At 40.1% G+C, this 144179-nt stretch overlaps 7 protein-coding genes across 9 annotated transcripts; 1 reads left to right on the plus strand and 6 right to left on the minus strand.

Moving 5' to 3' along the window:
* The first annotated feature begins 10803 nt into the window (after nt 1-10803).
* Nucleotides 10804-40179, plus strand: LOC124110720 (solute carrier family 40 member 1-like). 2 transcript variants are annotated; one of them, XM_046470083.2, is made up of 8 exons: nt 10804-11060; nt 28855-28922; nt 31675-31834; nt 33750-33992; nt 34411-34626; nt 35009-35395; nt 37278-37769; nt 39344-40179. In XM_046470083.2, the coding sequence occupies exons 1-8, from the start codon at nt 11057-11059 to the stop codon at nt 39646-39648; spliced, it is 1875 nt and encodes a 624-aa protein (XP_046326039.2). In that variant the 5' UTR covers nt 10804-11056; the 3' UTR covers nt 39649-40179. The 2 variants fall into 2 exon arrangements, with proteins under 2 accessions (XP_046326039.2, XP_046326038.2); XM_046470082.2 differs by lacking the exon at nt 10804-11060 and adding an exon at nt 17789-18176.
* A 14506-nt stretch (nt 40180-54685) lies between these two features.
* Nucleotides 54686-70575, minus strand: LOC124110721 (solute carrier family 40 member 1-like). The gene is made up of 8 exons (XM_046470084.2): nt 70425-70575; nt 64900-64967; nt 63052-63211; nt 61992-62234; nt 60396-60611; nt 58837-59151; nt 56519-56941; nt 54686-55906 (listed from the first exon to the last, which is right to left on the minus strand). The coding sequence occupies exons 1-8, from the start codon at nt 70441-70443 to the stop codon at nt 55593-55595; spliced, it is 1758 nt and encodes a 585-aa protein (XP_046326040.1). The 5' UTR covers nt 70444-70575; the 3' UTR covers nt 54686-55592.
* Nucleotides 70576-81764: 11189 nt separating this feature from the next.
* Nucleotides 81765-89983, minus strand: LOC124110722 (solute carrier family 40 protein member 1-like). 2 transcript variants are annotated; one of them, XM_046470085.2, is made up of 8 exons: nt 89880-89983; nt 88548-88615; nt 87715-87874; nt 85532-85774; nt 84960-85169; nt 84103-84489; nt 82791-83186; nt 81765-82244 (listed from the first exon to the last, which is right to left on the minus strand). In XM_046470085.2, exons 1-8 carry the CDS (start codon nt 89932-89934, stop codon nt 81934-81936), a joined length of 1830 nt encoding a protein of 609 aa, XP_046326041.2. In that variant the 5' UTR covers nt 89935-89983; the 3' UTR covers nt 81765-81933. The 2 variants fall into 2 exon arrangements, with proteins under 2 accessions (XP_046326041.2, XP_046326042.2); XM_046470086.2 differs by lacking the exon at nt 88548-88615 and having other exon boundaries at nt 89880-89965.
* Nucleotides 89984-91340: 1357 nt separating this feature from the next.
* Nucleotides 91341-99831, minus strand: LOC124110725 (solute carrier family 40 member 1-like). Its single transcript, XM_046470088.2, has 7 exons — nt 99693-99831; nt 97618-97685; nt 96594-96753; nt 94844-95086; nt 94174-94383; nt 92998-93801; nt 91341-92649 (listed from the first exon to the last, which is right to left on the minus strand). The coding sequence occupies exons 1-7, from the start codon at nt 99754-99756 to the stop codon at nt 92366-92368; spliced, it is 1833 nt and encodes a 610-aa protein (XP_046326044.2). The 5' UTR covers nt 99757-99831; the 3' UTR covers nt 91341-92365.
* Nucleotides 99832-101333: 1502 nt separating this feature from the next.
* LOC124110704 lies at nt 101334-106798 on the minus strand. Its single transcript, XM_046470043.2, has 4 exons — nt 106661-106798; nt 104127-104530; nt 103183-103282; nt 101334-102121 (listed from the first exon to the last, which is right to left on the minus strand). The coding sequence occupies exons 2-4, from the start codon at nt 104421-104423 to the stop codon at nt 101505-101507; spliced, it is 1014 nt and encodes a 337-aa protein (XP_046325999.2). The 5' UTR covers nt 104424-104530; nt 106661-106798; the 3' UTR covers nt 101334-101504.
* A 3089-nt stretch (nt 106799-109887) lies between these two features.
* On the minus strand, nt 109888-116807 carry LOC124110701 (fibrinogen-like protein 1-like protein). Its single transcript, XM_046470040.2, has 3 exons — nt 116340-116807; nt 112412-112511; nt 109888-111263 (listed from the first exon to the last, which is right to left on the minus strand). The coding sequence occupies exons 1-3, from the start codon at nt 116634-116636 to the stop codon at nt 110647-110649; spliced, it is 1014 nt and encodes a 337-aa protein (XP_046325996.2). The 5' UTR covers nt 116637-116807; the 3' UTR covers nt 109888-110646.
* A 16523-nt stretch (nt 116808-133330) lies between these two features.
* Nucleotides 133331-139727, minus strand: LOC124110705 (cobalamin binding intrinsic factor-like). Its single transcript, XM_046470044.2, has 5 exons — nt 139578-139727; nt 137086-137163; nt 136304-136459; nt 133807-133937; nt 133331-133583 (listed from the first exon to the last, which is right to left on the minus strand). Exons 1-5 carry the CDS (start codon nt 139700-139702, stop codon nt 133522-133524), a joined length of 552 nt encoding a protein of 183 aa, XP_046326000.2. The 5' UTR covers nt 139703-139727; the 3' UTR covers nt 133331-133521.
* Nucleotides 139728-144179: the final 4452 nt, after the last annotated feature.

Raw genomic sequence — 144179 nt, forward strand, 5'->3', positions numbered from 1 at the left:
GTATTTTAAAATATTTGATTTCCTTTTCAAGACTATTCACAAGTAGATTACCTTTCTTCAAATGTAAAATGCTAAAGAAATGTACTTTCAAGTTAATATTTGTTTGTTTATAAGCAAATATTTTCTGGATTTACTAAAAACATGGCTGTCCCTCAGCTGGACCAGAATAAAAAATAATACCTAATCTATATCTTAATATTCTAAAAATGTAACAAATTTTGTTTTTCACACTCTCAAATGAACATTTATTACATGTATCCTATCATTATTATCTAAAACCTAATTGAAAAAAAAATAAATAAGAAAAAAAAGATGTCCCTCAAAAGGCACTCAACTCCGTTACAACGTACCAATACTAAAAAAATAACTGTGCTATGGGAGATAACTCTCATACGCTTCCTCTTTGGCAACATGTGTATGAAGTTCATCTGCTGGTGATAGATAGATGCCACATTTATGTACAATGTTCAAGCCAATGACATCAAGATATGTCTGTTAAGTACAGTATGTTTTCTGAGCCTCAACTCTGTTACACTGTCTATAGATCTATATCTCATTCTAATTTCCTTCACTTTTCCAAGAGAAATTGGTTAGCAAGACCATGTTAGCAGTGAGTATTTTAATTTCCATAAAAAGCAAAGCATGCTGGGATATGAGCCATTTATAGTAAGGTTTCTCAACTCCGTTACACTCAACTCTGTAATGCTGTACAGCGTAACGGAGAGGAAAAATTTGTGCATCTGCACAATTTCGATAGTTATTGTCAGTACATAGCTTTGTTCTTCACGAATATTTTATTTTATTTTAACCCTATACCTGACAAATAATTTTCCCACAGTCTGGAGTAAGAACTTTTTTTTTAAATAGTCACTCAGACTGCTCTGATGTTTTGGATGAACAAGATGTTAGGACCTGTGCAAAATGTGGATTTGATTCTATTGATAGCGCTCTTTCCGACAGTGGACTAATTATTGAAGACAGAACTGTTGTCTTTTACATTGATGGGAGTGCCTGGCTATTGTGTTTTGGCTGCAGAAAGCAATTTCATTATGCATGTATAAACAACATATTTTCTGACAGTGTTGATGATATGATTGATCTGAAATTTGATCTTGAAGTTTTATAATATATTATAGTGATCTAAAATGGCATTTTAAGCAACTTTGTGCTTATTTATTTCAACGTCTATACAAAGGGTTGAACATTAGTAATTTAGTAGACCCACTTTTGTATGCCATTACTGCAGTAACTGGCTCATAAACCATGAGTACCAAAGTCCTGACAAGTAACACAACACAGTGCATGTATTTTCACATTTCATCTCAAAAGGGATGAAAAGGTTGTTATTTTATGCTAGAGAGCAATAACAAAATATATGAGTTACAACTCCGTTACAACAAACTCAACTCTGTTACGTCAGGATTTTTTTAATAGATGACTTCTTTTGACAACTGACGAAAAACTTTGTTGTTTTTATGAGTTTTAACTTTAGATTAGGACTAATGATAATATATGTTGTGACAAAAGATGAAAAATACTATATTTTGGATACCGTCTTTCATGTAAATGACTTTGTTGTCTAGGCAAACTTTTGAAATATGGAGCGAGCACTTACAAATGTCCAATCATACATTTTATTTAGCCAGTTTGCATTTGTTTAACACTGAATTGTATTCACACTTAATGTTAATTGCTGAATACGATTTTAGATTTCAAAGCAACCTAGCGCTATTAAAATTACTTTCCATTTTGTGATCCGTAACGGAGTTGAATGTCCTAGCAGATTAGGCTAATTCATTAATTATTTTCTAATTAATTAAACACATCACTGCACTGCATTGAAATAGAAAGTACTTCTCAAGTATCATATTCTCTAATATCAAGAGAAAAATTATATTAGGGACACTTTTATTTTTGCAAGTTGATATCAGAAAATTTGTTGGTTTTGAGATTTTTACCCATAGTCAGTTTTGCAACACTGACTATACCTTATCATATACAGCACCATCACAGATCAAAACATACTTATCACATACCTCCTGTACTTGGATTCATGATTTTCTTCACCTCCTCAACTCTCACAAACTCTCAAAGTCGTAAACGATCGCAAAACTTGCAATATACTCCAGTGCAATCTGTCAAAATGGCTGACACACAGGAAGGAGGCAAGCGTTGTCATGACGCCTCAGGAAACGATTACACTGCGCATGTATGGACATTTCTTGACTTCCGTCTGTCTAAGTTGTTTTGTGTTGATGTTTTTTCGGGAGTTGCCATACTACAGATCATAGCATTCGTGCGAAAGTCAGTTCTAAGGGCCTCTACTCACATCCGCAACAACTAGTGAGAGTTACCTCCCCTTATCAATAAGAATTTTACTGCTGCTTCTGTCGCTTCTTATTTCTTCTCACAATCATTTATCAATACACTATACTCAAAGTTATAGTTGGTGCTCAAGGTCCATTTGTAATACGCATGTGAAGAGATCAAAGTGACTTATGGGTAACTGAATGAGAAATATACGCATTTGTCAATTAATTCAAAATGTATTTCGACATGATCGGGTGGTCAGGCTCGCTGACTTACACTCTTCAAAAGAATGAAACGCACAGGTAGTATGTAATTCATTGAACCTGACTGCACAAAAAATCCGGTATATAAATTGGATATGTGTTATTGGAAAATGTTGGTGGCCTGATATTCGATAAACGATGCGTCAAAACGCAGCCATTGACGATTTGCAATGTCTTAAACGGCATTCTTTTCACACTTCTTCAAAACGGCCATGTAGGAAAACAGTAAAGCAAAATGCACGTGCAAGTTATGGCATTCGCAACGCGTGGTAGTGGCTATAAAAAGGCAAGGATAAGCCAAAAATTTGTCATTCAATTGTCAACATTGTTAAAGTTCGAAAATGCCGAGACTCATCGGAACATCGCCATAATAGGACGTATCCAAAGAGGGGAATCGCAGTCTTCTGTTGCACGCCACTTCAACGTCCATCACAGCACCATTTGCCGCCTTTGTGACCGATACACACAGTTCAATTCCACTGCAGACCGTCCGAGAACCGGCCAACCAAGAGTTACCACCCCTGCACAGGATCGCTACATTCGACTGTTCCACTTACGTCATCGCAATGCCACGGCTACGGAGACTGCAGGACGCATCCCTGATTTGAGGAGGATATCGAACCAGACTGTCAGGAACCATCTTCGCGAGGCTGGAATCCGACTCTGAAGACCAGCTATCGTCCCTGTTTTGCAACAGATCCTTGCGTTGGTGCCATACCTTACAGCTTAGGAATTTGAGAAACTGGAGACGAGTGTGGTTTAGCGATGAATCACGATTTCTTCTTCACCGGTGAGATGGAAGACAACGTGTTTATTCTCGTCGAAATGAGCGTTTTGCCCCATATTGTCTACGTGAATTCGACAAATTCGGTAGTGGTAGTGTCATGGTGTGGGCGGCCATATCCTACACCAGGAGATCTGACTTGGTTGTGGTTCAGGGAAATGTGACAGCAAATGGCTACATGAATCAAATTCTTCAACTTCACGTTCTTCCAATCATTGACTGCCATAGGGAGCTGTTTCAACAGGACAACGCTCCACCGCACACGGCTCGTGTCACGGTCGACTACCTTCATAATGCCAACATCAACAACTTGCCCTGGCCGTCGAGATATCCAAATCTAAACCCAATCCAACACCTCTGGGATGAATTCGATCGACGTGTACGTCAACGTCAGAACACGCCGCAGACACTCCCTAAACTGGCCTACGCAATACAAGCAGAATGGCGCAGAATTCCGCAGGTCAGAATTCGTACACTTATCCAGTCAGTGCTGAGGAGATGCAGAGCCGTGATTGCTGCCCGGGGCGGTCACACGAGATATTGAGTTCAGCGTTACCTTGTAGCCTTATGTGACACGACAATGAACAGTTTTCAATGCCTTTGTACAACGACAACATGAGACTATTGAGCTCCAAAATTTCATATTTGTATCTATGATATTAAATTTAATATATCGACTTTATTAGGTACAATACATTTACTAAAAATCTACCTGTGCGTTTCTTTTTTTGTTGAAGAATGTAGTTTTGGCATGTCATCGTATCCCAATTGCGTGGATCGATACTCATAATGTCAATCACTTGATTGTCTGGTCCAGACTCGATTATTTTTCAGACCACCGTCATATAGCTGGAAAATTGCTGAGTGCGGCGGTAAACAACAAACAAACAAAAGTTACACGAAGCCGTAGGTGAATTATTGGCTGATGCACCTCGAAAGGTATGGCTATAACTTGGCGCAATGAATATTAGGTACACCACATTATTTTCAAAACACCACATGTCGGATTATTGCTGAGTGCGGCGGTAAACAACAAACAAAAGTTACACGAAACCGAAACCGTGGGTGAATTATTGGCAATGAACAAAAGCATTTTGATGAATATCATTAACTATTGACATTACATAATTATGTATTCTGATATGCGTCAAGGAAATATAACTTTCTATTGTTGATATAAATACTTTCGAATTAATAATGCGACTTTAATGATGATTTTGCATGTCGTTTTATGTTCTACGCATTATTTTGAACCCTCTTCGTTTATGTGTATTTAATAGAAAGGGTACAATGACAGCTTTGTCAAGAAATAAAACACTCCATAACTTCTCAAAGTTGTGTGTTGTAGCACATGGTTGTTGTGTTTCTCCGACTTCTCCAGCCAGTATTAAAACTAAAGTTATGCGGTGTTTGTCGGATGCCACTTTAAGTTATCCGTGATTAACACTGGTTGAACGCAGGTTGAATCCAGCCAATAGTTGCCTGAAATGTGGTAACCTCGGTTGACTCAGGCCACTCAAATTATATAAATCAAACACACCACTGTGTCTGTGCATGTATTTGTGTATGTATCTATATATCTGTCCGTGAATGTGTCTGTATATGTGTGTCTTTGTATGAATGTGTGTCTGTATCTGTGTCTTTGTATGAATGTGTGTGTACATATATCTGTGAACATGCATCTGTGTACATGTATCTGTGAACATGTGTCTGTGTACATGTATCTGTGAACATGTGTCTGTGTACATGTATCTGTGAACATGTGTCTGTGTACATGTATCTGTGAACATGTGTCTGTGTACATGTATCTGTGAACATGTGTCTGTGTACATGTATCTGTGAACATGTGTCTGTGTACATGTATCTGTGAACATGTGTCTGTGTACATGTATCTGTGAACATGCATTTGTGTACATGTATCTGTGAACATGTGTCTGTGTATATGTATCTGTGAACATGTGTCTGTGTACATGTATCTGTGAACATGTGTCTGTGTACATGTATCTGTGAACATGTGTCTGTGTACATGTATCTGTGAACATGTGTCTGTGTACATGTATCTGTGAACATGTGTCTGTGTACATGTATCTGTGAACATGTGTCTGTGTACATGTATCTGTGAACATGTGTCTGTGTACATGTATCTGTGAACATGTGTCTGTGTACATGTATCTGTGAACATGTGTCTGTGTTCATGTATCTGTGAACATGTGTCTGTGTACATGTATCTGTGAACATGCATGTGTGTACATGTATCTGTGAACATGCATGTGTGTACATGTATCTGTGAACATGTGTCTGTGTACATGTATCTGTGAACATGTGTCTGTGTACATGTATCTGTGAACATGTGTCTGTGTACATGTATCTGTGAACATGTGTCTGTGTACATGTATCTGTGAACATGTGTCTGTGTACATGTATCTGTGAACATGTGTCTGTGTACATGTATCTGTGAACATGTGTCTGTGTACATGTATCTGTGAACATGTGTCTGTGTACATGTATCTGTGAACATGCATGTGTGTTCATGTATCTGTGAACATGTGTCTGTGTACATGTATCTGTGAACATGCATGTGTGTACATGTATCTGTGAACATGTGTCTGTGTACATGTATCTGTGAACATGTGTCTGTGTACATATATCTGTGAACATGCATGTGTGTACATGTATCTGTGAACATGCATTTGTGTACATGTATCTGTGAACATGTGTCTGTGTACATGTATCTGTGAACATGTGTCTGTGTACATGTATCTGTGAACATGTGTCTGTGTATATGCATCTGTGTCTGTGTACGTATATCAGTGTATGCATCTGTATCTCTGTCTTTGTGCATCTGTATCCGTGTTTGTAAATGCTATTGCTAAATAAACTTTTGGCCAAACGAGGTTACTACATTTCTAACAACCAGAGCGGACTAGATTTAACATTAGTCAACCAGTGTTAATCAAGGATATCTCGATTAAATGTATTGGAAGATAGAAAGGATATTTCATTCAAAGTATTGACACAATTCAAAATGTCAAATTTGACCGAAAATCAGGTAGCCCAGTGGTTACTGCGTTGGCTCATCCCACCAGGTTCGGTTCACCTCAAGAGTACAACATATATGATGTTTGTTTGTTGTTTACCGCCGCACTCAGCAATAATCCGACATGTGGTGTTTTGAAAATAATGTGGTGTACCTAATAATCATTTCGCCAAGTTACAGCCATACCTTTCGAGGTGCACCAGACGATAATTCATCTACGGCTTCGTGTAACTTTTGCTTGTTTGTTGTTTACCTCCGCACTCAGCAATATTCCAGCAATATCTGGCGGTCTGAAAATAATCGAGCCTGGACCAGACAATCCAGTGATTGACATAATGAGCATCGATCCACGCAATTGAGATACGGCGACATGCATCAACCAAGTCAGCGAGCCAGACAACCCGATCCCGTTATAGTCGCCTCTTGCGACAAGCATTGGTTGCGGAAGGTCTATACTAATCCGGATCCGTAACTATGTGTATTGGCCGATATACCGAGGAAAGTGATCAAAGTATGGCTGTAATTAATTCATACTCCTAACCTTTCATTTATTTACCGTGTCCATGTTCACTTCAGGATCATGATGAAGTAACTGAAACGGACATTAACTCTTCCATAAAAACCAGGACACTCATTTATGCGCGGGGGGTCAAGGCGTCCTTGGTGTCGCAGTTCGCAGTGCAAAGTATAGCGTCCGGCAGGCGTTTCAGAAACATATGTGCTCGTGGGTTCGAATCCTCTGATTACCTTTTCTTGGTTTGGTGAGCATCAGTCCAGTACTCGTTGGCTTCACCGAAGGGGTACATGCACGTCCAGCAAAATCTGCATCAGTTCCAGCTTTCCTCTTTCATTTCGTTCCACGCCGTGATATACCAGTCATGACATTGAAAACGGCGTTAACCCAAGTCAAGCACTCTCCGAGTGTTAATGAGACCAACGTATAGAATTTAGCACCAGATTAACTGCATGTGGTAGTACTCCCGTCTCAGTTTATCCTAAAACAACCTTGGGCACCAACTGAATCATACTGGCCATGCGAAGAAATCAAATAGGTGGTTCCATTCACGGGTAGACAATGATTGAACATCACGAATGCAAAATATACTCAAACGCTTTGATTCGAATTTTTTTTAATATGTACATGTTGGTATTTTTTAATGAAGGTGAGAACAATACAATTCTAAAAAAACAAAAAACAAAACACTGTACATGTCTTTGTAATCAGCTCAGATTGAACTCCCGAGAGTATCTAGGGCCTCGGTCCTGCCCACACTGAAACACAGGTTACATACAAGGTCACCCTAGACATGTCACTTTGTTTAAAAACTGCAGCTGCTCACCCAGCAGTGAATGGGTACCTGGAAGGATGAATTGTATTTTGAAACATAAACCAAGCGCAAAAAACAACTTGGGTTGCATACTCCCCAGGGAAATGAGAATGCATGTTGTGCACTGATCAGTTGACCGGGGTGTCTCGTGAAGATCCGGAGTAGAATAGGTCTTCAGTAACCCATCCTTGTCCAGACTTAATTATTTACAGACCGCCGTCATATAGCTGGCATATTGCTGAGTGCAGCGTTAAACAACACATAAACAAACAATTACCGGGGTAATAATGATGTAGTGCCATGAGTATGAACATGTGTCTGTGTACATGTATCTGTGTCTGTATCCCTGTTGGGAAGTGCCATTGCTAAATAAACTTTTGGCCAAACGAGGTTACTACATTTCTAACAACCAGAGCGGACTAGATTTAACATTAGTCAACCAGTGTTAATCAAGGATATCTCAAATAAAGGAAGATAGAAAGGATAATTTCATTCAAAGTATTGACATAACTCAAAATGTCAAATTTGACCGGAAAACAGGTAGCCCAGTGGTTACTGCGTTGGCTCATCCCACCAGGTTCGGTTCACGTCAAGAGCCTTCATCACTTACACCCCAGAGAAAATGAGAATGCAAGTTGTGCACTGATCCATTGACAGGGGTGTCCCGTGAAGATCCGGGGTAGAATCATCTTCCCGAGGCATTCCTCCAGTTTCCACCCTTGTCGAACTAGGCTGGAATTTCTGGACTAGATCGTAGAGCCACCAGTGGCTATTACGAGTTATGTCCCTTTTATGTTCCCCCTATTGACCAATCAGATTCCGTCTCTCATATCACTTGCATTTGCTTCAAACAAAGTGGCGGTGCCCAATCAAGACTATATGCTCGATGATCAGGAACTATATTGTCATAAAACGGGTCTTACCCCGCGAAGTGCATCAAATCAAGTGAGTATCTTGATTAAAAGCATGAAAGAATGTGCAAAATATCTGTCGACGCCCAGTTGGCGGTACACATGCTGTGCAAATCCTGCAGTCGACGGCAATCTGCACGTTGAAATCCATGTTGTTTACGAACCGGATGTCCATAGCTAGTTCGTTTCGCGATTTTGATAGGACTATGCATAGACTCGTTAGTCCAGCAAAAATGTAACTCCATAATTCCAGCCTAGTTCGGCAAGGGTGGAAACTGGACTTTTATAGTCAGTTAACTCCCTTGCCTCGGGAAGATGGGATAGAATAGGTCTTCAGCAACCCATGCTTGCCGTAAAAGGCGACTAACAGGATCGAGTGGTCTGACTCGCTGACTTTGTTGATGCTTGTCATCGCATCCCAATTGCGTAGATTGATGATTATGATGTCAATCACTGGATTGTCTGGTCCAAATTCGATTATTAGCAGACCGCCGTCATAAAGCTTGAATATTGCTGAGTGAGGCGTTAAACAACAAATAAACAAACAAACATTGAACGGGGTAATAATGCTGTAGTGCCATGGGTATGAACTCGGTGAATGAAGTCTAACGCGCATTATAAATGGGATTATTATCAGTGTTCGAAATACCTGCCTGCCCGACCGTCCGAGACGGGTTGATTTCAACTCGGGCTGCCAGATTTTCAAATCCCCCTGCCCGACGGTCGGGTTATATTTCATATGTGAAAATATTCAAAATATTTCCCGATGATAAGCATTAATTCACATGAAAAGATGAATGATAAAATGTAACCAAAAAGAAACCCCGTTAGCTTATCCTGAGAAACATATGATTATAGTGGGCAGGCAGGTTTTGGTCAGGGCTGGCAAGTATTTCAGCTAGCCAGTCCTGTGGTCTGGCTGAAATTTTTGGGAGTTTCATACCCTGTTATTATCATTACGTGCGTTTCAGCGAGGCCGAGTTGACGCTATTGTGTTCTATATCGTTGCCTGTTCGTTCATGGCATATCGATCGTGGGCAGTACAGTGAAACTCTGTTATTCTGTAGAATTCCTTTTACCGGAAGCGATAACACGAGTTAACTGCTCTTCAATAGGCATAACTTTTAGTAGTACATGGTTCGCAGTCAGGAGCCATTTCAATTTGAACAGTGACATCTGTATTAACGGGGATTGTCTTGATCAGTCGGACTAGTAATCCTACAAGTCTCTTATCAAGTTAAGCCATATATCCCCAACTGAAAACACAGTTTAAGCACGACATTACAATAAAACAGTACGCCCAATGCAACAGTCAAAAACGGTAACACATGTTTACGAAAACGGCAATATTTTTTTCGATATTTTATATACCACGTATACCGCAACACACTTGTGGCAATTGTTATTTTGCTAATTGTGCTTGTCATGTTGTGGATAGAACGTGCTAGCACAGCATCTGAATCTCAATACAATAGGTGAACAATTAAGGTCCATGTTTGAATCTGCACGAGACGCGTTCTCGTTTTGTCCCGAGTCCCGAGGGTCCTGAGTGGTTATAATTCAAATAAACTTGTTGAAAAAACATTGTTTTGGTTGCTATGTGACACGATATGCTTCTTTTGACAGGAGAGTGTAGATCGAAATCAAGATCTCCTAAGCATGTGTCACATGTGCTCTAGTCCATCGGTTAAAACACATAGGAACAAGTATGGTTAAGGGGTATATTCATATTCAAATCTGAAGTAAAGTGAGAACTGGTTATGGACAAGTTTAATTTGGATTATTGTTAGCAAGATAAGGTTCCGGATTTTTAACTTGCATTTATAAACCTATTTATATTTTTCTATTTAAAAACACGAGGTTTGTTTTGAGACTATCTGATATAGTAATTCACAAATAGAAGCACATTTGGCCAGGGAATTGTTTTATAAAAGATCATTAATTAATTATATCCAGACACCCAAGCATTATTTAATCAGATAATCCCTATCGTCGTCAAGTGACATAAATGGAAAGAACCTTTAAATATGAGAAGCAAGAAAATATGCCAAAAGCAAACAATGCAGTAAATATTGCCGAAAAGGAACTGCTAACATATGTCTGTATACCTGTGCATGTGGCATGAGAGGAACGTGCGATGTCAGAGGAAGGGAGATAACTCTAATGTTTAAATCTGGTTGTTCACCTGGTCAGCTGGATTCGGTAGCAACCGCCCTCTGTTGGCAACAATGAACATAAGTTGTTCCCACCTAATCTATTGTCAATTGATCTAGATATAATGGTAAACAGTTCGCGGCCTGCCTTGGTGATAATACGGCATATAGTGTTATTGTTTTACACGTGACCTGCACGTGCCATCTTTGTAGGTCGCTTGCAGTTGCCCTTTCACCTTCGACGATTGACTCTTTGTTGACGTATTAAATATGGGTAAGTATGGTAGCCTAACCGCAAAAAAACAAAAACACGATCCCGCAGGGCGATATTGTACAAATACATACGCAACACGAAACATGGAAATTCTGATAGTCCCTGGGCTGCCTGATATATATCGTATAGGCCTTGGAGGGGTAACTGACCTGAAGGTTACCCGGGTCGGGTGGGTCCACAGAATAACACGGGCCCATTAACAACAAAACTCCAAAAGTTGCATGTCCCATGCATTTACGCTCAATTCATTTGATTCTATATATTTTTAAGGGAAGTCTTACCCAATCGCTGAATCGGACAATTTTTACCCAACCTCAGGCCTACCCAGGTAGGATAGGGTAATTTAGGGTACCGGGTCGTAAATTTGGACTCGTCGCAGCCCTACTGCCTGTTATGGAAAGCGACATGCATATTATCAGCTGATTATTTGATTAGTTAATAGGCAATAATGACAGTATTGTTTACAGTAAATTACACATGATAGTATTTAGTTTCATAAAATGCATTTATAAATATTTTTTATATAGAAGAAGAAGAAGAAAATTGTTTATTTTTGTCTCACCCATGGTCACAAAATACATAACACCACAAGATAAAACATGGCCACCCATTCAGGGTTATGAGAGACAATTAACATAAAAACAGTATTTATATTTATAACTGACTCTCTCACTCTATTACTACTCTTGCTGGATTTAGTGAGGCAATACAATGTTGTTTGTACAGAGAGCTACTGTTCAAGGGCTGGGACACGTTACTTGGGCCAGCTATGTCCTGAATAAGACCCAGGTACCCACAGGACTACCCGGACCCATAGTTTGTCACATGATGTATTATTTTAATGACAATAACAATAAAACTCCATGGTTACTCTCTAATGTCTGCATTTCTTTCTGACTATGCATACATTCCTTCTGATTTAGATATGTTTGAATAAAGATACAGCTTCAGTCAACTTCAGTGTATGCATGATATGATCGTTTGATATCAATATCTGAATCTTTTGCCAGGGCTACGGTAAAACATTTTCCAAACGGACATTTCATACCCAACTCTTGAGACCTACAGTGGGTACCCACATAGGGTCGTGGGCTCGTGGCCACAGCGGTTCGGGTAGTCAGGTAGTAAATTTGGAATTGTCCAAGCCCTATGCTGTTCGCAGTGATGGCAGTGTATAGATCTGTCATATTTTGTTATCATAATATATGTATTGCCATGTATTATTTGGGATCAATACATACCCCAACAGCTGCTACATGATCTACAGACCGCCGTCATATAGCTGGAATATTGCTGAGTGCTCGTTAAACAACAAACAACATCTACAAACATAAAACAACATACATGAGTTCCCAATTTTCAGGCATGCTATTCATGTTAATGTAAGTGTGGTTTCAACAACACTGAAAGTGTTTGTGCACTGTCACAATCACATGTAATCGAATATGAAGCAGATACTTCGTCCCATGTTGAAGATAGGCAATAATACTGTTTATTCTCATTTAAGCTGTTGAGCACTTGAATGATTGTCCTGAAACCTGACAGATGTTGTTTTCTCTAAACCCTGCGACCTCGACACAACCCTTTCTGGATTCACTTTGTTCTCCAATCGTCCACAAGTAGCCCAAGTACTCATGCACTCAGAACAAAGCTTTGAGAACATGGCCAGGAATGGTTCTGTGAGGCCTAAACATAGGACATATAAAAACACTATATGTTTCTAGAAGAACTAACAATGTAACATATTACTTTATGTGCATCTGTCATTTGCTCATCACTGTTTAGAGAACCTTAAATTCACTTTGAATATGACCTTGAGCATATTCCTGAAGAAATGTGATGTTGTCAGTGTGATTCATCCTATCCCCAACTAGTCCCACCTCAAATCTCTCCTGTGGGAGGTTCAATCTTTGTCTTCATTAGACCACCACTGAATTCCGGTGGGCTGAGGCACAGCATGTTGCTGTGCATAGTTGTGTCCCTTAATTGTGCCAGGATCTGCAAATCCTGGGTTTGAAGACGGGTTCATTCATTAGTTCATGCCACCAGCCAATACATGGGAAACTACAACAAAACATGTCAGCTGTAACTGAACAGTAGATGTGATAGAAAAATCTCTAATATTTGTAACTTTACGTTTAAAAAATTAATATATATATGTGTTCTGTAGACATTATTCTTACAAATGTATTCTTTGGTGGGTTTGGATCCCAGATTCCTTCCGATTATGATTCTAGGTTTGTCAGCACCATACCTGTACCTGTGGGTTTCACCAAAGTGGTAAACGTCTAAGACCTGCATTATGTGGAGCTTTCTTCCCCCTGTAATCTCAAACACAGTGAAGAGAAGCACTGTTTGCACAAGCATTAACCTCCACTCTTGTATATTTAGCTCCACTGACATGAATGTCCACTTAACAAGAGTCAATACTTTAGATATTGGTCTGTTATCATGTGCATATGGACATTTTGTAGAAGAATTAGTCTCCAATATCCCATGCTTGTTGAAAGAAACTAAGAGTCTACTAGAGAAGTGGCGACTTTGCCGATTGTGTCCCTATGGCATGAGTCAATGTGCATTCTTTCAGTCACTGGTTACCCTGGTGTGGAAACTCTATTATTGACATACTGAGGTGATATTGCTGTAATATTGCTAACCATGCCAATAAACACCATGTACTCACTCATGAAAATGGAGGTCACACTGACATGGCAACTATGAATTCAACGTTTTCATTCCAGTTTTCAGACCCATGAAGATCCGGGTTAGAATAGGTCTTCAGCAACCTATGTTTGCCATAGGAGGTGACTATGCTTGTGAAAGAGGTGACAAACGGGATCAGGTGGCCAGGCTCGCTCACTTGGTTGATTCATGTCATTGTATCCCTATTGCCTAGATCAATGCTCATGATGTGAATCACTGGATTGTGATCGCTGTCATATAGTTGGAATATTGCTGAGTGTGGCGGTAAACAACAAAGAAACCAACTTTTCAGTTTTCCATATCATTACTACTCTAGCACAATATTATTTACAACCCCCTGAATTATCCCTGTCCACATGCTAGAATACTACATTGCCTAAGATAGAATCAACACTTTACTTACCTATATTTCCCATCCAATATCACTTGAAATAGGGACATATGCTTGAAGTAGATAAGATGTAATACATGAGGGAATTAATAAACACTGTCCTCTGCATGAGCATCTTGTCTGTGAGTCGGCCGGTCTGTATGGTTGTACCTGTGGTTTAGACGCAGACAGAGCTAGGCCTTGTGACTATGTGACCTCCCTCTTGCAAATCGGGTCAATGGCAATTTTTCTCAACTCTGTTTGGTCACATTCTCTTGGGGCTCTCCACTTGTGTACCTCCGAGCTACAGAGACGCTGAGTGTTTGCGTCAAATTACCCAGTTATTTTTAAGTTGTGTACAAATATGCATGAAAAATGAAAAAGACCCATATTACAACTTTCAGTGCTTAATTACCAAATGTGGCCTTTTAATATGTTTTATCTAGCATACCTGTATTTCTTTACTTGTCTTAATTGCTGCATGAATTCAGGCATCTCGTGTACTGTAGCAGCGATAGAAACTAACAGTTTTAGTCTACTAGTCCTTGTAATGATATATACTTAAAAGGGGCAAATTTCTGCTTGTCCTTATGTTACCTAAACTATAGTCAGTTTGGCAAGGATAACAGGACTAGTGTCAAATTCTAAGGATGATTTGGTGGATAATGGACAAAAGCACTACATCTTACACATTGGAACTTGTCATGTCATGTCATCGTTGTCGGGAATAGTTTGTTGCAATAGTATGATAAGTAATTTTTTATTTGACTTGATGCAATACCCAAACAGATCCACTATCTCTCAGGTACTGTGGTCCAGTGGAAGAGCGTCTGCCTGAATAACGGAAGGTTGGAGGTTCAATCCCCCGGCCACCTCCTACCAATGGATGTTAAGATATGTTGTACTTGATGATAAAAGATGTACTTGTTGTTACCCTGCTGGTTGCTGGACAATAAGGGGGCTAAAACAAGGACTTGTTGGCTTGAAGTCAGTATACTGTGTCTGAGTGGGGTAGCTGTGTTTAACTGCGTCATGGTATCTCAGTGGGCTAGTGCTAAGAAAAAAACACTGGCATTAGCATGATTAGTCCGGACTAGTTCAAGCAAACACACACATAAACACAGACACATGCATTCATGCACGTCGCTATATAAGTGCTATAATCTAAAACACAACATTAAACCCCATTCACTTCACCTGACCTTCTAGACTGCAGGGGCAGTTGTAAGGGAGGTAACTCTGATTATGAGCAGAAATAATGTGTGTCACTTTAAAATATTTTGTTTCTTATAAAAATAAGGGAGGAATTGCTTTGAGTAGAGAAGTTGATTATAACTAGATATTAGGCCAAAATAGAATATGTACTAGGTTTTCTTACTGGATCACATGAATCAACAGTTAATGTACATGGATGGCATCAACAGGCAATAACATATATAAGATAGATAATGCCTCTAGCTTGCCTCACATTTAATAAGATTTAGATGAAACTGTATGAATCAATTTATTGTGACCTTTTAGTGGGTTTTGATTTGTTTATCATGATTATGTTAACATGTCTATGTCTAGGAAATGTAATAAGAGTGTAACGAATAGTATTGACTGGATTACTGTACAGTATATCTAGTATATGTCAAATGTTCATCACTTGTCAGTGTGTTGCATAATTGAGTTGTGGATGATTGGAAGGCAACATTAACTCATTCAATAATCACACTCCTAGCGATTTTTATGTTACATACTCAAATGTAAGTGACATGTTAAGTTGCTATCCTATGTCACTCTTTTATCTTTGAAAAGATTTAGGGAATATTTCTTGAAAATTCATTGACTTAATGTCGAATATAGAAGCATTGGTGTCAAAGACTCCTGAAACTGTTGAGGGATGGTAGTGTATGGCCTTGTGGTTGAAATACGTGCTTGTCATGGTGAAGACCTGAGTTCAATTCCCAAAATGGGTTAAGAAATCTAATGCATATTCCTTATATCCCGCGAGCGAAATGTTTTTACATATTCTTTCTTATTCTCTTTCCAACTGCTTTACATCTCAATGAAAAAAATAACTGCATGGCAAGGCAAATGTTAGTAATGATTTAAAAGCTAATGGGGTCCTCTTCTGCCCAATAAAACTCCAGTACACTGAAGAAGAGATGTGTAGAAAATCAAAGGTCATATCCAACTGGTCTGCAGCTCATTTCAGACTAGTGGTTATGTTAAATAACTTGATTTTTGAGTAAAACATTTTCCGAATCTGTCAAGACTGATACGTGTCTCTGAGTAACGGACAAGTGGTCATGTCTATACCTCAGAAAGTATCTCTAAGCGATCACAACATGATATTGTCATAACCAAAGGTTAATCATAGGTGTCTCCTGTGCCAGTTCCGCAAATGATCTTTTGTGACATTAATATATTTGTGGTGCATAGAAATCAGCCCATCCTTAACTTTTGGTTATGAGTATAGAGAACATGATGACACTGAACACAGTAGTCTGTCTCCCAAGTCTAGAATGATTTGGCAAGTCTTGATTGCCTCAGCCTGAATTTAGGATTATTCTGGGCTCCATTTGGATTTTTAAATTTATTTTGTAGATATATATTTTTAGATAGACAACTTTATTTCTGGGACTAAATGTCAGTCTTTGAACACAGTTACTTTGATCTTGAACTTTATTTATCGTCATTTCAGATCATGTTGCATACCCCAACTCATGAAACTGATATCCATCCCCAAGATTGTCGTTTCTTGTTTAATACAACATTTCCATTTAACAGACATAACAGAGAAGATCAGTTTGGATGTAAAAATAAATACACCAACAAGTTTGTTAAGCCCACATGTCAGACTTGATCATGTTCTGGGATTACATGATGTCTGAGAGAAGTAGCACTGGCTTGCTACCCTGAGTTGTTGCCAAGCCTAGATGAAATACAAAGTTTCAAGGCATAAGTGTTTTTGTTGTTTCTTGGTTTTTAGGATCCAAAGTTTGGATGAAAAATGTTGAATGAAATCAGATTATTTTGAAGAACATTTTTTCTTCTTCTATCAGAACATTCCACAGCCTGATTAAAAAAATTAGTAATAAAATAAGCTCTAAATGTAAATCACTATGGTAACTCGTGGAACTGTCATTCAAAGAAACTCCCAGCCTCCAAATTGCTTTCATTACATTATTTTGTATTTCACCCTCTCCTTTCTACCACTAAGCAATGAAGAAAGAACTATTATAATATGAATTTGTTTGGCAGTTTTCGTTTTTGTTTAGCTCAGTCCTTTATTTTGTTACTGCAGTGATTGGGTATTTGGTCGGATTAAAATGTGTTGTGTTGTATTCTCCCCAGGGAGCTGAGAATGCACTATTGAGGCACACTGATCCTTGACCCTGGTTAATGTTAATTTTGTAGCACTATGAGTAGATTTAAGGGTATGAAAACAGTTCATGATAAATATGCATTATTTTATAGCATAAATTCTATGAAACATGATCTGTGAGCTTATTCAATTGTAAGCTTATGACATTACATTTGTAAGCTTATAACATAACAAAGCCTAACCTTTAAATGACTCTAAACAAAATTGAAATACACCCCCATAAACCCCCCTGTCCTGACCCTCCCAAATACACATCCAATGATCCTTTTAAGTTCTCTGTAGGCCTAGGGATCTGGAATCCCGGGACATGTCAAACCCTTTATAGTTTGCTTTAGAACCCAGGGAAGAGAGCCACAATCTCAGACAACTATGACTACGCAGCGCACAGACAGTATTTGGCTAAGTGGCGCAAGTCAGGGAAATGTGTCTGGCAACGGAATCGACAATCCTGTGTATAATGATGATGATGGCTCTAGTTCTGCTGTGATTGAGGTGTTGTGTTTGAATTCTTCCACTTCACCTGTTGGAGTTGTTGCAAATCAAAATGCTGAACCGCTTCAGGCTAATTCTGGGGTTAGACTTGCCAAACGAACAGCCGAGGAGGGAGTTTTACAGAGGCAGCGTTTGGATACTCCTGATGAAGATGGAGATTTGAGTTATCAAAAAAAACGTGAGTTATGAAGTTTGTTTATTGAGGGATTAAATAGGTTGGTAAATATGTCAACAGGATGAATTGAGGTTTAATTTCGACAGTGAAAAAATAGGGTTTACATGTATATGTAGGCCTAGTGAATGCAATGCTTAGACTACTTTAATATTTGTTACTACTTTGACATTTTCATGAAGAGTGTGAACTATGTCTTGGCAACAATTTACAATCTCTCATTAATATTAATAGAGCATGCCTTCACACTGCTTTTAGCAACAATATCACAGCGGGGGACACCAGCAATGGGCTTCACACATTTTAGGTGTTTAACTTGGTTCGAGTGATCAGATTGAAAATCCAGAAATATCAAATATAATAAAAGGGTTTCAATTTTACTTCTATTTATATGCCAGCTCTATATTTGATGTACTGGAGGAACTACAAAGACACAAGAAAATGTTATCTTCAATTTTTAAAGCCACTGCAATAAGTGACAAAGAGAACACACCATTCTTTGACTAAAGATACTGCATCAACTTCACTCGTACTACTACTGCTACAAATAATATGGTCAATGCTAGAACAAGTTCAATGGATCAATAGTAAACAGTCCATAATTCATGAAATTAAAAATATGGTGGAAGTGGGTTAAAAGGAAATTAACAAGATTACTACCGGTACTGTATTTAAAGTTGGCATGAATTTCCTCATGGATTGTTACAGTTGGGATCATGATCATAGAACAGGTCTAGTATGTTTCATCCTCGGCAATGCTGGGTATTTATGCCGTCATTGTTTTATGACATGTACTCTCATCCACTCACCACCACAGTTTTGTTTTAGTGATGTCACAATCTCTTATCTCTCTTATCACTGACCCAGCACAAAATTTTGTAGGCATTGTGCAATTTCATGTTGTTTTATTAATCAAATTGGTATTAACAAGTTTGCATAATGGGGTTTCCTGATGTATTGACATTGCATAACTGATTTTGTGTATATTTTGGAATTATTTGTTTGTAAAGTTAATGTGTATAGTAGTGTAACCATGAAGATCTGGTTTAGCATAGGGCTTCAGCATCCCGTGCTTGCCGTAAAATGTACTATGCTTGTCATAAGAGGCAGCTTACGGGATCGGGTGGTCAAGCATGTTGACTTAGTTGATGCATGTCATCGTATCCCAATTGCCTAGATCGATGCTCATGATATCAATCACTTGATTGTCTGGTCCAGACTCAATTATTTACAGACTGACGTCATATATCTACAGTGTTGCTGATTGTGGCATTTGAGAAACATATTTAACAAACACACTTTGCTGTGAAATTGCTGGAATGATGGCAAACCCAATAAAAGTGTTTTGATAAACCCAACTTACTGTTAAGTAAAAAACATTTATTTTCTACCATCTTGGAATGAGGTTCAAAATTACTGGTAATAAATAAGGTCCAAGACTTATGACAATTCAGTAATAAATTTTAGCTGACCCATTTCACTAAACAAATACAAATAGTCATCATGGTTGTGGTTATCAAACCATCAGTGACTCTGAGGGTCAATATATTGTACTTGAGTTTCTTATCATAGTCATATGACTAGGTTATGCATGGTCTGTGTGATTCTGATAACGTGTACGCTAGAGTCAGGATAATGTCCAGATTTCTCACTAATGTTATGTAATATGTTTGTATACATGAAATGTACAAATGTCAAATAGGAAGTAAAAAAGGAATTTTTACATTTTCTAAATGATAATAATCGTTCATCTTTGACAAATCTTGCAAACATTTATTTAATGAAATATTAGGGGGTTAGGGTAGCCTTGTGGTTAAAGCGTTCTCTCGTCACGTTGAAGACCCAGGCTGGATTCTGCACAATGGTGCAATGTGTGAAGCCCATTTCTTAATAGTGTCGTATTGCTGGAATATTGCTAAAAGCGGCTTAACATCTTACTCACTGCTGAAATATTAATAATCATGCACATTTATTTTTATTTGATCATTGCTTTAAAGATTAACATCATCAGTTGTCTAATGCTTTCTTTTAACAACTTCAGTACATTTTCATATGTTAATTTCATGTTCTTTGCATCAAAATGATTAAATATCAATGTCATCAGTTTTGACCTCAAGGATGCCTTTATATGATTTCAATACATTTAGCACTTTTCATGTTCATAATGCGTGGAATATCAACATATTTAGTGCTGACCTATGGCAACCTTTACAGTATTTAGGCAAATAACATTTTAAAAGTACATAAATGAAAATCTGTTTCCTGTTATTTACATGGCTGTGCATCCTCATTGTTGACTGTTAAGCCCTAATGTATTTCTGACACATTTCATGTTCATTGCAACAAGTGTCAGTATGTTCAGAGTGAACTCATGCCAGCCTTCCTACTATTTGAAGTGATTTATTCTTAGAGAACATTAACACCTGTCGTTTTCATGTTAATAGCATCAAGGTGTGCATCTTCTTTGTTAATTGTGCAACACAACAGTGTTTTCACTTGTTAACCTGCAGTTGTCTTTTTGTTGTTTATCTCCTCTGATGCTGCTTGTTTATTGACGCAAGTCCACGATAATGCTTGGAATGGAAGCTAAACAAACAGTTTATTTACTGGACAAGCCAGATCTCATGTCAAAGCAGCCCCTTCTGCCGTCGAACGATGCGGAACACTAAATACGATGTCACGGAAACAGTGTTGAGCTCAAATAAAAACACAGTACTACTGTCAAAAGGACATGCTTAGCTCTTTGTACATGGGTTTAAAAAAACAAAATACTCTGATAGTTGTTAATGAAAAACCCTTCATGTAATCTTTAACATGATACTGTAAATCTTTTTAAGACCAAAATAACGTAGAACACAATTAAGGCTTGTGTAGCGTTCTCGATAATATGTTAAATGTTCATCAGCTTTCTTTGTTAAGTATCAGGTCAATGTATATTCATATATTTCATGCATATTTAAAGATCTATGATGCATATCAAATTAGAATGGTTATTTGTTCAGGAGTGAAAAGCACAAATTTTAAACAACGGTTCTGTTTGTCATAGGATTAACATATTGTTTGCTTTGTCAACACAGCAAGAATGTCAGTAAATGGGCCATTATGCAGATGTGGTCATCAGTTGTTGTTGAGATTCTGCTTTTGAATAAAATGACATATTGACAAACAGGCCTCATTTGAGGGAAACTTTGTATTGATCAGTAGGGTAGATACTACAGTATGAGCTATGGATGTTTTTCATCAGAATCAAATTCATGCTTCCAAAAATAAGATGCCATAATGGAAATAGGATTTTGCTGCTTGGTGGTATAATATTTATGCAAGTAGGTTAGTGATATGCCAGCCAGATTGCTTGGCCCACTAAGGCCCTGGTTAATACAAACATGTATCCTCTTACCTCATACCATCAATGGACTCGTGAAGATCCGGGGTAGAATAGGTCTTCAGCAACCCATGCTTGCCGTAAAAGGCAACTATGCTTGTCATGACTTGGTTGATACATGTCATCGTATTCCATTTACGTGGATAGATGCTCATGATATCAATCACTGGATTGTCTGGTCCAGACTTGATTATTTACAGACCGCCATCATATAGCTGAAATATTGCTGAGTTAGGCGTTAAACAACAAACAAACATACCATCAATGGCAAACATAGCTGAGGTGGCTTTTCCACTTGTTTATGTCTACATTCTTCTACATACTGGCTGGGTTCAAGATAAACCCTTGAACCAAGGGTGGCATTGGGCAAGCACGCAAGATGACATAATAGTTAAAAGTTGCCCAATATAAATAAATCAATGATGGGCTGATGCAGGTGAGGTTATATAGAAGTGAGCAGGTAATAGACTGTCAGATGTAAAGCGTAATTCGCTGTTGTGGTGATTATGTCCCCTTCACATACACAGATTTATCTTACGAGTCCTTACGGATCGCCAACTCGTAGTCAATCGCAAGCATCCGTAAATAACTTGCTGGTATCCGTAAATAACTCATCACAACTCGTAACAACTCCCAGACACTCTTCAGGATCCTCGAAAGGAGAGGCAAATTCTTTGACATGTCAAAAATCATATTACGATTGTCCTCGGATTGATTTTTTCGTAAATAACTCGTAACAATCCGTAAGTATCGTAAACCGCTCGCAACAACACGTAACCATCCGTAAACTGCTCACAAGAATCTGTAAATGACTCGTAACAATTATTTTAACGATTTGTTACTATTAGTTTACGATTTGTTTACGGATTACTACGGATTATTACAAGTGCTTACGTGTTGTTTACAACTTTATTCGGGTCTTGTTACGATGGCTTTACGGATTGTTACGAGTTATTACGATCACATTACGTGTAGTTACGAGTACTTTACGAATAGATACGTATACTTTACATATTTTTACGAATTGGGGAAAGGTATAAAAGCTACAGAATCAAACACTTCATTTTCAGTTGTATTAAGAAGTCATAGAAGTTACATCTCTGCATAACTACTCTACAATATCGGTCGAGGAATATCTGGTAGCTGCTTGGCCTCGTCCTCTTCCCTCTGGGCTAGTTGAAGGAGCAATTGTAGAAATTGTTGATATCACTGCAATCTGCTTCTCTCATATGCCATGCTGTCTCTCTGGATGTCAGTTGTCGAATGATGATACATTAATTGAGATTTGCAGGATCTATATATTTTTTGGAAAAAAATTGTAAGGACTTGTAAGTACTCGTAACTAACTCGTAACGATTCGTAACAACACGTAAACAGGTCGTAACTAACACGTAAAAGCTTTGTTGAATAGTAACATTCCGTAATATACTCGTAACAATCCGTAATATACTCGTAACAATCCGTAAAAAGCTCATAAGATGCACGTAAGTTGCTCGTAGTTATCCATGACAACTTGTAACAACTCGCTGAAGTTTGACGTAAATACAGCGTAATAATCTGTAATTAACCGTAAATAGCTCATAATAACTCGTAACAACATTTAAATTGGACGTAAAAATGGCCAAATCGTAAGGATCCCTGAATTTGTGCGATCCGTAAGGACTTGAAAGAAAAATCTGTGTATGAGAAGGGGGCATTATGCCAAACTTCCAACTCAAAGTTGATGTAATAATGTACACCCATAGTAGAAAATGGAAAGCTAATCCGTGTATATATCAGAATGGAGGATTGGGAGACCCAGTAATTCCCTGAGTTTGGTTGCTACGTTGTGTCGGGATACACTGATCATGGGTTAGATTGTCCTAGTTTCACTCATATAATGATCCTTGGTTTGCCAGCTTTCCCATGCTTTGGGGTAAAATTTCAAACTTACATTACTTTGGTCCTTCTTCCAGTATTTGCTACCACCATGATATTAACAACACGTTGGTATATGGGCGTTGCAGACTCACATGACGTTGCTAATGAATAATTTGCATACTCGTATATGCAATGGTTCGATCTCATTAGGAAGTGACAACTTGGAGATGCTGGGTTGCGGTATATACAATTTTACTTTGTACAGGTAGATATACCGTATACATACAAAAGACACTATGTGCCAGGTCAGCACATGGTGGTAGTGGTTGTTGTCTTGGTGCCTCGGAGCACCCAGCCTAACCCTAGCTTGGCTAAGGGTAAGACCTTTCTCTCTCTCTTTCTCCTTGAGACTCTCTCTTTCTCTTTTTCTGATTTTCATCTCTGGACCAAGGCTTATATAGCCAAGGTCACCTGACATTGAGTAAGTCATAAATAAATGTAAACAATAATTCATCAGTGACATACTTACACATCTGGTTCAGGATGGCAGACAGTGGATGTACAATAAAATGGGGATTAACTATTGGGATTATCATCTTATAAATAACGGCAATTGAGTCTTTCAAGGCATAAAGATGTCATGGCTCCAGGGTAATTAGCCTTTGGAATTAAATGTTCTTTCAGACAATGGTTGTCGTAAATCAGTCGCTATGACAATATGACTGAAATACAGTTCGAAGCTGTTTCAATCTCATTGAAATCAGATCTTAGTTCTCGCTATCGCTAAACAAAGATCTGAGGACATCCCATTACAGGTCATGTCAGAACGACCTTTCATCCGACCAATCAAAGTGTCGCTAACCAGATCATGAAAGTGATAGTCGGAATGTGTTTTCTAATCATGCCATTAACATTAACATGGGGTATTCCGAAAGACAGTTACAGCTTGTACCACTGATTCCGTCAAAATTATCGTCTATCTCTCGCTTCTGTGGGATAAACATTTGAATAGAGGAGGCGTTGCACAGCACATGGGAAGCACTGCCATACAATTGCAACCATATATTAGACATCCCGGAATGTTAGTTTGTTCAGTTTTCAAAATTTTAATCGAGAACGTTGTCAACATATTTATCAAGTGTAGTCAGAAATGGAAGTCGCCAGGATGAAAAGAATGCCATCAAGTTTGAGAAAGCTGCTTTCTAATTGGCTGATGTCTACTTCTATTAGTCGTTTCAGTGTTTGGTCAAAGTTCGTGAAGATGTGAGAAATTCTCCTTTGGAGGTCACATCAGGTGCACTTTCTAATAAGCCAATTAAAATCCTTGGTAAAGTGAAGTAGTCACACCAGCATAACTGATTTCTGTATCCTGAAAAAGAAATTTTGTTTTTTTCAAAATTTTGGAAACGAGGTGGTAAAGAAAAGAAGCAAAATCATTTCAGAAAACCTTCATCTCACTCACTCACTCAAGAACCATGAGCATTCTTCATTTATGTTGGACAGTTAAAGTTTGCTCATGGCTCAGCTGAAGTAACCTTCAAGATGCAGAGAGGTTTCCGTATTGGACATCGTAATGAGATGGTGTTGCTACAGAACAGCAACATCTTTATAGGAGATATTCATAAACATGCCTTCAGCCCATGCTGCCTTTGGTTGTGTCTCAGCATGAGACATGCTTATCTGTGATGCTTGGCATGCATAATCAAGTCAGACCAAGTGTATTCAAATTCCTTGTGAAAGTGTGCATGAGCTGGTAGCTCACCCGATATACCATAAATTATCCTCTATTATCCGGGGGATTATATCTCTATGTTATGATGATAATTACCTCTGACTCATTTCCCACCATAGCTTTGTTTTCGAAGTTGTTACGTGTTGATTCTCTTGTTACGTGTCGATTCCCAAATTGAAACAATTAGTTGATCTAGAAATATGTATGTTAAAGAATCTAGTGTGAAACCAACAAACAACCAACAAATGGTATACAATCAACAATGGGATGTGTTGCTGAATTATTTCCCACAGAGAGTGCGCATGCTCCGACTGTCCTACCGTCAGCATAGGGAGTGCGCATGCTCCGACAGTCCTCCTGTCAGCACTTCCGGGTTATGTGTTCACTCAGTCAAGTCGGCCGACTCGCCCCTTTGTTTTCACACAATTAACTAGGTTTACAAATCAATACAAATCACTGCACAGCAATTACAATGGTAGTATGCAGTAGAGTGGTAGTACAATGTTCAATGGCAGTATCAAATACACAATAGGATGGCAGTGGTGGTAACCAAACGTTCAGTGATGATAATATTCACCTATCTGCAACAGTGGTCAAGCTTCTGAGATAGGCCTAGGCTGATCTGGTGTGATAAGTGATCTTCACACGAAGACTGGACTTGATGTAATGTGAGATGAAATGTGAGATGCGACAGGCATGCGCCTGTTCCACTTGAAAATTCTAACTAGCTTACAGCACTTTCCACACACTGATAGACCAGTCCAGTGTCATGGGAACATCACAGAATATTCCACCTGTTTCTGTAATGCTTGACATCCAACCATCCCATTCTGGAAGTTTACAGGTAATTCGAGGATCCAAATATAATAACTTCCTCACCACTCACCTTACATTAAATAGTACTGTAACAACATTTCCTGACAGCTAATCATTGTCAAAATACATTTCAATGAATTTTTATTGAATCTCAATAGAAACAATGTAATACAGTTACAATCATTGTTTAGCAATAAATTACAGTGACGTCACTACCTCCATCCTTTCTCTTATTGAAGTACAGAATTTCCATCACTACTGAGAGTTATTTGATGGACGACTTTTGTTGTGTTGTGCTATTTTAATCAGCTTCAAAATAAGGCCATGGTAGCAAATGTGTTTAGGGTCTTTATCACATGAGAATGGAGATAAACTGTCAATCATGAAATAAATACGAATATCAGTTGTTTGCAACCCGTGAAAGTTCAGGTTAGAATAGTGGTCTTCAGCAACCCATGGTTACCGTAGAGGCGACTATGCTTATCGTAAGTGGCGACTCATGGAATGGGTAGGTCAGGCTCGCTGACTTGGTTGTTGCTAAATTGTCGTCGTATCCCAATTGTGTAGATTGATGCTCATGATGTAAATCTTTGGATTATTTTGTCCAGACTCGTTTATTTACGGACTGCCGAAATATAGCTGGAATATTGTTTAGTGTGGCGTTAAACAGCAAACAAACCAAACCAAGTTGTTTTCATTAATAAAGTTATGCATTATTATGTGGACATGTTGGAGTTTATTCTCACATCAGGTTCAATGCCACATGCTGGAAACAAGGACTATGCATAACAAGCTCCCAAGAAACAAAATGTATTGAGCTTTACATTTAGTGCTTCTCGCCAAATACTGTGTCAAATGTGGTCAGTTGTTTACACAGGTTGATCTAATGTTATAACAGTCACAAAGCGAGTTCTTCTTTATCTACAAGTTGCACATTTCTCAGGCACATGGTGAATATGTCCGGTACAGTAACAGCAGTCGGGGGTGAATATTTAACTCTGCTTATTTAAGTTAACAGTATTGCACCAACTGGTGTAACCACACTGGGAACATTTTACAATCTTCATCCATTGACCTTATCTATCTCATTTGAATATACCTAATTCGGAATTTCCTGCTCTTGCCCAAGAGAGACAGGTTAAGTTTGTGAAGAACCCGTGAAGATCTGTGTTAGAATAGGCCTTCGGCAACCCATGCTTGTCATAAGAGGCGACTTATAAATGGGATCAGATGGTCATACTCGCTGACTTGGTTGATGCATGTCTTTGTATTCCAATTACGTGAAATGATGCTCATGATCTCAGTTACTGGATTGTCAGGTCCACACTCAATTATTTCCAGACTGCAGTCATATAGCTGGAATATTGCTGAGTGGCGTTAAACAACAAACAAACAAACAAACAAAGTTTGTTAAATAGCATGTATTTTTTTTTAATCTAACTACTTTCACCAAATCCAATACAGAATTCTGTGTCTACATTTGGCGTTGTTGTTTGGTGATTGATTATTTTTTAAATTTCAAAGGTATGGCAACTTGCATTAAATAGACACATTTGTGACATGAGGGCAGCACTCACAGAATGGTGATGCATTAATATCATGATTTAAAGCAATACACTGGATAATCAAGGGTTACAAAAAGTAACTGGGATCTTGTTTTTATTCTCAATTATGCTTCAGAGAGGGAATGCTAAGTCTTGTTAAGGCTTTTTTCTTTTGTCATGTTAATCACTTGTATCGTTATATATTACTGACAAATCTTGATTGAATTTTTTTTCAGTACAGTAATAGCATTGTTGATCTTAATTTTAAGAAGGAATATACAGTGGTCCCTCGACTTAATGCTCCTGGATGTACCGCTACTCTCTTTGACTTGGGACAATGGGAGAAACATGTTACTTTTGTTTTAGCTGATCCTCATAATTAAACTGACCATCAATGCTTGTACATGCATTCTTACATGAGTTTAATAAAATCAGTATGACACACATGCAGGTGTAAAAATTTATCCAATGACACCAACAATCTTCAGCAGCTGTGACGTCATTCCGACCTGACGTCACAATAAGATTTGAATGCCGTCATCCATGCCGTCCGGATGACAGAAACAATACACTGGTGTGAGAGAAGTGATATTTCCACTAGTGGACATTCAATTTTTATGAACTCAGTTATTTCTAACCCTATGGGTAATAAAGATATATACATGTCTTTGTCTCCTTAATGATTCTAAGGGTTATACTATTTGATATTCTTGGGTGGTAGAGCGTCCGCCCGGAGAGCGGAAGGTCCAGGGTTCGACCCCGGGCCGCGTCATACAAAAAGACGTTAAAAGATTGTACTTGTTGTTACCCTGTCTGGCGCTCGGCTTTAAGGGGCTAAAACAAGGACTGGTCGGCTCGGAGTCAGTATACTGTGTCTGAGTGGGGTATTCATGTTAAACTGCGGCATGGTATCTCAGTGAGCTAGCACTATAAATCGGCATCAGTCCGGACTAGTACAAGCAGCCACACACACACACACACACGTGCATGCACGTCACTATATAAGTGCAATAATCTTGGACGCGACGTTAAACCCAATTTCACCTCACCTCACCTGATATTCTTGGTGGTGTAGCTGGAATTATTTTTCTAAACTGATCTGTCCCCCTCCCTTAAATGATTTATCCTCAGGTTGTTCAAGAACAAAAATCATTCAGAAGACATGATGGATGTTCTGAAAATAATCAATTATTAGGCACCTCCACTCAAAAAAATATTGTATGTCTTCCCCGAAATTATATTCTATCTCAAACACAAATTCACTCACACATCCTCCCCTACCCCGCTCCCCTGAATATTAGATTCTTTGTCTGTAATACTTCCATGATACAGTGTATCCATGTGTTGCAGGTGAGTGCAAGGACTTCCTGACAGGAACCAACTTCCTAGTGTACTGTAGCCACTTTCTGTCAGCATGGGTAAGTGAGGCTTTTCTGTAGCATTTCTTACCTCCCCTGAACTGTGGTTATCTTGTCCGGGCACCTTGTTATAATGTCCATGAAGCCACAGCTGCCGTAAGCAGGATGCAATATCTGTAGAGCCCTGTGAGACACACAATACCACAAAAGACATATGAGTATGAAATATGAAATATTTGTAAACTGTTTAATAAAAATACATGCTGTTGAGAAGTCACAAACCCCATCTTGTACATTGTGTCAGGGAGATCTTATGCATGCATTGTTTCAGGGAAGTTTTATGTGGGAATTTTCTCAGGGAGAATGTATGCTGGCATTGTTTCAGGGAGATCTTATGCTGGCATTGTTTCAGGGAGACCTTATGCTGGCATTGTTTCAGGGAGACCTTATGCTGGCATTGTTTCAGGGAGGTTGTATGTGGGCATTGTTTCAGGGAGGTCGTATGCAGCATTGCTTAAGGGAGACCTTGTGCTGGCATTGTTTCAGGGAGATTTTATGCTGGCATTGTTTCATGGAGGTTGTATGTGGGCATTGTTTCAGGGAGGTTGTATGCAGCATTGCTTCAGGGAGGTCTTATGCTGGCAGTGTTTCAGGGGGGTTGTATGTGGGAATTGTTTCAGGGAGATTGTATGCTGGCATTGTTTCCGGGAGGTCTTATGTGGGAATTGGTTCAGGGAGATTGTATGCTGGCATTGTTTCAGGGAGATCTTATGTTGGCATTGTTTCAGGGAGGTTGTAAGTGGGCATTGTTTCAGGAGATCTTATGCTGGCATTGTTTCAAGGAGATCTTATGCTGGCATTGTTTCAGGGAGGTCTTATGCTGGCATTGTTTCAGGGAGGTCTTATATGGGCATTGTTTCAGGGTGGTCTTATGTGGGAATTGTTTCAGGGAGATTGTATGCTGGCATTGTTTCAGGGAGATCTTATGCTAGCATTGTTTCAGGGAGATCTTATGCTGGCATTGTTTCAGGGAGGTCTTACGCTGGCATTGTTTGAGGGAGGTCTTATGCTAGCATTGTTTCAGGGAGATCTTATGCTGGCATTGTTTCAAGTAGGTCTTATGTCATGTATGTGGGAATTGTTTCAGGGAGATTGTATCCTGGCATTGTTTCAGGGAGATCTTATGCTGGCATTGTTTCAGGGAGGTCTTATGCAGGCATTGTTTCAGGGAGGCCTTATGTGGGAATTGTTTTCGGAGATTGTATGCTGGCATTGTTTGAGGAGATCTTAGACTGGCATTGTTTCAGGGAGGTTGTATGTGGGCATTGTTTCAGGAGATCTTAGGCTGGCATTGTTTCAGGGAGGTCTTATGTGAGAATTGTTTTTGGGAGATTGCATGCTGGCATTGTTTCAGGGAGATTGTATGCTAGCATTGTTTCAGGGAGAATGTATGTAGACATTGTTTCAGGAGATCTTATGTTGGCATTGTTTCAGGGAGGTCTTATGCTGGCATTGTTTCAGGGAGGTCTTATGTGGGAATTGTTTCAGGGAGGTTGTATGTGGGCATTGTTTCAGGGAGGTCGTATGCAGCATTGCTTAAGGGAGACCTTGTGCTGGCATTGTTTCAGGGAGATTTTATGCTGGCATTGTTTCATGGAGGTTGTATGTGGGCATTGTTTCAGGGAGGTTGTATGCAGCATTGCTTCAGGGAGGTCTTATGCTGGCAGTGTTTCAGGGAGGTTGTATGTGGGAATTGTTTCAGGGAGATCTTATGCTAGCATTGTTTCAGGGAGATCTTATGCTGGCATTGTTTCAGGGAGGTCTTACGCTGGCATTGTTTGAGGGAGGTCTTATGCTAGCATTGTTTCAGGGAGATCTTATGCTGGCATTGTTTCAAGTAGGTCTTATGTCATGTATGTGGGAATTGTTTCAGGGAGATTGTATCCTGGCATTGTTTCAGGGAGATCTTATGCTGGCATTGTTTCAGGGAGGTCTTATGCAGGCATTGTTTCAGGGAGGCCTTATGTGGGAATTGTTTTCTGAGATTGTATGCTGGCATTGTTTGAGGAGATCTTAAGCTGGCATTGTTTCAGGGAGGTTGTATGTGGGCATTGTTTCAGGAGATCTTAGGCTGGCATTGTTTCAGGGAGGTCTTATGTGAGAATTGTTTTTGGGAGATTGCATGCTGGCATTGTTTCAGGGAGATTGTATGCTAGCATTGTTTCAGGGAGAATGTATGTAGACATTGTTTCAGGAGATCTTATGTTGGCATTGTTTCAGGGAGGTCTTATGCTGGCATTGTTTCAGGGAGGTCGTATGCAGCATTGTTTCAGGGAGATTGTATGCTGGCATTGTTTCAGGGAGGATGTATGTAGGCATTGTTTCAGGGAGGTCGTATGCAGCATTGTTTCAGGAGATCTTATGCTGGCATTGTTTCAGGGAGGTCTTATGTGGGATATGTTACAGGGAGATTGTATGTTGGCATTGTTTTAGGGAGGTCGTATGCAGCATTGTTTCAGGAGATCTAATGCTGGCATTGTTTCAGGGAGGTCTTATGTGGAAATTGTTTCAGGGCGATTGTATGCTGGCATTGTTTCAGGGAGTTTGTATGTGGGCATTGTTTCAGGGAGGTCGTATGCAGCATTGTTTCAGGGAGATCTTATGCTGGCTTTGTTTTAGGGAGGATGTATGTAGGCATTGTTTCAGGGAGGTCGTATGCAGAATTGTTTCAGGAGATCTTATGCTGGCATTGTTTCAGGGAGGTCTTATGTGGGAATTGTTTCAGGGATATTGTATGGTGGCATTGTTTCAGGGAGATCGTATGTGGGCCTTTGGTGTTGGCCTGTTCCTTATCAAGATTTCACCAGATTCCCTTCAGCTGACCGCATCCTATGGGCTTGCTTCAGGGCTCTCCATTCTCCTTCTGGGAGCCCTGATCGGAGACTGGGTGGACAACACACCACGACTCAAAGGTGAGGTTCACACTAGGTAGATAACACACCATGACTCAAAGGTGAGGTTCACACTAGGTAGACAACACACCATGACTCAAAGGTGAGGTTCACACTAGGTAGGCAACACACACAGAATCAAAGGTGAGGGTCACACTACGTAGACAACACACACAGAATCAAAGGTGAGGTTCGCACTAGGTAGACAACACACCACGACTCAAAGGTGAGGTTCACACTAGGTAGATAACACACCATGACTCAAAGGTGAGGTTCACACTAGGTAGACAACACACCATGACTCAAAGGTGAGGTTCACACTAGGTAGGCAACACACACAGAATCAAAGGTGAGGGTCACACTACGTAGACAACACACACAGAATCAAAGGTGAGGTTCGCACTAGGTAGACAACACACCATGACTCAAAGGTGAGGTTCACACTAGGTAGGCAACACACACAGAATCAAAGGTGAGGTTCACACTAGGTAGGCAACACACAGAATCAAAGGTGAGGTTCACACTAGGTAGACAACACACCACTACTCAAAGGTTGCAGAAGCAATTCATTTGAAGAAGCCCTCGCTCTTTTCAACTGCCCTCCTTCGTCGGGCAGTTAATTGAAGACCTCAGGCTTCTGCAAATGATAATGCCCTGAAAAATAGCGTTACCCTTTTAATATGAAATTGATTTGTAATGCGCTATGGTCCATCAGTCAAAGCATGCATCAGCGATAACACCATCATTACCCAGGTTTATAGATCAGTGTGCACTGGATTTTCTTTCTCTATTCCCTAGGGAGTGCCATACCCCAACTGCATGTGAGGCACTAGAAGGTTACCATTCATGATCATGTTTTATCCTACCAGGTGCACTTTCACTGCTGGGTGAACTTCATACATGTCGGTAGGGTAGCCTGGTAGTTAAAATGTTAGCTTATCATGCCGTTTCATTCTCGATATGGGTACAGTGTGTGAAGCACATTTCTGGTGTCCACTGCCGTGATATTGCTGAAATATTGCTAAAAGAAGCGTGAGCTATACTCCCTCATACATACTTCATCTGAAGAACCAGTCACCAGCTGACACTGCAGCTCTATTCCTCATGGCGAATCGGTCCTCAGCAGCCTATGCTTGTTGTAAGAGGCCACTGAGTGGATCAGGTAGTAGAGGCTGGTTACTTAGATGATCGCGTATCATCGTACCCTGATGGCATGGATCATTGTTAACAATATAAATCACTGGATTGTCTGGCCCAGACTTGATTACTGTATATCTTGAAAGTAAAGTGAGCGTGAATTAAATGCGAAAACTGCGAGTGGTCTTTACTCGCATTATTAAACATCCGATTTATATAAAAATAAGACATATTGGATAGCAGAAATACCAACTCAGACATACGCTGAAAACAAACAACTATGTATTCCACATCACTGTTTATTGAGCAGCACTTGTGACAAGTATATAAACAATATCATTCAAACACTAATTACATCCTGTGAATTGTCACTGCTTGCATCAACGGCCCACACAAGCCAGCGCATGTATTGTTTTACCGCTAATACGTGGTGCTACTTGACGTGTGATTGGATTAATGTAAGGTTGGATTTAGGTGAGAATTCTCCTGTAAACCTGACAGAGGATGTAAACCTGACAGAGGACGTTTTCTTTAGATATAAATCCACTAATGCTTGAGAGGAGGGGGTGTACTTTTGGCTAGGGACCAATGGTCAAATTCTTTTGGAGACGCATTAATTTCACGATTTACAGTATTTACAGGCCACCATAATGTAGCTGGAATATGACTGTGAGATCATATTCAAGAATTACATTTTTGCAGCATGCCTGTTGTTAATGTCTGCATCCTACACATTTAGCTGAAGTACTGTTTAAAGCTGCATTAAATCAATCGCTCGCTCACTGTCTGTCTGTTGCAGCTGCACAGCTGTCCCTGGTGCTGCAGAATCTGTGTGTGGCTCTGTGTGCGGGGGTTGTGTACGTCAACCTCACCTACCAAGAGGACATCGAGTCCATGTGGGACGGGTGGCTGCAGAGACTGGCATCAGCGGTCATCATCATCCTGGCCATCTTAGCCAATGTGTTCAGCCTGGCACGCGTCATCGCCGTGGAGAAGGACTGGATTGTTGAAATCTGTGGCAAGGACAAAGACATGCTGGCAAGTAAGTGGTCAGACTAGTATATACTCAAAGGAAAATGCTTCACTGGTATTGGTGTTCAATGTGGTGAATTATGTCCCTTAGCTGTATCAGGAACAGGATCCGCTGCTCTTGAGTTTGAATTCATGATTTGACACAGTTCTGATCCTTTTTCGCGGAGGCAACAATCTCATTATAATGAGATCTTTACTTTGATTTGAGGACACCTCCATTGGCGGTGCCAATTCAAGGCAACCCCCCAAACCCCATCCCGTCCCCCAACCCCCACCAGAGTATCAAATGGTTATCCCCTAAGGATCCCCTAATATATACAATAGGCATGATAGTGCTAATACCCGTGATCTTTTGATCCTTATTCTTTCACTTTGATAGGTTATGTCCAAAATGGTGTATTAATACATATTCTTTTCTTCATTCCCAGGGATGACATCTACATTGAGAAGAATTGACCTTGCAACAAAGATTTTGGCTCCAATTGCAACCGGTCAGATAATGTATTTCACGGAGATGAGGATTGGCGCTGTGTTCATCGGTGGCTGGAACGTGGTGACAGTGTTCCTGGAGTACTACCTTATATGGAAGGTCTACAACACAGTGCCAGCTCTAAGCAAGAAGAAATACTGGACGAAAAATGACAGTAAGTTAGTCAATATTTAGCATGTTTAGGAAACATACTTAATGTAAATGCAGATGCTTTAGATTTTGTCTGAATTTGAAATCCATGGGAATATAGAGGTTATCACGCTTGTGTGTTTGACTTTGGGGATGGTGAATATGCTGTATTAGGAATAAACATTGTAATTTAGCACCCTTTGCGGGCTAAATACGTAGTGTTTGTTCCTAATACAGCCATAATTTTGTTACATCCCTCTGGACTTGCTATGTAAATTTATTAACATCCATTCTCGAAAACCATACTTCATCAGATAAAAATATCATTTCATGTGAGTCTGCACCGTAGTATACAGGTGTTTGTGAAAAATAGAGGTAACTCAATTTTGTGTTTGTTTCCTTTCCAGGAGCAAAAGCAGAATCCCCAGAAGAAGAAATTGCTGTTGCGAATGAGGCAAACCCTGATCTGCCTATAGATGACATTGATGGTCAAACACAGAGTAGGGGAGACAACTCTAATTTGGAAATACCAGATGCAGCTGATGAGGACCAACAAACAATATCGTCTGAAAAAATTGAAACTGCTGAAAGTTCAAAAGAAACGGAAGATGTTCCTGAGGAAGATAAAGAGGAACATTTGTCCTGCTGTGGGAGTATTCTAAAGAAAATGTTTTCAAGTTTCGTAATTCTCTACAAAGGTTGGCGGACATACCTGACGTATGATGTGGCCAATGCTGGACTTGGATTGGCCTGCCTCTACATGACTGTGCTAGGCTTCGATAATATCACCACAGGTGGGTCAGTCTTACCTGATTTGTTTGTTTGTTGATTAATGCCACACACAGCAATATTCGAGCTATATGATGGAGGTCTGTAATTAATCGAGTCTGGATCAGACAATCCAGTGACGGACATCATGAGCATCGATCCATGCATTTGGGATACAATGACATGCATCAACCAAGTCAGTGAGCCTGACCACCCAATCCCGTATGATTGAGGGTTTGAATCCCAGTTTGCCCCGATTATGTTTCTAGGTTTGTCAGCACGATACCTGTGCTCGTGGCTTTCACCAAAGTGGTAAACGTCTGAGACCTGCATCACTTCGGGCTTTCCTCCCACATTAAGCTGGCATGCCGTGATATAACTAGGTCACCGTTAAATGCGGCGTTAAACCCAACAGACTCACTGACTCACTCACCCAACTTACAGGCTCTGTATGTGGTTGTCATGTGACAGGAAGTCAGAGCCACGTGGAGTCTTCTGGTTTGTAGTGGTAATGAAAAAACTCATCTTTGTTTTTCTCACATATTTATGAATTATTGAGGTCAATTCAGGCAAGAATTTTGATTTGATGATTCTATCATCCCTAAGAAAATAAAAAGTGAAGAAATGAAAACCGGAAATGAAGTTTTTTATTTCTAACATTCACCAAATGATTTATGTGTTTACCAAGCACAAGTTGTGCATACAAAGGTTAATTAATGAGACAAGCTTCACTAACACTGTACATCTGGCAACATGTTTTGAGAACTTTCATCGAAAAAAACAGAGAACAATCTTTCCAACCAGCTGGCAGGAATCTCCGCATAAAAATCTCGAAACAAAGAAATAAGAAAAGGCTAATCCTCCCTTCCGACACTTGTGGGGATTCCAGGCTAGAATAGTACAATGTGGATACAGACATTTTGAAAACTGGGGCTGAACAGATCTTGAAAAAAGCAGGGGTGCACTTAAAATGAAAACAATGCTAGATGAATGCAAATAATGCATTCAGGAAATTCTTGTTATTTTTGTTGAAAATATCAACAAATGATTCAGTTATGCTTTTTATACGTTAATGAAAGATTATACAAGTATTATACTTCAACACAGGGGGGCTGCACCCCAGGAACCCCTGTCTGGATCTGCTCATGCCAGTACTCATGCTTGTTGTCAGCTTCAACTGATGATCTACTTGTCACAATCTGTGACCTGGGTGATTGTGTGTCATGGTGCCCTGACTGTGTGGGTTGTTGCCAATGCTGTCAACCACTGGATAGTCTGGGCCATTTATGGGGCCCGGGGTGGCCCAGTTGTCTGAGGCCCCAGCACTTTGCTGTGCAGAGTTGCTTCCCATAGGTGTACCAGAATCCTATTAACATGGATTTTGATCCCTTGTTCTTCCTCATTCTGATTCTTAGTTTGCCAGCACCGTACCCATGTTTTTAGGTTTCACTGAAGCGGTGAATAGAAAGTCTTGCATCACTTGGGGCTTGCTTCCTTCCTACAGTAAGCAGACAAGCCTTGACATAACATTCAAATGTTGTCAGGACATACTATATTCGATGTAATAGGGAGCTCTTAGTAGAATATTATTTTGGTGAAAAAAAGTTGAAAGATCGTAAATTGTTTATTGTTTAAATGGTTTATGCTGACAGCCTGAAATGTTTACCTTACGACATATATATTTTCCAGAATTCAATTGCCCATAATTAAGGGTGCATATAACACACGAGTGCGTATTATACACGAATAAATAAGTCTTGTGTACATTAATCAATCGGAAAGGGTGCTGATTGTTCACTAGCCAATATAAGCAAATATCGCTGTGGGCACTTATTAGAGCGGGGTGTTTATTACGTCGAATACGGTAGTTTGCTGACTGTGCATTCATTCACTCACTTTTTATTGCAGGCTACGCCTACTCTCAAGGAATATCCGAGTCCATCCTAGGAGGCTTCATGGGAGGTGCAGCTCTAATAGGCATTATAGGCACACTGGCCTACCCGGCACTCCGGCGATGTGTCGGACTGGAGAGGACCGGACTGTTTGCCCTCTCCGCGCAGATCACTTGCCTGATGATGTGTGTCCTGTCAGTGTGGCTGCCAGGGAGCCCCTTCAACCCTTATTACTTCTTCGAGGACCATTCCCCCAGCAATGAGACCACCTGCCCTACAGCAGCGTCTCTCAACTCCTCGTACACCACAGCGTCTCCACTTGTTGTCTCTTTCAACTCCTCGTACACCACAGCCACTGTGGCAGGAGTGAAGAATCCTGGGGTGGCTGCTGTGGCCATGGTTGTCAACAACACGACACCTGCTGTTCCGGGCTGTGAGGGGCCGACTGGTCCGGAGTCCTATATCTCCATTGCCTTACTGATGGCTGGCATCATCACTGCTCGGTTTGGTAAGTTTAATAATTTCCTGTTTATGATGGCTCAAAATTACCACAAATCCTTTGCTCACACATTTTCAGCAACACCTTGTATTAGAATAGAAAATAGTATTGTAAGTCTACATGAAAAGGAATGGTGCAAATTACGTTATTGAAGGTGGTTTGCATTTCATGCCAGGAACCTTTTTAAATCATTACATTTGTGCAAATTGATTTTAATAATCATATCTCCTATATCTTAATTTGGCCGATACTCTCTTAACTCGCGATGTTTTCTTTTTTAGGTAAATAAACGACAAAAAGTTTTGATATTTTGCATGCTGAGCATTTATGAGTACCATACATAATTTTAATGCCTACTTGGAAAATAGTAAGTGCAAGTTTTTTGGGTGTCCCTATGCTATTCGCCTGTCGAATGGGTTCGACAGTAGCAACACGGCTCGTGATACACTCTTGTTGAATGGGTTAGACAGTAGCATTGAAAGCATTAAGACAAACTCCCCTGTGGGTATTCCAGGATGGAAAAGGTCCCCAGTAGCAGAGGTGTTCATAAGAGACAATGAATAAGGAGTGAGAGATCACAATGGATATCATAATTGTGTTGTTAGTGAGTTTACATGGTTTTATGCCACTTTTAGCAATATTCCAGCAATACATGTATCACAATGGGAGACACCGATCCTTGTGTCACTTTCGCAGACTGACGTGACACAACATTCACTCATTCACAAACAGATCTCCTCGCTACAACTGCCGTAAACATGGTCAACGTAGATAAGGTTTGGGAGTTAGTGACAGTTGTGGAGACATGGCTGGTCTCATTGGCCCAGATTCTCTGTACGGAGTTGCATTCCCTAGTCATATCATGATCCATTGTTAGTTGGTTGAAATCCCAGATTCTCTGTACGGAGTTGCATTCCCTAGTCATATCATGATCCATTGTTAGTTGGTTGAAATCCCAGATTCGTCACATTGTCCTGCTCTTTTGATCGTTTAACCCAAGTTGTAGGCATCTTTGCAATGTTCTACCTAATTCACTCTTTAATGATATTATGCTTTGTGGAAATAATCGTGAACATTCCGTGAACAATGTTTTACCAAGTAAATCCTTTCAATCCTGACTTAATAAACACCTCCCAGTATGACTCAAGGTCTGACTTTCAACCACCTCCATGGATTAGTGGTAGAGTGATCGCCCTGGCCATGTCAGACCAAAAGGCGTTAAAAGATAGCTCTTGTTGTTATATTGCCTGGTGCTCAGCATTGTGGGGCTAAAACAAGGACTGGTCGGCTCGGAGTCTGTATATTGTGTCTGAGAGGGGTATTCATTTTAAACTGCAGCATGGTACCTCAGTGGGCTAGCACTGTAAAATTAGCATTAGTCCGGACTAGTACAAGCAGCCACACACACACATGCATGCACTTAGCAACAATCTTGAACAAGCTGTTAAACCTCATTTCACCTCACCTCACCTCACCTCACCTCACCTCACAAAGTCTGACTTTCATCAGACTTCTGTGTATTTTATTCAGTCTTTCTGGCTCAATAGTCTCATGAAGATATCAGCTTCAACTCTTTGTTTCAGGGTTGTGGGTGGCAGATCTCACTATTACACAGCTGTTCTTGGAACGGGTGAAGGAACATGAACGCGGGAAAGTGAATGGCGTTCAGAACTCAATCAACAAGCTCATGGATGTGCTCAAGTTCATTCTTGTAGTTGCTCTTCCACAACCGCCTGTGTTTGGTTTCTTGGTGATTGTTTCATTTGCTTTCATATGTCTAGGCTTTGGGCTTTATGCATCTTATTCCAGACGCTCACGGGGCCATCTTCTACCATTCCACAAGCACTGCCTCACAACAGAAGAGGCCAACAATGCAGTCGCAGCTTAAACTTGGCCTTGCATGTACACTGGTGCACAATGGGATCGTAGCATTATGACTATCCACATATGTGTTAGTCTGGGAATCAGCACCTGCTCAAACCTATTGCTTGTTTTAAGATAAAATGCTGATCCATTCTATTTGACCTTATTTGACCAGAGCATTGTAGGTCAAGGTCAAGGTCAAATAGAGTCAATTGTTCGGGATTTTAGGTCCATGTCAAGATGCCATGGCATAGGTCATACAAGATTAAAACATTGAATTTAAGGAGCAATTATAATGTTTTCTGTCTGTGTGAAAGCTTATGGAAATAAGAAACTGGTACCATTTACAGAGTGAGATGAAATGGGCATGAATGGTGTATTCATGATTATTATACTATATAGTGATGTGCATGCATGCTTGTACGAGTCCGGACTTGTGCTGGTTTTACAGTGCTGACCGCCTCCGTGGTCTAGGGGGGCACGGGTGGCCCAGTCGTCTAAGGCGCCGCGATTCGCTGTGCAGAGTTGCATCCCTTGGGCACGCCAGAAACCTATGATTGTGGGTTCGAATTCTGGTTCGCCCCGATTATGTTTCTAGGTTTGTCAGCACCATACCCGTGCTCATGGGTTTCACCGAAGTGGTAAACGTCGAAGACCTGCATCACTTCGGGCTTTCCTCCCACATTAAGCTGACACGCCGCGATATAACTGGAATACTGTTAAAAGCGGCGTTAAACCAAACTCACTCACTCACTCACTCACTCCGTGGTCTAGTGGTAGAGCGTCTGCCCAGAGAGCGGAAGGTCCGGGGTTTGATCCCCGGTCGCGTCATACCAAAAGACGTTAAAAGATGGTACTTGTTGTTACCTTGTCTGGCGCTCGGCATTAAGGGGCTAAAACAAGGACTCGTCGGCTAGGAGTCAGTATACTATGTCTCAGTGAGGTATTCATGTTAAACTGTGGCATGGTATCTCAGTGGGCTAGCACTATACATCGGCATCAGTCCGGACTAGTACAAGCAGCCACACACTCACACACACTCACACACACACACTTGCATGCACGTTGTTGTATAAGTGCAATAATCTTGGATGCAATGTTAAACCCCATTTCACCTCACATCACCTTTTACAGTGCTTGCCCACTGAGATTTCAGCAGTTTATACATGTATATCCCGACATTATACTGGCTCCAAGCCTGTCATGTGCCAACAGTTCAGTTTAAGGTCTGATCCAGGTCAAAAGATGTTTACAGTAAAACTAAAAAGGCTCAAGCCCTTTTGGTCGGAAACTGCCTTCTGGAGAATATATGTAGATATACTAAGAGATAATACTCTGTATTGAAACAGTTTTATGAACCAGAAGTTGTTGTACATAAAGTTGTATGTTTTATTATAGTTCTGTCCAGATGAACAGAATTTGACTGGAGTTTATTCTCTCTGTGGAGAATACTGCTCAAGCCTCCAGTGTTTGGTTTGAGCAACTTACCGAAAAGTATCACACAAGACCTACATGAATTCATACACTGTGCTGACAGAGCATGTCTTCTGTTGATAGTGGGAGCCTAAATATCCAATAATACATGCTCACATACATGTATTATGTTCTATCAGTATCAAGCAGGTCATAAGTTGCTTTAAACCTTGGCCTGCTATCAGTGACCTATACAAATGATGATGGTCATATCTGTTGTCAAGGGTCTTCTTTGGAAATGCTTGTAGCTCTTTTATTGATGACAATCCTTATAAATATAAATTACATTTGAACTTGTATATAAAGTTTCGAAAGTTTTGTCAAATCTATGCCACAGCTTAGGACATAATAAATGTGTCAAGGTCACATGGTCTTTGAATGTATACAAAAGAAACTTTGACAATTACTAATTAAGATTTGATTCAACTTAATGAAATAATCATTAAGAAATGCCAACCTCATTACAATCAGATCTTTTACCTGCATGAAGATCTGATGACCCCTGCATAGGAGGTCACATCAGATGAACCCTGAACAAACTGACCTCCCAATCTAAACAAACGATGTGTGGGTTCATGAGCCAGTTAGATTTCGGCTTTATAAAACAATTTGGCTTCATTTTTTCACCACTTCGATTTGGTAATGTTGATGTTGACAAACAAAACCCACCCAGAACACAAATACTCCTTTGGTGGCACATTTGGGGGTAGATACCATGGCGTTCAAAAACAACAGGTTGTGTAAAATATCCAATACTTACACTACTTATGTACATTCAGATCTGATCATTTTAACGTTCTTTTCAAAATACAGAAATTAGACATGCTGGTCTTAAGGTTTTGCTCACTTGTACCAAACATTTAGAAGCCTTGACACTGATTGGCTGATTAGAAAGTTCCCTTGACACGACCGCCTATATTTATGGGAGTAAGAGATCTAAATTGAATGAAACTGTAAGAAGAGTACATTTGCAGGATATATGTGAGAGGGATGGGGAAAAGAAATTCTTTGTAAGAGATGTAAATGAAAGGGTGTTTCTGATCAGGAGAAACAGTGTTTCTTTATTTTGTTAAATGGTGGTAAAAAATGTAGTGAATTAAGCACAATGCATTAACACTGAGAGTGTTATTATATACTAATACATATCAAATACATATTGTTTGTTTTTTAAATAATGTATTATATTTTACTCAGAATGTTTATATGTATGCTAACTCTCTTTCTCTCACTAACACTCCCTCTCATTCTGTTACTATCAACTAGCTCCATCAACTCATTTCTGGTTTTCCCCCCGCCGTGATATTGCTGGAATGTTGCTAAAAGCAGCATAAAAATCATACTCACTCACTTCTAACTCGATCACTCATTCACCAACTCATTCTCTCTAGCTCTCACTGATTTTCTTACACTCTCTCATTTGCTGGTGCACTTACTCACTCTCTAACCCTCACTCACTCTAACCCTCACTCACTCTCTCTCTCTCACTCTAACCCTCACTCACTCTAACCCTCACTCACTCTCACTCACTCTAACCCTCACTCACTCTAACCCTCACTCACTCTAACCCTCACTCACTCTCTCTCTCTCACTCTAACCCTCACTCACTCTAACCCTCACTCACTCTCACTCACTCTAACCCTCACTCACTCTAACCCTCACTCACTCTAACCCTCACTCACTCCCCCTCACTCACTCTAACCCTCACTCACTCTAACCCTCACTCACTCTAACCCTCACTCACTCTAACCCTCACTCACTCCCCCTCACTCACTCTAACCCTCACTCACTCACTCTCTCTCACTCTAACCCTCACTCACTCTCTCTCTCTCACTCTAACCCTCACTCACTCACTCTCTCTCACTCTAACCCTCACTCACTCACTCTCTCTCACTCTAACCCTCACTCACTCTCTCTCTCTCACTCTAACCCTCACTCACTCTCACTCACTCTAACCCTCACTCACTCTCACTCACTCTAACCCTCACTCACTCTCTCTCGCTCACTCTAACCCTCACTCACTCTCACTCACTCTAACCCTCACTCACTCTCACTCACTCTAACCCTCACTCACTCTCACTCACTCTAACCCTCACTCACTCTCACTCACTCTAACCCTCACTCCCTCTCTCTCACTCACTAACCCTCACTCACTAACCCTCACTCACTCTCTCTCACTCACTCTAACCCTCACACACTCCCCCTCACTCACTAACCCTCACTCACTCCCTCTCACTCACTCTAACCCTCACTCACTCCCGCTCACTCACTCTAACCCTCACTCCCTCTCACTCACTCTAACCCTCACTCACTCCCTCTCACTCACTCTAACCCTCACTCCCTCTCCCTCACTCTAACCCTCACTCACCCCTCTCACTCACTCTAACCCTCACTCACTCCCTCTCACTCACTCTAACCCTCACTCCCTCTCCCTCACTCTAACCCTCACTCACCCCTCTCACTCACTCTAACCCTCACTCACTCCCCCTCACTCAGTAACTCTCACTCACTCTAACCCTCACTCACTCTAACCCTCACTCACTCCCCCTCACTCACTAACCCTCACTCACTCCCTCTCACTCACTCTAACCCTCACTCACTCTCTCTCACTCACTCTAACCCTCACTCACTCTAACCCTCACTCCCGCTAACACTTAGTCTCTCTCACTCACTCAACTTGGATTGTATATAGGATTTGATTGGCCTGTGTTTGTTTGTCAGCTAAAGAATTATGCAATCAGCTCTATTATATGTATGAGGTTGTTGGAAATATGATTAATTCTGCAAAATTTCATGTTTTAAAGTCTTGATATCCCACCATTATACAGAGTAGTCGTCATTCAGATAGTTAGCCAAGTCATCCAAGGCTCAGTAATTGACTTGCAGAGTTGCCTCCCTTAGGCCCATCAGAACCCTACAGTCATGGGTTCAAATCCAGATTTGACCTGATCATGTTCCAACTTTTAGCCGCACCATAACTGTGCTTGTAGGTTTTCCAAAAGTGGCCATCTTAGATCACCAAAACATCTTAGACCTGTATCACTCTCGGCTTTCCTACTGACACTCCGAGGAGTAACTGAAATACAGTTCAAAGTGTATTTAGACCCAAAGTCAGATCACCATAGCAACAACATGGTCTGATTTGTTTTATGAGTGTTGAATGTGAGCACAGGTTTGGAAATGTATCCGCATTTACCTCAATAGAAAATAGATGTATTATTCACAAGTAATGTCAATCATATACATACTGGTTTTTGTCATATTGTTTACAGTTATTTTACAACACAGTAACATTGGATCAGCCGAAATAATACGTAGGAGATATATAAATGTGAATTCTGTTTCAACTACGTGATGTTTAATGTTTTGTACAAAGAATCATTCGTTTTCCTTAAAAGGCCTTTAAGACTATAGAAATGCATGTGATCAATTGAAAAGTTAAGTTATTTTTTGTGATGTTTTTGTAATAATAACTTTTTCTTTTCGAATCAATGAAAGATAGAACAGACAAAACAAATAAGAATAATTTCAAACTTTTCTACATGTCAGTTTATGATTGTGTTCTTTTTGCTGTTTGCTTGAAAAAGATGTTATATTTCTGAGTATTTAGAGATTGCATATTGAAATTTTTAACAAATCTAATCCAGCTTTGTGAGAATTGGTAATATACTGATGGAATAAAGTAATGGAACACACATGCAATGCTTAAGGTGAATGTTTATCGCTTTTCCATCTTAATGTTTGGTTTAAACAAAGTAAGTTGTGAAATATTAGCATCTGGTGTATTCAATGTTACATTTGGGCTTCATATGAAACCTCCCGTCAAATACATGGTAGCCTTTCTTGCTGTCAGTATAGTTCAAGCATTCCATTTGCTCTGGATAAGTTGTGGTAAAAAAGATAATACTTTGTGCTCAACATGTTTGAATATGGTCATCCTCTATTTTCTAGTGTACTATATCTCCATTCTCTGGGTAAATCATCAGGACCCATTCACCACCATTGCTTCAGTTTGGAAGTCACCAGCTCCACCACTAATCACTATCTTTGCACAGAGTTTCTCATGCTCATGAGCCCAAAAATTACTAACCAATCGAAAAGACTCATGAAGTAACTAGGGCTTATCATAGATCTAATTTCAAAATTGCGACCTTGTAGTAGATTTATTCAACCCAGTAGACTGTTACATATATGTTTAGATGGACGAAAATGTTTTCCTATCAAGCATTCCCAGTTGTATATGGGCCAGAATGCATCATGGCGAGTTGTGTACTAAGATATGGTTGCTTCTTTCAAATCATGAAAGAATGGTACTTTGATTGGACAATTATTTTTAGCCTCAAGTCATTCAGTCCAGACCCAAAATGAAGCTATGTTGTTGAATGGGTTCGAAATATGTCTAAAATAGATTGGAGATAGAGTACCATGAATAATCAAGCATGGTATGTGTTTGATATCTATATGAAAATATTTTCTGATGTGGCTGTGCTGAGAATTGTGTGATACTCTTACATGAATAAAATATTTTTATACGGTTAGGATACATTCTTGTTCATCTGTAATAAAAGGAAACTTAAACTTGTTTATGGTTTGTGTAGCATACATGCTAAGCAGTATGCACATCATGACATGTCATTGTTAATTAAAACTCTTATCTGTAATCATTACCTACAAGGCGCCTGGGTTAACAGTGATTTCAGTCACTGCAGATTAACATGCAGAGTTGCGTCCCTTAGTTGTGCAAGGATTCTTTGATCGTTTGAACCCCAAATAAACCCAAGGTATGAATTGGGCCCACTTTTTGTACATTAAACACTAATCGGAAGCCTTATTATATTACAGAGCGTAATAGGTTGTCCATTTGTTTATTCCTGCAGAGTTATTGCCCTTGATAGTACCAGGATCATATCCAAAATTCAACCCAATTGTGATAGTGATTTGTCAGCACTGTTCCTATACTGTTGGCTTTCACCAATGGGGTAAAGCTCTCCAGTGATGCTAAGCTTTGGGTGTTTTGCACCTATTAATACGCTTTGATAAGTTGCCAAGTGTAAGCAGTAAAAATTTAAAATCGTAAATAATTCAAAGAGAATGCAGCTCAACTGATTATTATCATTACAGTTAATTACACTTAAACAGTCAGCCAATGCTGCCAAACTGAGGGTTGTTTGTTTGTGGTTTTACACCGCACTTAGTAATATTCCAGCTATAATGACGTTATGTATATTATCGAGTCTGGTCCAGACAATACAGTGATTGATATCATGAACAGCGATCTACCAAATTTGGGTACGATGACATGCATCAGCCAAGTCAAGCGAGCCTGACCACCCAATCCTTTTACGACAAGCGTACAGTTGTGTGTTACAGCAAGCATGAATTGCTGAAGACCTGGGGCGGTATTCATAAAAGAACTTAAGTCTGAAAAAACCTGTTCTAACCCTGATTTTCTGGGGTCGCGTACGTACTCCCCACTCAACAAACGTCGCGTCCGGATCACACAGTAATGTTCTGAGGCATATTTTCCCCACATTTGACATGAATATTATCAGCCTTACATCAGAGCCAAGTTAGCGGCCATAACATAATGGGACTCGAAACACGGCCCTTCTAATCCAAGGTCAGACCCAGCGAATGTTTTATGACCATCATAATGATTGAACTTTGAGCTATGTCATGTATAGAGCCCAAGTATATTCTGGAACAGATTTGTCATATTGGCACAGCAGACAACAGAACATTTACAGCTTCCTAAATGTCACTCAATAAACAATGAGTGACATCACCATTGCGTTTTGATCACGTGGTTACAATGTGGGTAAGAGAATTGGCAGTGCAAGTATTAGAAGACATGCAGCTACATGTACCTTCGTTAATTAATAACCACGTGATCAACACTTGACGATGTTTAATGCTTGCAAAATGGATATTTCTTGAAAAGCGCACTTTGCAATTTTGTCCTTACTGCAAGTTATATTCCTTTTCGGCGGAATGGCTTGTTTTCCCTTTTTAAGTATTGGCACACTTGCAGCTATCTACGTTAATTAATAATCGCAATATTTCGTGATTTATATTCAAGTGGCGAGGACGACATCCAGGAAATTGGCAACACACCTTGGAGTCTGTAGTAAGACCGTCGACAGAGTGTCACTGTGTAGGATAAAACACGACCAGGTTTGCTTGTGATTGTAAAAGCCAAGGGGCGAGAAACATCCGAGTACCTGGTCCCGAAGATCTCTTCACTGCGGTTTCCAGACAGTAGGACGGATGTTGTCTAGCTAAATATCGATAAATAACGGCCGTGGTGTCAACAATATTGAGGAAATAAGTCAAATATCGAGCCAAATCAATACTTGAGTTGTCAGTCTCGCACGTGCAACACTATGGGACAGCTCGTAGCTCTGTGTAACGTCTAGTCAATATCAAAAGTGTTTATCGGGAGCAGCACAGTCATATGGTTACCGCATCTATAAAACTTGTATCCGCAATTGATTGAAGGGATTCGGTTGCACTAAGACTGTTCGAAGCGGCCCACAAATGTCTGACGGTCCATGAAAAAGTACATTCCCGCTATTTGAACATAGTTTTCGGCAACTTACAAATTTCACGTTTTCAGTGGGCCAAAAATGTCACTTATCCTTTCCCAAACGTTTCGTTTGTGACATTTATGAAGCTGTAAAAATCTGCACGTTAATTTCAAATTTCAGTTCGTGCGGGTAATGTACGTACGCTACACACACCGTGTTTTTTGTTTTTGTTTTGTTTTGTTTTGTTTTTGTTTTGTTGTGTGTGTGTGTGTGTGTGTGTGTGTGTGTGTGTGTGTGTGTGTGTGTGTGTGTGGTGTTTCAGTACTAGATGTGGAATTCAAATGGATTACATCGAGGGAGTGGACATAGTAATTGAATGCAATGAAAATAGCTATGGAGCTATGTTTATCGACTTTCTTTGTGATGTCAAATTCTGCATGTTGAGCGGGAGGGTTGGTGACAGTAACGACTTTACGTATGTGTGTACTACAGGTCGATCGGTCGTTGACAATGTTGTAGTACCGCACGAGCACATTTGTCACTATACAGATTTTAAAGTTAGATCTATGTCAAGTATTATCTCTACGCTTAATATTCCTGTGCCTGATAAAATCCCCGATCATTCCGTGCTCGAATTCAAATTTGCTATCAATGTTTTTGATCGGTACACTGTTTGTATTGCCCCAGATCGTCCTGAGTGACCCGCTCGTAGACCACATATCCCTTACGATGTCTTGATATCTCAGGACGATGTGGTGCGTTTACATGACTGTATCAAACGCATTGAATCCAGTTTGAATGCACACAATCGTCTTTATGAAGCTTGCGACAGATTTACATCTCTTATTCATCACGAGCTTAATAAAAGCGCAATACCTAAACCAGTTAATAATCATAATGTTAAAACACGTAAACCATATTGGAACGGCGAGTTACAGCGTCAGTGGACACTAACATGCGCCCGAGAAAGGGAATGGTTAGCCTGTAGATCACCAGGCGTGAAACGAGCCAGTGATCAGTTATATATCAGGCAGAGAAAAGACTTTGATATACTACATAGAAATATAAACGTTCCTATCAGCTAGAAAAGCAGAAGAAACTGACAGATCTCGTTTGATAATACTGACACAAGAGATTTCTGGAAAAGTATTGATAGATTAATTAGGTGTAGCTAACGACCGTACAGGTAAGTTGCCCATTGGATGTACAATTCTAATGGCAAATTGTTTAAAATGATGACTCGTTGTTTTAATAATGGTGTAGTACCTGATACATGGCAACAGAGTATCATTAATACTATTGCTAGATCTGACACCGATGTTCACAATCCTCTGTCATACAGGGGTATCTCGCTTATTTCTGTACCCTGTAAAATTTATTGTGACATTTTAAATGCGAGATTGAGTGGGTGGTGCGAAAGAAATAATATTTTGGCGGAGGAGAAAATGGAGCTGTTTGGATCACCTCTACAGCATTTGTACAATAATCAAAAATAGAAAACAATTAAAATTGTCAACATTTTGCTGTTTTATTGACATGAAAAAGGCGTTCGATAATGTAAACAGAGATTTCTATGATTTAAAATATTAAAAAATGGCATAAACGGAAAATGCTTGAAGCTGTTAAAAGTTTATACAGCAATGTGAAGTGCGCTGTGAGAGTAAATGGTTTGTTTTCACCCTGGTTTAAGGCCCCACGGGGACTAAAGCAAGGATGCCTTGTCTCTCCGTTATTGTTCTCTATTTATATTAACGACCTGACGGCCAATATAAATAACATGAATTGTGCTGTTGACGTAAATGATTTAAATATTGGTATTATGTTATATACTGATTATATTTTATTACTGGCGCCCACGGAGGACAAACTGCAGAATATGTTAAACGTGGTCAATGAATGGTGTGAAAAGTGGAGACTTGCAGTTAATCCCACAAAAACTAAGATTGTTCATTTTGGGCCTAACCACACAGATTGCTCCACAACCAACTTTTTAATTAGTGAAACTCTTTTGGAGTAAGTAACAATTATAAATATCTTGGTTTGTGGCTCAACGAAAATATAGAGAAAGTTCACAATTAATGAACTGGCTAAATCAGCAAGTCGAGCTCTTGGTGTTTTATGTACAAAATATATTGATGCTGGTGGTTTTACTTAGCAAATTATACTAAATTGTATGAATCCTTGGTTCAGCCTATTATGCAATATGGTGCCTCCATCTGGGGGTTGTATGAACATAAAAAGTTAAAAACTCTGCAACACAAAACATGTATTTTTTCTTGGCCTCAGACGTAATGCGTCAAATGTTGGTTGGAAATCATGCAACGAACCGCATAGAAGCATTTCGTTTATTCTTCCGCCTTAACAGTATGCAAATTACAAGATTGTCCCGTGTAATTCATGCTTGGTCAAGTAAAAGAGAGCGCTCATGGGTAAAAGGAAGTTTATAAGCTAGCTAGAAACTTAAACGTCGTCGACTTGATCGATGTCCGTTCGATGACACGTGGTCAGTTCACTCTCATTAAGCAAAAAATATTTTAAGTTGATGAAACCGCTTGGTTTTCAGAGCTGTAGAATAATGCTTATAACCCTAATGGTAATAAGCCGAGGACCTATAGATTGCTCAAGAAGGATCTAGCGCCTGAGCCCTATGTCTTATCAAATTATATCCATAGAAACACCAGAAAATATTTGGCACTTTTTAACTTGCCCTTTTTGTTTTAACTCAGTAGAGACTGAGGTCCACTTTTCAATTGATTGTAACATGTATGATGATTTACGTAATGATGTAATTAACGCTATGTGTGAATGTATGCCAGATTTCTTAAACTTATCTTCAACCGAGAAATTTATTACATTACTCAGATGTGAACACGGGTGTTATACTCTTTGTAAGTTAATTGATCAAATGTTCCAAAGGCGCTTGACACTCATTTAATTCTGTGTGCGCTCTTCTGCATGTATGTTATTATGCTTGCGAATAGTAGTATATCTGCTTGTGATCAATATTATACTTGTAATGTTTATGTTGAGTGTCGCTGAGGATAAATGCACTTGCACTTCTGTGTGTGGGGTGTGTGTGTTTGGTGGTGGGGGTGGGGATAATGTATGTATGGTGTGTTTGTGTGTGGGTGGGGATGGGGATGTGTGTGTGTGTTTGTGTGTGTGCGTGCGTGCGCGCGCGTTTCTAAGTGTGCATGTGTGTGTCTACGTGTTTGTGTTTGCGTGCGTGACTGTATAAGTAATTTGGCGTGTGCGTGCGTGCGTGCGTGCGTGCGTGCGTGCGTGTTCATTACCCAATCTTAGCTTTAAACATTGTGTTAGTACATCTAAATTCACCTTATCCAGATCATGACGTTATACATATGCTTTTATAGTGTCTCGTAGGCCATTTCCTGGTCGGATGTTATATGTTTTATTGTTTGTGTACGTGTTTTAGTATCAAGCGTATATAACATGTGACACTATAATTAACATTATTCTCTCTTCCATCATTCCTAAAGTTACTTAAGGGAAACATAACTGTTTTACAATGCCCTGGGACATCCATCTCCTTTGTGCCGTTGAAGAATCTTGTATTCATAACTCTAGTGAACTGTGAACCGGCAATGCTGAAGTACGTCCTTATTTCTTACTCAGTCAGTACCCACTTCGTCTAAAGTATGTGAAAATGACTCTGTATTGCCCCAGGAAAGTGTTGTTCCTTCATTCGTATAACTACTTACAAGGGAAACGTACGTGTCATATGTCCCATTAAAGAATCGAACAGTGAACTGTCAATGCTGAAATGGGTCCTCATATATCGTTACTCAGTCAGTACCTAAATGGATCTCAGCATAATTCACAGACTCAAAACTGTCTGGGTAGGAAGGGAAAATGTTGTATTTTAATTTTATTTCTTTATAGTTGGTTTTAAATCTAACAGTAAATTCGTGTTACATGTGAACTATTTTGGACACGCGCCCTACGGCTCAAGTATGCAGAGACCTGGTGATCACGGTTAGGCTTTCTTGCGAATCTAATGCTTTGAAAAACTTATGTCAACCGACAATATCCATATTATAAAATGTTTGATCAAATTTCTTAAGATTAGGAGCAAAACACCCATCACTGTGACATAAATTGTTTTGTGCATCAGTAGTTTATTCAGCATGTACATATAATTATCTTCCTCTCTTGTTTGTGTTACTAGCCTGGGGTCTAAAGCACACAATAAATTTTGTTTGTCTGCCCGTATATCAATAAGCCTTACAGCATGCCCACCGAGAATTGTATGGAATCTAATTCGCGAAATACTGTCAACATCGTGGATGAGTGAATTTAGGCTAAAGTAGGGATGATTTGTTTGTTGTATCAGACGGGACTCCAGCTTTATCACACCTTCTTTTGAAGTCTAAAGATATGTATTATTAATGTATAACTTCTTATCACAATATGATTGAAATCCTTCCTATGTGATGTTAAATTTTAACTCACTCACTCACTGTCATAACTACTAATCAATATGGCGCAGCCACATCACTAATTGATCGGAAATTAGTAATACTATAATAAGGAGAAACTTCTCGGATAATAGAACATTATTCCCTTTGAAGAAATATGACAAGATGCCAACTGTCAATTATTGCACAAATGTTAACGACCAATCGCATGGCGCCAGGCCCTGACACACCTGATAACCTAGGCTTCCTTTAGGGAAGCAATAGGTTTCGTATTTCTTGCGGCGGTGGTGTGCCTTGCTATAGGATCTGTTCCGTGAAGTGCATTGATATTTGCTGATGAGTCAGTTGTAGGATATGCATCCTGTCAGTGGAATTCAGACAGACGCCAAGAAGTCAACACTAAAGCACGTTACCAAGTATTTTGAGATCACATATTCCCCCACTTTGTACAGTTAAATATATCGGACAATCGGTGGTGAGTAGTCTGAAAAACACTTGCCACAGGGTAAAAACATAGTATTGGTTTGACAGTGGGCATTGGTTGGCGTACAAGTTGTGTGATATACCTCAAATGAAAACACATTGTTACATCCTAGCGATGTTTCTTAACTGGACAGTAATTCCTGCTTCACCCATCCACTGATGGTATGAAACTTATATCCCTCCCAGAACAAGGCATAGGGTGATGAAGACATCTACCTCTACGGTAGCATGAAGTTCGTCACGGCTCAGACATGGATTATTTCTATGGTAGATTTCACGTTAATGGACAAACTTAATGGACACAGATTTGCACGCATATATAAGGCTTCTCACAAATCCGTTAAAACAGCGAGCGAAGTGGCGGCAAAGGTTATCAGTGGTATACCCACTGTCAGTATTAAAACACTTAATGTTGGTGATCGAAGTGATGAGTTTGGCATGAACAACACAAGTCCGTCTATGTGTCCCCAACTGTTTATGTCGGCAGCATGTCTACTGAGTCTCAGGTACATCAATAGGTGGTTCAAAGGTAATCAGTAAAAACACCTTATCAGTACCGTGATTCTAATTGTTGTCTTGGCATGACGACTGTCCACCTCCCAACTTCTCCGCTGACTCATCTGTAGGTATGATTAGGAGACAAAGGTTTCCAACTGACCAATGCATCATCAGTTTGGGGAAGCAAGCTGCGTAATTTGTGGTGCAATTAAAGGTTTCCCACCGACCAATGCATTATCAGTGAGGGAAGCAATCTGCGTAATTTGTGGTGCAATTAAAGGTTTCCCACCGACCAATGCATTATCAGTGAGGGAAGCAATCTGCGTAATTTGTGGTGCAATTAAAGGTTTCCCACTGACCAATGCATCATCAGTGAGGGAAGCAATCTGCGTAATTTGTGGTGCAATTAAAGGTTTCCCACCGACCAATGCATTATCAGTGAGGGAAGCAATCTGCGTAATCAGTGGGACAATCTGTCACCCCCTTACCACTGAGAGTAGACAAATGAAAGCATTGATTTAATATTGTTTTCATTGCAAGTTAAGTTTTGTTGTGAAGTTTCTCACCAACATGCTGCTAAACATAATCCACTCTGCACATTCTCAGGGTTTCTTACTAAATGGAAAGTGAGGTTTATATTAGCAGACGGCCCTTACTGAGATGCTATTTGTGTAACGACCGACAACTAATGTATTTTCACTCCATTATCTTTCTAATCATAAATGATTCAAATTTACCTACTTCGGATATAAAATATAGAAATATCATGATTGTCAATGTGTAAATAACGAAGGCTGTGCCATTATAATGTTTTTGATAATTTATGCATCCTTGCTTTTCTAAGCTTCATCGCAGCACCACACGGGTGGTTTCTGTCCACTGGTTACTTATGCAACACCCATCGGGATACCCATTGCCGATAACAAACCCTCCTGAATCTGGGTTTCTGTCAACGGGTGCCTTTGTATCTGGAGGAGCACCCGCTTCCGGATACCCGGATGCCTTTCAGGCAGTATACAGTGGTAGGCCAGGAATCCAGGGAACGGACACCATCCCTTTTTGTGCTGTGCAGGGTTCCCACACCCAAAAGGGAGTATCATCGGAGGCAAATTTGTGTTCTGCGTGGGTTGTTACAATTTCCAAACCGAGGTTGTAAGAAATGAAACCAATCGTTTCAGCAGGATGACATCTGATTGGCTGAATAACAGACGCATCCTGCACTGAGATTGGGCATTCAGAGGTCCCCCATGGTCCTCGGATCCTCATGCAACAAGGCCGTCCATGGTACTTTGACGAGGTGTCCTCAGATCTTCATGCAAAGAAGCATCTCTCCGAGTAAAAAGCTAATATATTAATGCCATTGTGCCGTTAAGCAACAAACAAAACATCAGAACTTCTTTAGTCCAGATCCCATTTATCCGGAAGCCCCGCCCTCCAGAAGATTACAGTTGTTAACGTATATAGTAGGGAGATCGTTACTTGCAAAAGACTTATCAATCAGGAGATTCCTTCACTAGGATTGCTGTGGGGACTCGGGGTAGAATGTGTCCCCAGCACCCCATTGCTGGTACTAGGAGGCGACCAACTTGAGCAACCTGTATCCTGTATATAATATGATTTTCTTGAAAAATGATTTCCATTTATAGAATTAAAAAAATATAGTTTGATAAATTATGCACGTTTTGTCCACGTGTAAACGTAAATGACATGATCATCATAATAAATAACCTTATTCCAAAATGTTATATACAAACAAAGGAAACCATTTTTTTACATTTTAATACAAATATTATGCAAACAACCAGAACAATAGGTGAAAATAACTAAAATAAACATTTAACAGGTATGATGCGTGAAGATACTGTGGCTTTATATAGGCTGAGAAAGCCAGAAAGATAATGTGCAAATAGCTGTATTATGAAAGGCAAATGAAACGATGATATCAAGTTATTTATATTCGAAAATCAAACATAATTATGCAGGATAAACGATCAGCCTTTAGGGCTATGTACACAACAAACCACTTTAAACTGTTTCACGGTAAAAAGATTATGACCTCTCAGATTTTCTTTCGCTGACAAACTGCGGTACAGTCCTCATGATAAGGTCACCTTAGTTTGTGTAAAGTACACCAAAAGTGCTATAAAAAATGAATTTATGATAATTGTTTTTAAGAATATATATATATAACTCCTCAGATTCACTTTTTCTAACAAACTGCCGTACATACCTAATAATAACGTCATCTTTGTTTGTGTAAAGAGCACAGAAATTGGTATTGTTGCTTAATCAAAATTTGGATGTATTCTTATTTAAATCTAAATATAAAAAATATTAAGCTTGAGCCCAAATTAAACGAGGACCTAATTTCTTGACAGCCATATTAGATATTGTACTTAAAAATAACCTTTCAGTGTTATTCAAGATGGATCCATTTTGTTATCTTATCGTGTTTTCTAAAGAACATTCAAAAACAAATGGCTTGCTCTCATCAATATAAAATCTCATGACTCAATGAACTTTAGATAAGAAGAATAGTATATGTATGCCGTTTAAGCCTTTAAGTTGTTTTCTTGAGTTCTCGTCTTCTGTCCTGGCGTCCCGCAATCAGCAAAATGGAAAAGGTGGCCTCTCGCTTTTCTTGAATATGATGCATACAGTATATCGGCTGTAGTGACGGAACAAAACGATATGATTGCCAGAAACCCGAACAGTGGGGGGCGTGGCAAAGCAACCACAAGTGCAAATTTCAGCATGTCCATTAGCATGTTGATTGACGTCTGTACTCCGTTAACCACACCCCTTTCAGATTCCTCCACGGTCTCGAGAAACAGCTGGGTAATGGTCAAATCCGCCATCCATACCCCTGTGGAAAAAATGATTCACCTTTAAACCCGACACCTGGAGACATTATCTGGACACTGGATAAATTCAGCTTAGCGAGTTATTCTGGCAGTGAAAGTTAAGAGGGACTAGGCCTCAGCCAATTGTTAGTCAAAGTGTGTTCAATAAAAGTCGTTCAGTTTTGTTTGCCTGGTGGAAGTAAGTGAGCTTAAAATTGTGTGACCTGGATTTTACGCCGCTTTAAACAACAGTATATTAGCCTACTGGTTGAGGTAAGACCAAAGTGACGCAAGTATACAACATTAATGGAACAAACGATCGGGATTCGAACCCATATTGATATGATTCTGGTACGACTAGGTGACGCAAATCTGCACAGCGAATTGCCGCTAAACATAAATGAAGCGAATTCGAAGCTCGATGAATGGTGAGTAAAATTGGATCAATTAATCACATTCGAGACATAAATTACCTTACTTCAAGTACAGAGTAGGTAATTGCCTTTCCACAGTTAATTTTACAATGAGGAGACTACCAGCAGAATGATCCGGCGCCTAAAAACATGAATAATATTTTTTTACAACTGCTTTATTCCTATAAATTCTACCTGCAGTCAACAAAGAAAACATCCTACCAAATCTGTTTCCAATGATGCCAGTCATAAATACACAGATGGAGATGATTGACATTGGTGTCGATGCCATCCCTTGGCAGGCACCCCCAGCACCATCAGCAGTGACGTTGAACAACCCCGCCCCGAGTGGAACCACGTCTGCGACGGAAGCGTTGATATAAGTGCAGTTGACAATGTCGGTTAGGTCTGTCGGCGACCTGGACCAGTAGTAAGGGTCAAAGGGACTTCCGGGCAAGAGGATAGAAAGGACACACAGTGTTAAGAAGATCCACTGAGCTCCCAGTGCAAAGAGTCCTGTTCTCACGATGCCTATTCGACGCCTGATCACCGGGTACGCCATGGTTCCGAAGACGCCATTCAAGGCTGCCCCGCCCATCAATAGCCCCAGGGTGGACTCTGACACGCCCTGTGTGTATATGTAGCCTGCGAGGGTTATGAAGTGAGAGAAATTATTTTATTTATGTGGCACACTTGGCAATACATGATTTGAACATAGGTGTGTAAATGCAAAGCCTAGCCCTGATCGGCTTAAGAGACACATAATCACGTTTGTTTGTTTGTATGTTGTTTAACGCCGCACTCCGCAATATTACAGCTATATGACGGCGGCCTTTAAATAATAGGGTCTGGACTAAACAATCCAGTGATTGATATCATGAGTATCGTTCCACGCAATTGGCATACAATGCCATGCATCAACCAAGTCAGGGGCGGTCGGGTAGCCTAGTGGTTAAAGCGTTCGCTCGTCACGCCGAAGACCCGGGTTCGATTCCCGACATGGGTACAATGTGTGAAGCCCATTTCTGGTGTCCCCCGCCGTGATATTGCTGGAATATTGCTAAAAGCGGCGTAAAACCAAACTCAACCACTCACTCAACCAAGTCAAAGAGCCTGAGCACCCGATCCCGTTAGTTGCCTCTTATGACAAGCATCGTCACCTCTTACGATAAGCATGTGTTGCTAAAGACCTAATCTAACCCTGATCTTCACGGATGTCACACACTCATTAAAAATACCATACGTGACTATAATTGATAAAAATAGCATCAGGTACATGTACATCCCCATGTATATGCACCAGATACGGCATATCATATTGGTGGAATGGAACAGTATAGTTATGAATGATGCGGATGTAATATGCGTTTCTACATCGCGTAAAGAGTGGAGGCTTGGGGTTGCGAATGTACGTAAATCATAATGAGAGAGGAGAGTTTAACATGAGGCTGCATTGACAAATAAGCAACTCATCTTCAACTCTGTCTAATTCCATGTTCAAAAGGATTTACAGGGCGGCAACGGCAGCCTAGTTCCACTTCTAAGGGAAGGGTGCCTATGTTATTCCATAGATCTCCCAACCAATTTCAAAAGTCATACTTCAACAGTAAACCCATTACATCGGCAAAGCTTTATGATCTATTATTAATATTTACATCAACACGTGCAAATACAGCAAATACACGCTTAGCCCAAGAGTTCGGGATAGAGGCAGACCACCTTTTTTTGTTATGTTTGTTTGTTTGTTTGTTGTTTAACGCCGCACTCAGCAATATTCCAGCTATATGACGGCGGTCTGTAAATAATCGTGTCTGGGCCAGCCAATCTGCAATCACCCGTGAACACTGAATACATGCGGACGCTTGTCGTGTAGTAACGACACGTGTATAGTTTTAGTTAGACTAACATTCAGTCCCAGCAACAAAGTTATCTTAAATAAAAAAAAATATTTATCTACAAAATATAAAATAATATCCAAATGAAGCCCTTAACAATGCTTAATTTAATCTCGACTTGCCAAATCATTCTAGACTTGAGTTGGATTCCTTTCTTAATTAATTCTCTGGTGCCTGGGTGAGTGGGTGAGTATAAGTAAACTAATGAAATGAAGCTGTTTATAATTCGTAGCTTCATACCGGTGTGTTGCCTTTGTGCGAACCCGACCATTGGCTGATATGGAAACACTATCCATGACAGACGATGCACGATAAATATAGCTGATGTTATCTAAGCGCTCATTGGTCTGAGCTAGTTTCTCTTTCATCGGAACCAGGCCGTGACATGATTCGTTGGTTAAAAGTAGCTACTACAACGATGCGGCCGTTTGTATTCACGAGCACCCTCAGGAACGTTGTGAATATAAACCGTGATGTATTGGGTGTTCGTGAACATGTCTCGTGAACGATTCATTTCTTCATGATAAAAAAATCCGGTTTGTCAAAGTTATCGGTGTCAATGTAATGACCAAATTAGACTGGGCGTCAACTGAAGTGAGTTATCTGTCCTTGCCTGAAATAACGAAGAGAGAAAACCATACATGCCTACAGTGATCCCGTCAAATCCGAGGACAGTCAGATAGAGGAACGCGAGGGAAAGGCCCGCACGGAAGACGTCATACTTCTTGTAGGTTTGCATGCCCCGGTACAGCACTATGAAACTGTACAGCATGCGGCTCATGCAGCTAGTGTCTCCATCATCGACGTCATTCTCCCTTTCAGCAAGTGGTGGTTTTGCTGGGTCGTCCAACGCCGTCACGTTTTCTGGCACCAGAGGTTCTTTAAAGTTGACTTTTGCGTAGCCTGTGACATCTGACAACTTTATATGGCTGTCTTCATGGAGGATTGAGGAACCGAGGCCTAGCAATTGCAATCATATGCTGTTATACGTTTTATAGTCAACACACAGTGAAACCTCTTATGTTCTTTACCCCGTTAATCAGGAAACACCGTCTTCTGGACAATTACCTTTGGGAACGTCTCTTAACAAGAGGGGCATTCTTACCAATGACTCTTTCACGAGGACATTCGTTAATCCTGACGATTTAATCGCTAACGGAGCAGTCCGGAGTAACTTGTGTCACAGTGTGTGAGTTGATACACTTCATTTTCATCTCGTGAGACGTTCATTGTTACATGAGACGTTCTGACTTTACGAAACGAGGACAGACATTAACGTATTTTCCGAGATGTCTATACTCATTGCAACTACTAAAGGGTCACCTATGATGACATATTTTGGGACAAAACACTAATTCCCTACTGTAATAAAGACATACAGGCGGGAAAAATATGTATTGGGTTTCTATTCTAATTACATTACATATGCATTGGGGCAGCTCAGTGGGGACCTCATGACACCATGTTCCCACAAACAGCTGTTACACTAAGGGCGTTGAAGAGAGTAAATGTAATTGAAAACTGAAAGAATATGTCTATTTAACCATCACTCATTCCTGCAACAGTTTGTAAAAAGTAATCTGTGGCTGAGTTATTTTGTATGACATTAAATTTGCAACCACATGACCCCTAGCACGTTTAAAATGTTAATTTGTGCCGATCAAAAAAGGAGTTTTATTGATTTTCAATGATAGGGTGTCTGAGATACCCATCAGCAGTTGTCTGTAATGCGAATTGTTCATTTTAATATTAAAACGTTTTCATTCAAATTATATTTTAGAAAAATAAAACTGTGTGGAAATATAATTTGAGTGCTGACAAAGCGCCAGTACAGTTCATTTTGGATATGAAATCGCTAACTTAAGTTATTTTCAATTGAAAATCAAACATATGATAAAATCAACAGAGATGTGTTAGTTTTTGTCGCCCCAAGGTTTATATTAAAGAAAGCATACACTTAGCCCCAATGACCAACGATCCTCTATGTACCCGGAACACAACTTGACCAGTGGTCTAAGCCGCCAGGATCCGCCCGTATCTGGTTCCAATACCAAACTCTTTAGTCTGTGTACCGTGGTTGGGGGTTTCATTAAATTGGTTTTATCACAATACACCGGGTGATATGACCATCTAAAACTGACACGCCGCGATGTAACTGAAACACTGATCAAAATCGCCTTCAGAAAACTCTCTCCTACATGTACCTTTATCTTTCCAAAGTTTCTTATCCTTCCTGAGAGATGGCACAGTCTGGTACACCTTCCACATGAGATAGTAGCCGAAGAAGACGGAGAGAGCATTCCACACGCCGATAAACACACCAGCGATCTTCAGACCGACATGAGTCATGATCTGACCCGTGACGATCGGAGCAAGGACCATGGTTCCCAGGTCGATCCGGCGCAATGTAGCTGTCATACCTGAATATAAACCGACATGGAAGTAAAACGTATGTATGAAAGATATCATGTAAAGCCATGAAATACGAAAAAACATGTTTCTCATCATATGGGGGTCGTTTTGAACATGCCTCGTGAACGATTTATTTCTTCGTGGTCAGGAAATTCGGTTTGTGAATGTCACCGGTTTTAATATAATGACCAAAATAGCCAGGGGGTCAACAGAAGTGAGTTATCTGTCTTTGCCTGAAATAACAAAAATGATAGACCACACTGCAGACAATTACACCTAGAAGACACATTTTGGATCAAGACGATCTGGCAACTGAACATCGGTTGAACCATTCTTGCATAGTTTCATCAGTCGAAAATTACAAAATGAATCTCTTTGAGAGTATTGGTGGTAGCAATTATAGTTAAGGAAACATTTTGCTGAGAATAATAGATAAGAAAAACTCTCGTTTGACCTTAAAATCAAACTACATAATATCGTTATTGTCATGCCGGATCAGTTTACAAAGTGTTCATTCTTTAATAAATCAATTGTAGGTTTGTTTATAAAGATGTACGATTAATGTGAGGCGAGGTGAGGTGAAATTGGGTTTAACGTCGCGTCCAAGATTATTGCACTTATATAGCGACATGCATGCACGTGTGTGTGGCTGCTTGTACTAGTCAGGACTGGTGCCGATTTATAGTGCCAGCTCACAAAAGATACCATGCCGCAGTTTAACAAGACACAGTAGACTCGAGTCCATTAATGTCGAGCCACAGACAACAAGTACCATCTTTTGGTATGGCGCGGCCGGGTATCGAACCCCGGACCATCCGCTGTCCGGGCGGACGCTCTACCTCTAGACCACGGAGGCGGTCGCACGATTAATGTGTGTATAAGGGAGTATATATACTACATGACAGATTTCTCCAAAGTACTTACGTACATGGGGGAACAAATGTTATAAATAGTTATTATAAAAACCAAACTAATAGTTGGATTTGAGTAAGTCTGAGAACTAATGGTGAGGTAACCGATACCAAGTTTCGACTTGGTCTTGACAGTTTGAGGCAATGCGGAATGATGACGAACGACGGGTGTCCATATGGTCAGGTTATCCGATCAGGTTATCCGGGTATTATGTATCTATCTTATTACAATAAATACCCTTGACCGATTCGTCACTAAAGCTTAGTTTCAGAAGTGACGTCAGCTATCTCCATTCTCCTATCACCAACCTGGCACTTTCTCTCGCCCATGAATGTAATATGAGTTTCAAAGTCGTGCTATTTGCATCGGGCTCTATTGTAGAAAATTGGCATAGGGTATTTATCATAATAGAACGGAGATATTATAACGCGCTAATCGAGAAATGGTCAGGTGGTCCTTTGAGGCTAAACACTTACTGGCCAGCATATCACTGTTCCCACCACAGATTTCCACAACCCAGTCTCTCTCTATGGTAATGACACGTGCAACCTGGGCCAGATTACCCAACACCGCGAACAGGATTATGAATCCGTAACAGAGATTGCGCTTCCAGCCCACCATAGGTTCCTCCGTTGAGTCTCTGTGCCACAGGTAGCCACAGACAGCCGTAACAGACAGTACAATAAATGTCTTCTGTAATATCAGTGCTGTCTGGACGGCTGTGGAATATATGACAGGGTGTTAATGCATGGATATTGTTTACTGCCGCTGTCATTACGACAGTTATAGATTCATCACTCATTTTACAACTATAGATTACTCCTCTGTCGAAAAATGCTGAAAAACGATAGCCAATCAATCAATCACTCAATCAATCAATCACTAGAAAGGCTTATACCCACGTACATGAAAATATCTATTTTGAAAATACAAAAACAAGAGTTGCAGCTAAATAACAATGTTACTATAAAAAGGAGCTCCGTAAAATTAAAGCATCCCCAATATAATATAAGTAAGACTAAATTAGAGATGCTTTAAATATACGCAGTTCCGATAGTAAAGTGAATAGCGATAGTAAAGTCAAACATCTCGATCAGGCAAGACAGAAAAGACATGAATGATTTTGGATACGTTAACTGGGCGTGGCGTATCATATATATCGTATCGCTCGGGTTTGTGTTGAGGTACGTTAGACTATAAAATTTCATACTATGGCTTATAAGTATAGGGTATAAGACATCGCTTGTGATGTATAACAGAGTATAACCCATTATTGTATCGATTCTTGTAATGTCGAGTTACGCCAGAGCGTTGTCATGTATTCATATTTCGGATCTGTGCCGATCCGTGAAACGGTATAAACCCTGTAAAGGGACATATCTCTAGTTGGGAGTGAATAAACGACAAAAAACAATGTTTGGTGAAAAGCGATGTTACTTCTATTTGAATAAGGTTAAATCCTGAAGGTGAAGATTAAATTCTGCCCACGCAATATAACAAGCATCACTATAACTCTTGATAGAATGTGGAGTTCACCTCGAAGTCTCCCTGTCCTGTCTACCCAGTCTCCGATCAGTGCCCCGAACAGTAGCACCGCTACACCCACGCTCAGACCGTAGATGGCCGTCAGTTGCAGGGACTCGGGTAGGATCTCCACCAAGAGCAGGCCAGACCCGAATATCCACATGTGATCTCCCTGAAAGTAGAGAAAGAGAAGACTGGTAACGTTTGTCAGCTGTGGCCATAAACGGTTTCACGAATGTTTTTCATCAACCTGTTGGTTCTACGAAATCGTTCTCATGTTTTCTAATCTTTTAAATTTTACGGTTTCACACTTGAATCTTATTTCAGCGTCTTGACCTGAACTGGAAACGGCCACTTTGAGTGAGTGGATAGCAATATTCCAGTAATATCATTGCGGAGGACACCAGAAACTGGCTTCATACATTGTTGCCATATTGGGTTTCGAGCCGGGCCTGCGGCGTGACGAGCGAACGCTAGAACCACTAGGCTATCGTTGGGAGCGGTCATGCGATCCGTGGGATGTACTGGTTCTTTTTCTAAATGTACCTATTTTGCAATGTAAGACCCAAATCGCGAGATGGGTTCATTGAACATTGCCGTGAAAGATATGTGTTAAACGCCGTTTTGAACGGTATTTCAGTAATACCACGATGGGTCAGCTTGATGCAGGTCGAAGACGTTGGGACCCGTGACGATTCGGGGTAGAATAGGTCTTCAGCAACCCATGCTTGCCGTAAAAGGCGACTATGATTGTCTTAAAAGGCGTCTAACGGGATCGGGTGGTCAGGCTCGCTGACTTGGTTGATGCATGTCATCGATCCCAATGGCGTGGATCGATGTTCAAGATGTAAATCACTGGATTGTCTGGTCCAGACTCGATTATATTCATATAGCTGGAATATTGCTGAGTGCGGCGTTAAACAACCAACCAACCAACCAACCGAAGACGTTGGTGTCGAAAGATAATCCTGGCGAATCTGGGACTCGTACCCACATCACGGGTTTACGCCACGTATGAGGGACGCAACTCTGCCCAGCGAATTGAGGCGCTTCAGACAACTGGGTCACCCATGCCCGGACAACACAGGACTACACATGATGTACGGGGCAAATTAACATAGGTTTCGTCTAGTTATTTATACATATAAGGGTATGTTCATTTTAATCTATACATTGCCAAGCCTTCACATAGCATGCATGCATACCCATATCCAGAGTCCAGTAGAAACTATAGTCCTCGCCACTTGAAATAGAATCACGAAATATCGCGATCATTAGTTAACGAAGATAGCTGCGTGTGTTCTGACTTATAAAGTGAAAACAAGCCTTTCTTCTGATAAGGAATATTACTTACAGTAATGACAAAAATTGCAAAGTGCACTTTTGAAGAAATGTGCATTTTAATTACTAGCGATAAGCATCATCATTGAGTTTTTATCATGTGGTTTGTATCCGGGTAATCTTCGGCAGTCAGGTGACAATATAAAGGCTATATTTAGCAGCGCGTGCAGCGTACTTACGTCATCAGCACGAATTGAAAGAAAAAACGGGATGCAGATGTGGTATTTAAAGCGCTATTGCGCTATTTCTCTACTACTAGTTATAACCGCTCGCGGTTACCTGGCTGCCGATTCTTACCCGGATTGTGACTACGTAAGAAAACCCCAAGGATTATGTTTATCACCAGCAAAATGGATATTTCTTGAAACGTGCACTTTGCACTTTTTGTCATTACTGTAAGTAGAGATTCCTTATCGTTGGAATGGCTTGTTTTCATATCATAAGTAGCTATATTTGTTAATTAATGATCGCGATATTTTCATGATTCTATTTCAAGTAGCGAAGACTATAAGGCCTCACCCATGAAGACAAGAAGTGACTGCTGTAGATGTACATGTTGGTGTGACGCACGCACCATTTCGGCCACCCTGAAGTGGAAGAGGTATAACACGTCAACGCACAGGACTAACATGTCTCTTTTATCATCGAAACATTCTATTTGGCGTGAAAGACAAAATAACTCTGAACGTTATATAAATGGATCAATGAAAATCAGGGATGACACTAGGTGTTCGCGAAAAGGGTAAGCTAGCATGTCCTGCATACCGGTCGCACCGCCACTCACACAATCTGCATAAAAAAGAAAGTACTTGTTGCCTGACGCCTCAAAACAGTGCTCATGGTTCGACAACGGCTTGTAAACAATACATTTAAGGGTTATCAGTCTGTCACACACACCCTCAAACAAATATATCCACTACAGACCATGTAAGTCTATAGCAGTGGGCAAGTCTAGGTTACTGCATTTTCAGGAAATGAAGAGAGTATCTGGACCCCTTTTTATTGTATTTTATTTACATAATTTAACCACTGTATTATTCCGTAAAAATGTTCAGTTCAGAGCCTAGATGTTAGTCTGAAGGGTTGTCAGTAGCGCGAGTTTGTCAGGTTCATTTGGCTTCATCCGATATCTCTGCCCGGAGAGCGGAAGGTCGGGGCTCGATCCCGCCCGCGTCATACCCGAAGACGTTAAAATATGGTACTTGTTGTTACCCTGTCTGAGGTTCGGCATTAGGGGTCTAAGCAAGAATTGGTCGGCTCGGAGTCAGTATATTGTGTCTGAGTGGGGTATATTTATGTAAAACTGGGGCATGGTATCACAGTGGGTTAGCACCATAAAATCGGCATTTGTCCGGATTTGCACACACAAACACACACACACACACACACACACACACACACACAGTACAAGTACAAGTATACACGTGCATGCATATATAAGTGCAATAATCTTAAATGCGTTTTCACCTCACCTTATTCTGCTGTACGGATATAAGATGCGCATGAATTCACTGTAAACCTGTAACACCAGATGCCACCGCGGTCTCGGATGGCGGTCATTTTGGAAGTCATGTTATTTTGTGATTCATAGAAATCAGGAATACGCTGATTTGAAGACAAAAACAAACGAAAACGATTTGAACATTTACTTTAGGCTCACGACCGCTGCCAGTTAGTGGTTTAGTCGTTAGTCACATGCGCGGTAAACCGCGTAACGCCATATGCTACCGCATATAGTTCGCATAGCATGGCGGCCATTGTTGCGTGAGTCTGTGAGTGAGTTTGGCTATGTTAGCAATATTCAAGCAATATCACGGCGGGGAACACCCGACATGGTCCATTTTGAAGACAATTTATTCTGTGTTTAACAGGAATTAGATTTACATGTTGATTTGAAGAAAAGGGGACACGGAAACAATTTGAATTTATTATGTATGGTGCACGGCTGCTGCAGATTACATTGCTAACACGAAAACGTCGTTTTTTCCCGTATATGGTCATTGGACGAAAAAAACGAAGCTTACCGTCGTTATTTGAAATCGGAATGTTATCAAGCTCCTCCCTTTTCTTGATGGACGCTGTCAATCAAGCAAAAGCTTCTTCCAATATTTCTATTTCTCAGATTTAAGTGGTCAGCTCTCGCGTGTTAAATTATAGGCCTGAGTTTGACAAGGTGCTCGTAGCGCTTGGCGGAAGTGCTGAATTCAACTTTCTACGCATGCGGATTGTTCAACTCCTTGTCCAAATTTCCCGTTTTTATTTAGTATCATCACCATTTCATAGTGATTCATCAACATTATCGGAACTGTACAGTCGACTCTGTTTTTGGAACCCCAAATACGACTAGAATCGGTACTTTACAAAGACACTGTTATCCCAAATATAACATTTGATACATTTGACCACTTTCTAAATGACATTGTGTATTCAAAGAGTTTTGTATCTTATATTTACAGCACTTACGTGATCTAACGTGTACCAACTGCTTTCTCATCAAATGACACAATGATATCGGTGAGATTTTTGTCTCAGCGCAAGACTCAGAAACGGCTGAAGTGGATTGTTACTTTCGCAGTCACATGAACAACAAATTCACAAATTAATATCAAACTGAAACTAGAAAATATGTCGGCTTTCACAACTTTTCTTTTTAAAAGGTGACTTTGGTTTAAATTGCCAGAAAATATATACATATATTGGTTTCTGTTTAGTTCGGAATTGAGGAAATAAAGTTTATTCATAATTTTAAGGTTTTTTTCGCCCTCAAATTGACGTGTAACCTGAGTACATTGTTGCATGATTCCCTTTTCTCAGTTGAACATGACACTTGCCTTGTACCTGTTTCAGTGATCTGCGTAGTATTTTAATGTAGTGGACTATGTTCTGGTATTATAAACAGATCCCATGTTACATTCCGAACTGATGGTGTTTATTTTATGGATATCTAGGCTGCTACCCAAACCGATCCGAACAGGGAGCCTACTGCGTATAGTATGCTATTTAGTTAATGTGGCAGTGTACCAGACAATTCTACATTTTATTCCGCACGCTAATCTTGTTACGTTTACTTTAAAGTCATTAAAAATGACTTAAAAGGAGAAATGTTAAATTAGTTAATTAATCAATAAATTAAGTATTGCATGCTTCCCTTACATATTTGCTACTGGGTGTACTACTGCATTGATTCAAAGTTTAATCAACGATATCAAAATCAGCTATTTAAACTGCTGAAACACCCAAACACAAGGCTATTATCAAGCACGGGTGCCACGGGTGTGGCAGGATACGCTCACATTTTCGTGAGAACCTGGTGAAAAGCATGCACCTCTTCGGATGTACATCCCACATCAGTCTGATATGCTGGGATAGAGGTGAACTACTGTTCACGGTGGTGTTCAACTCGCTGTGTTGCGTGCTACTGCAACTGTCAATATCATGTGTAGTGACGTCATGTAATATATACAACATATCCAGCTGAATTGATATTATACTTGCGTGAGTGTGTTTTATATCAAGACCCACATACCATATTTTTAAACACACATAATAACTGATCCTCTGCAGGCATAGTACCATGTACTAACTACCATATGCACAAGTGGTCGGAATTTGCTGGAATTTGAGCAGAGACTGTGGCGTTTACAATTACCTGAGTAGGTTTCATTCACAGGCGCTGTGCTGGCCGCTATGTGGGACCATGCCATATAAGGGCAGTTGATAGTTAATGCCCCAAGATGGCAAGCAGGCGACGCATTTATCATTCCAAAATAGAGAGAAATAAAAACATTAACACAACTAATCTACTCATCTTTTAATTATAAGAGTAACATCAAGATTTCGAACTGCATAAAAACTCATTAATTTTCTCAAAGTTTATTGTATTTAAACATTTATGGCTCATGTTTCGAAATTTAATTTAAATTTTGGTGGTTGCTTTCCATCATCTCTGCAGGGCCGTGCAGTTCGCCTTCACACAGTCACATGCAGAAAATGTAGAAATGGTGACTGGGTGTGGTTGATCGCCTTCACTCATACGACTCCATCCGTTTGTTGGTATGGAAAGGTCCCAACTCCAGCCAGGTATATAGGTCGATGTGTATACAGCGCAACAAACGTGTAATGTGACAGAAACTATCGCTAAGGAATTACATATTTTGTGACTTTACATTGACTAGAGGATGAGTAAGACACAGTTATTCGTAAGCTATGATCTAAAAGTACAAATAGTCATTAAGTCAAATAGACAAAAGAAAATACACTATCTTCTGAGTAGATTTCCCATAGTTGTTTAGTAACACAAGGCCGCTGATTATACCCATCAGGAAGATTACCAAAAACAACAAACCAACGAATTATTTATTCGAGATGACATTAGAGGAAAATAAGCGTCAAGTCAAAGTGTAAACCCAGGTTGTACTGGTAAATGTATTTCAAATGGGTTTTGATGTTTGTGCCAAGTGAAATTCGCTGGATCTTGTTGGAACATGGGACTTTATTTATTTCACTGCCCTGAAATAAATTATGAATACATAATGCCATTTAGAAATTGGTCAAATGTAACAAATGTTTTATGGGACACTATCTTAGCCATAAGTAAGACTTTTTTACTTTTATTCACTGCGAGAAATAGATTATGAATACATAATGCCATTTAGAAAGTGATCAATTGTAACAAATGTTATACTTGAGATAACACGTTCTCAGTAAAGTGAAAATGAGACCCATCCGGGATTCGAACCCATACTCTCAGAGTGAGGTACCTAATCGCCAGCACACAAAGTCAGCGATACACCCCACTCAGCTACCGAGGCTTCCACAAAATAAAAGTCTGACAACTGGTAGTCGAGATCATTACTTTGTCAGAGGGGTACAATTTGCCTTTTACGAGAATCAAGGGTTGCTAAAGACCTGTTTAATAACAGTTTATTGTTTTTAAACAGTGTTATCATCAGCGGGCTAGTAATAAAATATGATGTACATGTACTCCAAATTACGAATTTGAACTTATGCAATATTATATATATTTGGTCAGTTCCGAGATGCAACTGTACATCTGCCGAGGAGTTCAGCAAACGATCGCTATTCGTTTGACCGATTCAACGACGTTAACCCTGTTTGCTAGGAATTGACTGCATGCATTTTAGTAGACTGGTAGTTGCATCAACACTTGTTTTATACCTGATGTTTAATTCTTTGTCAGGGATGCCTTGTCCTATCATGAACTCACAATATACCATCTCCACTTGCAGCAATAAATTGTCCTGTCATTAACCCACAATATACCATCGCCACTTGCAGGAATATTTTGTCCTATCAATACCCCACAATATACCATCCCCACTTGCAAGAATACCTTGTCCTCTCATTGACCCACACTATACCATCTCCACTTGCAGGAATACCTTGTCTTATTAATTCCCCACAATATACCATCTCAACTTGCAGGAATACCTTGTCCTCTCATTAACCCACAATATACCATCTCAACTTGCAGGAATACCTTGTCCTCTCATTAACCCACAATATACCATCTCCACTTGCAGGAATACCTTGTCCTCTCATTAACCCACAATATACCATCTCAACTTGCAGGAATACCTGGTCCTCTCATTAACCCACAATATACCATCTCAACTTGCAGGAATACCTGGTCCTCTCATTAACCCACAATATACCATCTCCACTTGCAGGAATACCTTGTCCTCTCACTAACCCACAATATACCATCTCCACCTGCAGGGATTCATTGCCCCGTCATCAACATGAGTGAAGGTCAAACATACCTTGTCAACAATAGTTCGCGTAAGACATTAAATGATGCCAATACTACATGACATATCAGTTACATCGTGCACAGAGCCAACGCTGAAGCAAATGAAAACCAGTTGTTCACACATGACGATACAAGTGTATGAGAACGGTAAACATTAAGTTCTGCATGATTTATTACTTCCACGAATGTCAAGATGATATAACTGAAATACTGAAATGAAATATATTACTACATGCAAAGAAACAAGAATTGTAAATCACCTGGAACTTACATTTGCTTGTATTGTCCATGCTGCAAGAGGCTGCCACAGAGTGCCCAAGATTGGCCCAGATTGACACCGGCTTCACGTTACGTCGGCTACTGTATCAGGCGGTCCTACTAACTGACATAGTCAGTGTGAAGCGCTCCAGACATGTACAGAATATATTTTCACAAACCCAAAGTAACTATGTGATAATTTTCTCTCTCTTTTAATAAAACAAAACGGGCTAGTTACTCTCAAATGTATTCATATCATATATTCATAACTGCCGATTCTTCATTAAGGAATTTTTGTGACAATATCAACTAATATTGATCCAATAAACATATCGCACCCTTCTGTAAACCACATTAAATGATTTTTTAACGCAACAATGTTAGTAATTATGTTCATATTTTCATATAATCATATTGTTGTATAATTCATTCATATAATGTTCACAGATATACATTATGTTATGATTGAAATGTATGATCAGTAAACAAAATGTTGATCCAAATATAGATTGTTGACGAACGATACCATATGTGTTTGGAAATATTTTAGTGACACCACGCTTCCCGAAGAGATGAAATTAGTTGGGTTTTAAAAGCACATTAATATTTCTACTTGATCAAACATTGCTGAATGGACACTAATGGTTCTTTCATAGGAATAAGGGGTGGTGGGGTAACCCAGTGGTTGAAGGGTTCGCTCGTCACGCCGAGAGTTCGATTCCCCTCATGGATACAATGTGTGAAGCTTATTTCTGCTGTCCCCCACTGTGATTTTTTTAAATATTGCACTTTGGCAGAATGTTTAAAAAAGGTGTTTTGGACTAATGAAGTTCTAACGAAACCAGATAATGTGACCTTGTTGACCTTATTTTCATTTATCTCGACGGAACTGTGCAATGCAATTTGCCTGTAGCAAAGGTGTTTACCAGTTAAGTTTAGAATGAAGAAGAACAGCTGATCACCTCTATGTATAAGGATCAACTCCATGTTCAATGTCAAGTGGTCCTAGACAAAGCGATACATACAGATGAAGGTGTTTTACGTCTTAGCTTTGTATGCATAACTCTATTTGACCAGCATAACAGGATACAGTGCCTGAACTAAGTCCTTATCGCGTTAAAAGATATGATTTTAATGGGAATGTCGTTGTGGAATGAACCAGTGAGGTCCCAGTGGATGTGAGCGAACGTTGTTTGTCTGTGACCACTCAGTGTGATAACCAACCTTCCCGTGACTGTCCAGCTTTTCGGGTATTTTTGAATTTCCTTGCTCAGTCAATTTGACTGGATCTTTAGTCTATAAAACTAGTTTGATATTCAGACGTCCAAGTGTCTTATTTCAGGACAGGCCCTCTTTGTTTATTTCCCGCTATTTGGCATCGTCGAGGTTATTCACTCATTAGAATGGTAAGTTCATTAACTCTGGTGTTAATTGGTCGCTGCCGACGTACTGGCTGTCTACGCATCTTGCCTTTTTTTGTTAATATGTTGTCAAAGTTACTCTCAATTTATTACTGTAATACAGTTGCTTAGCTAAGCCGCTTGTGCATTTGTTCTGATTTGTTTAATCAGCGATCTTTGTCAGTATAGATTGGAGTTTTGATCCTTTATACTGTCGGCAACTGAAACAGTTAGCTTTTAGTAATAAACCTGTGAACCTATTACCACGGTTTGATATTTACTTATCTCTGGTCATCGAAGCACAGCTCCGCGACACCCACGTCCGACTCTAAGGGTGAATTACTGACAGGAAAGATGGAGACAATTACGCCTTCCCCGAATCAAAGCTGTGATGACGAACAGGTCCAGGGTATTTATCGCAATAGAATAGGGATATAATACCCTGGACAATCGAGGATGGTGTTAGCACAATGCACTGCAAATGTACACTACCACAGATGCTCTACCGGTATCCCCAAAGTAGTATAGTCTAAGTCCGCAGAAGGCCATTTTGGTTGATCCGGTTGATCCAAGCGGATGCGAAGGTGATTGGCTGATCCAAGTCACGTGATCGAATAGGATGACTCATGCATCAACAGCGCGTCACAGGTGAGGGGGAATGAAAGGTGTGTGTTTATAAGACAGAAAAGAATTCATAAGAAAACAAAAGTAAAAGCTTATGATTAGAGCTATGTGTATAGCGTGCTGCCTTGAATAGACAGACCGTACCCGTCAGCCCAGTTTGAATTGAGCGCGCTTGACAACTGACGTGGCCTCGTCGTTTAACCCGCGCTCGCTAGAGCGTGCGACCTGGTTTTGATGAATGCAGGGTGTGTGTTGAAAGTATAAGTACCACAATGGAGACGGGTTAAGTCAACACGATATACGTCGGGTAATGTAGGAAAAAAAACTGTACGTCTAGCTGGATCAAATTCATCTTGTACGGTCTACACGTTGTACACCACGAACGTTAGACGACCTATATAGAAAAGAAATATATAGATATAATAGATAAGACTTCACAATCAGTAAGCTAGCAGTGACGTTTAGCGCGCAAGAACGAGGTAGTCACGTCACCCTGCATTGACTATAACGCTGAAGGCAGCCGGATTTCGAATCACCCCGCGCTGCGTACTATTGTGAACCATTTGTATAGAGGGCGTTCACTTATTCAGCCCTGTCCCGACTTGCATAGTTGATGTTTCAACGCTAGCGTTTCCATTTAACGCGATGACAAATAAGCCCTACGATTTGAGTTTTAACCGTGTATCATGATGTGCACAGTTTTTACTTCAGAACGTGCTATTTTGAAAATAGATAGAAAACTGATAAGTACATGTACCAGTGTGACGGCACGAAGCTAGTTTTGTTGGGAAAGTGATGGAAGCAATCTATAGGACATTTTCATGTTTACAATACACACCCTTATTCGAAGAGAGAACAGAGTTTATCATGGAAAATTGTTTGACGAGGAAAATGTTTTATTGGAAATATAGGTTTATTCATAGCTAATGTATAGCAGAGAGACTAAGCGACCGGCCGCCCATAACAATGTCAACATACCCCGGCCTTACAATTAATGTTATCATAACAGCCTCGCCTGAAGCTTCCCATTCATAACTTGTGTGACCAGTGTCCCGTATGTATGATACGTTAGGGAACATGCGTTGTACATTTGTTATTTTAAAAGGGAGTCATTTCAGAGAGGATATATATGGGTATTCCCCCCTCATTAAACTTTTCTTTCGTTGGTGTCTATTAAACGTATCCGGTATTTAATACATTTGAATGATGTAGGAAAGTATGTGCGTGAAGATGTTGTACCTATATCCGAACACGAATGTATGACACCTTTCAATAGATCAATTACGGTTCTAACCACGACACGCAACATGACTATGAGCGTGGTTAGCAGTTCATATTTATAAACACATCGTAAATGACAGATTTCTGATGAATGAACTCGCCCGCACACATGTCTATAGGGTTATGTTCGCCCGAACTGTAAACAGTGACACATTCATAACAGGAAGGGTGTGTGGAATGCACTCGTCCTTGTAAGGGTAAAATACGCGTTTAAACTCACCATTTAAACGATGACATTACTTTTTTAGATGTATTGGTACCAGTGAGTGAGTGAATTTAGTTTTACGCCACACTCGGCATTATTCCAGCTCTAGGACGGTGGTCTGTCAATAAACGAGCTTGGACCAGACAATCCAGTGATCAACAGCATGAGCAGCGATCTGTGCAACTAGGAACCGTTGGCACGTGTCATCCGAGTCGGCGAGACTGACCAACCGATCCCCGTCAGTCGCCGATAAGCATGGGTTACTAAAGGTCAATTCTATAACCCGGACCTTCACGGGTGTAGTATAACGAAGACTATATACTAATATGCAAAAACTGAGAAAAAACAACAACAATTCATTCGTTTCATTTATTGATTCGAGTCAATCGGTTCCATACAAAGCCGTGATATACGAATGGACAATAGTGTTCACTCTGGAACATTATTTAGTCACTCATATACACATGCTGCTGCTGCTGCTCGAAGGCCCTATTGTTTAAACAGCGAGTCCATGTTTTGAAACACATTTCGCACTGTTGAATGTTTCCTTTCCTACGCTGTTTTAAGGTTGAATGGTTGTCTATAGTCTATGCTTTATCCATTGCTTGTAACGATTTCCGTCCAGGAGGTCCCAGTTTCACCATTCCTCTCACGTAGAGGGAAATTCGGCGTTTCTTATCGTTCAAACGCCTCAGTTTAGGAGGTGTTTTCAAAATATGAATCAAACTAGACGCGTGGCGTTGACTCGGCATTCTCTTCTGACTGTTAGACTGATATAGTAGTGATGGGTATTTATGCCTAATCGTTCTGCTCACGATCATCATCCTCCTCCTCGTCATCAACGTCCTTATCCTCTGCAACGCTATCAGATTCAGTCTCACTTTCTATTTCCGGCATGTCCATCAAAGGCAGGATCTCTTTCATCTTGGGTTTTAGGAGGAGTTTGATTTTATTTTTGAGAACGGATTGTTCCGTGGAAGGATTCATGTCTCCCAGGTTGTATAGCATGTTTTGAAACAGAGGTGCCTCTTTAAAGTACGTGGTATATTCCATCGCATAGTTGAGAGTACTACGCACTAGATCCTCCCACCTCAGTTTCAATCTTCTCTCAATCCATTCTTGCGTTCGTCCCTGTCGCTTGTATTGTTTTTTCTGCAGTTTCATCTTGTCATGAAACGTATCGTACACCTGCTTCCAGATGCGTTGTAACCCTACATTTTGCCACTCCTCGGCTTCCATATTAGTGAATGTTGACTTCCCACGTGGAGGTTTGACGGCAAGACCATTGCCTTTCTGGGAAGAGGCTAGGTCGTCAAAGTCACTGTCATCGTCATCACTCTCGAGTCTGGCACGCTTTCTCTTAGGTTGAAGGCTTTTGGCCGGACACCAGTGTTTGATATGTCGCTGTAGATCGTGCATGTTATCTATCAGCACCCCGCAATCTGCGCAAGCCGTGGCCATAGTGAATGATGTCTCACTACTCGTGTCTGAATCGGTTTCAATTTGCGTGAGCTGATGTTGGGGCAATCTCTCTTCTTGTGTCAGAGGACGATCCAGAGATTCTGTTGTAGTCAACTTCTCCCTACGCAGATCAGGTTCAGTCTGTGCTGTCATTTATGAGGTTAACATGCAGTCGATCCTTATCTTTGGTGGTAGGTTTTAGATCGATGGTGAGTTGTCCAAAGGGTGTTTCAGCAACCTTTTCATACATAGCCATAAAGTGATCCATATGTTCGGTGAAAATTCTACGAGCGAAGAGTTTGATTTGCTGTTTATCTATGGGGGAATGAAACAGGGTCACATAATGTGCGTTCAAAGCAATGTCTCTCGATTCCTTACCTCTCGGAAACAGATTTTGTATCAAGAGAAAGATCAATACATTCTTGTGATGTGAGGTTTGAGTAAACAGCCGCGAAATACGCTTGTCGTGCTTTGCTTCGACCAGGAAATCATCCAGGACCAACACGTTCTGTTGACGAGCATCAAAGTAATCCTCGTCCAAGATATCGTAGGGAATTCCTTTGACAAAGGTCAGCTGAGGCAGCTGCTCACCGAAGTCCTGATATAATGGCTGCCATTGAGTATAACACCAAACGATGCGGGTAGGTTGGGGTTGGATCAGGCCATGCCGGAGTACATGAGAGGTAAACACAGACTTTCCACAACCACTGGGTCCCACAACGAGCGCATTTGAGGGAATCAGGAACTTGAATTGTTCTCGAAGATCAGATATACATGGTAAATGAGGCAGCCACGAGTGGACTTGCGATGGCGGCGGCGGCGGCGGATGTGCTTGAAACGGCGGGTTGGCTTGACGCAGCGGCGGCGGCGGTGGGTGGACTTGCGGCGGCGGCGGCGTTAGCGGGTGGGCTTGTAATGGCGGGTGGATTTGCGGCGGCGGCGGCGGCGTTAGCGGGTGGGCTTGTAATGGCGAGTGGACTTGCGGCGGTGGGTGGGCTTGTAACGGCGGCGGCGGTATGCTATGTTTATTTCTCCTGTGTCGTAACATGACATCTCTCCTTGAAAACATTTTTTCACAGACCGGACAGGTGGCAACCCCCATGGTGATCCAATACGGTGTGCGATTAGAGGGTATGAAGCTTTCTTTTATACCCTTGACTCTGTTGACGCTTCAAAGCAGCAAGTGCCCGTTCCACCACAGCCTTCACCTCCGACACATGTTGTATTTTTACGGGTTGGGGTGTTGTCTTCGATTCCTGTTTGGTTGTCATCGTTTTCATTTTAGGTGGTACCTGTCTCTTCTTTGTCTTCAGCGTCGACTTCTTGGCTGTTTGTGGTTTCTTTCTCTGTTGTGATTTTCTCAACGTAGTCTTCCTAAATATATCTCTAGGGTCAAGTCTAATCTCTGATGCTTTCTTCATGTTGTTCACGTCCAATCCGTTTGCTGGCGAGAGTAAAACTGTTTGTCGGGCTACACTACTGTAGAGTTTATACTGTCTTACACGTGCAGGGATTCTTGGAAGACACTCTTTTCTCTACAGCACACTTGTGAGTATGTTAAAAAAGCGATCATATTAGTATATAGTCTTCGTCATACTACACCCGTGAAGGTCCCGGGTTATAGAAACGACCTTCAGTAACCCATGCTTATCGGCGACTGACGGGAATCGGTTGGTCAGTCTCGCCGACTCGGATGACACGTGCCATCGGTTCCTAGTTGCCGAGATCGCTGCTCATGCTGTTGATCAACTGGATTGTCTGGTCCAAGCTCGTTTATTGACAGACCACCGTCCTAGAGCTGGAATAATGCCGAGTGTGCCGTAAAACTAAATTCACTCACTCACTGGTACCAATACATCTAAAAAGGTAATGTCATCATCATTTAAATGGTGAGTTTAAACGCGTATTTTACCCTTACGAGGACGAGTGCATTCCACACACCCTTCCTGTTATCAAAGCGTCACTGTTTACAGTTCGGGCGAACATAACCCTATAGACATGTGTGCGGGCGAGTTCATTCATCAGAAATCTGTCATTTACGATGTGTTTATAAATATGAACTGCTAACCACGCTCATAGTCATGTTGCGTGTCGTGGTTAGAACCGTAATTGATCTATTGAAAGGTGTCATACATTCGTGTTCGGATATAGGTACAACATCTTCACGCACATACTTTCCTACATCATTCAAATGTATTAAATACCGGATACGTTTAATAGACACCAACGAAAGAAAGGTTTAATGACGGGGGGGAATACCCATATATATCCTCTCTGAAATAACTCCCTTTTAAAATAACAAATGTACAACACATGTTCCCTAACATATCATAAATACGGGACACTGATCACACCATTTATGAATGGGAAGCTTCAGGCGAGGCTGGTATGTTGACATTAATTGTAAGGCCCGGGTATGTTGACATTGTTATGGGCGGTCGGTCGCTGAGTCTCTCTGCTATACATTAGCTATGAATAAACCTACTTCGACATATATTTCCAATAAAACATTTTCCTCGTCAAACAATTTTCCATGATAAACTCCTGTTCTCTCTTCGAATTAAGGGTGAGTATTGTAAACATGAAATGTCTTATAGATGGCTTCCATCACTTTCCCAACAAACCTAGCTTCGTGCCGTCACACAGCTACGTGTACTCATCAGTTTTCTATTGAACATAGACATGGTTCTAACTATCTATTGTCAAAATAGCACGTTCTGAAGTAAAAACTGTGCACATCATGATACACGGTTAAAACTCAAATCGTAGGGCTTATTTGTCATCGCGTTAAATGGAAACGCTAGCGTTGAAACATCAACTATGCAAGTCGGGACAGGGCTGAATAAGTGAACGCCCTCTATACAAATGGTTCACAATAGTACGCAGCGCGGGGTGATTCGAAATCCGGCTGCCTTCAGCGTTATAGTCAATGCAGGGTGACGTGACTACCTCGTTCTTGCGCGCTAAACGTCACTGCTAGCTTACTGATTGTGAAGTCTTATCTATTTTATCTATATATTTCTTTTCTATATAGGTCGTCTAACGTTCGTGGTGTACAACGTGTAGACCGTACAAGATGAATTTGATCCAGCTAGACGTACAGTTTTTTTTCCTACATTACCCGACGTATATCGTGTTGACTTAACCCGTCTCCATTGTGGTACTTATACTTTCAACACACACCCTGCATTCATCAAAACCAGGTCGCACGCTCTAGCGAGCGCGGGTTAAACGACGAGGCCACGTCAGTTGTCAAGCGCGCTCAATTCAAACTGGGCTGACGGGTACGGTCTGTCTATTCAAGGCAGCACGCTATACACATAGCTCTATTCATAACCTTTTACTTTTGTTTTCTTATGAATTCTTTTCTGTCTTATAAACACACACCTTTCATTCCCCCTCACCTGTGACGCGCTGTTGATGCATGAGTCATCCTATTCGATCACGTGACTTGGATCAGCCAATCACCTTCGCATCCGCCTGGATCAACCGGATCAACCAAAATGGCCTTCTGCGGACTTAGACTATACTACTACTCCCCAATGGTGAGCGAATGGCAAGAAATGCTAGACTAGTGTTGACCTTTACATTTTTACCACATTATCCGCCGTTATTCCAATATTAATTCCCCATTTTATCATATCAATTCATTTCTTGATGTCGCACATTTGATTTTGTGTGTGTGTGTGTGTGTGTGTGTGTGTGTGTGTGTGTGTGTGTGTGTGTGTGTGTGTGTGTGTGTGTGTGTGTGTGTGTGTGTCTGTGTCTGTGTCTGTCCGCTTGTACTAGTCCGGACTGATGCCGATTTTATAGTGCTAGCCCGATGAGATACCATGTCGCAGGTTAACATGAATACTCCACTCAGACACAGTACACAGACTCCGAGCCGACCAGTCCTTATGTTTTGCCCCGTAATGCCGTGCACCAGGCTGGGTAACAACAAATTCCATCATTTAACCTCTTTTTGCATGACACACGGGAAGGGATCACACCACTGACCTGCCGCTCTCCAGGCAGACGGTCTCATTTCATGATAATACATAAATAATCATGAAAGGACCAATATGTGATCTTTTAACGTCTTTTGGTATGAAGCGGCCGGGGATCGAACCTACGACCTTCCACTCTCCAGGCAGACGCTCTGACAATAGACCACGGAGGAAGTCCGCCAGCTGCAATGAAGACTCGGGTGTGTTTGATGGGGAGGAACCATGATCATGTGGGAAGGGATCACGACGTAGGATAAAACAGAATTTCACATCCTCCAGGGACGAATCGCTGGTGTCCGCTTCCGAACACCATCGTCACCTCTCACGACGTGCCGTTTGTTCAGCGCCATAGCCAACGGCTCTGTGTTCAAGGATGAGAACACCAGAGGTCACCATGCGTTCTGGACCATCTACAGGGGCTCCGGATACAGACTTCACTTTGACCAGCGATGTCGCCCGACCTCTCCAAATAAAACAGGCGTTGGGCAGGCGTCTACATCAACGACTTCCAGAGACCACCAGGAACTGATCCGCCAATGAGGACTGGCCGACTTATACATACATATATATTATGCGACGTCGATAGTGTGCCTGTTTGAAAGGCAGAGGCGGTCCAACTCGATAATAAACACATGTGAATTTTTCTCGCCTAACCCTTGCTTGCAAAACGTTGTCACGTGACATATGGTCTTCAGCTCCTCGAAGTTGTGCTCTTTGCTTGTGTTTTTTACCGATAAATTAAAATCCCCGCTGGTGCCAGTTCGTTGCGTATACGCAGGAATATCATTTCATGAGCGGTATGTGATTATAATTTCGTTATTAATGAGATCGCCTCGTGGGGATTCACAGTTAGAACAGGTCCCCAGAAACATATACTGGTCATAAGAGGCGACTGTTAATTAATGGATCGGGTGGTCAGGCTATGTGACTTGATTGGTTGCGCGTCTTTGTACCCTGCGGCGTGCATCATTGTTCATAATATCAGTCACTGGATTATCTCGCCCAGACTAGATGTTTACAGGCCTCCGTCATACCTGGGATGCCGTAGACTATTGCCGGAACAATAGGCACTTATTAAATGTATCTTCATCATTTAAAACATACCACGACGTGAACGATTAATTTAGAGCGGTCAATAATGTATGTGTGTATGTTCCACGTATGTCTTTATCGGTCCACTTGGTTTATTCCGATACTTATATAATACCTGGTCAGTCATTGGTCAGTAGAGTATGACGTGTAACAACAATTATAAATATGGACAGATGTCCAAAATTCCTTTCTTTCTGAAAGAGGGGCAACTCACTTGTATGTTTCTCAGGCCATAGTGTTTTGTTTCTTTGTTTGTTGTTTGGCGCCGAACTCAGCAATATTCAAGCTATATGACCTATAAATAATCGAGTCTGGACCAGACGATCCAGTAATTGACATCATGCGCATCGATCTACGCATATGGGATCGATGACATGCATCATCCCAGTCAGCGAGCCTGACCATCCGATACTGTTACTCGCCTCTTACGACAAGCGTGGGTTGCTGAACACCTATTGTCAACCCCGATCTACACGGGGTCATGGTCAGGTGATTTTCCTGAATTGTATATTAGAAAAAGCTCAATCACTATTGGTGTCCATCGATACACTTTGAAGTTAGGTTTAATTTACAATTGGTTTACGTGTCTTTGGTGATCTATATTGATTCCCGTTGAGTTGGTAAGCTGTTCCAGAGAATTTTATTTCATTTTTTCCCCAAATACACATATGGTGGCGATGGAGGTAGTATAATAGCATAGTGGTCGAAGTGAGTGAGTAAGTGATTAAATTAACGCCGCTTTTACAATATTCCAGTTATATCACGGCGTGTCAGCTTAATGTGGGAGGAAAGCCCGAAGGGATGCAGGTGTCAGACGTTTACCACTTCGGTGAAACCCACGAGTACGGGTATGGTGCTGACAAAACTAAAAACATAATTTGGGCGATCCGGGATTCGAACCCACAATCATAGGTTTCTGGCCTGCCCAAGGGACGCAACTCTGCACAGCGAATCGCGGCGCTACAGACGACTGGGCCCCCTCCCCCCCCCCCCCCCCCCCCCCCCCCCCGCCCCCTGCCCCCAAGTGGTCGAAGAGCTTGCAATTGCTTGTGGCGATGAAGACCTTGGTCAGATTCCCAGCACCCATCCGCTCAATGCATACATGCATTCAAAACAACGTAAACGGTTAGAAATGTTATAATCGTTATACTGACCGATTAATGTCAACTGGTCGACAAAAGGACGCCGAATAATAATGGCCTGGGCCCATTTGCACAAAGCCACCTGTTGTGTAGGTGTAGGTGTAAATAGCTCTATATGATCCTTGTTCTTTTCACTATTCACTATAACACAATATATCATAATATATCATCTGTTTATTTGTGTAAAAGATTTAACCATATGCACACATGCACAAATGAATTTTTGCATGACAAAGTCTACTTGATGATTACAATCATGTACAAAAGTAACTCATTAGAGATGGCAAAAAAGTCCAACAACTGACCTAATCGACATGCTTTTCCTTTCTCAAGACACGGCTTTTAGCCTTTCATCCTTTTCTTTCTTTCTACAAAACAGAGAATGGAAGGGGAAAAGGTGCCCCCTGGCCCGTTTGGAGTAGGTCATGTACATGACGTCACCAATCAGTACACAGATGAAGGATATGATGACCAGGTAGCCAAACACTTCCGTCTGAGGGAAACCCACCACGAGGGCGAACTTCAGCATGTCTGCGAGTCTGTTTAGTGAGTTTTGAACACCGTTCACAATGCCACGTTCATTCTCAGCAACGTGTTCAAGAAACAGCTGCGTTATCGTCAAGTCAGCTATCCACAAACCTGGAAATATTAAACAGGAAATTGTATAGCGTGGGACTAAGTCTAAGGCTGTTGACAACCAACACAAAAGTTTCATAAACATATGCCGAAGAACGACTTCAACATTTACCTTAAATTTACATTAAAGTTGAATGACGCTTCAGCTGTTGGCCACAACCCCAATGGGTATTGAAATATAATCTTCTTCTTCTACTCGATCCCTCTATCCTTCTAAATTGGAAAAACCCTTCATTGCATGACACGTAAATGTTTGCTTTAACTTTTGAAATATCCGTATGAAAATCAACAGACAAGTGACAACTAGCTTAACTCTTTCTTTCTTACTATTAGAATGTGTTGAGATATTACAAGTGGTAAAAGTCTATTTTTCGGACTCAAGTTGTTTCATCATATGTTTGTACTGTCTATACCGCCTCGGGAATTCAGCTAATGGTTTTGCTCGACTCGCAAATAAATCATAAATGCTCCTTGCCAAACTTTGTCCTTTGGCTGCCAAGCCTAAAAGCCATGCACCTAAACCTACATAACCGTAAACTGTTGTCTTACCAAATCTTGCTGTGACTATTCCTGTCATCAATAACGTGACAGAAATGACGTTTGTAGTAATCGGCGGAGATCCTCCACACGACGTAGCCTCTGGCGTCACGGCGGTTGCATTGCCATTGACGTTAATGGTGGCCTTAAACGTACAGCTGACGTTAGGTAAAGCTGGACGCTCAAAGTAGTACCGAGGCTCAAAGGGACTGCCGGGTGCCCACACTGATGAAACACACAGCATCAGACAGCCTATCTGAGAACTCATCGCAAACAATCCCGTTCTCTCAAGGCCGATACGACGTCGTAAAACTGGGTAGGTAAACGTGCCGATGATACCTACTACCGCCCCTGTTGCCGTCGCCAGGCCAAGAGCACCTTCAGTTACTCCTTGAGTATACGCGTAACCTGGAAAGGGGAATATTAATCATGAATGAAACTTGTCTGAGAAAAATGTGTCTGATGTGTGAAAAAAAATCATGGCGATAAATACGATTTGGTTTTCTCCGGTAAAAATGCGTGTTTGATCAACGAGATTTGTTCCCTTCACCAATTTATGCCCAGGGGCTTCGCTTACTGAGAAAAAACCCGGGACTCGTTCAACAAAGCGATCTTGGTAGTCTTAGCTCTGTGATCGCTTTGAGAAACGAGGGTCTGGTGACCTGGTCATTTGAAAAAAAATAAGCTTCAGATAAGCAACATTCTTTCAACTCTTACAATTTGTGTTGACCAATGCATCTGGTACATTGAGTATTCAATTGAGCAGAAAGGAATTCTTTATTTAAAAAAAAGAATTCAAGTTTTTTTAAAGTTGCCTTCAAAGAATCCTGCCGTAGAAGTGTGTATCATTAAGATCATTATTAGGATCATTTCTTGCCATCTCCTGCCAGGGTGAATGAATAAGATGGACAAAAAAGAAAACAACATGGAAAACATCAACCGTTGCACCTTAAGAAATTATTTAGGCAAAATGACACTGTTCATAAAATACAACAGGAATAAGCATTTTGAATGGTCGTTCCAGAAACAGGTTCTCATTTGATGCATTGCTTTTCACAAACTTGACCCTCATAAAGATCTTTTTTAGAGTTGGTCTTCAGCGAACCATGCTTGTCGTAAGCGGCGACTAGTTAACGAAATGGGGTGGTCAGGGTCGATGCATCGTATCCCAGTTGCATAGATCAACGCTCATGATGTCAATCACTGGATTTCCTAGTCAGACTATTATTTATAGACCACCTTCATAAAGCTGGAGCTTTGCTTGGTGTGGCGTTAAACAACAAACAAACACAGAAACAAACAAAAAGTTAACATCACAACTTACCGTTGGTAATATTGTCGAATCCTAAGACTGTCAGATACAACATGGCCAAGCCAAGGCCGGCGTTGGCAACGTCATACTGCATGAACGTCCTCCACCCGGTGTATAGGGTGATGAAGGGAGAAAATGCACCCCGGAGACAAGAGGATGTCTCTTCGACCTTTTCCTGCCCTTTTTTATTGCGTTCACCCGGGATAGCCGTGTCATTAGGTTCTTTCTCGGGGAGTTTTTCCCGAATAAGAGTCCCATTTTGTTTAGGCTCTGTATCGAACAGTCCCTCCCGAACGACCGTGTCATTTTGCGTAGGCTTCGATAGGGATGCGTCTGTTAACGGCACCAGCTCTGTACCCTTTCCAGCGTAGTACCCCTTTTCGTCATCATTGTCCACACCTAAAACATTTCTGAAATGATTAGTTGCTGGGTGGTTGTGGCGTTCATTTCAGTAGAATAAAGGTACTTTGGGACGTATCACGTAGTATTCTGGGATTTGGGGCTGGGCTGTTAGAGACAGCAATTGTTTTCGGTCACCGCTTCAAGACGCAGAATTCGAACAATTGAACACAATTTTACAACACCAGGACACGAAGCACGACCAGTGAACCATCAATCATTTTTGTAAAACCTGGAGCAAATTCTTTTGTCGTGTATTTTCTGGAGCAAAACATTATATTCCACAAATTCACCCATAACCCAATAACCCCATATCTTCCCACCCAGCTCATCAGCCATGATCAATATCGGAACAAATCTCCGTATCTGAAAATCATTTAAGTATGCTGCCTCATAAAAATAACTGGTACAAATGACAAAAAAATAGTAAACATGTAATTTCCCTTTCTGAATAGATTTAGGATAAGAACCTTTGTTTCTGATTTTGGCCTTCTGCAGGGCAGGCACCGTATCGTACACCTTCCACAGTAGGTAGTACTCCAGGAACACAGTGCCCAGGTTCCAGGCAGCCATGAAGATAGCTCCGTTCCTCAGCTCGGTGAAAAACATGATCTCTCCCGTCACCACCGGTGCCAGTATTGTCGCTGCAAGGTCGATCCGTCTCATGGTTGCTGTCATCTCTGGTAAAACCAAAGATGCATGTGTACAAACCATTTACTTGTTAATGATATCAACAATGTCGAGTTACAGATTTGCTTACCTTTATTGCATTCATTTCACAACCTGGTCTTACTTTCTTTCATGTTTCTAAACTTATTTGTCATTTGAGGCATTTTGCGAACACCTGGTGTCTTCACTGATGTTTTGTGATCCATTCATATAATTCTTGCAGCTATTTTACTTCACGCCAACTGGAATCTGTTTCAGTGGATAATAGCTTTCAGTTTCATTCTTCATCCGGGTCTCACCATGTTTACACTTACTCCACATCCGATACCAGCCTATCCAGAATACACGTCGAGTAGACAGTGTTAAATCTCACCTGCTAACCTGTCCACGTCGTTACCACATATTTCCACAATCCAGTCCCTCTCAATCGCAATCATTCGGGCAGTGCTGCTCAGATCAGCTAGGATCGCGAAGACGATGATGACAGCGAAGGATACTTGTTTCAGACCACCGTGCCAAATGGGGGTGATCTGGTCAATGTAGGACAGATGGACACACACTGCTAGTGCACACAGGGCCACGAAGAGATTCTGGAGGACGAGGGACAACTGGGCAGCTGCAACAGTCGACAAATAATAGTCATAATCGTACTCATAATCATAATCATCATCAAACCAAGTCGACCGAGAAACCACATTAACTTAGGACAGTACCCGAAATAAAACGCATAAGATGCAACCGTTCATATAATACAAAATGGTTGCAAGGAGGAGAAAGACGACAGCCAGACTAAAGTGTATTTCTAAAACACACAACTATCAGAGGTTAACAAAGCTGCCATTTTGCCTTTTCTATTTAATGCTTGTAAAACGACAAGAAAGATCAAAATAACATGTAGAACATCTCACAGTGATACAAAACCATCAGCAAAATTGCATTATTGATTCTAAAGTATCAACAATCAAAAGTTTAATTTTCCTGTCGCATATCGGAAACATACATACTATCTATATCTAAGTAAATACATTAATTGAAATGCTTTTATTCACGATTGAACCAATAAATGAACTTAATTAGCTTCAACGGGGGTATCCGAGGAGCTTAGTAGGTATGGGAACGTTAGGTCAACCGTAGTATGACGTAGATCATTCAAAGTGTGCTAACAAGGTCAACTAAGACCAACTTTGGTTATATTGAGGTCATGCATGGGTTCACCTGGTTCGTCGAAGGTTTTAAAATCGAAAGCAAGCTTTGTCAGCTCGAGAGAACGACATCCCGAATACCTTCAGAATTAGTTCAGTATACCCGAATTGCACATGAACACATTTAAAAGCAGAAGTAACTATGATCATATAATTATTTTGCAAACTAAATATTGATAATAATGGTGATATGGGCTTTATAGGTCAACCTATGTACTGTTTGTCGAGACAGACCCGGTTCTGTCAATGCCACCTTTCCCTTTCAAATTGTTGTACATAGGAACACACGAATATGACACTTATTTGACACTTCACCAAAACATTGTTTCAAAACCATAAAGCTTGCGACTCAGAATTTAAATATAGATTTATTTATTTTAATATGTTTGTATTTCAGTTGAGCACCACCTTAAGAGTTCACTATGTGTCTTCGCAGATAGGGGTCTTGATTTAGTTCTGCTAAAATACACATGTCAATATGATGAAAGGAATCGGTTGACAGTTTCGTTTGTCGTCGACTATACGTCTTTCACAACTAGGGGGTTTACAGTCGGGATCGTCGTATCCGACGTTATGGTTGGTTGTGTTATATTCTGTCTGAGAATAGAAAGCCCATTCGCCATGTTTGTTGGACCGTTGGACAATCACGTTGGACCTGATGTTTTCAAACGCTTAACGCTTAACGCCGCCTTGAACAAAGCTTCTGTTATATCATTTTGTGGTATCTGCATGAGAGAAGAAAGCCCGAAGTCACTTCTGAAACCCACGAGCACGGTTATGGTACTTAGAGACCTTGGATAGACTCCTGGAGCGACTAAGGGGCGCAACCTTATCGGCGGCTGTTTTTTAAAAGTTTTGAAAGAGTAAATTTGCAGTAAAATTAATATCCGTTGAAATCAGCCTTAGCTCAAGCCGTGGGCTAAGTAATTCAACCAGAAGAAGACAGACACCAGTCGAAAATGTCCCCCATGGGCATGACTAAACAATCTGGAATGACACCGCAAGAGAACCGGTCAGAGATTCAATCCTATTTTATTAATAGTGTCAATATGTGGTCGTGTCCCTTTATCATTCTTTGATTGGCTCTGTCGAACTTTAAGAAGGAATATTGATATAAACAGCCTTATTGTCAACTTTACGAGGTTTCGGTCCAACTACAACGATTTTGTTACAACTTAGTTAAAGTAGGTGCTGTAACGTATTTGGTTGAGCTAAGGAAACCCAACTTTTCAACAAAGCTGACAGGTGGTTACATTGTGTCAATAATTTGTTGAATTATGTGTCATGATACTATGTCCCTTTGAAAGCAGCACTGGAACTTTGTACACAGTACCATACACAGTGACACACTGACCTTTAAGCCGCGCTGTCTTGTCCACCCAGTCTCCTATCAACGCCCCCAGCAGCAGGATGGACAGGCCAGTTGACAGACCGTACGAAGCAGTCAGCTGAAGGGAGTTGGGCGACAGCTCGATCAGAAACAAACCAGTACCAAACCACCACATCTGGTCGCCCTGGTTATAAAGACATGACACGGATGCTATAAAGCTATTCTGGAGTAACCAATTAATAAGATAAGATATGGTTAGATAAGATAATAGTTTATTATCCTGAAGGAAACACAAGGTCTCAGCTTACTAATAAAAACACAAACAATAAAATAAAAGCGACATAACGATTTCCATATTCATTAGAAATCTCTGCCAATAACAGAGTCGATTGTACGATTCCGACTCTATCATGACCATGTGTTTATGAATCACTATTAAGTAATGATGATACGAGGTGTTCGCGAAAGGATGACCCTATCCTGCCCCACCGGTGGCCCCCGGCACAAACACATGCAAAGACAAGTCAATTGTTCACCTGAAAACACGGGTATGGTACAAGTCTCTTAAACAATTATTCATTACAAACATTATCATAAAAGCTAGTATTAATTGTAGTAAATGAATTCCAGGCCCTGTTTGCTCTGTTACATATAGCATCAATTTTAAATTGAGAATTGCCATGAACCCATTCGCCACCCTGGTTTTGGAATAAATGTATTAAAATGTAGAATATGTAGTCACTTCATAGCCTTCATAACTAATATATGGTGTTAATCGGACTACATGCAGAATATAATGTCATGCACTCTTGATAACCGTTCCCTTACTTATTTTCCTCAGCATATATGAAACTTACCCATGTTGATAGAAAGTGGCTGAAATATATCAGGGAGTTGGTGCTGGTCAGGACACTTTTCACGCGGCCTTCAAGAAGACAGCATATATAGGTAATAATAATCGCATGCAATGATTTCCGGGGACTTTTTAAGAGACGCTGTCATATCCAAAAGACAATGTTATATGCACGAATTGACGTGCGCAATAACTTTTCCAACGACTGTCAGGATGTAGACCTGGGTACTTGTTTATACTCGACACGAAGTCATTATTACAGATTCGAAAGTTCGAGCTTACGTATGTTCAATTTGTAACAATTCATTTTGATGTTAGAGTTCCGTTATAATATTTAAATGTATAATTGTTCAAAGAATAATGTTCTCAAAACACATCAGACCGATTAAACCCTCGCTGATTCTTCAGAGATGACAGTTTTGATTGATGAACTTCGAAAAATACCACATTATAATAAAAGAACTAGATCACAATTTGTGTTGAAGCAAAGGTCTGGTTACACTTGTTGACTACAATCGACTTCGTCATATCCGACTTCATTATAACCGACTTTTTTTATATCCGACTTTGTCATATCCAACTTTGTTATATATACAATTAATGTGAGGTGAGGTGAAATGGGGTTTAACGTCGCGAAGTATATATATAGTGCGTGTGTCTGTTTGTACTTGTCCGGACTGATGTCGATTTATAGTGCTAGCTCACTGAGATACCATGCCGCAGTTTAACATGAATACCCCACCCAGACACAGTATACTGACTCCGGGCCAACCAGTCCTTGTTTTAGCCCCTTAATGCCGAGCGCCAGACAGGGTAACAACAAGTACCATATTTTAACGTCTTTTGATATGACGCGGCCGGGAATCGAACCCCGGACCTTCCGCTCTCTGGGCGGACGCTCTACCACAAGACCACGGAGGCGGTCTACAATTAATGTAGAAAGTGCATTATGTTTTCTCTTGGCTATTAACACCCTGGTCCTCGTACTGTCATTTAGTAGGTGAATCATTGTGCAGTTACCCTTAATGGACACACAAACAACGGACTGTCCTAACTGTTCCGTGATAATTCATAACGTTCAATCGGTTCTTTCCATTTTTATGTATAATGCACAAACGTCGATGGTGATAATTCATAACGTTCAATCGGTTCTTTCCATTTTTATGTATAATGCACAAACTTTCAATGCATTTCAAGAAATGAACAAAGTGTACAACGTGGTCTCAAGGTAATTATGATACGAGCCAAATTAAATTGTAATTCACAAATATGTTAATTTGGTTCTTTTGGTTGTGTTCAATATAGTTAATGTAAGATGAATAAACTCATGGCCTACCTGTCACAAGACCAGTCTGTTCAGACACTTTCCGCCATCCATTTGTGTCCGCCATGATTTAGGCAAATGGCTACCTAAGTTGCAATACTTCCTCTATGAAAACTACTGATACTTGTCGCCTTGAAATCTATATTGTGTTATGACTAATGCTACTTGATATGCATGACAATTATGATTATCTCAACCGTGAGTCTGAATCATGATATGTTGGTGTAGCTGTGGCCATAAAGAAATTACTAATAGATGGACAACATTCCTCATTACACACAATTAGAACAATGTAATTGTTCCGCTCTTTAGGAGAAAATATAATGTTTTCACTACAAATATATTTATGGAAAACACATACAATTATCGCCTGTTTATCTCAGGAATCAGGTTTGATGAAGATGAAGAATACAACAGCCAAACAGGGCTCCCGTACATGTATTCTTGCTTTCGCGTTCTTTTAATAAAAGATTAATTATTCAAAAGCAAAACATCGCTCACGTAATGTAGCTTCCCAACTCTCAATTTGCAAGTTCATTTGTAATTATTATTTTATTCAAATTAAATTCAGAAAGATATGATCTGGTTTCAGATTGGTGTCAAATATTTGTACTAATACGGGAACATGTGTGTCGAGTGAGTGTATTGAGTCTGTGACTGATTTAAGAATTGCTGTTCACTTTGTGTGATTTCACTGGGGTATGAACCTTCGTAGAATTCGGGCCAAACATTGTCTACAGGTCGTCGCAATCTCCGACGTCCATACGTAACTTCATATATGGGACGTCTTACTCCGCCGTCACATAGCTGGAATATTGCTGAGTTGAGTTTTTGAGTTAAACAACAGACGACGTGTTGTAATGCTGACGACTGCAGCTTGAAAGTACATTTACCCACTCATTCACTCGATTCTCCCGGTAGTCGAAAACATTTATTCTTTATGTGGTAAGCGTTTGTGTAGAATATATGTAGATTTACATTCTCAAATAATCTATCGCTTATTGTTAAACTCGGAAACATAAAGAACCTAAATTTAAAGAAATGTTTGTTAGGACGTAGCAGTATTGATGTATGTGCATATAGCGGTATTAGCGGGCATTTTGGTTCAACTCGGATCCGTGAATACGCTCTTCAAAAAAATGAAACACACAGGTAGATTTTTAGTAAATTTATTGTACCTAATAAATATTTAACTTAATATCAAAGATACAAATATGAAATTTTGGAGCTCGATAGTCACATGTTGTCGTTGTACAAAGGCATTAAAAACTGTTCATTGTCATATCACATAAGGCCACAAGGTTGTGCAGAACTCAGTGTCTCGTTTGACCTCCTCGGGCAGCATTCACGGCTCTGACTGGATAAGTGTACGAATTCTGTCCTGCGGAATTCTGCGCCATTCTGCTTGTAACGCGTTGGCCAGTTGTGGGAGTGTCTGCGACGGGTTCTGACGTTGACGTACACGTCGATCGAATTCATCCCAGATGGGTTCGATTGGATTGAGATCTCGACGGCCAGGGCAGGACGTTGATGTAGGCATCATGTAGGTAGTATACCGTGACACGAGCTGTGTGCGGTGGAGTGTTGTCCTGTTGAAACAGCTCCCTCTCGCAGTCAATGATTGGAAGAAGGTGAGGTTGAAGAATTTGATTCATGTAGCCATTTGCTGTCAAATGTCCCTAAACCACAACCAAGTCAGATCTCCTTGTGTAGGATGTGGCCCTCACCACGACACTACCGCCACCGAATTTGTCGAATTCACGTACACAATGTTGGGCAAAAAGCTCATTTCGACGACGCTAAACACGTTGTCTTCCATCTCACCGATGAATAAGAAATCGTGATTCATTGCTAAATAATACTCGTCTCCGGTTTCTCAAATTCCAAGGTTGAAGGTATGGCACCAACGCAAGCGCCGCTGTCGACGGATGTCTTAATGTGGCTCATAATCATACTCACTCATGTTGTGATTTCTAACTTACAATCTAAGTTCCTGGTACCATCGGATATTTCAGAAACTGTCCAATTATTCCCATTCACGCACACATTAACACATCCGCCGTTTGTCCAACACTCCTTCAACACTAGATGTGTAATAATACATAAACCGGAACGTCGACATACATCAAAAGGTTTTTTATTAATCCACAACAAAACAGTAATTCTCCTGCAAACATTTGTCATCGAGCTAAATGGATCGGGTGGTAAGGAACGATGACTTGGTGGATTTTGTGTCATCGTATCCTGACGGCTTGGGACATTGGACGTACTGTCAATAACTGGTTTGTCTTATCAGTAACTTAACAGACCACGTCACTTGCTGGAATATTGCCGTCTCAGTTGTAAACAACAAGACGTGTTTTCAGAAACAGTTTGCAACCTGACCTAATCAAAAACATTATTCTAAAATATTTCAAGAATTGAAAAACATACGGGAGCAACCTTCCAATGTTCATGTGCTTGATTCTGAAGCATGTGACCAGTCCAGTTCCTTGACCTCATTCTTCAGACCTTCCACACTGAGAATGGCAAGGAAGCAGATGACCTCTGGCTGACCTTGTATAGGTCATATACAACACGTCCCCTATACATATGCATACAAACGATATCATCACCAGGTAACCGAACTCATCCGTCTTTGGCAGGGCCACCACCAAAGCAAATTTCAACATGTCCATCATCCTGTTCAGCGAAGTTTGAACTCCATTGACGACGCCGCGTTCACTCTCTGCCACGTGTTCAAGAAACAGTTGAGTAATTGCCAGGTCAGCAATCCACAATCCTAAAACATCACAAGAGCGTGATTAGGACAACACATATCTTATGAAAATAACTCATAAAATTTTGACATGGTGTCGATGAATTTCTAATTTCTGACTAAGTCGATAGGATCGAATTTTTGATTATGTAGCTTTAAACAATATCCCAGAAATGTTCTTCACGTTCCAAGTGGGGAATCGAACCCGGATTTTCTGTCTTGTAATCTTTATGCTACTCCACCGCCCTTGGATTATCTAAGCACCGGCGGCAATTGTTTTCGAGCCGAGAGGCGTGATATAAGCTCAAAATATGTCTCCCACACCATGTACACAAAAATAAATAAGATCATGATACCAATTATATATCTCACCAAATCTAGCTGTGATAATCCCCGTTATCAGAAGAGTTATGGAAACGTAAGACTTCAAAACCAATGGGGTGGTCGTTGTCATAGCACCCGAGGATCCTGACACCGTCATGTTGGTCAACGAGGTACAGTTGTCGCCTGTCTCATAAGAAAATCCGGAAACATTTCTCGATGTTAAGTGTGTTGGCGATGTACAGTTGTCATCGGTCACATTGGAGGGGGAATCATGGTGTAAGAAGAAGATGGGGTCAAATGGACTGCCAGGTAACCAGACAGACACAACACACAAAAACAGACAAGCAATCTGTACTGTCATGGCAACCAGACCGGTTCTCTCTAGCCCAATGCGATGTCTCAAAACTGGATACACCAAAGTCCCAACAATCCCGATGGCTGCGCCCGATCCCATAGCAAGACCAAGCAGTCCTTCAGATATTCCTTGGGTAAACGCATAGCCACTGGTGACGCTATCAAACCCTAAGACCGTCAGGTACATCATCGCAAGTCCAAGGCCGGCGTTAGCAACGTTATACTGCATGAACGTCTTCCATCCAGTGTAGATGAGGATAAGGGGAGAGCACAAGGTTCGGATGCACCCACAGCTGGTTTCTTGCCTTGAGTTGTTCTTGGTTTCGTTGATCGTCACATGACCATTTTCCTTTGCTTCAGTGGGCGTAGCAGTTTTGGGGAATCCCGATTCTCTCAGTGCTATGAACTCGCTGTTCTTCCCAGCATATGTTTTGAATTTCTCTCCTGTCTTGAGCGCATCCAGTGATGGTTTGTGATCCGATTTGTCAGTTGCATCAACTAAAGAAGGAAAATGTAAAAACGACAGTTGTACCGATATTGTAATATCGCAATAGTATTTTTATACCATTGTAAAACACCCCTCGATGGTCATCCAAGATTCCAGCTATACCATGGTTGCTTATCACTGACTGAATCTAGACAAGACAAGCTATTTGCTTGAGTTATTTTCAAAAATGAAATAGTAATCATGGTACACGAGCATTCTGGGGATACCTTTCCACTGATGCTACTCTTACAGGGTCATTATTGGACAAATAGGGCAATGATTGAATGGTTTAATGATTCATTTTTACCTATTCGGCTTCAAATGGAGTTTCTAAAACTGAGAAACCGTCACTAAGGAAGACGCCCGGCGAAATATATTCGTACCTTTTTGCCAGTATTTCTCCTTCTGTAAAGCTGAAACTTGATTGTAGACTTTCCTTAGCAGGTAGTACTCCACGAACATGGACACTACGTTCCAGGCCGCCATGATTAAAGCCCCGTTCCTGACTTTGAAGAAGTACACAATCTCCCCAGAAGCAATAGGGGCGAGGATCTGCGCGGCCAGGTCCATCCTCCTCAGCGTAGCTGTCATATCTGGCGTCCAACAAGCGAGATAGTGAATGAATCGGGGTTTACAAAAATAATTTGTTCCAGAATAAATTGGAGGTTTTGTTCCTCTTGTTTTACCCCCCAAAATAACAATGTACAGTGAGCATTCAGCGTTCTGAATATTTATGTTTTGGATCCCAAATATTTGAACTGACAGAAGAAATTGTTTATCATATAGGATAATGTAAATCAATGTCGAGGTGATTGAGTGAGATGGGCCAGGGAGTCACGGGTAGGGTGCTCAGAGACCAAGGATCATAATGGGCATTAAGACCAACAGCGATGGTGTACAAATTCTGCATGGAATTTACAACTTGCAAAAGGCGATAAAGTCATGAAAATGTTTCGCATAATTTAGCGGATTATATAAAACCTACCGTGTGAACGATTTTTAGGCTATAAATAATGTTTGTATTAGTCCGGAAAACAACATCAGTTTTGTCACCTGCAAGTCTATTGTTGTCTTCTCCGCATATCTCTACAACCCAGTCCCTTTCAATGATGAGGATCCGAGCAGCACTGCTCATATCAGCAAATATAGCAAAGATGATGATGGAGGCATAGGACAGCATCAGCAACCAGCCGTTCCACAAAGAAACAATAGGGTCCCGAAACGAAAGATGTATACACAACGCGCATGCGCAAAGTGCCACAAACGTGTTCTGTAAGGCCAAGGAAACCTGCGCTGCTGCAAAAGAGGGCAATGGGCTGTTGTTTGTCTTTATGCTTCAGCGTTTTTCTTAACAAATCTGACTCTGTAAATATGTAAATTGGAACTGACAGTGCACACCATGGTTCAACATGAAGTGTGGCCAAAAGCAAGGATGCTTCGTTTCTCCACAATTTCTACATCAACAACTAAACGACGACAAATGAGAGTGCCTTGGGGTAAATATCACTTATAACGAGTCTGTCAGTATAAATACTGATGCGAATGACGTAATGATAATTACTGCAACAGAAAATGATATGATCCTTCTACATGAAAGATAATCCACTTTAGAACCAGTCACAGAAACATAGATGTGATTATTTGGCTGTACCTATTGCGGCGATGATCAGTTACAGGTTACAGGCATCCTCTTAACGGAACACTGAGACTATCAGTCGCCAAGTTGCCAATTTCACAGACACTCCAACGAATCCACATTAGCTTCCAATAACCAACAAAACAAAAACGAAAAAAGTCTCACATGCATACAAGGATGTATCACTAAACTATGATGAAATCATTGACAAATCTGCTTCCATCAATCAAACAAAGCTATCAGTACTTTTTCTACATTGTTAATCTATGAGAGACAATGGAACTGCCCGCTAATCTATGTCCAGTAGACGGTGGAGCTATACGTTAACTCTATCCAGTAGATAGTGGAGCTACCCGTTAACCTCTATCTACTTGATGGTGGACCTACCCGCTCATCTATGTCCTGTAGACGGTGGACCTACCCGCTAATCTATGTCCTGAAGACGTTGGGGCTGCCCGTTAACTCTATTCAGTAGACGGTGGGGCTACCCGTTAACCTCTATCCACTAGATGGTGGACCTACCAGTTTATCTATGTCCTGTAGACGGCGGAGCTACCCATTAACTCTATTCAGTAGACGGCGGAGCTACCCATTAACCTCTATCCACTAGATGGTGGACCTACCAGTTTATCTATGTCCTGTAGACGGCGGAGCTACCCGTTAAAATTCTATCCACTAGATGGTGGACCTACCAGTTTATCTATGTCCTGTAGACGGCGGAACTACCCGTTAACCTCTATCCACTAGATGGTGGACCTACCAGTTTATCTATGTCCTGTAGACGGCGGAGCTACCCATTAACCTCTATCCACTAGATGGTGGAGCTACCCGTTAATCTCTACCCACTAGATGGTGGGCCTACCAGTTTATCTATGTCCTGTAGACGGCGGAGCTACCCGTTAACCTCTATCCACTAGATGGTGGACCTACCAGTTTATCTATGTCCTGTAGACGGCGGAGCTACCCATTAACCTCTATCCACTAGATGGTGGACCTTCCCGTTAATCTCTACCCACTAGATGGTGGACCTACCCGTTGACCTCTATCCACTAGGTGGTGGACTTACCCGTTAATCTCTATCCACTAGATGGTGGACCTACCCGTTAACTCTATCCACTAGGTGGTGGACCTACCCGTTAATCTCTATCCACTAGATGGTGGACCTACCCGTTAATCTGTGAGTTCTGTCCACCCAGGTGCCTATGAGAGCCCCTGCCAGGAGAATGGTCATCCCTGTAGCCAGGCCATTGACTGCAGTGAGGAGAAGCGACGTCGGTGACAGCTCTATGAGGAACAGCCCGACGCCAAAACACCACATCTGATCCCCCTACAATAATGATTAAATGTTAGACACTGTCGAAATGCGGTCTGTGAATATTCAAGTCCGGACAAGACCACCCGAGCGACCACCCGATCCCGTTAATCGCCTCTTACGACACACATAGTCGCCTCTTACGAAAAGAATTGGTTGCCGAAGACCAATCCTAACCCGGATCTTTACCGTGTATAGGATTAAACGTTATATTGTACAACACTCATGTTTGTTGAATAGATTTTTCTGTAAATGTATTAGGAGATAAGTTTAGATAATGTGTTTTCAGGTTTGAGTATTTGAACGCCGAAAATTTCAAAAGGCCTGCATACTTTACCAAGGAGGAAAACTTTAGAAAGCGTCATTTAAGTAACCAAATGTGTTCGCGTATGAATAAAAATTAAGCTGTGTCTTAACACTCGCATTTTAAAAACTTATTACAACACACAATTTCTAAAAATTCTGATTGTAGATATTTTCAGGAAGCACTTTCCAGTAAATGAACTAGATCAAGTCTCTTTTCCAAGTTGCTGTTCTGAGGAACATAAGGAAATATAAGGAAAGAGTGTAACAAAAAGGAGAAATAATCATCTTGGGTCATGGAATGTCTCATGAAGGTAGAAAAAGTGGTCCTTTTTATTTATGACATAAATATATAAAAATAGCATTGCAAGTGCTAGAGGTGAGGTGAAGTAGGGTTTAGCCTCGCGTTCAAGATGCTTGTACATATATATCAACGTGCATTGCAGGTGTGAGCATGTCTCTTTATGGAATTTTACATAATGATTTCAAGTTGGCCAAAGAGGCAATACTTTCAACCGATCAGATTGTGGAACACACCCATTCGTGTTACATTGCTATCTTGTTATTGTAACTTACCCATGTTGACAGGAAGTGGCTGCAGTACACCCGGAAGTTGATGCCCGTCGCAGTATTCTGTTTTTGGCCTTGAATGACAACAGACAACTTTTTTTCATTTTTAATCATCCATACATGCAGTCAATATAAATTGTAAGACTCAAGGAAGAATTATTATCTAATACCACGTGCAAGTCTTCAGTGCTAATTTAACTTGTGTTACCACCAAGATACCTGGCTATCTATTGCTGCTGCTGCTGCTACTACTGCTACTACTACCACTACTACTACCACATCTCCACTACTGCTACGTTCACTACTACTACCACCATCACCATAATACCCGATTATCTACTACTACTGCTACTACTACCACAACGTTCACTACTACTGCAAGTACTACTACTACAACCACCATCATAATACCTGATTATCTACCACTACTAATAACCTAATCCACTACTGCTACGTTAACGACAACTACTACTACTACTCGTACTACTACTACTTCTACTACTACTACCACTACTACTACTACTACTACTACTACTACTACTACGAACACCACCATAATACTTCATTATCTACCACCACTACTAGACCGCCCCCGTGGTCTCGTGGTAGAGCGTCCGCCCGGAGAGCGGAAGGTCCGGGGTTCGATCCCCGACCGCGTCATACCAAAAGAGGTTAAAAGATGGTACTTGTTATATTATTACCCTGTCTGGCGCTCGGCATCAAGGGGCTAAAACTGGTCGGCTCGGAGACAGTATACTGTGTCTGAGTGGGGTATTCATGTTAGACTGTGGCATGGTATCTCAATGAGCTAGCACTATAAATCGGCATCAGTCCGCACTAGTACAAGCAGCCACACAAACACACACACGTACATGCACGTCGCTATATAAGTGCAATAATCTTGGACGCGACGTTAAACCCCATTTCACCTCACCTCACCACCACTACTACTGCTACTACTACACCTCCAATACTGCTACGTTCACTATAACTACTTCTACCACAACGACCACTACTACTATTACCGCTACTACTACTACCACTACTACTACTACTTCTACGACCACCACCATAATACCTGATTATCTACCACCACTATCAGTACTACTTCCGCACCTCCACTACTGCTACGTTCACAACTGCTAATACCACCACCACTACCTCTGCTACTGCCACCACCACCACCACAATACCTACCACACCTCCACTACTGCTACGTTCACTACTACTAATACCACCACCACTACTACTGCTACTGCCACCACCACCACCGCAATACCTACCACACCTCCACTACTGCTACGTTCACTACTACTAATACCACCACCACTACCTCTGCTACTGCCACCACCACCACCACAATACCTACCACACCTCCACTACTGCTACGTTCACTACTACTAATACCACCACCACTACTACTGTTACTGCCACCACCACCACAATACCTACCACATATCCACTACTGCTACGTTCACTACTACTACTACTACAACAACTACAACTACTACAACTACTACTACTACTACTACTACTACTACAACTACAACTGCAATTACTGATAATGATGAGGGACCAACTATTTGATATTCTGGGATGTGGCTGGTTTTTTATTTGGGATTTATTATTCAGGACTATGAGCCTGGTTCTTTTTTTAAAAAGACACTTGCAACAATGTCATTTTTGTGGCAGGCATTTTTTTACAGTATCTGATGGAAAATTATATTTTTCAAGAATTTTCGGGGACAATATATTTTTTCGATAAAATCCACACACACACCCCGCAGATCATTAAATGAATGGTCCCTAAGAAGAAAATGAAGTCGCTACGAATACGGCTACTAATAATTTCACTTCTACCTCTACTACTTCTACCACCACCACCACCAACAACAACAACAACAACAACTACTACAACAACACTACTCCAACTGCATGCATGTCGAGTATGTACTGATGAAATTGAAATTAGGTAACTGAGAGCACCACTATGATGGGAATTGACTAAAATGAAGTCCATAACTGTGTTAATAATGTGTAAATACTTTATGCAGAAGGAGCGTGTGTGTGTGCCTACTCACCTGTAATAAGTCCGCTATCTTCTGATAATTTGTACCATCCATTTTCACCATTTTTAGAAATCATAATAAATTCTCAACACTCACGAATGTACAGTTCAGCTGAAAAAGTTGATTGCTGCTAATACTAGCCTGACATATCGCGAACAACGTTTTGAGTATTCAATTACCAATGGTTTGATATATTTGCATTGCGCTTATTCCAGTGTGTACCAAAACCACGGAAGTTTATCAAGCCGAAACTAACAGCAAAGCACAAAACTAAATACACATTGTGAATTGTTTGAAGTTTTGCATTTCACACATGTGTAGTTAATATATGTTATCTTTATAAACGTGTATGTTTGTTTGTCATTAATCACGTGAATTGATCAGCTGCTTCATGAACAGTCAAATTAAATTATTCATGTGATGCTTGGTGAGACTCAGTATTACAGCTGTCATACTATGTTTACTTTATTCCTTTTGTTTTGTTCATTGTTTTTTAAGGTTTATTGTGAGTTGTAATTCAACTGGGCTGAAGAATTTAAACGACCTAACATTGTATAAACTCTGTCTTCCATTTTGTGAATAATTTTACATGTAAGATGAAATATCGGGATACATACCCTATACTATAAGTTTGGTTTGTGCATGTTTTTGTCTCTTTGTTTGTTGTTTAACGCCGCACTCAGCAATATTACAACTTTATGACGACAGTCTATGAATAAACGAACCTGGACCATACCATCAAGTGGTTGACATCATGAGCATCGATCTACACAATTTGGATACGATCACATGCATCAATCAAGTCAGCGACTTAATAATACTGAATTCGGGTGTCCTTCACCTGCACCTCCAAACTGCAGCGTTCACTTTTGATTCTCTGAACACCCTGTCTTACGCGCTCATATTATCGGGAGCACGGGTAGCACGGTGATTCCTTTCGCTTAGAATACGCCCCGATTATGATCCGTAAGTATATCTATATCACACTCGTTCATATGGGCTACCAAAACTTGGGGCGTTCATGTCGCTTTACTTTGACACGCCGTGATGACGCAAATCCCGTCAAAGTCAGATCTTTTACTCAGATGCGAGACCTTTGACACTTTGACAGTCCCCATCTCAATGAAGGATACGTGGGCTCTTGAGCCAATCTGATTGTGGGTTCGAATCCAGGTTCGCCCCGATTATGTTTCTAGGTTTGTCAGCACCATTCCCGTACTCGTGGGTTTCTCGTCACCAAAGTAATGTGTGCTTTCAAAGTGTCATGAAATGGGGAAGAGTAGTCCTTCCTTTGAGATTTAAAAAAAACACTAGATAAAGAGAACAATCTTGAACGCAACGTTGAACCTATTTTCACCTCATCTTTCACACAACTCCCCACTGCCATTTGTGACGCCTAAGCGTATTTTCACTTTTTAATACAGGCCATGTAATTTATTAACACCTAGACACAAAACATGATTTCCCTATTTTTTTATGGTCAATTTATTTGCTTCAACACAGCAAAAAAAATGAATAAATTCAGTTTAGCTAATGTTCTATTACCATTCCACATTTATCTTCGAATTCTTCCAACGCTATCCTTTTTGACTTGGCACGTGGATCCCGTTTATTATTTTATATTTTTTTGTGTTCTAATGATGATATGTTCATAGTGATAATACAAATGATTTTCCATGAAATCAAACAAAACGAATGTTTCGCTACAATTACTCATATTTGTGTGACCATGAGTTTAAATTTATAGTTTTCTGCCTTGGTCACTGAAAACCACCCTTTCTTTCTTTCCATGACCACATAGCTAATTCCTTCGAAACGGCAGTGTCAATAATATCGCATCAACTTAAAGGAGAATATAAATGTTGGTGCATTTCTAACAGTAGAAGATGTGTCTGGCCACCTCGCTCTGTTAACCGCCGGATCATACGCCAACACAGGCCCGCAGTTGGCGTCATACCACCACCCTGCCCCGTAGCGCGCCGCACACCCATACGGATCCTTGTCGAACGTGCTGAAGGGGAGACCAACAAGGCTCCCTGACCCAATAGAAGGAATGGCGGCAAACCCGTCAGCATAGTTGCTCAGGTCTTCTCGAAAGGTACTATAATTGAAAGAGTAGCCTTCAGCTTCGCTACTGACGTTAAAGTCATCATAGACAACCTCTAAGCCGGTGAAAAGGTTCAGTTTGATCGTCAGCCTGTACTCCCCTTGTCTTGTCAGGGCGTGCATTGTCTCGAGCCCCATCCACGAGCCGCCACCAACCAGAAAGCCAACTTTGTATTGCTCATATGTTTTGTTTAGATCACCTGGTGCTATTTGTCCATGGAAATATCCAACAAGGCTGTTTTGCTGTTGCTGACAGATAACAAGAACAGCTGTGTGGTAGTTCTTTGGTTGAATTGTCATGGCGGTAGTCTGGGAATTTTCTAATTCTATACAATCTGAAAAGAAAAAAACCTGTTAGAAATAATACATGATAAATACTGTATGGCGATTCGTTCGTGTTGTCATCATTCTTTGATCTTGTGGTCCAAGCATTAAATGGATCTCAGCCTTAGGTTTACCTGGCAACCCTTCCAGATTTGATTGAAGTCACTCAAAAACAACTTGCTTGTGAATAAACCCAAATAGTTTTGTGCATATCTGCAGAGAATGATTATCCTAACTCTATACAGACATTGTCTAAGCTTCGTAAAGGTTACAAATTGCAACATCAAGATCCAGCCGGAAAATAGTCGCCTAGCCTTCCTGTAAACGGATCAAGGTGAATCAATAAATTTCCTGCTTTGATATCCTGGAAGATAGTGAGTGAGTATGGTTTCACGCCGATTTTAGCAATATTCCAGCAATGTCACGGCGGGGGAACCAGAAATGGGCTTCACCCATTGTACCCGCGTGGAGAATCGAGCCCGGGTCTTCGGCGTGACGAGCGAACGCTTTAACCACATATCAAGCAGTTGAAGGTAAGTTTGTGAAGCATTTGATGCCAGCGGTCGATACATTAATTTCCACATTTACTGCACTCTATGACTGAATAGACAAATAAATGGCATATTATATACTTTGAATAAAATTAGCTCGAACTGCAAATTTCCTACAGCCTAATCATCCTTGAAAATGAACATAAAACAAATCGAAACTGTTCGTGAAATTATGTATCTATTATTAATGTCAATATCACAAGACAATGAAATCAATCATTATGTTTATCGTCACAATGTTATATTCACTCGGTCACTGGGCTTCTGTTGGTTTTCTCAGTAGCCGAAGAAAGATGACTCATCTGTTTAAATCCATCAAATCAAAAAAGTAATATCAAAATCTGATATTTTTGTACTGACAAAGTTTTTTTTCGCTCTGGAAATAAATAAAAATAACTGAAACAAAAAATAACTGAAACACCATTTTTCAGACGAACTACTCTGATTTAAAGTTATAGACGTTCCATAACTATTGTGTAACAAAGAACAATTTACCATACAGTAATCAAAGATCGACTTACCGTAGCGATATCTCTGACAGAAAGTATCATACCAGAGGGTAGTGCAGGTACAGCTGTACCCATCAGGATTCAGAGTGCCACCATTTTCACACGGGTTCACCTTTTTAAAAATATATTAAATGTAAACATCATCAAGAACAATATCCGTAAAACATAGCATGTGATGTCGAGCAGATACTCCGCCCATTGTGTATTTGTTGTTTCATTGTTTATATGTTGTGTATTAATTGTTCTGGAATGTGTTGTTGTCCCCCCCCTACAAGAGCTTGAAACGCCACAACTAAAAGAAGAATAGAAATGTTGGTGACAGTATTTCAGTGGTATTTCTAACATCGGTAGATCTAGAGGTGCCACCTTTCTTGTTTAAATGTCGTGGGTAATATGGTTTTCTATTTAATGGCATCACAGAACCAAATGCCGGATTGACACGAACATAGAACGAGTAGTCTGTGTACATGCAATGCCAGGATTTGCACAACAAAGCATATATGAACCAAGTTTCTGCTATTCTTTCAAATTTCGCTGATATTACGATTTTCTAGTTTACTGGCACCAAAAGACGGATAGTAAACGTTTGAAACAAACGCAAAAAGAGTAGGTCATGCATGCACTGATCGGATTTGCACATGTAGACAGGTATGAACCAGTTTTCGTCGTGTATTTCAAATGTCAATGGCGTTATGATTCTCTATTTTACTGGAATGTAATTATCAGTTGTTGAAAAGAGTTGACAAACAGCACTGACAAAATTATGATCATTCTTCATACCATGCTATGACGAGGAGGTATAATATACTTCTTAACTTTAATTTCCATCATATCACACAATTTAATGTTATTATATATATGCAGACCTGAAAATATATCGCAAAATTGTGTAATATAAACGGTCGCCTTTATAAGGATGGACTGTTGTAAAGTATAAATCTAATGTTAACACTCACGATTTTATAAGACGAACACTTTTCATTGACTTGTAAAACATCACAGTCTCCAAAAGGCCAATCAGAACCCAGAGAACATAAATTGGTACCATCCTCTCCCTGGCAAATATGTCCTGATTTGCATTCAGAATGTTCCAGGCACTTGGCTCCACACTGAATTAGGCTGGTGACAGGGACGTCGAGCAACGTGGTGTTCACTGACTCTCTCTGAGAACACGCGAAGTATTTCTGCTGGGTAATCTGTTGACCCCTCACTAGGACCAGCAGGGACAATTGGAACAACAGGACGAGCAACATCACAACTGTAGGCCAATCAATGTGAATATCTGGAAAGAAGTCTAGTATCTCCACATTTCTCCACTTTTGCCACCGTTGCCTTTAACATGTTTCTGCACGGAAATGTGCTGCAAATATATTTTAAAAAATGATGACTCATTATTTAGATAGAATGAGGTCGCAGATATATTTCAGTAACAAATGGTCACAATTCAATCTAATTACATAAATGAGAACTATATCTCTCCTCTGGTCACCCTAATGAGATACAGCTAAGTAAAGAGAGTATTCAATCTGAGAGAAATCCGGTCTTCATAGGACATCCATTCTCTGTGCATCCGTCAATACCTCACTTTAAGGATTTACCATTCCCTACAGCCACAAACAAGGCGCAGCAGCCTTGCCAGCTCAGACAAAACCTTCTTTGATTTGTTTCGTGTCCTCATGACCTTAAGAAGAAAGGAAGTCGCTTGTCGAAAAGAATGTTTCTATTCTGTATCAAAGGTTTTTTCAGGGGTTTTCAATAGACAATCCATCAAGAAACCTTTACAATCAGCCGTGCAGAATATAAGGGGAGAGGTTATGATCTCCAGTCGAAGAACATAATGGGAAGAACCGGATCTCGGCTAAGTGTCATGTTTTTAGTAATAAGTTGGACATAAAGTACGTTCTATCAGGTAATTGTTTATTTGCGAATTCTTAATGGATAATCAATTCAATCATTTTTTTAAATTTCCATGGGAAACGTACCTGTGCAATAAGTGTACACGTTCTTTATTTTTCCTCTTATGCGCAGCCTTATCTCGTCTTTTCCATTTTGTCACCAAAACGAAATGTATTGAAAGATGCACCCTCAATTACCCAGGGTACCATTCCTCCATTCCTTTATGCTTGCGGGTTTGCTTGTTTGTTGTTTAACGCCGCACTCAGCAATATCCGAGCTATATGACGGCCGTCTGTAAATAATCAAGTCTGGACCAGACAATCCAGTGATTGATATCATGACCATCGATCTACACAATTAGGATACGATGACATGCATCAACCAAGTCAGCGAGCCTGATCACTCGAACCCGATAGTCGCCTCTTTGGTTAATGAAGACCTATTCTCTTCCGGGATCTTCACGGGTTCCATTCCTTTATAATAAATATGTATACCATAATGGATTTGACATATTATAATACGCTGGATATTCGAGTATTTTAATGATGATTTAGACAAGACACCGCTTTAAAACAAAATCATCTTTGTATTCGAAATAATTGATATTTGTGGATGTAACATAATCCGAAGCTTATTGCTCGATTTTAGTCAAAGAAAGACGAAACGGCAGAATAGGTTCAGGAAAGGAAACATAACTCTTCCCAGAAAATGCTGACAATCTTGACATTCACAGGAAATTGGGCCCACTCAGCTTATTTTGCTGGCAATATAATTCCCCGGTTTCCAATAGAGTAGTTATATTGCATAGATTCAGTGAAACCGTGCAACGACACACCCTACAGCATGTGCAGTTCCTATAACATGAAGGCCGTTTTTTAACACACTGCCAGATTATTTCAAAGATGAATATACTGTTTGCAATGTAGAACTACGTTATATAGAGAATCTCACCCAAGTGTCTTTTGATATCAAATATATCAACACGAGTTGATAAAAGTGGAAAAATTCCGAGGCTTGCCGAGGATTTTTGCCACTTTTATCAACGAGTGTTGATATATTTGATATCAAAAGACACGAGGGTGAGATTTTATTTATCATCCAACATCATTTTTTCAACCTTTCAATTTGTAGACAGTAATTAGCAGTGTCTTCAGTGTAAAAAGTACTGCAACAGCTTCGGTAGCAGAGCCATTAGTGATGTAATTTGATTGTGACGTCATGGTAACCAGTGACGTCACAATGGTCTGCAAAGCATTGTGATGTAATTTCATTGATCTCATCCAAGCGATATCTCCTGTGGGAGCCAGTTTTGGATGATAAATGTAGATTTAACACCGTAAAATTGAATATGGAACCGAACGATCAGAAATTTAGTACGCACTTCATTTTTGCAAAAGCAAACGGAAATATTTTTTAGGGAATTTCAAAAATGGTTACTGTCAGCATCATTGCTTTACCTGGAATGTTTCTGGGGATAGAAAAAACATAATACAATTCTAAACGTCTAAATGAAATAGAGAAAGAGAATTCAATGAAACGATAACTCGTTCGTTTTTCAAAAAGTAAAACCAATTAATTCAACCTACACACTCACCTTAATATTTGATGAATTTGTAAAACCACGAGGCTAAGCCAAACGTGATTAAAGCTCACTTTCGCTTATGATGAAGTGTCACAGACATAGTGGCGTTTTTTCTCACATGCCAAAAGGTCCTGAGGTTGTGGCGTGAATGTCTCCCATACAAACAACAAGCCCTGAAGTTGTAGCGTGACTGGCCCACAACAGCAGAAGTCCCTAAGTGGATGCCATCGATTTCGCATAATGTGTTCATTTACTTCACAGGAGCAAAAAACATTATTTGTTTCTTATTATTAATAATCGATTTAATTTCATAGTTGGAAGTAAACACGTACGCGTACAAACACTTGCTTCATACTTAGGCTATTATAAAGTAGAGGTTTAATTACTAAAATACTACTTATAAAGTTGCAATCACGGTGGTCACTGCGAACGTATTATTCTTTGGTAGTGTAAACAAAATGTTCCGAAATGCTTCGTTTCCGTCTTTGAATCATGCGCATTAGGTAAGCAAAGATGTTTTACTGATATCTTTGCTATTCCATAAACAGTACATGGCATGGGGAAAAGACTGAGGTATTTCAGACCTTTTGTATTCTCTGAAATTTGGGAAAGAAATATGATGACAAAGAATACATCAATGAAGATATTTGCTGTACTGTATTCAATATTTATTTCCCTTCCCGAGAATTAATATGTAGGTGCATTACATACGTTTTACAGGAATCATCTCTGTATCCCTCATCTCACTTGTAGGGAACATAAATATGATCTTCGGATCCGTACGGTTACCCAGTATACAACTAGGTCATTGCCATTTCATTATGCCGACTTGCAACTCACTCTGTGAAGTAACTGAAAAATTATTGAAAGCTTACTCACTTGATGTTGGTCGGTACATGCTTTGGATATTGCTTCCACTGGTTCTAGTAGATAGGTAAATAACTAATTTGATGGTGTGTATCCATACGCAGTGCCAATTATCACTTCACATAAAGGGCCAAGTGACAAGTATCCAGCATGTCCCTATGGCACCCCATCACCTAACGTCATACATCCGAAGTCTCTTCGTCTTCACTTCATGCATTGATTTGAATAATGAAGTGCTATTTATTTTACTTTTAAAACGCAACTATCTCATCTCACAAGCATTATGCTGTTAATGAAACGTTGCAAAACGCAACGACAAGCACTAAGACGTCGTGTCGCCACTGAAATGATGCGTAGAGGCACTGGTTCGCGTAATGTTGCCAACGTTTGGTACTCTGGTACAATGTTGCAACGTTACGTAATTAATGGCAGAGTCCAGAAACAACATGGCGGAGGTCATACAAGGTCGACAACATTGGCTCATGACCTGACCACCATGCTCAATCAGAGAGACCGACCCAGATCATCGACAGGAGGGGACGGATTATACCGTGCATGCCAGTTGTGGCGTCGGCTACGGCCAAAGAGTTCTGTCACATGATTACCACATTTTAACCTGCAACAGAAAACCTGGTTGCTATCGTCAGAACTTCCCCCCTGAATTTTGTCTTTCGTTGTCCCACTGAACTGCCATCCAAGGAAAATGCGTTTTTTTGTGGACACTAGGCAAACAGCAACGCAACAAAGTAATGACTCCCACTAATATATTATCAATGCACTTGATATCATAAGAGCTCATTGCTGTCACAAAATTTTTTTTTTATCTCGTCCACGGTCACGGGTGGGCAGCCTAGTGTGTTACCCGCCACGCCATAGGCACCTCTGTGATTCCCAAATGGGTCAGTGTTTGAACACCTTGGAGGTTTTGTGGGATGGGACTAGAGCATTAGCTATATGATGACGCCTTGTGGCTGATAACATGAATACGTTCACAGTGTGTTATTTTGATTTACCAAACACCCTATCTTTTCCTATTCGAACGGAATTTCATCCAAATCGTTCAGTTATAGGAACGTGTTGCAGAACGTAGACTTGTCAGCTCACGATGTCAATACCACTAAAAGTGGCTGCCAAGAATCATCATACTGCAACCAAGCTGTTGGTCATATAATCACAGGTGACTTGTCTACTGTTGACAATAATTACTCAGAAATATCCTGAGCAGACTCCGATAAATCACACCTTTATAATCATAATGGATGCTGCCGAAGTATATGCCAAAAAATGGGCCAAAAGAGAAGAGGAACCTAACGAATGTCTTCTTTCGGAGTGGGCTAAATTCGTACGTGATGTTGTGATTGGTAGAATTCACAAACTGAAAAAGAAGAATCAGAATTGGAATAACCTCATTCTATCCAAGCCAGCTTTCATCCAAAGTCTGAATGCCCTACATGAATAGGTTGTAGTTGTTCCAAATGACAAGGCCTAAAATAGCATAACCATTACATGTAATCACCACTACATTAATAGTTTGATCAAAGAACTTGGTATAAGTGACATATCAAATAATGCCACATATAAGGTTGAGGAAGAAATCTGACAAAGCCATGCATCAGTACTATCAACGTTTGGCTTAAAAGTATTTGAGACAAGTGGAATTAATACCATGTGGATTCTCAAAAACGCTTGACATTTTATAATCTCAGAAAAGAACCAAGTTCGCGTCTTTTTCACCATTTGCTTTTTCAACTTTGTACATCACTATTCCACATGGCAAACAAAGGAAAACTTCAATCCGTTCCAAGGAACCTTTGTTACAAAACCTGGTGACGATAGATACAGTTTCATATCTATCTTCAGACGTTTACTATCTGAAGTTTACTGTGAAAAAAATATGTGAAGTACTAGACCGCCTCATTGATAACATCAATGGACAATTTTGCGGTAAGACATTTAGGCAAGAAGGAGTCACCATAGGCAAAGTACTCTCCATTCTTGCTGCTCTGTTTCTGCATATGAATCGGAATTTCTGCTCGAATTGGCAAAGTCAAAACACATGACTTTTGCCAAGAAGTTTAAATCAAGCTTCAGGTGTATCGATGGAACGTGGAACACAACTCATTGACAGTACAGAATGTGGATACATGTATTTCAGCTGAATGCTGTTAGGACTGAAGCTTCATGCTGGCAGGCACAAAAGTATGAATCCTTAACTACAGAACTGCTGTCAGATATTGTATTGTTCTCGTCACCAAGCATACCAAGCATATTGTTTCTCCCTGTAAACAAAACATTGATCGAAACTTGATTGCAATCAAGGTGTCATTTTTAACGCTTTATTTTTTCTTTTATAATCATGATCCATACACCATTCAAAGATCCAATAAAGCTGGATTAATTTCCGGACCAAACCAATTATGTCTCATCACCCTGAAAATAGTGTACATATGACGAGGAATCACAGTGCTTAAAGCGTTGTTTATGGTGCCGTAGACTCGCATTCGATTTCCCACCCGGACACAATGTGTGAGGCCCACTCCTGGACATTACTGGACAATTGCAAACATAAGAAACCCTCTAGTTTGTAATATTAAGAAAATGTTGTTTTTTTATGAAAACGTTGGGTTGGTGCTTCAAATAGTTGTGTTTCAACAAAATATGGCCTTATCTACCTGCTTCTCACAGTCGCGGTTCAATGTATCCTAACCAAAGTTACAAATATGTCATGAAATAATGTTTGTGAAAGAATTCTCTAATTAATAATTATTGTATAATATACCGTCATAGCTGATATCTTCTAACTCTGAATCTATTGAATAAGAAATACAATATAATGTCTGATAACTTTGTGTAAAAATTGTTCAACGTCCTGTAGATATTCAGGTAGTCTGGTGTTCCGACATCCTGTGTATAGAAAGGATGACCGCGAGCAGGATGTGCCGCTCAGAGGGAACGCCTTAGGATGAAATCACCCGAAGTATGGAGGAAACATCGTTAAGTTTGTGATGTCGAGAAGGTATTTCGTTCATGGGGTCTTTGTTGTTTCATTGTTATTATTTTGTGCATTCAATGTTCTGGAACAGTTATAACGATGTTGTATTTCTTTCCCCAAACAAGTACTAATTCCACAGTCAATAATATCGCATCAACTTAAAGGAGAATATAAATGTTGGTGCATTTCTGACAGCAGTAGATGTGTCTGGCCACCTCGCGCTTTTAACTGCCGGATCATACGCCAACACAGGTCCGCAGTTGGCGTCATACCACCACCCTGCCCCGTAGCGCGCCGCACACCCATACGGATCCTTGTCGAAAGTGCTGAAGGGGAGGCCGACAAGGCTCCCTGACCCAATAGAAGGAATGGCGGCAAACCCGTCAGCATAGTTGCTCAGGTCTTCTCGAAAGGTACTATAATTGAAAGAGTAGCCTTCAGCCTCGCTACTGACGTTAAAGTCATCATAGACAACCTCTAAGCCGGTGAAAAAGTTCAGTTTGATCGTCAGCCTGTACTCCCCTTGTCTTGTCAGGGCGTGCATTGTCTCGAGCCCCATCCACGAGCTTACACCAACCACAAAGTTGACTTTGTATTGCTCATATGTTTTGTTTAGATCACCTGGTGCTATTTGTCCAGGGAAATATCCAACAAGGGTGTTTTGCTGTTGCTGACAGACGACAAGAAGAGGTGTGTGGTAGTTCTTTGGTTGAATTTCTATGGCGTTAGACCCAGGATTTCCTAATTCTGTACAATCTGAAAAGAGAATACTCTTATAGATAAAGATTATAAATACTTTGTTGGAATTTATTCGTGTTGTCATCATGTGGTCCAAGAATTAAAGGGACGTTAGCCTTGGGTTAACTGGCAATCCTATTGAATTTCATAGAAGTCATTCAAAAGCATCTTTGTTTGTGTATTAACTTAAATATTGTTGTGTATATCTGTTTTGCCGAGAATAATTTTGCTAATTACATACTGACAATAGTCACTAAGTACAACATTCTCGCACAGAGAAGTTGAGCTTAGGCTCCATGCAAACGAATGACCGTGAATCAAAAGACCGTTAGTTTCCTGCTTCTGATTTTATGGACGTTAGATCACATGTCAAGCGGCTGAACTTAGGTTTGTGCAAATAATATTAGTCACTCGAACTCCTATCACCCATCATGGAATTCTAAGTCAACGTGATTTTGTTTCATAAGTTACCCCAAGGTTTCTAAAGATCAAGTTTTGATGATGTGAAAAAATCAGCCCAACAAATAAAAATTGAAATACCCCGGTCTTTGTCTTGGTGTTAAAGTAATCACTCTGTTAATTAGTTTTTATAGTTCACAGGGGGGCACTTTAGGTGAGAGGTCGTCACTTGCATTAATTTGCTGATGCAATAACTTCATTATCTACAGCATTCTATGAGTTATTAGAGTAATTATTACTTTGAATGATTTGAATAAAATTAGCTTGAACTGCAATTTCCCCACAGACCGTTCACCGTTTCAAATGAAACATAAAACAAATCAACACTGATCGTGAAATGATGTATCTATTTCTAATGTCAATCTTATAAGACAATGAAAATCAATGTTGATCATCAAAATGATACAGTCACTCGGTCACTTGGCGTTTGTTCATTCTTGTCTCTGTAGGCCATGGTTTGGGCAAACATAAATGACTCACTTGTTTAAATCCGGACAATCATTGTTATATAAAGGTATATCAAAAAGCGGATACTTTTATCCACAAGTTATTGTTAAGTTATTGACCGACCTGGAAAACAGATCGTTCAAACTGCATATTTCCAACAAATCCCATGCTGATGACAGTATTTGCATGGTCGTATATGACTCTGATGTAAAGTTATATACATGGTAGATTTGCCAAACAGTAATCACAGATCGACTTACCGTAGCGGTATCTCTGACAGAATGTATCACACCGGTATGCAGCGCAGGCGCAGCTGTACCCGTCAGGATTCAGAGTGCCACCATTTTCACACGGGTTCACCTTTTTAAAAATATTTTTTAATGTAAACATCATCAAGAACAATATCCGTAAAACATAACATGTGATGTCGAGCAGATATTCTGCCCATTGTGCCACCATTTTCACAGGGGTTCGCCTTTTACGAAATATCAAATGTACACGTACTTCATCAAGTGCAATATCCACAAAATGATATAAACATTGATTAAATATCGCAGAGAATATCATGGTTCTCCATTTACAGGACCAATGGTACAAAAAGCAGAATAAAATCATGAAATGACCGCATCTGCACAGCATTACAGATATGAACCAAGTTTTATCTATTATTTCAAATTTGTGTTGATGCTGTGATTCTATAGTACCAACAGCCGGATTATACACGCACCACATTGAAACTAACGCAAATAAGGTAGGATAAACACGCCCTGACGATAAAGAGATATGGGTAATTCTCAAAAAATGTCAGAATTTCAACTAAGCAAAAAACATCAAAATTGTCTTTTGTAAAATACCTTTTTCATTGACTCAGTACACAAAGTAACTTCTGAATAACAATGTTAAGCAAAATGACACCTTAATAATCAATGATGTCATAATTATGATAATTAATTAACACTGAATAGGAAAAATATGTCTGTCCTGTTACCATGTTAACAATTATATTTTCTGTAACAATATTTTTCAAAGTTCAACACAAATCATGTCAGTTCTTGTTTTTAAATGTATTCTTATATATTTCAATGAGTACAATTAAAAAGAGATTGGATACATTATTTTATGGACAGATTTGTCCAGCATTTGAGTCAAATGAAAACATTTGAATTCATTCAAATCCAATATGACAAACATACCCTGATTATTGCATCATTTATTTGACACATATTCTTCATTATATGATATATGTTTGAATTCAAATATGTTCTTCTGAAAAATTAAAAAAAATAATCAGTATATTTCTATTTTAAGTGCTGGTAACAGGACAGACAACGTAGTAACAGGACTGACATTTGAAAGTAACAGGACGGACAATCGGCTTTGATTGCAGATAACTATAACGTTCAGGAGTTTCAAGATTTTGAAATATCTGACAAATACAAAAAAAGTATGTGCAATTGATTACACCTGAACATATAAGGTGTAATTAACTGAATATTCTTGTATGTAATCTGAACTATAGAAACCGGTCGGTAACAGGACGGACAATTGAAAGAAACAGGACGGACAAACTTATGTTTGCAGTCAACTATCCTGTATCCAACTACTCTGACAAATAAGAAAATGTTCTGCTTATTTAATAGTATCTGATCATATGGATGTTATTAACTGAATGTTCTTCTATGTAATCTGAATGTAGGATACTGGTAGGTAACAGCACAGACGAAAGTAACGCCAAAGACAATAACTTTTGCATTTTGGGTTAATCCCGATATTACAAAGAATTTAAATTGATTTAAACTTACACTAAATAGTCATATGACAGTTTTTGTCATGAAGCAACAACATAATAACCAATTTTATCCATGTCAAAAATCAACATAATCTGGAGAAAAAAACTTGTCAGAAGATTTCCTGTTGAAGCCGAATTCTTTTGCAATTGTATTCGCAAATACTGAAATAAACGGTCTGAATGGGTGAATAATAATTTCCTTAAAAGTACAATTCACTTGTATCTATGATTATTTGATTAGTGCCAGAATTAAAGGATGCCTTTCATTCACCCACAAACCACAGGCTGTTTATTGTTTCTTGTTTTATCTTATCTGTAATAGCTTCCCGGTAAAAAATTTCAACACTGAAGTGGGAAGCAGTGCCTTCAATCTTCTTTCGTTCAGGAATGATGGTAATAATGTCCTCGTGCTTGTATCAGCATTTGTCCAGCAGAAGTCTTGGCCAGAAAAATCATTTTTGATCCCATTTTTTGCCAGGCTTGTGCATGCATTCCACATATATATCATAGGTAGAAACATCTGTGTATCCAGGATATGGAAAACCATCATATAACACAACAACACATTTTCCAAGACACTCTTCTGTATCATCTGGAACGGATAGTAAAATGTCACTCTCACTTTTCTCAACCTCACCCCTCTCCACCACACCACCTGTCTTCTCCACACTTTTCTCAACCTCACCCTTCTCCACCACACCACCTGTCTTCTCCACACTTTTCTCAACCTCACCCTTCTCCACCACACCGCCTGTCTTCTCCACACTTTTCTCAACCTCACCCTTTTCCACCACACCACCTGTCTTCTCCACACCTTTCTCAACCTCACCCTTCTCCACCACACCACCTGTCTTCTCCACACTTTTCTCAACCTCACCCTTCTCCACCACACCACCTGTCTTCTCCACACTTTTCTCAACCTCACCCTTCTTCAAAAGGAATTATTTGAGTTATTATGGTAATTATATTATTGATTGGTTAAACAAGGAAAGACAGTTTAAGATGATGATAAGTCTGTGCTGTTACCACCAGTGTCTGTCCTGTTACATGTTTGAAGGTAACAGCACAGACAGTAACAGCATAGACAAATTGACATTAATTACAGTTTTTTTTAAATGAGACCTCCCTTGAAATGTTGAGACCACATGACATTGTGAACAGTTCATATTTTCTAATATTCTGGAAAAATGGTTTTAGAAAAAAATATTTGTTTTGGCAAAAATAAGCAGTAACAGCATAGACATACGAAAAGGGTATTCATGATAGGAATAAACTTCCCTGTCAAGCAGAATTATCCAAGGTCTTCTCTCACTTGAAGGACACTGCTGCCATGATAGCACAGGAAGTAAGCTGTATTTCTGTTATTTTGAATTATGGGAATCTTGAAGGATTATTTATTTTTCAGTTTTGATCCATTCTGGTAACAGGACAGACACTTTTTTATGTACCAGTGTTTCTTACCAAAAACCAATATAAATAAAAGTGTGTATCTTTAAAAGATAATTTTATTCCATGAGTTAGAAAGGTAATGTACAATATATAAACATTTTTTACAATATATTTTTAATTTTTAGCAACATTTTTTTAGCTCAATTTAACCGCAATTAAGCAGTTTTAATTAAAATAAAATACATAATAAGAATTACTGAAACCTAACTTTCAGACACCATGGTATGTTCTACGAAAAACACTTGTGTTTAAACATATCTAAAATAAATATTTTAATTATTATTCAACTCGGACTAAAAATCTCACTTTTTTTTAGAATGACCCATATATGACCCAATACTTTGAAATCATTTAAAATTTTACTGGCGTTATGATTCTCTATTGTACTGGAATGTAATAATTAGTGGTTGGAAAACGTACTGAGGCAATTGTGATCAATTTGATACCGTACCACAACAAGGAGGTGTAATATATCATTCAGCTTTAATTGGGATTTTTCCATCTAACCACATATGTGAGTTGAGGTGGGTTTAACGTCGCGTTCAAGATTATTGCACTTATATGGCGACGTGCATGCACGTGTGTGTGTGGCTGCTTGTACTCGTTCGGACTGATGCCGATTTATAGTGCTAGCCCACTGAGATACCATGCCGCAGTTTAACATGAATACCCCACGCAGACACAGTATACTGACTCCGAGCCGACCAGTCATTGTTTTAATGCCGAGCGCCAGACAGGGTAACAACAAGTACCATCTTTTAACGTCTTTTGGTATGACGCGGCCGGGGATCGTACCCCGGACCTTCCGCTCTCGGGGCGGACGCTTTACCTCTAGTCCACGGAGGCGGTCTAACCACATATGTACATGTAGACATGATTAAATACCATGCTTACGGTCGCCTTTATATGGATGCATTGTTGTAAAGTAAGATTATAATTTTAATACTCACGATTTTAAAAGACGAACACTTTTCATTGGCTGGCAAAACATCACAGTCTCCAAGCGGCCAATCAGAACCCAGAGAACACACATTGGTATCATCCTCTCCCTTGCAAAAGTGCCCTGATTTGCACTGAGAATGTTCCAGGCACTTTGCCATACACTGCATTCGTCTGGTGACAGGGACGTCGAGCAACGTGGTGTTCACTGACTCTCTCTGAGAACACGCGAAATATTTCTGCTGGGTAATCTGTTGACCCCTCACTAGGACCAGCAGGGACAAGTGGAACAACAGGACGAGCAACATCACAACTGCAGGCCAATCAGTGTAAATGTGTTCCTCAAATCAGTTGTGTTTAATCAATATGGTTATGTCCAACCGATATATGTGCATCTCATCAGTATGGCTGTGTCCGATCAGTGTGAATGGATCCATTCTTTGAGACTGTGTCTGACCACTTTTGCCACCGTTGCTCTCTTGTTTCTTTACCGAAAATTGCTGCAAATATAAACAATGATGGCCCATTACTCAACCAGAATGATGTCGCAAAGCTAATTCAGTTACGTTGATGGTCAAAACTCAATCTTATTACTTAAATTTCTTTTCAGCTAACCCTCTTTATTGTGAATCCATTGATACCCAGTATGTACTATTCCCCATGGAAACAAACAAACCGAATGAGGTGCCAGCTAAGACTGAGCCGTTATTGATTTGTTCGTTTAGTCATGGCCTTACGAAGAAAGGAAGTCGACAATGTAATGAAAGTTGCATCCTCGATTATCCGGTTTATTATATTTCTGTTTATATATAATTATGTATGCCATAAAGGAAATGAGATAGTATTATGCACTGGATAGTCGATTACGTGAAAGGTACAACGTGCGTATTCAATCAATATCATATCTGTATTTGAAATCAAGGATGTGTATGCATAGCAAGACGATGGAAAAACAACGAAAACTGTTTTATCATCAGAAGCTGATTTTCCATTTTTAGTCTACGTAAGCCGAAACGGAAGGATAACTCTTCCGCTAAAATGCGGACAATCTTGACATCACAGGAAATTCGGGCTCACTATATCGGGCAAAATCATACCACGGGCAACAATGAAGCAGTAAAATGGCATAGATTCAATGTAAACCGGGCAACGTCACATCCAGCAGCAGAAGCAGTTTTGTAACATGAAGGTCGTTTTTCAACACACTGTCAGGTTACTTAAGAGATGAACACGCTGTGTTTGCAAAGCAGTGCTGAGTTATCGGTAGGTTTAACGGCGCTAAATTGAATTTGAATCCGAGCGCTCGTGAATTAAGTACGCACTTTTATTTGTTGATAAAATCAAACGGAAATAGCTTTTAACAAATTCGTACGGTTAATAAAGATAAATATATCCAGGTTCATGCAAACTATGAACATTTTTAAACAACAGTTACTGTCTGTATCTGACCGCCACCGTGGTCTTGTGGTAGAGCGTCCGCCCGGAGAGCGGAAGGTCCGGGGTTCGATCCCCAACCGCGTCATACCAAAATACGTTTAAAGTTGGTACTTGTTGTTACCCTGTCTGGCCCTCGGTATTAAGGGACTAAAACAAGGACTGGTCGGCCCGGAGTCAGCTCGTATCTCAGTGGGCTAGCACTATAAATCGGTATCAGTCCGGTCTAGTACAAGCACACACACACACACACACACACACACACACACACACCATTTCACCTCACCTCACCTCACTGTCAGTATCACTGCTGGACCTGGTATGCTTCAGGGAATAGAAATATAACATAAGTAAAAGCAACAAAAAACATTTCCATAATAATACGAAAAGTCTGCCCCAAGTCACCAACGCTCTACGATGCCGACTATATCAAGAGCATGTGTTTATGAATCACTATCCAATAGTGATGATACCAGGTGTTCACGAAAGGGTGAGCGCATCCTGCCCAACAAGTTCCACCCGTCACAAACACAATGAGTCATTCAAGAACAAGTCAATTGGGCATCTGAAATAAAACCACGGAACATATGGTACAACTTAAAAGAGGGAATTGTACCGGTCCTATCGGACATCATTTTTGTCACTGATGATTTAAATTTAGAAATGTTCTCCTCATCTCTACGATAAACGCTGTCTTTGCAGTGTAGATCGCAGTTATCTGTAGATTTAACGACGCTCAATTGAATTTGAAACTAAGAACGCACATAAAACCATTCTAAACTTCTAAAAGAGATTTCATTGTTAAGAGAGGTATTCTAGTTGATCTATGCTTTCCCAAAAGTAAAACCAAAGAATTCAACCGACACACTCACCTTAACAATTTGATGAATTTGTGGGAACACGAGCTTAGATGGAAGTGATAATCACTCAGTTGCCGTTAATGACTACGTATCATAGACGTTGTTGCGTGACTGTCTCACATACAAAAAAGCCCTGACGTTGTGACGTTTCTCTCTCCCTGAAGCTGTCACAGAAGTCCCGAAATGGTGTCTTCACTGTCGTCCTTAACAGGCGAGACAGGCTTGCAAAAGCCGCTGTTTTTGATTTGATAAAATGCTTTCATTTCATTCTCTTGAGCAACAACACATCATTTGTCCTTTATCGATTTAATCACATTTAACCACCCGCTTGCTTTCGCCTTTAGGCTATTGCAGAGAAAGGATTAATTACTTAAATACTGCTTTTGAAGTTGCAATCATATGGTTGTGACGTTGGGTCGTATGAACAGTGTTCCTAAATGCTTGTGTTCGTCTTTGACATCAAGCGCATTAGGGAAGCGAAGACGTTTACTGTTATTCTTTTCTATTCCATAAAAAGTACATTGCATGGGAAATAGGCAAAAGGTATTTAAAACCTTTTGTATTCTCTGACATTTTGGAAACACAGAATACATCAATAAGTATATTTGCTGTGCTGTGTTCAATATTCATTGCCTTTCATGAGAATTAATATGTAGGTGCATTACATGCGTTTTACAGTAATCCCCCGTCGCACTTGCAGGGAACATAAATATGATCAGCGGATCCGTAAGGGTACCCAGTATACAACTAGGACGCCAGGGGTCATACGTCGCACGCCAACTTTAGTTTGTCATTCTTCTTTTTTAGCATTTTGTTGCAAGCTATGTTCACTCAAACACATCAATTTCTAATCATATTTCACTTTGAAAATAGTCGTTGTTCCGACATAGTCTGTATTAAAAGCCAACACCCATTTCAATGTGAGGTGAGAACACAACGTTGCCTTGGTGTGTACAGATGACACTGATGCCCCAGTGGTCTAACTGTAGAGTTGCGTCCCGTAGGTGTACCAGAAACCTCCGAACGTGGGTTACAAGATTTCCCCTTGATGATGTTTGTAGGTTTGTCAGCACCATACCCGTGTGTCTGTGGATTTCACCAAAGTGTTAAACGTCAAAAGTGTTGAATCTCACGCTATGAAGTAACTGAAACTTTACAAAACTCTTTTAATCGTTGTTGGCCGGTACATGCTTCTGGTATTGTTTCCGCTGTTTATAGGAGATAGGTAAATGGGTATTAAGAAATCTTGATAATTCATAATTCAGGAACTTTTTTCTGATTCGAAGATGTGTATCCATAGCCACGCATTGAGGAACTAATAAAGTGCGATTCACAGTACTTTTTAAAAGAAATTACCTGCCCCTTGCTGTCATTCTGCGCAATGGAGTGATTGTATAAACATGTGTTATTATTGTGAAAGTAGATCCATTCCTGCACATGTAGAGTCATAGCGTATTGTCTGATTGGGCCGGGTTTTTTTCATATCTACTGTAAAAGGACGCCAGCATTCGAAGTTTAGTATCTCATCAGACATTAACGTACAATTGTTGCTCCTTGCCCAACAAAATTCCTACTTTGCCATATCGTAATAAGTTCTTATCAAATACATTATTGCAATCATCATATTTAACATTTGATAAGGGGAAATAATTTTAAAACTTCGTAGTAACTAACATAAGCTTTGTTAGCATGTGATTTTGGTCCCCAAAGATTTTTCATATCTCTTATTTTTATAACGCCATTCATTCACGGATCTCGCGTGCAATATGGTATTTATGCTGCAGTACATGACCATGAAATCCTTGCTGCAGGAGTGAAATGTTGCACGCTCATGTAACAAGCATGAAGCTGTTAATTTAACGATTGGAAATGCAACTACATTCACAAAGACGTCAACTAACCTTTGACATGACGAGTAGAGGCGTTGGTTTGCTTGAAGCGGCATGAACACAGGTAGAATCCGGCAGAATCCAGAGACAACACAACGTAGGTCATGCAAGGTCTGCAGCAGTGACTGATGGCGGGATTTTGGTGCTTCAAGCACGACGTTCCCCTAACATACAGTTTTTATAAATCCTATCGTTGTGCAAACCTCTTCAAGAGGTTTCTTGAAAGCTTCATTTCAGCCAAATACCTAATTGATTCAATATGTGCAACGAGATACTATCTCCTTTGTCTGTTTAATACATTCAGAAAGCATTTTTCGTATTTCCTCTAACCATAAGCCCCCTCCGGACAGTGCCCTTAATCCCCAGCGCTATCTATAAATGTCAGGTAACACCACCCTTCATCGCAGGATCTTAGGTATGTACGTGTACTTGGGTCACTCACCTTGCGCTACCTTACATAATATATCTTCCTACAAAATCTGACCGACATGTTAAATCAGACAGACCGGCCAAGATCATTGATAGGAGAGGACGGATTGTGCTGCTAGTTGTCGCGTCGGCTACGGCCGCCGCCTTAACACCAACTACGTCGATGATGAAGAATCGCCCTCCAACTTCCTCCCTGTGTGTAAGTGACAGAGCGGGTCTATGCACCAGGAACATTGGCCACACGGTCATGGTGTGCGTTGTGTTCCCTGAATACCATTTCTTGTACAATTTCGACCTTTTTCATCCTGCAACAATAAACAAGGCTGTTTTCGTTTGAACTTCACCCCTGAGTTTTGCCTTTCGCCGTCTCACTGAACTGCCATCGGAGGGAAAAGCGTGCTCTTGGACACTAGGCAAACAGCAACTCAACTAAGGAACTCTGGTGTGCCTGTTAACACAGACAGTACGTAGGCGTCTATCAAATATTGAGCAGACGCCAGTATATATCACTGTCTTTGACAACAAAGGCTCTATTTAGCGAAAATATCATCACTTGTAACAAATGGTATCTTAAGATCGTAACGGTGTCACAAAAGAATTCTTTTCTCACTGAAGGACACAAAAAGGCGATCGAGTTGGCTTATGTTTTTTTCCGCCACTCCGATGACTCGTCTAGTTCGATTCCCCAAATGGGTCAGTGTTTGAATGACTGGGACGGTGGGGGTGGGTTGGCTACGGTGGACCTGTGTGTGAAAACCAATCTTGTTTTGCAGTGCAGTTAGCCATATTACAGCTTCATGATGACGGCTTGTGGATAATCGAGTCTAAACATGGCAATATGCTGATAACATGAGCACATTCTGCATCTAAATATATATAATTCTTCGTTCGGTTGTCGTTCACCTGCACCTCCAAACTGCACAGTGTGCAATGTTTATTCACCATACACCCTATCTTACTTACTCATCCTATCGGGAGCAAGGGTGCCCCATTCATCTAATTATATATTGCCGCGCAGCGCCGTTCATTTTGCAGATATGTTCCTTTAGCGCTGGCAGGATACGCCCCGATTATGATCCGTAGGTCAGTCAACATCACACTCGATCCTATGGGATTTCCAAACTTGTAGCATTCCTGTCGCTTAATGGTGACACGCCCTGATGGCGCAAATCTCGTCAAAATCAGATCTGTCACTCTGCATGAAGATCTGAGGACACCTCCACATGACACGACTACTCGCATAGATTTCAAGACGCATTTAAGCAAGGGGTCTATACTCATTAATTTGGTGAGGCATTAGTTAATTCTATTTCACTATGCTTTTGTCTCTTTTGTCCTCAGTGGGCCGAAAGCAAGGCAACCTCAATGTCGGCATGGTTTTGGCAACGAAAGATGAATCATCTGTATAAATCCGGACACTCGTAAAAGTTATGTCAAAACCGGATATTTTTGTCTTGACAAAATGATTGATCACTCAAAAAACAAAAAACAATCTCTCAAACGCCATGGTTCAACAAATTAAAAGACTGATTCAGAGACATATATGTTCCATAACCTTAGTGTCACAACTGTGGATCTACTAGACAGTAATCATAGATCGACTGACCGTAGAGACATCTCTGACAGAAAGTATTATACCAGAGGGTAGTGCAGGTACAGCTTCACCCATCAGGATTCAGAGTGCCATAATTTTCACACGGGTTCCCCTCTTTGAAAATGTCAAATGTAAACTTCCTCAAGTACAATATCCGCAAAATGATATAAACATTGCTTAAATGTCGCAGATGATATGGTGCTCCATCTACTGGCATCACAGGACCAATGACAGTATTGTTCATTTTTTAAAACAACCAAGCAGTCTGTGTTGATGCAGTGGCCGGATTTGCGCAACAAAACAGATATGAACCAACTTTCTGCTGTTATTTCTAATGTTGTTGATACCATGACTCTCTTTTTTGTTACTGCCATTACAGAACCAAAAGTCGGATTGTACACCTTTGAAACAAACACAAATAGAATTAGAGATACATTCAATGACCAGATTCGGGCATACAAACAGATATATAAGGAAAATTCGGCGATTATTTCAAATGCCACTGGTGGTATGATTCTCCATTTTACTGGAAAGTTATGATCAGTTGTTGAAAAGATTACTGACGCAGTTGTGATCATTCTTGATAAGGCACCTTGACTCAACTTTCAATCATCCCCCATATGTACATGTTTACATGATTAAATATCGCAAAATTGAGTAATACAAACAATCACCTTTATATGGTGGGACTATTGTAAAGTATGATAATAATTATAATACTCATGATTTTAAAAGACGAAACCTCTCGTATGAAGTGATTTTGTCTGATAAATCATTCATAAAATATATACTACTATATATACTAATTTTCTCAAGAATGGTTATCCAGGAATTGGGAACCGAGAGATCAAATTCACAACAATCTTCTGTAGTTGCAGGGTTCAATACGTTTTTAGGATGCCCAAACGTCAGGTGATGTTGTATAACGAGAGTTCTTGTTTTGTAGGGCACGTTTAAGTGTATCCCAGAATCTCTAACAGTCATTGTCCTTTGCTGCTGCATTTATCTCATCACTCATTTTCATATTATATATATGTTCTTCTTTCTTTCACAGCACATTTTAAAATCTGCCTTTGCCACAATATCTTTTTTTTAAATTTAGCGCACAGTTATATTTTCTGAACTTGTTCAGTAGTCTATATTTCTCTGATTCGAATTGAACACAGTCATCATCAAACCAAGGAGGTTGTGATCTTCTAGTTTGCTTAGATGCTGTATCATAAGCTCCTCCATTTAGAGCACTATGAGTCATAATTTCGGATAATTTTGTAACGGCTTGTTTATGTAATCATCTAATATCACTGAGAACTTTTTCATACATAATCTGACTTGTAGTTTTCCGAATTCATTGTATGAAAATTGTGGAATAAATCTGGGAACAGTCTCCACTATACCATCTGTGATGATTCCATTACTTGACTGTATATTACATTTTTTATTGTACACTTGACGGGATATGATCTGAATCTGTAGCTGGATAACTGACATATCAATGACGTTTGGGAAAAGATCACTGGAAGCTATGAAATAGTCTACAGTACTGCATCCTGTATGTGACACAAAATTGAAGTTACCCGGGATATCCAAAGGGGCTCTGCCATTTACAATATGTACACGGAGTAATTTACACAAATCTCAGTAAAGCTCTACAGTAGTTATTTGTTTTTAGTCCCGAACACTTCTTGTAACTGAGACATTATCTCTAACATAATGTGGATCAACTGGTGAATACTTCACATCAGCATCAAGGATAAAATCCAGGTCACACCCAGTTCTTGCGTTAAAATCACCACATAAGATGAATTTACAGGACTCATCATAATCGTGTTAGATATGTACTAACCGATTCTCCAATCTATCTAGGACAGTTGGGTAGCCTAGTGGTTAAAGCGTTCGCTCGTCACGCCGAAGACCCGGGTTCGATTCTCGACATGGGTACAATATGTGAAGACCATTTCCTGTGTCCCCCGCCGCTATATTGCTGGAATATTGCTAAAAGCGGCGTAAAACCATACTCACTCACTCCAATCTATCTATAGCGTTTTCCTCACAATTATTGTAGAACAGAGATGATTCGGGGTGAATATATACAAAAGCAATAAAAGTGTGTATTCGGCTTTCAGCATTCACAATCCTGAAAAAGATAACATTATCCCAATGTGAATAAACTCTCTCAGAGGTTGTGCCAAACAGTGTTTTATGCAAACTGCAATTCCACTAGATAACCTTCCACGGTCAGACAAACATAATTATCATAGTTACTGAATACTTGCGTTAATACATTACTGAAATCTGTACACATTGTTTCAATAAAACAGAAAACATCTTGGTAGAATGAAATAAAGTCACCAAATTCAATTTTGGATTTTAGTCCTTGGATGTTCAAGTCACATATATTCAATATGTTTAGTGTAGATTCAGTGTTATTTTCATAAGCGTCATCGAGGCCACGACCACCATCCTATTTGCTTTAACACCAGCTGATGTAGACGTTGTTGATGATCACATTGCAGCAGGTGCAGACGTCGTTGATGTCTCTGTAGGATTGGGTGATGATCGTGTCTGCGATTTCGTGACTAATGCCCAGTTCCTACGCTGTCCCACTTGTCTGATTTGTGTGTCGTCGTCTTCCAGAACAAAAACAGAACCATCAACTACCAGTTTATCATAAACTCAAATAGTCAACTTTGTTCTCTTGTCTGGCTCTCATCATAAAGGGTAACAACTTTGACCGAATTCCCCTCACTCTCTGATGTTTATAATACATAACAAGGCAATGAAAACTCTTTTTCATTAGAAACTTATTTTTCCCTTTCCCGAAATTGTGTTTTCATTGTCTACCACAACTGATTATCGATTTGATATCATGTCTTCATTTACTTTTCAAGACCAAGAAAACATTATTTGTTTCTTCTTTATCGATTTAATCACATCGTTTTAGATGAATACGTACAACCACTTGCTTTCACACTTACTATTATAACTAGCAATTGATAAACACTACTTTAAAGCTTCAATTATATTGTGGTTCCGTTGTTTTACAACCCTCGACAATCGTTACCAGTCAACACAGTTCCGCCCACTGTGATCAATGAAGAAGCTCAAACACGACCGATTCGATTTTTATGAGCGTGTCGGGAGTATTGCGTCTTCTGTCCATTCATGTGGGAATCCGGGTTAGTGGCGGCTATTGTATTCCGGGATAGACTGTTGTTATTATTGACTTGCAATCTAATCCAGCTCCTATCTCAACGGAAGATCTGAATGCTGTTAAATCGGCGATCTTGGATGAGCTAAAATACTTTAGAACTTCAATGCAGACAGACATAAACTCAATAAAAGCCCAGTTGACGGAGGTGATAAACAAATGTGATCAGTTGGAAACAGTAGTTAAAAAGGTGCAGAGTGACGTGGAAAATGTACAGCACCAGCACGATATTATTTATTCTGATATGGATGCTTTGAACACTAAATCTGAACTCCTTGAAGGCAAAGTAGAAAAACAGGCTGAAAACATTGAAAGACTAGAGTTGTATAGTCGCAGAGATAATGTTGTATTTTACGGCATCTAGGAGAGTAATCAGGAAAATTTTGATTCATGCAAAGATACTGTTGTAAATATCCTCAACAAACACGGTGAAGATAGAGATTGTACACGCACAGATATTGTACGAGCGCATCGTGTAGGTACGACGCGAGACACTGATCATGATCGGCCACACCCACTTATTGACAAATTAGTATTGAGTGAGGACAAGGTTAAAGTACTGAAGATAAGACCGAGTCTACCCATGGCCCAAACCTTTCTCGCCCATGGACGAAATATTTCAATAACGCTATAAAATAGATGAATTAAGATAAATGAATTAAATTGTGTGGCATGAAACTTCTAAGAACACCTTTATGTATTTGCGAAACAAAAACATATGAGTTTTGAGCGAAGGAAAATATTCTCGCCAAATTGTTCTCGCCCATGGGCGAAAAAATTTCAATATCGATCTAAAATAGTTAAATTAAGTTAAAATGAGTTAAATTTTGTGTCATGATACTTGACGGAATACATATATGTATTTGCGAAACAAAAACATGAATTTTGAGGAAAGGAAAAAATTCTCGCCCGTGGGCCACTCTTCGCCCATGGGCCACACTTTACACTTGTGTAAATAATGAACTTTTGAACAATCTTTTTAATTTTTTCTTCCTTAGTATGTTCCCAAGAAAACAGCATGTTTAATTTTGTAAATACCTTTGACCGAGACTGGGCAAAGACCGTAGAGATTCTGGACCAATGGGTTTCAATGATTAAATTTCCAGAATTTCCAGGAGGTGTTATATACTCAATGGTCGTGTTCCCGGAGATAGTGGTGGTTCTTTAACTTACGTCTCTGAACTAGGATGTAGTGTCATCGATTATTTCATTTCCTCTGTTGAACTTTTTACCTATAACAAAATCATAACAGTAGAAAACAGAATTGAGAGTAAGTATATGCCTGTAATCTTATATTTCAAAGATAATGTAAAGGATACCATACCAGTAGATGGAGATGTTCATGAAGCCTTAGAATTTGTTGTCAGTTGTATACTTGAACCAGGGGAATGTATGAAAAAGAAATGTGTCATTAATTCCAGAAAGTTTGATTTTTATGGACCGGACTGTCACAAAGTAAAGGTGGAAGCCAAGCGTAGTTTAATACACTTTAAAAATCGCAAGAGTCCTACAAGCAGAATACAATATTGTAAGTTGAGGACAAATACAAGAGTACTAGGCCTGCAGATACTGGAAACGTGAGCGCCAACGTAAATTAGGGCAAATGTTATATAGAACAAGAACAAATTCAGCAGCTTTTTGGTAAGAGTTAAGACGTATTTCAAATACCCGGAAAAATACTAATAATATTAAAATGGATAGTTGGTTTGGTCATTTCAGCAATATTTTTAACAGCTTATAAAATACTACTTTAGAAATAGAAAATGAAACTGACAGCCCTGCACAGATAAGTGAAGTTGAAGGGCCTATATTAGAATCTTCTATAACAGTTGAAGAAATACATAACGCTATTACGCATTTAAAAAATGAAAAATCACCTTTAATTGATAACGTGCAAATTGGAATGATTAAGTCTTCGGAACCAAATGTATATGCCCTTCCTTCCTACTTTTATTGTCTAACAAGATATTTAACAGTGGATGATGTTTTCAAGACATGGACTAAGGCAATTATTATCCCGTTGCATATTACAAAATGGGGGGGGGGGGGGGGGGGGGGGGGGGATGTTATGAGTAAAGTTTCTGAAAATCAAGCAGGTTTTCGCCAAGGTAACACGACTATGGATCATAGTTTTACCTTGTTTATGTGCAATTATTGAAAAATGTCTTTGTAAAATGAAGGTGTAGTTGTATGTAGCTTTTACTAATTTGAAACAGGCTTTTGATTATGTCAATCGAGCAAATCTATGGAATTAGTTGTCTTACTATGGCTTAAATGGTAAAATGCTGGGGGTATCACGAAGTCTATACTGATCAATTTATGCATGTGTTAGATGTAATACAGATTTCACAGATTAGTTTGATTGTCCATTTGGTTTAAGACAAGGGTGTATGCTGAGCCCTATGCTATTATCCTTATTTATAACTGAATTAGCTACAGATTTTATGGCACGTTGAACTCATGGGATTCAACTCTTTCCGCATATAGTAGAAGTATTAATGTTGTTATTTGCTGATGATGTAATTATGGTTTCTAATACAATATGTGCTTACCAGCGTCAGATAAATATTCTAGATTCATATGCAGATAAGTGGGGAATGACCGTCAACTTGCACAAATCAAATGTTGTTGTTTTAAGAGGAGGAAAAGTATAAGCTAAAGAAGTGTGGTATTATAGAGGACACTTTTTAGAGACTGTTGATACTTATAGATATCTATGATTTGTCTTCACTTGTAGCTTTAGCCGCAGTAAATCTGTTGCAGATCTAACCCTACGTGCCTAAAAGGGAGTTAAAAGTTTGAGTTAATTACTACTACTAGAAATATATCTATTACTGCACCCAGTGTGTTCTTTAAGTTATTTGATTTTCAGATCAGTCCGATTCTTTTGAAATTTGGGGAATCAATAGACTTGAGAGTATAGAGTAAATCCACCTTCTGGCGTGTAAAATAATCTTAACATAGGACAAAAATACCTATGGCTATAGTTTATGGTGAATTTATGACCGTTATCCAATGTATATCAACTCACTTGTTCGTGGTGTTTGATACTGGTGTAAAATATAATCAATGCATGAGGACCGCTTCCCCACAAAAAACGTACAACAAGCGTAGACTTCAAATATTAGATATCTAATATTTACTCATGGTTTTGGTCTTGTTTGGCTGTCACAAACAGTTGGAGAAATTTTTTAATAAGTATGTTGAAGGCTAGTGCTATTGACATGTTTCATAAAAATTGGATATCTACTACTAATTACAGTTCTCGATGTAACCTTTAAAGAGAATACAAAAGTGTGTTAGAACCAGAAAAGTGTCTTTATGCAGTTAGCGAATTAAAGCTTCGACATATTTTAGTGGAGTTTAGAGGAGGACTATTACGTTTGAAAAATATTGAAGGTAGGTGGCAAAAAATAAACGATATATGCACGAGAAACTGTCATTCATGTGATAGAGGTATAGATGACGAATTTCATTTTCTACTTGTATGTGTTACTTTCGATGCTTTTAGAAGAAATATCGCCCAAAGACATGTATAACTAATGTAAATATGCATACATTTAAAACGACTATTGCCCAAAACGATATAGAACAAATAAAATCACTTTGCATATTTATTTATGATGCGTATGAAAGAAGAAGGTATTTGTTAAACAATGTTTAAATTATGTATTTTGCAACTACAACATTTGTAAACTGTTGATTGTATTTGGATCTATGACCTTCATACTGAATAATTAATTGATTGATATGATAAAACTACAGACAATTTCTTGACTTTTATCTGGGTATGGAGCCATTTATGGTATCCATTTGTCATGGTATATAGAAAGGATGGCATCAAGCTGTCACTGGCCCTTTGGTTTCGCATAACACGTTCACATTTCTATTCATGTGATATCCACGCAGATCTGGGAGGCCTATATTCACCTCAACCACTGGTGGCAGCCCAGGCTATTTTGTCTCAGTATCTCTTCCACTGACCACCAACCTTGCGGGGTAAAGTGGCCCTTTGATTATATGTAGACCAAGGTGGGCAGATCATAGGTTAAAGGGACATCTGCGGTTGGAACTACCGCACTCTGAGTGGGCGGAGCTTATACGAATGATCTGATAGGTCAATATGACGTCATGGTAAAACACAAATTTCATTTGTTAATGAGTAAACGGGTGACGCCAGGTGAAAAACCACCAAGGCCATTTGACAACAAGGACGTAACTTTAAATGGAAATAAATATTCATCAAACGATTCAACAACGCACAGGTCCTGAGTTTCAAAACCTACCTCTCATGTCGTCTTCACATCTTCATAAAATGATACTGTGAAATGTCCACGATTTATCAACCAAAACACAAATGATAGTTCTGCCCTATTCTCTGGACGAGAACGAATCTGTTTCACTCAGATTCGGGGGACATGGGTGGCCCAGTCTCCGCGATTCGCTGTGCAGAGTTGCGTCTCTTGGGCACGCCAGAAACCTATGATTGTGGGTTCGAATCCCGGTTCTCCCGATTAAGTTTCTAGGTTTGTTAAGACCATACTCTTGCTCGCGGGTTTCACCGAAACGTCTGAGACCTGCATCACTTCGGGCTTTCCTCCCACATTAAGCTGACACGCCGTGATATTACTGGAATACTGTTAAAAGCGGCGTAAAACCCAACTCACTCACTCACTCTGATGCATGTTTTCTCCATCCATGACGAGCAGGTGTCATGTCAATGTCTCAACAATCTCCCTGGTCAGTTGATTTCAACAATGTAATACACACAGCCTCATTCACGGCGTCGTCACAAGATTAATTCCAAATACCAACCCACGTGATCAGGGTTAATGAATTAATTTGCATTTTTAGAAAAGAAATGGTTTCATGAAATTTTTTATTTATAAAAGATCCTGTACATGGTACTTTTGGATTGCACTGCAGGTTTCTTATATTACTTTCTAAAACCTTTTGTTTTCCCCCTTTCTGAACACGCGATCTCCCAGCAACCACGCCCCATGAGCGGATTGCTGCCTACAACTGTCAAAAACTTTTTTGTGTGACGTTTTATTTGACGGAGAGTTGTTCGAGATGATCAGGGAGCCTTTGGTCATTTTCAGTGTCACAGCGAGATTTCATTGTGTAACCAGATGAAGCCGAATATGTATGTTCACACTTCTTTTGTCAACCATGCGTGACACAGCACAGGCAATCGCCGCTAGGGAATGGTGTGGCAACCATGTTGCAGAAATTCGTCGATTCGAACACAGTGCTTCTGGACTGAGCTACATAGAAGAAGTGTTTGGATCGTAGATAGTCGGACTTGAAGAAACGGATATTAAAAGTTGCAGCAGATGAAGGATTGGTGTGGACAAAACGGGAAATGGATCCCAGATTGAATTTTAAAACTTGTGCACGAAGTGTATCCAAATCCCCCGAACAAAAACTACATGGGACAAGTGTGGATCTAATGATCAAACTCAGTTTTGTGTGTGAAAATTCTGTTAAAGGAAAAGGAAATCCATAATTAAAGTTGTCCTCGAATATGTGTATTGGGAGTTTTCATTTATCGTAAGTACAATATTATCTTGATACGTCTAATGTAGATCAAAACATCTAGTATATTCCGTTACTTATTTACCAGTTGCTTATGTGCATTGTTATGTTGATACACGTGACATATTCATATGTTGCAGTCAAACAGAAATATTGGCGCAAATTCTGGTGCTTCAAATAAGGTCCCTTCCTGATGGCCCTGTCACACTACAACGTATAGCAGTAACGTACGGCGACATATGAGAATTTTTACCAAAACGCTGGCAACGCTGAAACACGCTATGGATAAGTTAGATGTAAGTTTTTTACATTGAAAGCACGCTGGTATACGTTGTAGTACGCCGAGGCTTAAAAACGTTTTTGTGCATGCACAACATTTTCGGCGAATGGGAACGTATGAACATTTTACATATCTAGACTGCTCTCGCTTTTCGTTGTAATTTGATAAATGGGTGTACACTACTAATTATACTACCGCTGGGCCTGTTTTAGGCACCTTTCCCCTACGCTGAGCGCGCTGGTCATACGTTACTCATACGCTGACCATACGCTGGCCATACGCTGGCCATACGTTGAACACGCCAGACACACGCTGGCAATACGCTTTAATACGCTGTCATAAGTTATGTATAAGTCAGTGATACGCTACTAATACGTTAGACATGCGTTACATATACGTTATATAACTCGTTATGTATACGCTGTGGATACGCCAAAATCATGGTTTTTCGATGAAAGCTCGACGTTTGACAGCGTACTAACTGTATCTTACTAGGTGCAAGTTACTCCAAAACGTTGTAGTGTGTCAGGGCAATGAGCACTAGTTGAAAAATCTGTATAATAATTTAAGTTTTATAAACATAATCTGATTATTGTGATGTATAGATCTAACTGTTGAATGCAAATGACCAAAACTAAACAAATATCTGTAATTTTCGGATTGAACTGAAAGAATCTTGTCAATTTCGTATTTATGTATCGTTACTGTTACATCAACCGAAACTGATTTTCTGTGCAATACACTTTGACCACAAATGCATTGAATGTGTCACGTGTACACATGACAATGTGCTTTGCTATATATAGCGCAACCGTAAATAAGCTCCGTCCCCTGTGATTAATGCAGACGCCAAACACGATCGATTCGATTTTTTATTATAAAACTACAGAAAATGTATTGACTTATATCTAGATATGGAGCCATTTGTGGTATCCAGGGTTTGTCATTCAAGTTGATACGTACAGTTGTTTGCGTACAGTTTTCAAAAAGCTTCTCCCGGCACTCGATTGTGTTTACATTGTCAGTCACTGTTCGAAACTGAAACACCCCCACATTGCGGGCTATTTATAGACAGGGTGGGGTTTTAACAGCTGGTCATTATAAAATCTGGAAGTGATTAACGGTTCTTCAGTATTGACGTCAGTAAGGTATGTCGTCAAAGCTGATTTCGTCGTCAAAGAAGTGACGTCATAGAAGGAAATGACGTTAAACCCGGAACCAGTAAAGGATCACAATCAACCGATATTGACTTCATCAAGGGAGAATACGACGTCAACTTAGCCGGAAATGACATCAATCTACACCGGAAGTGACGCCACAGAAAGACCAATATTACTGTACAATATTATGATTTTGCTTTCTTCATGTACTGTATTTCACTGCTGTCAGCTATATGGAATTACCAGACGCCAGATCCTGGTTCTCTCTTGTGTATTCTGGCTCGAATGTAATAGTGGTTATGTATTAAAATGAATTATCAAACAATATTTATCAGAATACTACCTCTTTTACATCAGTAGTAGTCCCTTCCACCTCCCCAGCATATAGGCATCAAGGATGTTTGGTTATTGGAAAGAAGTGACGTTTCCACGCCTTTTGCATGTGCAGATGCTGTTGACTGCCTTAAGACTAATAAAACCCTGACTGTGAAGAGGAGAGTCTGTGGCAAATCTTAAAGTTTCGTAGTGTAAGATCAGCCAAAAGGCAGGCTTTATGGCCATGAGGTTATAGAGGTAGTCTTCTTAGAATTATCCACAATGATAACTATTGTTGGATTTCACCACATCAAGCGTTTATTTCATGTTCATATACAGACACCACTAAAATATATATTATTTTGTATGAGACGACGTTCAGGGGGTAAATAATTCGATTTAATTGCATTAATAGAGATACGGTATTTCCACGTCTTGTTTTTGGATTAACTCGACCCTTGTCTCCGGTTTAGTGAAATCGTTGGTCTAGTACGTGGTGAAATTGAAGGTAATTACGGACCAATCTTTTGGTACGTACATACTGACACCTGCAATATAGAAACACCATGGTCAGTTTACATGTGGATCAATCCTTCTCCATGCAATATTTGTAGCACATACATACATACATACATACATACATACATACATACATACATACATACATACATACATACATACTTGCGTGTATGCTTACGTTTTATACGTACATATATACATGCATAACGCACGTGCACACGCACATACCTACTTACATACTAGCATACTTACCTAGAGGTGTAAGTTCCCCTTTGTCCAGGATCTGCCAGTAGGTCTTGTCATCGGTGCTTCCAGCCACTTTATTCATGCTTAGTATAAAATATCCCGTCACGTTTGGTGTCGCAAAATACTCAGCTGTGAAACTGAACAACAAGAGTGATTACATTGTGGAACCATTGCATTTCACTTTCATCGATATATAGTGTGTTTTGACTATGGTATGGTATTTTCAATGCGTTTGCCACACAAACTGAACATGAAATAGATCACGAAACACTGGCACAAACTATTTAGACTTCAGATAATATGGGAATAACTTATAAAGCGTTTTTACAAAGGAGTCTCACTAAAGAGGTGTACCAGTACAGAGAAGGCTGACTCTCACAGAAGGATTGCATCTGGAGATGAAGATGTTGTTTGACAGAGAAGGTATTGTCTTAGGGAAAGGCGGTGTCTGACAGAGGTGCTATATGACAGAACGCTGTTGTCTGAGGAAGAAGGTGGTGTCTGGCAGAGAAGGTTGTGTTTGACAGATAAGGTGTTGTCTGATGACGGAGGTTTTGTCTGAGGGAGAAGGTGTTGTTTCAATAGGAAGGTGGTGCCTTACAGAGATAATGGTGTATCACAAAGAAAGTGTTTTCTGAGAGACTTCTAAGATATGTCTGACTGAATCTGAATAGAATCTGGAAAAGAAACATGCGTCTTACATAGAAAATGTTGTTTGAGGGAGAAGGTTGGTTGGTTGGTTTGTTGTTTAACGCCGCACTCACCAATATTTCAGCTATATGACGGTGGTCTGTAAATAATCGAGTCTGGACCCGACAATTCAGTGATTAATATCACGAGCATCGATTCACGCAATTTGGACCGATGACATGCATCAACCAAGTCAGCGAGCCTGAACACCCGATCCCATTAGTCGCCTTTTACGACAAGCATAGGTTGCTGAAGACCTAGTCTACAACGGAATCTTCACGGGGTCGAGGGAGAAGGAGGTGCCAGACAAATAAAGTGTTGTTCAGTGTGCAGCTGGGAAAGAGTTTGTGACTGATGAGGAGGGAGCGAGTATGGTTTTACGCCGCTTTTAGTAATAGTCCAGCAATATCACGGCGGGGGACACCAGAAATGGGCTTAACACATTGTACCCATGTCGGGAATCGAACCCGGGTCTTCTGCGTGACGAGCGAACGCTTTAATCACTAGGCTACCCGACCGACTGATGAGGATGTAGCTGAGAAAGAAAATTGTATATCAACGGAAAAAAACTATGATTAATATAAAGTTTAATAAAACCTAAACGTATTTTGAAATTAAACAATGCATCTTTCAATGCATGTCCACGAAGACATATCTTTGACTATAAGGTCGTAATTCACATTTTGCCCGTGCATGTTAATGCACGTCGCACAATTTCGATGCTTGCGTCTTTGCTGGGGGCATGATACGTGTTTTTGAAACAACATACGAGTACAATGATTGTTTAGCTATCGGATGCTCATAAAACACTTTTGTTTAACCGTGAATAACGATTATGCAATGCCACGGCTTGCTGAAAATCAACGTCTACGCGCCGTCGGTATGCTGCAAACAGGAATATGCAAAAGGAAGTTGCCAGACATTTTATTGTTCATCGGAACACCATATTATCTTTTTTATCTGGAGCCGGGAAAAACACATGACTCGCCACGCACCGGTCGTCCATGTGTGACATCGCGTCAACAAGACAACATATACGGTTGGCGCATCTCCGGAATCGATATCAAATTGCCACAGTAACAGATCGGACAATTTCCGGGTTGAGACCAATTAGTGGCAGAACCGGTTGAGGGAGCAGAACTTCTAGCCCTCGTCACCCTTAGGCACGCCTAACTTGATGTAGACAGCATCTGAGGTTGAGAAGACAAGACTTGGACTGGGACAGCGTACTGTTCACAGATGAGTCCATACTTCATCTGGACAGCTCTCGTGGTCGTCAAAGGGTCTACAGGCGTCCAGGAAAACGTTTTCGCGATGCTTGCGTTACTCAACGTCGTTAGTTTGGCAGTGCAAGGGATGGTATGTGGTAGCATCACTCATGGGAGAACACAATCCATCATTGTTGGCAATTTGAATGGCGTACACAACTGGGACGACATCGTTCGAGACATGTTCTACTCTTTGTGCAAATGTAGCGACGCAACAGCAGGATAATGCCCGTCCACATGTTTCATGTGTTGTAACAGACTTTGTGAGGCAGCAGAATATTGCTGTACTGCCATGGACGACTGATTCTTCAGACCGCTCCCCCACAGAACATGTCTGGCTTGACATCAAACGACGCCTACAACAGGACCAAAGCGGTAACGCTAACTCAGTTTGGCCAATATTTGGTTGGCATTTGGAACAACATACCCCAGGGTTTTTTCAATCATCTGCCGTCTTCAATGAACCGCCGCTGCCTCGTTTGTATTAACGGACATGGTAGCCACACCCGACATTTACGTTGAAGTGCGTTAGGCAGTAATCTTACCGGAAATGCTGGTCGATGGCGACGGCCTCCTGGAGGAAGTAGAGGAGCTCTCTCTGAGGCATCTCAAGCACGACACAGGACTTGAACGTGTGCGGCTTGAGGCGGTTCTCCACCACCAAAGTAACGGTGATATTAGGACCGCACATGCAACAAGAACTGAAGGATAACGATTAAATAGTTTAATCATGTATCACTTTTGTTTTAAGTGGCGGAGTACTAAAATTATCCAGTAAACTACCGTCACCGATTTAACTACTTTAAATCTGCATTGAAGCGTCTCTTGCTTTGCTTTTTTTTAAGATTAGTTTTATTCATTGAGAAAATAATAGATATCTTACTTTTCTGTAGCGCCACTTGTATAATGTGATCAACTTTCTAAATTAACTGTACTATTTGACAGGAAGAGATAAATCTTACTTAAATTCATTAAGTATGTGCCTCTATGTACACAATATAATGTGCTTGAATATGTTAAAATGAAAATGTCTGATCTAATTAAATAACGCCTGTCCGATCGGTTCACATAGTACATAGGCAAATCGCTAATGCTGGGGTGCTTGATGAGATAAAACAGGTTTTCAATCATTGCAACAAGGCTTGCAATGCTTTCTTTGGAAGGAGTCAAACAATTTCTTTTCTACAGCACATTTGTTTCAGGAAGCATGTCAAACAGACAAGTCAATTCTTTTGTTCAATCTCAGGTCAAATCACACTCACCCTCTATAAAATACTAAATTGTCAGTCACTTCAATGTCGACTTAGTGAAAAAATTGTGTACTTACTCCTGGCAAGTCAGAGCCATTGCCACGCAGGCCAGCAGACCTACACACGAGAGTGTATTCATAGTCCTTGTACGTAACCTGGAAGGAACAAAATATCACTGCACGAAATAGTGCATTGCAATGTGTGCCCTCATGTTTGGAATAACGTTTGAAATCTGTGCTCTTTAGAAAACGATATTGGCATTTGCAACTATATGCCTTTATATGCCTTATGTTAGCAATGTATGCTCATAGAATGAATTATTTTCATATATTCCCAATGGTGCTTAAACGTTACGAGGTGAATAATTTTTATGTGATCAGTTTTATATAGGTTTGAAATAAATGAAAATAAAAAAGGCAATGCCTCAACTGTTTCCATAAGGTTTGAAAGTGATGCAAGTGACAAAAATATTTACATACTCCAAACGTGACGATGTGGTTGTACAGTATCATACAATATCAATATACCCGAGTGCTGCCATGATGTGGAGAGAGCGTAGTTGAGATTCTTGAGGCTATTGAGGATTTTGTTCGAGCAGCTACTTGGATTCCTTTGCCCTGAATCTAATGCATGAGCTTATTCATGTTTGTTTATTATTTAGCGCCGTACTTAGCAATGTTCCCGCGATATGTCGGCGGTCTGTAAACAATCGAGGCTGGAAGAGACAATCCAGTGATTGGCATCACATCCGTCTATCCACGCAATTGGGATACAATTACATGTATCAACCAAGTCGGCGATCCTGGTCACCCGATCCCGTTTGTCTCCTCTTACGACAAGCATGGTTTGCTGAAGACAGGGTGTAACCCTGGTCGCCTTTTAATGACACAGACTGGGAGGGTCTGAACCAAGCAGGGTAATGTGTATTTTGTAGTAAATGACAATGTCTGGCAAATGATTCTCATGTTACAAACAACAATGTGATTATCGACTTTCCTTGTACTGTGATAAACTTTGCTCAGTTTATTTTGTACCTCAAAGGTAGTCAAGCTGCCACCTGCTTCAGTGCTACAAGTCATTTTCTTTTGGAACATGCGGAAGATGTACAGCTACATGTATGTACCAACAGCAGGAATCTGAGCTTTCATTTCATTAAACTTTAACGAATTGGACATCTCCAATGATGTGCCTTGTCCATATGGAGATCCATCAAATTTGTTAGTTCGTTTGTTACTAGTACTTATATAACAGTAAGAGATATATGTGATAAAATAAGACTATATATATAATACATACATTTACCTTGCCTAAATTTGAAAATTCAACGACGGCTGGCGTCTGGGTTGAAGGAATGTGCAAGTGTGGTTTGTAAATAGTCGATTCTACGATTCCGACTATATCATGAGTATGTGTTTATGAATCCCTATCAAATAGTGATGAAACCACTTGTTTGCGAAAAGGTGAGTGTATCCACTGGGTATTATAGATTGAGAGCAATACGATTGCATACACAGTAAATTCGATTTCGAGATAAGCAGTCAAATTTATATGTATTTATAGAGTGAGCTGGTCGGAACCGGACAATAGGCTCGAGGTATCGGTACTCTCTCACTTGCTAATTTTGCTTGAAGCCCCACACCTCGGAACCATACAGTAGAATTGGTTGTAGTTGCGTATCAATATACCTTTTAAAATACCGTAGTCGAAACAATATCTATTTTTCTTAAAGTAACTATTAGTTCAAGGAGTGATCTTTTCCCCCTACTTGGTAGGTCTGATAAATTATTGTTGAAATTTCATGAACAACTTAAGAGTAAACCAATAAAATATCTTTTTTCGAAAGAGGTCCAGTCTAAATACCACAATTTTAGTTTTATCCTAGTAGTTCCATTTATTGCGTCTGCAACCCATTGGCGCTGTCTGATACTATTATACTAGTAACAATATTTCTTATAAATCAGGACATAACTGAATATCATGTATCCCATTAGAAACAACTTCTAACATTTACGTTTCCTCTTAGACATGATTTAACACATTTATAAGTACTTCTTAGAGCATTCAGCATTTTACCATTCAGAGCATACGATTTCAAAAGACACCATAACTTATCCGGATTTATTCAGCCAAACGTTTTCTTAAAATCTACAAAATCCACATAAAGTTTGCATTTCTTATTGCTTAAACATTTCTATAACATAGCATATAATGTGAATATGTGGTCCATAGATGAATAAACCTGTCTTAATCCGGCTTGAGTTTCTGATATTTTATTCCTTATGTTTAACCAGTGTTAGTAAAGTCGTGTAGACGCTGAGAAGTGATCATGAGATACCAAGGTAGTTATTTCGTCTCCTTTTTGCGAATAGGGATAATTACCGCTCCAGTCCATCGGGAAAAACGTCAGACTCAAATATGTTATTTAATAATGTCTTTAAGAAAGGCATTGTCAAATTTCCGGGGACTTTTAACATTTCAATTATAATTTGTTTTTACCTGCGTCTTTGCCATCTTTTAAATGACAGATTGTATTGTATATTTCGACGAGGATAATGTAAATACTCCTTACCTGTGCTTTAGATATCGACGTAAACAGCACGATGCTTTAGGTCGCCTGTTCGAAGGTTCCGGGTAACTGTGATTTATATAGTGCTGTGTCACGTATGCCGTGACACTCCGTTCCCTGCAGTGCATCCTGTTTGCACAGTTGATGCACTTATGTGCATATATCAAAGAATGTGTGCATGACATATGATCAATACATAAATGCAGCGGCAAGCCAGCAAAGAGTGACTGCTAAAACCGCTTCAATCATAATATACGTTAAAGACAGAATAATTATGTGATAATGATTATCATGACATTGACTAACCGCCTATATTTCGCCATATGTTTTCCGTTCTAATGGGTATGGGGGTCAAAGGTCTCGTCTAAAACGGGGAGTGAAATTATCCAGTTATTTCACTGAAATTGTTTGAACAAACAAATTTCAATTTGAGAAGAAAATGAATAGAAATAAAATAAGAAAGTCACTGGGGGTCTATCTTCCAGTTTAACAATTTAAAATTTCACTGGAATAGAAGCACTTTTGTCCCATACGTCTTAAAAAACGACATATTGGGTTTGGGTATCATGGTATATGGGCCGTTAGTGTAACAATGTATATCCAATGTATTGTTCACAATATCGTCCATTAGTGTAACAATGTATATCCAATGTATTGTTCCCAATATCGGCCATTAGTGTAACAATGTATATCCAATGCATTGTTCACAATATTGGCCTTTAGTGTAACAATGCATTTCTAATGTATTGTTCACAATATCGACCATTAGCGTAGCCATGCATATTCAATGTATTGTTCACAATAACGGCCGTAAGTGTAACAATGTCTATCAAATGCAGTGTTCACAATATCGGCCATAAGTGTAACAGTGTATACCCAATGTATTGTTCACAATATCGGCCATAAGTGTAACAGTGTATATCCAATGTTTTGTTCCCAATATCGGCCATTAGTGTAACAATGTACATCCAATGTTTTGTTCACAATATCTATCATTAGTGTAAGATTATATATACGGTGTAGTGCAATTTATCAACCTGTACTAAGTATTATTCTTACTATGATCCCAAGACCATTGTTGAATAAAGATACGACAATATCCGGTCGTATCGTTCGGACTGGAATGAGTTTTGCCCCATGTGAAGCCACGGAAGGGTAGCAAGTCAAGACCGAAATGACGTATATATGGAATCTGGGAGTTCCCAGGAAGTGATGTCATAGGACTTCTGCCTCCGGTTTTGTTAGAACTGTGGGACAAAATGGCGGTCTTGGTATGGCAAAAATCTCGCGAAAGAAGTGACGTCATGATCTTTTGGTCAGATTTGGCATAGGAAAAAATGGCGGACATAGTATCCTGAATGTTTCGCGAAATAGTAGATCGAGATAGATGACGAACAACATTAACGAACACATTGATCATTGCGTATAAATAAATAAACGAATTAATGTATTTTGTTCTGTGTTTATTGACGTGTTTACTGAATCCTAGGCAAGTATATAGAGAATGTCTTTGGAGAATTAATCAAACGAAATGGGTATTTTTTCATAATTACATGATAAATACATCACATTCAGGAGAAACAACAGAAATCATCATGTTTTCAAGTTTTCTTTCGTTTTATTTGGATGATCCTTATAAGGACCGTTGAATTGAAACGTTTACAGGAGTAATACGTTTCTGAATACCATCTTCATAGAAAAGCTGTTACAAGAGAATCGTCTATACTCTGTGATAGGACTATCCATACTTTTCCTACGATACAATTTAACACCGCAATGAAACCAATGTATCCTATCGTTAGGTCCGGTGTAGAAGAATCCCCCTATTGCCATCTGTTTCATCTGTATGGGCCATCGAATAAAAGGTAGGTATTGGTAGGTATATCCAACATGTCAGTGTCGATATATATACATATATTGCTATCACAAGAATCAAACATAATTTGTATCCGCATTCGACATCCTTTCAGAGTTACAGTCACACTTCGAATGAAGAGTTTAGCCAAGGGTTGTCAGTAGAATACGTCAACTACGTTTAAACCAATCAATGAGCAGTACTACTGACGGATTACTGTGTCGTGTAAAATTGATTTCTAACAGAAACAGGAAAACAATAGAGCTATATGTCCAACGATGAAAAATTCGGACCTGAACACAGAAACTTCTCCACCACTGCGTACATACACCATTTGATATATTGATCCTGATGCATTGGCCATTGTAACCATTGAGACACTGTATAGTGTAGCTTCTCTGAGGTCTCTATCCATGTTGTGGTATGTTGACAATAGTTTGAGGCTCCAGATAATCTCTCTTAAATACAAGCATACACGACATAGAGTTGTTTCCCCTAGAAATGGATCTACGTTGTTTTGTCCAATGAGTATGTAACGGAAAGCAGCAAATCCTCTTCTACGAATATTTACATCACTTTAGCAGTAGGACAGTGTAACCTCAGACATGTAAAATATGGCATTTGAAGAAACTTTTTCTCAGTACGTTTTGACCTTTTTGTTTCTTGTCATGTCAATTAGGGTCGGATGACACCCGGAACATCGATGTAGGCCTCGACAAGTACTGTTTGTGTTGGTAACAATAAAAATTGAAAACCACCTCTTGCAATCAAGATATCGAATGCCTTCCTTCTAACCTTTACAACAATAGCCAGGACGCCGACATTGATGACGTCTAAATTCCCTGGTACATCGGTGGTCTTCCGTATCATTTAAACCCACATCGCAAGCTTAACAATATTCACTGTACCCTGAAAACCTGACAGGGATGTAATGACATCATTGTGTCTGTTATGGTGGTAAATGTGAATGATCTGAGATAGGTTTTTCACTTGTGCAAAAGCTTATTCCAAATTTCTTGAGAATGTACGTCCAGCTGCTATTTAAGTTCCAGATAGACACCGAGAACACTCCAAGTATCAACTCTGTAAAATGGAGCAGGTCTTTTAACATAATAAAGAGCAGCAACTAATGCTCGGACAAAAGCATAAATCATACTGGTTCGTGATTCTATCTGTCCACTGTTTCTGTTGTAAGAACGAATTCAGTTTCTGGGGACTCTGTTTTGAATGGTAGCCACGTCCGACACCAAGGCAATCCGCGTCCTCTACATGGAGAAAGTCAATATCCATGGCTGCATCAATACTGCTTTGGTATATTATTCTACCACAGTCATGGTGTCCTCTTCATGCAAAGGACCCGCGTGACGAATAGGCACATCTAATCCTGGACTGTGTAAGGCAAGACGTATCCTGTAATTATCTTGTCTGTTGAGCGCTTTGCAATAAAGTGGGACAGATCCCACCTCCCACAGCATATTTTGCTGAGCGATCTGTAACCATGGATGAATCTCGGGTTCTCTATCTGACAGTGTAAGTCAAAGACAAAGCATCAGAAACGTTTACTGAGAAGGCACAATCTCTTCCATCAGCTGGTTATCCTACTGATGGACTACCTCTCGAAAGGTCAGACCATCAACGGCCAATATCCTGTTAATCTGCTGAAGCATCTCCGTCACAACAGCAAGGCTAAACGTCGTGTAATACTCACTGGCGTTGTGCAGTTCCATCAGGACAAGGCACCTTTGCATAAGGCGATTGTCATGTCTGAAATGCTTGACTGAGGTTTTAAACTGATTGAACCCCGTATTCACCATATTTGGCAACGTTCGATTTCCTCCTGTTCGCACACTTGAAGAAAGAACTGTATGGCAAGCATTATCCAAATGATGATCTCATATCTGCTGTAGAGGACACTTTACAGCACCAGGAGGAAGCCTTCTACCCCAGTAGGATCCAGGCATTCCAAGATCGTTGGCAGTAGTGTGTGAACCTCTGAGGGGATTATGTTGAAAAATAATTAGCAACCAACTCTATCAACCCAGTCCGTCATAGTTAGGCTCAGAATTGTCCAGCCCCACCTCGTATGTTAAATTAAACACGTTTTAATACAGTTAACACATCGCAAGTATCGTCTGGTATGGGACGAGTGATAGGGCCCGGCTTGAGGGCGCCACAATGAAAATAGAAAAGGTTGCATGGCCTGCTCTGTCTGTCTGGATTAGAGCGGGGGAGGATTGTTAGACAGCTGCTAGTAGTCTGTTGGGTTCCCGTGTTCAGAGCAGTTGTCGGGGTAACAAAGAATGTCTGAAAGTCTTAGCATGGTGTAAACAGGCAGTGTGCCATTCAATAACAACTACAGTTACGCAGTGTCATATGAATGTTATAATAATTCAGTATATTATTTACAATTCGCTTTCGTTAGCTTGGATGTCTAAAAGTGCTTTAGTTGTAAATGCATCTTCAGTATTAAGCGCATTATCAGTAAGCACATTTTCCATTTCAGATCATTGTGAAAATAAGCTCTGAATTGGTTTGTTTGTTTGGATGGATGGTTGTTGTTTAATGCCGCAATATTCCAACTATATGATGTCTGTAAATGATCTGGAGAGACAATCCAGTGACTGACATCATGATCATCGATCTACGCAATTGGGATACGATGACATACATCAACCAAGTCAGCGAGCCTGACCATTCGATGCCTTTATATTAGTTGCCTCTTGCGACAAATGTGGGTTGCTGAAGACCAA

The sequence above is a fragment of the Haliotis rufescens genome, unplaced genomic scaffold, assembly GCF_023055435.1.
Source record: "Haliotis rufescens isolate VD_foot unplaced genomic scaffold, xgHalRufe1.0.p SCAF_10, whole genome shotgun sequence".
NCBI classification, from domain to species: Eukaryota; Metazoa; Mollusca; class Gastropoda; order Lepetellida; family Haliotidae; genus Haliotis; species Haliotis rufescens.

What these genes read in the sequence shown, in the direction of transcription:
- LOC124110720 (XM_046470082.2), top strand. Translation starts at nt 17,876, where the DNA reads ATGACTACGCAGCGCACAGACAGTATTTGGCTAAGTGGCGCAAGTCAG. An exon ending in CAACACACCACGACTCAAAG is followed by an intron (nt 31,835 to 33,749) that starts GTGAGGTTCACA and finishes TGTCTGTTGCAG; the next exon opens with CTGCACAGCTGTCCCTGGTG. An exon ending in CATCATCACTGCTCGGTTTG is followed by an intron (nt 37,770 to 39,343) that starts GTAAGTTTAATA and finishes TCTTTGTTTCAG; the next exon opens with GGTTGTGGGTGGCAGATCTC.
- LOC124110705 (XM_046470044.2), bottom strand. Translation starts at nt 139,702, where the DNA reads ATGCACTGCAGGGAACGGAGTGTCACGGCATACGTGACACAGCACTAT. An exon ending in CGTCGATATCTAAAGCACAG is followed by an intron (nt 137,164 to 139,577) that starts GTAAGGAGTATT and finishes TGTTCCTTCCAG; the next exon opens with GTTACGTACAAGGACTATGA. An exon ending in GCCATCGACCAGCATTTCCG is followed by an intron (nt 133,938 to 136,303) that starts GTAAGATTACTG and finishes CTTGTTGTTCAG; the next exon opens with TTTCACAGCTGAGTATTTTG.
- LOC124110722 (XM_046470085.2), bottom strand. Translation starts at nt 89,934, where the DNA reads ATGGCGGACACAAATGGATGGCGGAAAGTGTCTGAACAGACTGGTCTT. An exon ending in GCCACTTTCTATCAACATGG is followed by an intron (nt 87,875 to 88,547) that starts GTAAGTTTCATA and finishes CTTTATAACCAG; the next exon opens with GGCGACCAGATGTGGTGGTT. An exon ending in CGACGTGGACAGGTTAGCAG is followed by an intron (nt 85,170 to 85,531) that starts GTGAGATTTAAC and finishes TGGTTTTACCAG; the next exon opens with AGATGACAGCAACCATGAGA.
- LOC124110725 (XM_046470088.2), bottom strand. Translation starts at nt 99,756, where the DNA reads ATGATTTCTAAAAATGGTGAAAATGGATGGTACAAATTATCAGAAGAT. An exon ending in GCCACTTCCTGTCAACATGG is followed by an intron (nt 96,754 to 97,617) that starts GTAAGTTACAAT and finishes TCATTATTGTAG; the next exon opens with GGGGATCAGATGTGGTGTTT. An exon ending in GGAGAAATACTGGCAAAAAG is followed by an intron (nt 93,802 to 94,173) that starts GTACGAATATAT and finishes TTCCTTCTTTAG; the next exon opens with TTGATGCAACTGACAAATCG.
- LOC124110704 (XM_046470043.2), bottom strand. Translation starts at nt 104,423, where the DNA reads ATGTTGCTCGTCCTGTTGTTCCAATTGTCCCTGCTGGTCCTAGTGAGG. An exon ending in AGTGTTCGTCTTATAAAATC is followed by an intron (nt 103,283 to 104,126) that starts GTGAGTGTTAAC and finishes ATTTTTAAAAAG; the next exon opens with GTGAACCCGTGTGAAAATGG. An exon ending in CTGTCAGAGATATCGCTACG is followed by an intron (nt 102,122 to 103,182) that starts GTAAGTCGATCT and finishes TTTTCTTTTCAG; the next exon opens with ATTGTATAGAATTAGAAAAT.
- LOC124110701 (XM_046470040.2), bottom strand. Translation starts at nt 116,636, where the DNA reads ATGTTGCTCGTCCTGTTGTTCCACTTGTCCCTGCTGGTCCTAGTGAGG. An exon ending in AGTGTTCGTCTTTTAAAATC is followed by an intron (nt 112,512 to 116,339) that starts GTGAGTATTAAA and finishes ATTTTTAAAAAG; the next exon opens with GTGAACCCGTGTGAAAATGG. An exon ending in CTGTCAGAGATACCGCTACG is followed by an intron (nt 111,264 to 112,411) that starts GTAAGTCGATCT and finishes TTCTCTTTTCAG; the next exon opens with ATTGTACAGAATTAGGAAAT.
- LOC124110721 (XM_046470084.2), bottom strand. An exon ending in CAGGACAGGGAGACTTCGAG is followed by an intron (nt 62,235 to 63,051) that starts GTGAACTCCACA and finishes TATATTCCACAG; the next exon opens with CCGTCCAGACAGCACTGATA. An exon ending in GAAACTTTGGAAAGATAAAG is followed by an intron (nt 59,152 to 60,395) that starts GTACATGTAGGA and finishes TGCAATTGCTAG; the next exon opens with GCCTCGGTTCCTCAATCCTC.